The sequence below is a fragment of the Orcinus orca genome, chromosome 9 (genome assembly GCF_937001465.1).
Source record: "Orcinus orca chromosome 9, mOrcOrc1.1, whole genome shotgun sequence".
NCBI classification, from domain to species: domain Eukaryota; kingdom Metazoa; phylum Chordata; class Mammalia; order Artiodactyla; family Delphinidae; genus Orcinus; species Orcinus orca.
This window is the reverse complement of record NC_064567.1, coordinates 39254559-39398737: the sequence shown is the minus strand read 5'-3', so window position 1 is coordinate 39398737 and position 144179 is coordinate 39254559.

The window sequence follows — 144179 nt, the reverse complement described above, 5'->3', positions numbered from 1 at the left end:
GAGCTTATTATATGAAGAAAATCTCTGGCTTCTTCATGAGGTGTTTAAGAAAGAAGAGACATTAAAGCATCAGCTATCCAAGAGTGGAATGCTGTTACTACTGATATTTTAAAACATGTCATATGCTTCAGGCAAATAAATTTAATTAAAGAAACTGAGTGCCTTCATAACTATAGTTGCATTATTCATGCATTCACAATGATTCTTCGAATCTAAGAATATAAATGAAAAGTGACAGCATAACAACCAAGGGATAAAAGAACGCAGATTTAGTATTATGATGCCAAAATAACTTACCTAAACAAATGGACAGTTAAGTGAAATGGCCAGTAAATTCAATAAATAAAACCAGTTGTTTTATTCTACTGGTATTTTTGATTATTAAAAATTATGAATTTGGTAATTTCAGGTAGGGGAAGAAAAATCCCTCATTGTTAATTTGAAAAAAAAAAGAACTTATTTTTTAAAAATAGCTAAAGATTCTTCTAGTCCCTCATTCAGAAGTTTCCAAAAATAGTCTCTTTGGCCCTTTACCTTAAGAATACTTTTTTAAAAAATCAGTTTATTCCTATAAAGTGGAAAAAAAAACAAGTGGTGGGGTCTAAAATCTTTCTTGATTTTAGTCTAGTATCCTCTCTATTATTTTTTGAATTCTACTCCATGCAGAGCACACCTGTTAATAATTTACGCTCAATAAAATGAAAATTCAGTGTTCAAGTGGCTATAATATAGATGCATAGAAGCTTTAGCCAAGGTAGTTGTTAAATGAAAATAAATATATTTTAGAACTAGCAGAAAAATTAGATTCAGTAATCCAAAGATAGTTTTACATGAGGAGAACAAGGACGTGATTTTCCTGACTTCTGAACAGGGGATCAGCCTACCACATTAGAATGCATCAATATTTGGCCATGTTTTATGGAACGTATAATATTTCTGATGAAATGATAATATTCTCTATTAATTAGCAAACTTTCCATAATGCTCCATTAATTCCTCCAGTTAGAGCATCCATGGGTAAGAGTGAGTTATTTTTATTTATTTATTTATTTTGGCGGTACGCGGGCCTCTCACTGTTGTGGTCTCTCCCGTTGTGGAGCACAGGCTCCGGACGCGCAGGCTCAGCGGCCATGGCTCACGGGCCTAGCCGCTCCGTGGCATGTGGGATCTTCCCGGACCGGGGCACGAGCCCGTGTCCCGTGCATCGGCAGGCGGACTCTGAACCACTGCGCCACCTGGGAAGCCCAAAGTGAGTTATTTTTACATTTACCTAGTTGACCAACTTTTTCTATAAAGGGCTAGATAATAAATATTTTAGGCCTTGTGGACCATATGGCCCGTCACAACTACTCAACTGTGGAAAAGCAGCCATAGATGATACATAAATGAATGTGCATGGCTGTGTTCCAATAAAACTTTATTTACAAAAACAGGCAATGCAAAATAGATCTGGCTCATAGTCTGTAGTTTGATGACCCCAGGTTTAGAACAATGATAACTTCTTACGTATTTCATGAATCTGTACTTTGTGTATATTTTTATCGTATCATTTTCTAAGCTGTACAGTAAATGCTTGCCCTCTCCCCCATCCACACACAGAAGATAAAGTCTTAAGGGTAGGAGCCCTGCTTCATTTATTTTTATGTGGTCAAGAATATTGGCAGAATGAATTTTATCTATCAGATATGACAGTTCTCACAAGCAAATGGAAACAGCACAGTGAATAAGAGCATTTCCAAAAGCATGTTCAGCCAGTTCCTGACTCCAAGAAATGCTTACAGGGACTTTACTGGTGGCGCAGTGGTTAAGAATCTGCCTGCCAGTGCAGGGAACATGGGTTCGATCCCTGGTCCGGGAAGATCCCACATGCCACGGAGCAACTAAGCCCGTGCACCACAACTACTGACCCCGTATGCCGTAACTACTGAAGCCCACGTGCCTGGAGCCCGTGCTCCGCAACAAGAGAAGCCACCACAATAAGAAGCCCATGCACCGCAACGAAGAGTAGCCCCCACTGGCCGCAACTAGAGAAAGCCTGTGCACAGCAACGAAGATCCAACACAGCCAAAAATAAATAAATTAATTAATTTTTTTAAAAAAGAAATGCTTACAAAAATGAGTTTATTATCAAGTAAGTTTGTAGAATATGGTGTGATATAAACCTCATGGATAGTTATAAGATGCATTAACATAGTAAAAGCCATGATAAGTACTTGCTATTGAAGAAGTCAATTGTTTCCCAAACTCACCTGAAAAAAAATTAATTCACTGTTATCATCTTGAATAGCGCATTTCTTCTTTCTCCACTTTATATCTCCATTCACCATTATTTATAACTGCGAGTGCTAGGCACTATGCTACCCACTGGACATACCAGCTTAAAACTTACTAAAAATGTCCTTTATTCAATAAACACTTTCAAAAGAATATAAAATGTCTTTTTAAAATAGAATTTATTTTTAGAGCATTTTTTGGTTCACAGCAAGAAATGGAGCAGGAGGTACAGGGAGTTCCCATACATCCTCTGGCCCCAAACATGCACAACCTCTTCTACTATCAACAGCCCTCATCAGAGTAGTACGTTTATTATAATCAATGAACATATACAGACGTATCATTATCACCCAAAGTCCATAGTTTACAGCAGGGTTCACTGTTGGGGTTTACATTCTATATCTTGACAAATGTATGACAGGTATTCACCATTATAGTATCATACAGAGTAGTTTCACTGTCCTGAGAATTCTTTGTGCTCTGGTTATTCATCCCATACTTCCCCCTTAAGCCCTGGAAACCACTGGTCTTCTTTACTGTCTCCATAGTTTTGCCCTTCTCAGAATGTCATATATTTGGAATCATATAGTTTCAGATTGGCTTCTTTTACTTAGTAATACACATTTAAGGTTCCTCCATGTGTTTTCATGGCTCAATAGCTCATTTCTTTTTAGCACTGAATAATATTCCATTGTCTGTGTGTATCACAGTTTGTTTACCCATTCACCTGCTGGAGGGCAGCTTAGTTGCTTCCAAGTTTTGGCAATTGTGAACAAAGCATCTGTAAACATCCCTGTGCAGGTTTTTGTGCCGACCTAACTTTTCAGCTATTTTGGGTAAATATCAAGGAGTACATGTGCCGAATTATATTATAAGAGTAGGTTTAGTTTTTTAAGAAACTGCCACACTGTTTCGAAGTGGCTGTACCATTTTCGCTTCCACCAGCTATGAATGAGGGGAGGGTTCCTGTTGCTCCACATGCTAGTCAGCGTTTGGTGTTGTCTTGTAATGTCTTTTAGAGTCTTATTTCTTGAAAGAGCTAAAAAAGTCAGAAAATCTACTTTCTTATTTTTAATTGTAGTCTGTTTGAGTAGCATAACCATAGATGGTTGCAAAAGATTGTTTCTAGGTATTAAAACAAAATCTTTGAATGGGTTTGCATTTCATGATCCATCACTTCCTTTAATTGAAGATATCCACAGTCTAAGATGCTGGAATTTGGGGCTGACACCTTGCTCATTATATATATTTTTGTCCACTAGACAGCAAGGATTTTCTGATAAGTATGCACACATTTCCCAAACATATTTGGCCAAGTACAAAAATAAGCAGACAGGACTCTTACAGTGCCAAAGTAAAAAGAAAAGTAAATTAGTTTTTTTTAACTATTCAGTTTGGCTATATATAAATTTAGCCTTTGTGGCTGAAGATGAACTGGATTTGACTGAGTCAAGATACTGTTATTGGCGTATCAGTGCTTAGACTAGTAACCAAATTCTCTATTCCGAACATTTTATCTACATGTTACAAGACGATTCCTTAATTTCATCCTCAGTCTTGTAATCATAGATATAAGGAAAAATAATTACTACGTATATAGAACCCACTCTCAATATTTCATTGAAAAGCTAGCAACGTGTGAAATGAATATAGCAATCACTTAATATTCCTGGTTTTAAGTATGTCAGACATCTTCTTTCTCCCCTTTGCCAAACATGACACAGAGCAGGCATTAGAAACACTTTGCAACTTGCTACACCAGTCCTAAAAGAGTTAGGAAAATTCTACATACTTTTTTCTGAACTGTGTCCAGAAGATTTTATCATTTACTAATGATTTTTGTTTATTTTCCTAGACGTTTCATCTTGGTAAACTAGGGTTGGAGGAAGAGAGTAGAGAAGCCTTAAGAGCCAGCATTAAGAAGTGCATATCACCTCTTAATAAACAAAGCACTCTGCAAGAACCTGGGGTACCTTTTAGGTTCCCACCCTCGGTTTCCCCAGCAATTTCGATGCTGCTTTGGTTATCAGAGACTAAGTTTTAATAATGGTTTCTGCATTCAGATTGAAGGGGGATTTAGAGCTGGTGAATGTGGGAGAATGTTTAGTATATGCAGCTCTTGGTCTAAAAGGTGAAAAGAAGAACACACTTTCATTGTATTAACCTTTTTTCATCTAACCGCTTAGGCATTGTGAATACTGCTGATTTTTAGATCAGGACCTTTGAAGCCTAAGTAGCGTTTCCTAGAAATTGCTCCAAAGAGAAAAGATGGAATGAAAGAATTAGGATGTAGGACTAAGAAGCCATATGAAATATAATGAGACATAGGGTATTAATCAAATCAATCCATGTAGAGAAGCTTTTACAGATGGGGGATGTCGGGAAATGATGGTAGAAGTAAAGTATGAATTATGAAAGATATTGAGAATTGTAAAAAGTTTGAATTTGTTGAGAGAGAAATATCATGATGATAAGCATATAAGCATGATTTCTTCATATTATAACATGAAGAAAATGTTAAGTAAATGTCAGAGAAGATATGTAGCTTTTCGTGTTGATCATTATTTCAACTTACAAAGTGGTCCTGGAAATTTATTTTGACAGACAAATATTTATTTTTTATTGTTTCTTTTCAATTTAATGGTTAATTTTCTCATTTGAATGACTTGTATTTCTCATTAGGTGGTGTGGAAAAATGGTAATGTAATGAAAACCTCTCAGAGATAAGAATGACTAGATAGAAAATACCTTTAAAATTAGATGTTGAGAATTTTTAATTAAGAAGAATACATTACACATTTCAAAGTGGAAAGAAAACCATTTGAGAGAGGAAAATTAAAGATGACAGTTTGAAAGGACAACTGCATTTTTGCATCTCTCATACTAAGAAGTTGTTAAATGTCTTAGAAATAAATGAACAAACACTAACGTCACACTTTTAAGGTGTCGTGAGGCAAGTAAGAATTAGGAGGTATCAGCAGTACTGGTGCTGAAAGTGATGATCAGTACGTGAGAAGGAAAGTAATAAATTATTCATTATTGGCTTAGTTAGGAGCTGTGTTGCAGGACTGTGTTCAAGAGAGTATCCAACATGTAGTTGTCCTGATAGTAAGGAAAATGGAAAAGTTTGTGAGCTCACTTGAGAAAGTAGCTTATTCCATATTTTCTACAACCCTCACAAAGGTTCTTCTGACATTTTTATTGATCAATTTTTTTTTACATCTTTATTGGAGTATAATTGCTTTACAATGGTGTGTTAGTTTCTGCTTTATAAGTGAATCAGTTATACATATACATATGTCCCCATATCTCTTCCCTCTTGCGTCTCCGTCCCTCCCACCCTCCCTATCCCACCCCTCCAGGTGGTCACAAAGCACCGAGCTGATCTCCCTGTGTATTGATCAATTTTTGATTAAATCTGGAGCCCACTGATAGGTTGGCAAGGGAAAAAAATGACATTTATTTTGGTAACACTTATTTGCCCAGATAAATCCTTCAGAAGGATTAAAATTCAGCATCACTAGCTGACTTAAGTCCTCCTAGTGAGTCTGAGTTTCCAACCAACCTCATTGGATTCCCGGGCTTATGTATTTCTTACTTCTGAAGGAGGATATACAAAAAATTAAAAAATCTATTTTACCCACATGAGGTTATTGGGGAAATTGGACCAGTTATCTCTTTACCTAAAACACGTATATGGATTACACAAAACACTAGATTTCTTGAAGTTTTCACCCGTGAAGTCTGCATAGTCTCATTTGGATCATGGACTTTTTTTGATAATCCGAAGAAAGCTATTATTCTCTCTCTAGGAATATGCATATATATACCGATACGAAAAATCAATCATACAATTTCCTGAGATATGACAGACTCACCTGAATCATGCACGGAACCCAATTTAATAAATAGTCTATACAGAGTGGGTCAGTGTGTTTCTTGAGCCCTCTAGAGGCCGCCACACAGGGTGACTGTAGTGATTGCTGTTGGTGCTTCTACCAGATCCTTTATCTCTAATTTATCTCTGTGTGCCCTTCCATATCCAAGACTGCCACTCACAATTGCTTTATCTTGGGGGACTGCCCTCAACCGCTGGAGGCACCTCCCCTAATCCTACACAGAGCTGGAAGCGCCTAGGAACACCCTTTGCCGATGACTAGGGTACAGGATAATGAAAACTCAGCTCCCTCTCCTCAGGATGGGATTAACGCTGAGGTGTAATTTACGCTCCAAACGTCTGTTGAGGGGTCCAGCTAAAGCCTCCTTCAGTAGGACTTTGCATGAACGCATATTCTCCTTGGCTTCTTCCCCTTTCCTGTTCTGCTTTTCTCATCCCCTTACCCGTTTCCTCTGGGAGCCTTTCCTTAATGAATCACTTAGCATACAAATCATTCTCTCAGGGTTTGCTTTTCACCCAAAACTAACCATATAATTTAGTTATCCAGACCAGGAAACATACTGAAGAGCAAATGGGAATGCTTTTATTAGTTATGCTGAGAAAAGGGTATAAATGGAAATGGTCCAGGACAAATCAGGGCACATGTTCATCGTAGGGACACATGGCACTTTCAGAGACAGCTCTGGAGACGCCCTCTTATTCAAAGCCCTTTTAAGGTATGTGTTGCACTGATTGAACCCTGCCTAACATTTTGCTGTTTCTAATATGTCAGTTTTGCTGTTTCTAATAGTGTAAGTCTCTATTAGCTCCTGGTTGACATTCTTTTCAAGGCTACCTTATTCCTACCCTCAACTCCAAGACACCTTTCTTTGCTTCTCATTCTACCCTTACCTGTCACACTGCATTATAGCTTCAAGTCTTCCTTTCCTTTGGAAACATCCTAACTTCAGTATGTTCTGGGACTTAGCATAACCCCAAATTGCTTCTCATATATTTTCCTAGAGACCTCAAAAGCACAGACACAAATTGTTCTAACAGTAGCCCAGAATGTCCCATGTTTCCCAAAGGAATCTAGGAAAATTAACCTTTGTAAGTTGGCATTAGTTACATGTGATTTTATTGTTCTGCCTTAGTTTTGGGTAAACTTTTAATTTGCAGACTAAATTTAAGGGACATATAATTATGACATTCAATCCAGATTCTGATGTTTGGGAACTTAAAAAATTATTTGCAGAATTTATTTTGAGCTATTAAAACCCTATCCTAGTAGACAATGTACATTCTCTTTGTTTTCTGTTAAATTCTAAAGGGTAATTTATGAGTTTTCTATATGAATGATGTAACAAAAACCCTTTGAAAATAATACTATTGGAATCCTACTTTTTTAGATTAAAAATTCTTGTCTCAAAATGTTTACCTTTTGCAAATTCTGTTATGGTGTACTTGACACATATTACAAATATAAGTGGTATAAACAATTGTATTTTAGCTATAGGTCTGAATGGACCTAATTCAGTTTAGAATCATCCAGTTGATTCCAATATGACAAAATGTAACTTAATTGGTTGTAAGTATGATGATATCTAAGCTCAGTCAATATAAGTCATTTCTAGAGGTTAAAATTGATTGAAATTTAAACTGCCGTCACTACAGGGTAAATAATACCCCCACAGCAGATAGAACTTAGCTTTCATCAAATCAACATCATAATACAGTTTTAAAGTAGACATAACACAGTTTCAAAACTTTAAAGTCTTAGTTTGTTTGCTTTAAATAATATTAAGTTTTTTGATATGTTGATGAAGAATGCTGTTGGATTTCAAAGAAGCACTGAAATGAAGTGTTGTAGTACATATTAGAATCTCATAATCAGGCACAGAGATTTATTATGTCCTTTTCTCAGCCTAAAGTAAGTATCATTTTTGATTTTACACATTACAGAAAAATGTTTAAACTTAATTTTTTCAATGGATTGGGTGTCTTTTCAAAACAAAGACATAAATTCAGGAAGTAGAGAAAATAAAATAATGTGTGCAAAATCATGAACTTTTTGTCTGAGTCAGTTAAGCATGGAATATTGGCAGTTCTTGGGACTTCAGTGTAATGTTATAGTTTGGCATAATAAACCAATTAAGTGGAATATAAAAATAAATATTATTATAAAAATTTATATTTTGCTACCAGAGAACTTTAAGCACATTAATTGTCCTTTAAAAAATTATCTTAAGACTTCACAGTACTTACACAAATTTAGCTCTTTACAGTCTTGTTCCTAAAGTGGTTAAAAGGCAAATAAGTCTTTTATTTTATTTGATGCTTACATCAGAGCAAAGGCCTCCTAGAAAATAGGACACTTAATGCTTTAAGAAATTATTAGTATATTGAATTAGCAAGGAACTAATATGTTATAACCATTATTATTGTCATTATCCCAAGTGTGGGTGACAATTTTTGGAGTTGTTTGCATAAAGCGACAAACATTTTCCATAATTAGATGTGGCCAGCATATGTATGCATGACTAAAAAATTCTACACCGATTGAAAGAGATGCATCTCTTTAAGAATGCTGATTTCATCTAGAGGAGTGGGATAGGGAGGGTGGGAGGGAGGGAGACGCAAGAGGGAAGAGATATGGGGACATATGTATATGTATAACTGATTCACTTTCTTATAAAGCAGAAATTAACACACCATTGTAAAGCAATTATACTCCAATAAAGATGTTAAAAAAAAAAAGAATGCTGATTTCATGTTACAGGATCAGCAATAGAAAAGGAAGGTAAGCAGAAGTAAACATACTGTTATGTGTTTTTCCTATTTTTCCAAATCATTAGTCAATAAATAAGAAAAAACAGGATCATCTGTTTGCAGCCAATTAACTTTTTTTTTCATATTTAAGGGAGATGTGTGAAGAGTTTTGGCAGAATTATTGAGGTGATGTATATAGCAAATCATATAGTTTGCTGGCTTTTAGAAGTTTGAAAGTTAATCATTGTCTTATAGATGTGGGATTGGTTCTTCTTTTAGACCAGACTTGTCAGTCATTTTGTTAAAATTTGGGGTCTGATCATATCACAAAGCCTCATTCTGCAAACTCTCTCCTGCCTTATTCTTTCTTTCTGTTATGCATCAGCCATGAATGGTGACAGTTTCTTAAGAACCAAACCTTAAAAGCAGAAAAGATAACAGATGAAGAGAAGTCATTCTTTTTAGTCATTGAATTAATACCTTTTTTTTTTTTTTTTTTTTTTTTGCGGTATGCGGGCCTCTCACTGTTGTGGCCTCTTCCGTTGCGGAGCACAGGCTCCGGACGCACAGCCTCAGCGGCCATGGCTCACGGGCCCAGCCGCTCCGCGGCATGTGGGATCCTCCAGGACCGGGGCACGAACCCGTGTTGCCTGCATCAGCAGGCTGATTCTCAACCACTGCGCCGTCAGGGAAGCCCTGAATTAATACCTTTTTGACACTCACTTAGCTGGCCCCATCCCATGTCCTTCTCTCACTTCTATTGTACTTACTAGGTTGTGGGAAGTAATTCATCTCCTAACGTTCTGAGTTATCCAAGTTATTTTTCTATAGTTTTCTATATTTCAAAATTTAACAATTTAATACATTACTTGGAAATTGAGATCTCAACTGCATCATTGATAAATGCCTGTCTAATTTATATAACGAATTTGAACTTTAAAAGTTGGCGTTACACACTGAGCAAAGTGGTCCTCAAGAATATTAGATCTGAGACCTACAATGGTGAAAAAATCTTGATTTTCTTATTTACATTTGAATGCTCAGCTCTTTCTCCATTTCATGACTCTTTAATTATTTTGATTCAATAAGATGGAATTAACATCGAAACTCCATGCATGTATTTTGAATTTATTGGAAAAGACTAACAATAAAACTGTCACCTTCCCTTAGATTACATTTGCCCTTTTGTGGACACAGCACCCATTGATGAATTCAGTCATTTTCTTTATTAAACATAATTTTAAAATGGAAAGCAAAGTTCTCTATTAATGGTGATAGAACAGTATGAAGTTTTTGTGTAGTTGTGTTTTTTTGTGTTCAGGGGTTTTGCTCTTATCAAATGTTAATTATAGTAACTGAGCATATTAATTGATATCATAAAACATATCTGCTCTATTTTAATGCTTAACATGATAAATTTGAAACAATTTATAGTAGATTGGGGTAACCATACATTGGGGGGGACAATCATTTCTTTCAGAAATTGTCAGTTGCCTTAATGAAATAGATGGGTTCAATGGGACATTGCTTTAAACAACCTGGACATAATAGTGGAAGGAAGATTAGCTAAAACAGGATATCTAGTGTCAGTCTGCAATATGCTTCTCCTTGCTTTGCCTAGAGGACAAGATCTAGTGCTCTGAGGGATGTTGTTCTCATTCAGAGAGCAATTGTGTCATAAAATTTTACCATTAAATAAACACTTAGAGTTCATTTTCTAAGGCAAATTCCCATTCTTTAAAATGGATTGTAATGTTTACTTTCTGTAAACTTTTCTGCAATTTCCAGTCATATCATATAAGCTTCATCATTATTCCATCATGTGCTTATTTTTATGCATCTTATTTGTATTTATATCACCAGTTTTAAATATAGGAAATGACATGAAGTAATTGCATAACAAATTTCTGATGAATGGAAAAATGAATTAGTGAAGAAATCTTGAGATGATTTGCTAGTGAGAAATTCAGCTTCTGTATTTTCTTGAGTGATCTTTGAGATTTTATATTTTTTAGATGTAGTCACCAAAAGATACTTTACACAAATCAGTCTAATTAATTACAGAATATATTGTAGTCCCTTGGACCAAAATATGTAAATCTCAATCTGGATTTAATAGGAAATTTGTCTATATAGTTCCTCATGAATAAATCTATGAGAAGAATAATTTTAAATTGCATATTTTAATAAAGCTTGTAATTATACTATGCTGTTAGAATCAAAATGATGAATTATAATTTATTCTTTTAAAATATAATAAAAATTTAGCCTGAATTATTTTTTGTTTTCTATAATATGTTATGTTAAATTTATCTGGTGTTCATTAACTCTAAGTAAAAATCGGTACACAGCAAACTTAACAATATCTAGTATTTTTTTTTTGTTGTTTTAAAAAAAAATTTATTTATTTATTTATTTATTTTTGGCTGCATTGGGTCTTTGTTGATACACACGGGTCTTCTCTAGTTGCGGAGAGTGGGGGCTACTCTTGGTTGTGGTGCATGGGCTTCTCATTGCGGTGGCTTCTCTTGTTGCGGAGCACGGGCTCTAGGCGCGCAGGCTTCAGTAGTTGTGGCACACGAGCTCAGTAGTTGTGGCTCGCGGGCTCTAGAGCACAGGCTCAGTAGTTGTGGGGCACTGGCTTAGTTTCTCCACGGCATGTGGATCTTCCTGGACCAGGGCTCAAACCTGTGTCCCCTGCATTGGCTGGCGGATTTTAACCACTGTGCCACCAGGAAAGCCCTAGTGTTTGTTTTAAACTTGATATTGACTCCAGGAATAGGAGTGAGCTAAAGGAATGTAGGAAAAAGAAGGAACACATGTAGGAATGAAAAATAGTTTTAAGGAAGGGAGAGGAACTGGTATTTTTTAATCTAGAGGAGTAGGATTAAAGTTGTTTTTTTTGTTTGTTTTTTATGAAGGATAGGATTATTAGAGTTTGTTTAGGGGAAAAACCTTCCTGGCATAAATAAATATATGATAGACTTTATAATATAATTATCTTCAAATTTTAACGAATGTACTGATACTCTTCTGGGGATGGTCCAGAAAGCTACAAGATTAACTCAGGTTATTCCCAGCCTTTGAATTAACATGCTCATTGAGTGCTTACTGTATGTCATGAATTGTATTAATAATGAGGAAATGCCAGTGAGGGTATTTTGAAGGCGTCTGACCTCAAAAGAGTATTCATTTTAGTACGGAAGATAGATGTGTAAATACACAATTGCACTGTAACATAGAAAGTACAATGCTAGGGACATGAATAAAAGTCTGTGGCAGAAAAAGAAGTAAAGTGTTTCTGCCTGGAAAGGGGAAAGGCTTTTGTAAGTAGATGACATTTAAGGTGGGTGTAAGGAATATGAATAGGGATAAAGAAAGTGGGAGATATGGAAGAGGGAAGAATATTTGTCACACAGGAAATAACGCGGAGCCACGAAGAAGCTTGGTTATGTTTGGTGAATAGAATGTAGTTCAGCTTGTCTGAATATAGGATCTGAAGATGGGATGCATGTGGAGGTAAGACAGGTGGTGGAAAAGTTCTATTTTAAAGATGTTTGCACTTCATTCTGTGATCAGTGAGCAGTCACTGAAAGTGTGTAATTAGATAATCCAGGTTGGAGATGACTAAAACCTGCACTAAGGGAGTGGTTGTGGGGATAGTCAAGAGAGCATGGATTTGAGTTATTTGGAGGGTATAATAATGCATAGGGGCTTTTAGATCAATTTGGATGTTGAGAGCAAGGGAGAAATCTAGAATTTCTGGCTTGCTGATAATGAAGAAAGAGAAGAGAAGAGGAAGTGGAGGGTGGCACAGAAGATAAAATAATGATTTAGATACTGAAAATGATGTGTCTAGGTGCTGAGAAACCATGTAGTTAAAGAGAGATTCTGAAGGCACTAATGTGGAGAAGGATAAAACTTTAGAGAGAGATCATTTGAAAGTTTGGTAGAGTGATCCAAACATGCCTCAAAAAGGAAGTGAAATTTTAAATTGTTCTTGAAAATACACTAGTATAGATTTTAATTGGTTGAAATACTAAGAAAAATGGAAAATATTTTAGGTCATGTGTATTTTATGAACAAACATGGAAGGACTGGAAATTACAAAGGCATATTTGGGTAATAGTGCATATTAAGAAAGACTACAAAATTTTCTAGGGAATCAGTGGGAGGAAAGCCTTGAAAGGTTGATTGTCATACATGGGGTTAGGTTTTGAACTTTATAAGCATTTTAGAAGTTTTAAAAAATGTACTGTGTAGATTTTGAAAGTTTAGGGAGTGACATGATCAAAACTACTTTAGGTCACTAATGGCACTGATATGAGTATAGGTAGAAAAGGAGGGAAAAAACAGTCAAGAAGCTTGGGGTAATGATGACTTCAAATAAAATGGTGATAGTGTAATTGCAGATGAAAAGATGGGCATGAAGCATATTGCAAAGATGAAATCAGTGTGGCTTAGCAAAAGATTTGTATATGAGAAATAATGACATAAAGAGATGAAAATACCTCTAAAGGTCTGAGATGATGCCAGAGTCATTGATGGACATGGGGAAGTCATTGATTGGGAAGTAAAGATTAGAATTCATTTGTTCTGTTGACATTTATTGCATGCATACTATATGCCTGTCATTGTGCTAAGTTCAGTGCCTAGAGATTTTAAAAATGATAGAAAGAAAAATGTTTAAAAAGAAAGGGTGCTGCCTTTAAGGGGTTTATATTCTAGCTGAGGCAACAGAAATATAAACAATATCAAGAATAAAGTGTGATAAGGGTTACAACAGTGGTATGAAGACTGTACTTGTGGACCTTCTTTAGAGAGATGAGTGCTTGTGATTCCAGTGGGACATCTAGGTAGAAAGGTACAGTTTATAATTGGAAATTAGGAAATATGCCCAGAAAAGAGGATAGGAATGGACTTAAGGTCTTATTTTACTTGAGCATACTGATACTTTGGCACTGATAATCAAACCCTCTTTCAGATCTTTAGTTGAAATTATGTCTTATTTTATGTTCCTGTCTAAGCTCTTATCATGACCCAATAAATCTTCCATTCTTTCCTTTTTTTGGTCTCAGGAATCCCACACACATCATGGGTTAACTTATTACTTATACGTTCATGATTCCAAATTTATATCTCTGGCCCAGAACGATCTTTTGAGATCTATGTATAAAGCAGCTGCTTCTGGACATCATTACTTGTAAGTCTTATGGGCATTACAGACTCAACATACCTCAAAATTTACTATCTTTCTCCAGCCCCTCTTACAGTATTCAGGTACATGCAACTGGTACTAATCATCAGCCCAGTTGTCCAAGGTAGGAATCTAAGAATCATTTATCATTTTGTCATCTTTATCATTTTGTCTCATCTCTCATTCCTAACAGTCCTACAGAGTCAAACTCCTAAGTAGCTCTTAAACCAATTTTCTCTTCTCCATTCATGTGGCGATTGTTATGGTCATTCAGTACCAAGATTATGCAGTGAACTTCCATGTGGTCTCATTACTTCCAGTTTGACTTCCCTTCAGTCTGTGAGCCATGCTCTGGTGGTTGTGAACTACTACTGTGTGCCAGGAACTGTTCTAAGTGCTTTACATGTATTTAGTCCTGAGAGATACAGATTCAAATCTGAGAGAGAAACATATTGCTCTTTCTACTGTGCAGCATGTGGAAATTAAGGTAGAAAAGTTGGTCAAGGTCATGCAGTCAGAAAATGGGGGAGCTGGTTCTAGACCAGATACTCTGAGTGGGGGTACCATGCCCTTGTGTACTATAGATTATGTACTGTAACCTTCTACTGCTTTTATACTGTGTGCTGCTTTGACCCTTGAACTGTGGGTTGCTGACCACTAAAAAGAACAAATTTAAAGCCAGTGATTTAGAGCCATTTATTTTAACATTTGTTCACTGCAATCTTTCTGATAAAATTTTAATATTTTATTTAATTGATAAATAGAAATGAATTTTATGGCAATCTTATTTAAAAACTTTATTTAAAACTCACCATTTCTTTACTTTTCTCTCCATTTTTGGCTGATCCCAGTTAAACATTCATTTGTGCTTTTTCCGCCATAAGATATGCCTTGAAATTCTTGTGAACGTGATGTTAATAAGAAATTAATTTGTGTTCCAAGGGAATAAGTGTGGCATCAATTTTAAAAGTGTTCTGCCAAAAAGAGCTGAAGAATTGGCATGTAACTGAAGTCTTGTTTCTTATGTCTTAAAGTGATATTTAAGTCACCCATTGGGTTAATGCACCAGATGTAATAAAACCCTCTTACCTAGTGAGTCTACTTGGACATGCTTCACCACGTGATGGTATATGGTAAAAGCCTGATCTGCTACAGTTTCTTTATTTAGCTGGAATACTAACCTGGCTCCATGTTCCTTTCCAAAAGGAAGACCCAAGCAAGAATGTCTTCATATTCTCACTGATATTGGTTAGACATAGTTTTAATTCCCATGTGAATCTTTACAGGTAACAGAAAGAAAGAGATGAAAATAACACTAAGAAATATTAAACATGCCCCAAGTTCTGTTTAACTGCCATGTTGTCAAAATTATCTTTTAATACCTAAATTTAAAATAAGTTAATGTTAAATTCTCTTTCTGATATATTGCTATTAAAGAGACACTACAGGTACACGAAGAAAAGTAAGTAATAGGATGATAAAACTTTTTCCATTATGCATTTATTCCTTTCATCCTTCTGTTTTTCCAGCTTTCCTTCAGCAAATATTTACTGATCACCAACTATGTTCCAGGAACTGTATTATATACTTGGTATTTATCACTGAATAAAACAAAGATCCCTACTCTCATGGAACTCACATTCATATTATTCTCAGAATAAAATCTGTTGGACATAGGTAGAGGTGGCCTGGGCATCAGAGTAGAATGAAGATAGATATATAGATTTCAAAAAAGGAAAAGAAGTGTGCCAGGAATGGGAAATGGACATAAATATTACATGTTTAGCAATTTTTATTAGTGAGGATCCCGATCTTTGCATCAACATCATAGTGGTTTTTTTTGTTTGCGGTACGCGAGCCTCTCACTGTTGTGGCCTCTCCCGTTGCGAAGCACAGGCTCCGGACGCACAGGCTCAGCGGCCATGGCTTATGGGCCCAGCCGCTCCGCGGCATGTGGGATCCTCCAGGACCGGGGCACGAACCCGTGTCCCCTGCATCGGCAGGCGGACTCCCAACCACTGCACCACCAGGGAAGCTCCATCACAGTGTTTTGTCATAAATAACATGTAAAAGTTGAATCCAGTCTGAAATTCTGAAAGCTGAGTCCATAGAAAATGTCCCAGATTCAAGAGAACTCATCTGCTGTTTGCAAGCCTTCCCAAAAGACGGACTGACCATTTGTAACACTAATGGACACATGATGTTCTCTAAAATTACATTTCCACCTATCTTGAGATCAGTTAATGCCTCTCTTGCAGTTGTAAATTTATCTGATATTCTGATTTTCTCTATATTGAAACACTGTTTTGGTTCCCACTTGGATATCTTTGGTTTTAAATTAAGAATGAGAAGTAAAACATTCTTAAGGTAGACTCCTGACCAGTGTCTGAAATATCTGAAAGATGTGGAGTTGATCTCAGATTCTCTATTCTTTCAATTATTTGAGCCTCCACATCAATTGCTTGGGTGGTTTGATTCTAATTGCTAAGAGCGAAAACCATTTTATTACCATCTCAACATGAGCTTCCTAAGTAGCAGGTTAGTAGAATTTTGTCATGTGGAGGAAGCAGAGACTGATGACACAGTGTCATCATCAACTGTTTGCTATCATTTAACTGAGCCACCATTTAATTATCAGTATAATGTAATAACTTGAGCTTGCTTTGGTGCCTTGGAAATTAAAATGAAGCACATTAGTAAATTCCACTAAACATTATGTTTTCGTTTCCAGGTGTAATGCAGTTAGCACAACACTATTTAATAAGGTACTAGCCCACAGCTATTTATGGCCAAGCCCAAGTTTGCTGCACAACCAACCCATCTCAAGTGTCTGTTTAATATTAGAAAGCAGGAAACACAAGGCAATAAACGCTTCAGAATTTTTTGTTAGGGTTTGATTAAAATTCATTATTAGCTAACACCTAACAATATTTTTATGGGAAAGGATTCTCAATTTTATGAGAATAGTAAAATATTCTGGGTAAACTGTAATATTTCCCTGGCAGCATGAATTTCTGTCTGGTTTATTAAATGCCCATGTTCGTTACTTTTCTTCGAGATACATTCATAAATGTTTCCTGAAAAATAGATAATTTTTAAGCAGTTCTACTTAGGACAAAATTAAATGTATAGACGGCTCTTTCCAATTTCATTGTGATTTTTCTTCATGCTAAGAGAAATACAATGAAATAATTCAGATCTTCAGGAAAATATGCTTTGAAAATTTAAAAGGTTTTGTGTCATGAAACCCTCAGGGCATATAAGCTGGTTAATAGCTGTGCTAACCTCATTTGAAGTTATTACCAGTGTATCAATTTGCAATACAGTTTTTCCTGGTATGGAACTTAATATTTAATTCAACATTTGTTGATCCCCTACTATGTGCAGAGCATTGTGCCAGGGCATTTGGGGGATACAAAGTCAAAAGAGAATAAACAAGGAACCTATTTCCAAATGATCTTAATATTTGGCTGGTGATAACGAGAGGTGAGAAAATTTGACTATCATTCAAGGCAAAATGCAGTAAATATTTCACTAGAAGTGTAAGTGGAAGACAGTGAGAGGAAAGAGTGATTAAAACATCCATAGGTATTTTTCTCTGGGCCTTAAAAGAAAAACAAGATTTTTAGGGGTGAGTAATTAGGAAAGTATATTGTATATTGTAGACTGAAGGAATAACATAGGAAAAGGAGTGGACTTCTTGGAAAAAGAACAGTCTGAAGGAATTGGATATAAAGAATAGCATGTCATGTGTTTGGAGGGAGATATAATGGAAGTCAGAATGTGGAGATCCTTGAATGCCATGCATTTTACCCATACTCTAGAAAACAGAGCCTGCACAGAGCTTACATGTTCATACTTTATTGGGTATTTTGGTCCCAGAAGGTTAAGAGCATTGGAAAGGACAAGTTAAGGAGATAGGATGAGAATTAAATATAAGATGTCTTATTACTGAGTTTTTATAAGTTGTTGCAAGAAATCACAGCTGGTTGTTTTGTCAAGCTGGACATGTCTAGAGAGACCATATGGAACCACTGTATATCATGACAGTCCGTCACAGTGTGGAAGGTGAGCAATTTATTTCCTGGCTGCTTCTTAGTCTGTTTTTCATAGTTCAAAATTCAAACCATGGCTGATGAGAATGTTGTAAAATTAGATAGAGGTGATAGTTGTGCAACTCTGTGAATATACTAAAAGCCGCTGAATTGTACACATTAAATGGGTGAATTTTATGGCATGTGCACTATATCTCAATTAAGTTATTATTAAAAAATTCAACCCATGAGAAGCTAGAACCTTTTGGGGTCCAATCAGGTTGGGATTAGAAGTTAGAGTTTCTGGGGATTCTGCCATGAAAGGTGGCAACCCAGATTAAGTTCAAACCCAGTTCTCACCTTTCAGGACAACTGAGACAACTGAAGTGTGAGAAGATGAAGTGAATGTGCCTGTCACAGTGGCCAGAGGTTTGTAACCTAAGAAATGGTCTGATCTTCCACAGGGACCATTCTGATCAGGAAACAAGTAGTTTGGCAAGGACTAGAAGAATAGGTCAGACTAAAATATCTGGGAAGAAGCAGAAACTAACTCCTAAAAAAGGCTTAAAGAGGATTAGCACATCAACCCACAATTTCTATTGTTGTAACTGATCTTGAGAGCTGAGATTGAAGACAGCCACAGATTCTTTGTTCCTCCACTCATTGAGAGGTGGAGTCCGATTGCCCTCTTGTTGAATATGGTCTTGTCTTAGTGATTCTTTTGACTAATATAATGCAGAAGAATTGACTTCCTGGGACTTTTGAGTCTAGGTCAGAAAAAGACTTGCAGCTTCCATCTTTATCTCTTGGAACACTCCCTCTTGAAACTGCATGTGGTGAGGAAGCCCAAGAAGCCCAGTGGAGAGGCCCCTGTGGAGCAAAACTGAAGCACACAGCTGAAAAGCCTTTCTGAGTGCCCAGGAAACAGCCAGCTCCAACTTCCTCCCAGCCAACAACGAGCAATAAGTTGCCAGCACTGTGAGTGGTCTATCCTGTACACAGATCCTCCATCCCCATCAGGCTTCTTTAGTTGCTGCTGTGGGGAGCAGAGACGAGCTGCCCAAGCAAGCCCTTCCCAATTCCTGACCCACAAAATGATATGGCTTAGTAACATTGATGCTTCTAAGCTACAGAGTTTTGGAAATTGTTGTGCTATAACAGAAAACTATGATTGATATTTATAATCACTTAATCACCCATTCTAGATTTCTCTCACCACCATTTGCCTGGTCTGAGTGATTTTACTGATAGTATCGCTCAGACCTTCTTCTCCAAGATACCTGAGCTCTTAATTTCCTTGTCTTTTTGAAGCCATGTTTACTTTAAATGTCCACTCACCATTATCACTTGGCATGGAAGCATTGGAGATACCCAGTGAATAACCTGGGTTCAAGAAATACTACTCCTTTCCCCCATGGTTTAGTAGCAAACCTGGATCCTCATGATTGTTTCATCTTTACAGCATTTTTTTTTTCTTTGCCCACTGGTACACTGGCATGAAGGCACAGGTAGCCACATGTCTGCTGCAGCTTTTATTTTGGTGGAAACTTTGCTGTGTTCCCTGACAGAAGTGTTTACCCCTAGGAACTAGGGTCTCTAGGTTGAGAGGTTTAAGGTTTTAGGAATACAAAGGAAAAATTCATCAAGTAGATCACTTGGTGGTGACAGTGAAAGGAGCCAATCTTATTTCCATCTATACTTGCTAGACCCATAGACTGTAGTTATTGGGACACAACCCTATATACTGGCCATTGGTTCAGTCTGTACATGCACTGTACCCAGCAGGAAGCATTCAGATCCTCAGAGTGTTGTCCTTGAGCTGGCACCCTGGATGACCTTTCAACAGGCCATTTAACTATATTATCAGGCTGCCTGTTTCTGGGTGAATGGGGTATGTTGTCAGAATGGTGAATCCTGCGTCATCTTTTGCATCTCCGTTGCCATAAAATATGTCTCCCAGTGCAAGGAAATATTATATGATCTATATCAATGAATTAATAGTCTCTAAGCCTTTGGATACTGATGCAGTCAAAGTCATTGCGAGCATGGAAAGCAGTATTTGCAGTATGAAATGATTCTAGAAAGGACAAATCAATGCCCACTGCTAGGTGGAATATATTGCAAAAACTTAAACATTGTAGCAGTTCCCTGAATTCTAGAAGGTTTATACTACAACATCTGTCATGCATATATTTTATTAGAGTATCTAGAGTGCTTATGAAGCTCTGCATGGTTTCATTAGCATAATGATGCAATACTGTAGACCAGGGTGATTTTTCACTGGAATGTCAAGATGACCAAAATTCTTGAGGACTATATTCTGACAAAGATTGTAAGAGTTAGTATAGTTTTGAGGCAAGACAGGGATTTTTGATTCCCTCTACATTTTAAGATTGAGAAAAAAATGGCTTTCAAAATATAACTATACAATGTGACAGAGTCTATGTTGATAAGCTCCTATAAAGATACAACATATGGCATGGCAACTCAGTTTGGACTATGACCTGATTAATTTTACTGAAGTCAACCTTTATCATTGATGATTTACCTGGTTTTGCCAAGGCAACACAGATGAACTGAATGGAGATAGGATGGAACTTAACTATACCTGTAACACTTAAGTCTTTGGTGGTGGCATTGATCTCCATCATTCCTCTCAGGATACGTCTTCTAATTTACTATCTTGGCCAGTGGTGAGGGGTTACAGTATAGCCTTTTCCGTAAAATGGCCCTTATACTGCAGATCACGGAACCAAATGTGAGCCTTTTTGTTAGCAGCTAAGTATATCATCCCAGTTATAAAGGTGGAGCCTGAATAGATAACCACAGAGTAGGTCTCTAAATTAATTACCTGTTCTCCATGTGTCCCCATTATGAACTGATATCCATGATGATAAATTTTTATGGTGACATCAATTCCTTAAAATATCTTCGGTATTTATCTTTCTAGTTACCCTGGAAAATGGCATCAGTGCCATTTGGAATTAATCTGTCTCAGTCATTACACACCATTTTCCTTTGCAGTAGTGCATCCCTTATAATCACATAAATTTTTGGCAGTGTGCCCTGTGGCTGCAAAAAAAAACTTCTTCAAAGCTACTATTAAAACAGTCTGGTTGCATAGCATGACATATGTTGGCAGATAGCTACCTTGAGCCCATCATTTTCTTTTTTGCAAGACTTCCCATGCTATTCAATGAAGCCGCCAAATGCCAAATTCCATATAATTATCACTACATCATACTAATCGAACAGCATCACTTGATCATCCAATTCCTTGCATTCTATCTACACATTATCATAGTTGCAGGTGAAGGCTTTCATTGTGATCAAAAGTGAGGAGAAAGAAAGTAAAACAGGAATGGAGGAAAATCAAACAAATAATGTATTATGGAACCACAACTTCAAAAGAATGCATAGCTGGTGGCTAGGTCATACATGATATATCTGGGGAGGCTATTTGTAATCCCTGCATTTTGTAATAGTCCATTTGAGGAAGTAAGTCTTAAAATACTTCATCAAGGGCAGGGAGGGAAAGCAATCTATCTTCCAGCTTTTTCTGCCTCTCCCTGGTTAAAGTTCTCTTAGGGTGCTCATGTTTCATGTTTGGATTGTGTTACATACATCCTCAGGGGTGCTAGGAAATTTGGGGGCTTAAGGAGGTAATTGAGTCACACTTGGGTCTTAGAACTGCTGTGGTTCCCACTGTGGTAGGTATGATGTATGTCATGCAAAATTATAAAAGTCTGAGACAATTTAGAAGTGATAGAAGATGAGGTAATAGTGGTAGCACTTGGGGCTTGAAGACTATGCATCCAGAAAAATATATACTATCACTAGAATATTTTCATATTCCATAGGGGAAGAAAATTGTAAAAAATATATTTGGAGATGTTCAATGGAGTCAGAACATAGTTCTTGTCTATGTCCAACCTTTACCTTTTTCAAGGATTATGTTGGCTGTAGATAAAGCATGAACTGGATATATCCTCTGATAGTAAGAAAAGTTTGTCCAACAGTGTTTGATTAATATTGTGGACAATTTGTTCCTTTTATCATGGGTTATCTCATTAAGTATTTCAGCAAGTGTCCATTTGAGGTTATCTTATGCCACTATTCAGCCATCCTAGCTTTGCTATAACTTGTCTTACAACACAATCATTCTCAGTATTTCATTTCAGAATTTGCAGCCAAATTCTGTGTATTAATGTATGGAATTTTTTAACTTTTCCATGGATTTTTCTTTTCACTTTACAAGAGGTCTTTGCACAGGGCTTTAGTCAGCATAACTGGCTTAGCATAATGGCCTGCATAACCATTTCCTCTAGATGTACTTTTTATGTCATTTATGGTAGGTCTCTACCTTTATAACCATAATTTCATCGGGTAGCATAAAGTACCAAGGAATTCATATATTTGTTGTCCAGTTTTTAATAGGAGTACCTGAGGAGGTTAAGACTCTTCTCTGTTTCCATAGTTGACTTCAAAGTTATGAACTATAAAAACCTATCAGCTTTCTGTGACTATATTTAACCTTTTATATTAATCACATTGACATACCCCAGAAAGGGCCATAAGTTTAGCTATCTGAGTTAATTTCTTTAGATAAGAAGCAGGAGTCTACAAGGGAATCTGGGGTAGTTATTCAATAACCACTTTATATTTTCTCTTTTCATTTGCGAGATAAGACACATCAGCACACAATATTAAGTAAGTTTTTGTATGAGAATGTCTAAATGATATGTTTTGAAAATGGATAACTCTTAAACATAGTTATTAGATTCTCTATCACATAAGGATGTTTTCCAAAATAGCTGTATCAATTCACATCTTCATCAGCAGTGCACAAGGGTTCCTTTTTCTCCACATCCTGGCCAGTTCTTGATATTTTTTTTGTCTTTTTGATAATGGCCATTCTAACAGGTATGAAGTGATATCTCATTGTGGTTTTGATTTGAGAAATACCCTGAGGAAAGGGCAATTTATTTAGATGGTCTGGGGAAAGAGCAGAAGGAATAGAAGTGGTATAATTTATGGGTAAATATAAGTATGGCTAGAGAGAAAAAGAGATACAAGGAGGGAAGACTTCAGAAGTTTGGAAGGACATTTTTTTTCCCTTTGGTTTTGCTAACGAATTTTTGAGAGTGTCTATCTTGGAATCAGTGTTTTGTTTTTAGGCCTTAGTATATCCATAAAAGAAAGTCAACCATAGATTATTTGGTATTTTGTTTCATTTTTTTCCTAGAGTTCCACTTAAATGTATTATTCTTTACATGTCAGAAGTTCCCCATAATGACCATTGTAATTCCAAATCACTCTTAAGAAAATCTTCCCGTTTATCAAGATAAACAAAATTATTTGGGTTATGGTAAGACAAAATATAGGAAGCATAAATTTTTCCAGATGGAAGTCACAGCTTTAATGCAGAGATAAGCCCATGATAAATAAGTAAGAGTCTACCAGGGTGAGTCAACGGTGTGCACTTGTGAATGGCTCTTGGCTTCCCCAATCAAGCAGAGAGTGTGATCAAAGCCTCAATAATTATTGACCTCAGAATATGGACTGATCAAAGTAACTCTCTTTTTTTTTTTTTTTTTCTTTTTGCGTTACACAGGCCACTCACTGTTGTGGCCTCTCCCGCTGTGGAGCACAGGCTCTGGACGCGCAGGCTCAGCGGCCATGGCTCATGGGCCCAGCCGCTCCGCGGCATGTGGGATCCTCCCGGACTGGGGCACGAACCCGCGTCCCCTGCATCGGCAGGCAGACTCTCAACCACTGCGCTTCCAGGGAAGCCCGTAACTCTCCTTCTTAATCTGCCATCATGAAGGTTTTGTAGGGAGCCTGAAGCAAAATATAACCAAGTATCTTTTCCTTTTTACGAATAGATCACTGGTTTAACAGACTTACAAATTTTTTTTTTCTGGCTACACCACGTGGCATGAGGGACCTTAGTACCCCCACCAGGGATCAAACCTGTGCCCCCCGCAGTGGAAGCGCAGAGTCTTAACCACCGGACTGCCAGGGCAGTCTCCAGACTTACAATCTTCTGACATGTAAAATTTTATTCCGTATGGTGTTGATTTTTATGTATGGTGTATGGTCACTAACAGAATCTTTAAAATTTTATAATGAAGTTATATATATGCATTTTAATTTCCACTTATTCTGTACTTTTTGCTATTTTTGGTGTAAGGAAATAATACTGTTTGTGTATGTGTATGTGTGTGCTCACATTGATCATTTTTTTGTCAACTCTCCTTAACTCTCTAATGAATCGTTATTTATTATAAAACAAGTTCCTCTTTGGTTTAAAATATATGAGTATTTCTAAGATCTTCATCTATACCTCTGAATCCTAGACACTTGACTTTTTTGAAAGCTCTTAACTATAGAATCTGTTGAACCTCACCCAAGAGGCTGGTATCCTTATTCTTTATTAAAGTAAATGATGCATTTTCTTGCTTGAGAAAGGAGACCATTTTTATTACATTATTTTTATTGGATCCTATTATTGGATTGCCTCTTAGGTCATTTTCATGGGAAAATCAGAGAAGAACAGTAAATTATTTTAAATTTTATTTGTGAATTTCTAAAACAGATATTATTGGCAGCATGCATTTAGAATTACAAAATCTTGATTCTGCTAGGACACTGTCTTATCTAAGTTTCCTTCTTAACTAAATCTTTTTCCAGACGAGAAAAATCTCAGCATGCTTGCAAATCTTCAAAGGTTCATATCTATTAAGGCAAAGAATTTCACAGCATTGCAGTTCTTCATATTTCAGTGGGTATTTTCTAGTGAAATCTCATCAAGTGGTATTTCATGACTGTTCCATTGTCCCTCCTGATCAATAGGGATTCTCTTTACTTTTATAACAACAAGAAGTCTAGACTATAAGGGTCTTTGGCTCACCAATAGTATTTTGTATTAAGGAAACAAGAAGTTCACTATTTTTTTTGAATTTTATTTTATTTATTTTTTTATACAGCAGGTTCTTATTAGTTATCCATTTTATATATATTAGTGTATATATGTCAATCCGAATCTCCCAATTCATCACACACACCCCCCACCACTTTCCCCCCTTGGTGTCCGTACATTTATTCTCTACATCTGTGTCTCTATTTCTGCCCTGCAAACCAGTTCATCTATACCATTTTTCTACGTTCCACATATATGCGTTAATATACGGCATTTGTTTTTCTCTTTCTGACTTACTTCACTCTGTATGACAGTCTCTAGATTCATCCACGTCTCTACAAATGACCCAGTTTTGTTTCTTTTTATGGCTGAGTAATATTCTATTGTATATATGGACCACATCTTCTTTATCCATTCATCTGTCGATGGGCATTTAGGTTGCTTCCATGTCCTGGCTATTGTAAATAGTGCTGCAGTGAACACTGTGATACATGACTCTTTTTGAATTATGGTTTTCTGAGGGTATATGCCCAGTAGCGGGATTGTTGGGTCATAAGGTAATTCTATTTTTAGTTTATTAAGGAACCTCCATACTGTTCTCCATAGTGGCTGTATCAATTTACATTCCCACCAACAGTGCAAGAGGGTTCCCTTTTCTCCACACCCTCTCCAGCATTTGTTGTTTGTAGATTTTCTGATGATGCCCATTCTAACTGGTGTGAGGTGATACCTCATTGTAGTTTTGATTTGCTTTTCTCTAATAATTAGGGAAGCTAAGCAGCTTTTCATGTGCTTGTTGACCATCTGTATGTCTTCTTTGGAGAAATATCTATTTAGGTCTTCTGCCCATTTTTGGATTGGGTTGTTTGTTTTATTAATATTGAGCTGCATGAGCTGTTTATATACTTTGGAGATTAATCCTTTGTCAGTTGATTCATTTGCAAATATTTCCTCCCATTCTGAAGGATGTCTTTTTCTCTTGATTGTAGTTTCCTTTGCTTTGCAAAAGCTTTTAAGTTTCAGTAGGTCCCATTTGTTTATTTTTGGTTTTATTTCCATTACTCTAGGAGGTGGGTCAAAAAAGCTCTTGCTGTGATATATGTCAAAGAGTGTTCTTTCTATGTTTTCTTCTAAGAGTTTTATAGTGTCCGGTCTTATGTTTAGGTCTGTAATCCATTTTGAGTTTATTTTTGTGTATGGTGTTAGGGAGTGTTCTAATTTCATTATTTTACATGTACCTGTCCAGTTTTCCCAGCACCACTTATTGAAGAGACTGTCTTTTCTCCATTGTATATCCTTGCCTCCTTTGTCATAGATTAGTTGACCATAAGTGCGTGGGTTTACCTCTGAGTTTTCAATCCTGTTCCATTGATCTATATCTCTGTTTTGTGCCAGTACCATATTGTCTTGATTACTGTAGCTTTGTAGTATAGTCTGAAGTCAGGGAGTCTGATTCCTCCAACTCCGTTTTTTCCCCTCAAGACTGCTTTGGCTATTCGGGGTCTTTTCTGTCTCCATACAAATTTTAAGACTTTTTGTTCTAGTTCTGTAAAAAATGCCATTGGTAATTTGAAAGGGATTGCATTGAATCTGTAGATTGCTTTGGGTAGTATAGTCATTTTCACAATATTGATTCTTACAGTCCAAGAACATGGTGTATCTTTCCATCTGTTGGTATCATCTTTAATTTTTTTCATCAGTGTCTTATAGCTTTCTGCATACAGGTCTTTTGTCTCCCTAGGTAGGTTTATTCCCAGGTATTTTATTCTTTTTGTTGCGATGGTAAATTAAAGTGTTTCCTTAATTTCTCTTTCAGTTTTGTCATCATTAATGTATAGGAATGCAAGAGATTTCTGTGCATTAATTTTGTATCCTGCAACTTTACCAAATGCATTGATTAGCTCAAGTAGTTTTCTGGTAGCATCTTTAGGATTCTCTATGTATAGTATACTGTCATCTGCAAACAGTGACAGTTTCACTTCTTTTCCAATTTGTATTCCTTTTATTTCTTTTTTTCTCTGATTGCTGTGGCTAAAACTTCCAAAGTTATGTTGAATAATAGTGGTGAGAGTGGACATACTTGTCTTTTTCCTGATCTTAGAGGAAATGCTTGCAGTTTTTCACCATTGAGAAAGATGTGGGTTTGTCGTATATGGCCTTTATTATGTTGAGGTAGGTTCCCTCTATGCCCACTTTCTGGAGAATTTTTATCATAAGTGGGTGTTGAATTTTGTCGACAGTTTTTTCTGCATCTATTGAGATGATCATATGGTTTTTATTCTTCAATTTGTTAATATGCTGTATCACATTGATTGATTTGCGTATATTGAAACATCCTTGCATCCCTGGTATAAATCCCACTTGATCATGGTGTATGATCCTTTAAATGTGTTGTTGGATTCTGTGTGCTAGTATTTTGTTGAGGATTTTTGCGTCTATATTCATCAGTGATATTGGCCTATAATTTTCTTTTTTTGTAGTATCTTTGTCTGGATTTGGTATCAGGGTGATGGTGGCCTCATAGAATGAGTTTGGGAGTGTTCCTTCCTCTGCAGTTTTTTGGAAGAGCTTGAGAAGGATGGGAGTTAACTCTTCTCTAAATGTTTGATAGAATTCACCTGTGAAGCCATCTAGTCCTGGACTTTTGTTTGTTGGAAGATTTTTAATCATAGTTTCAATTTCATTACTTGTGATTGGTCTGTTCATATTTTCTATTTCTTCCTGGTTTAGTCTTGGAAGTTTATACCTTTCTAAGAATTTGTCCATTTCTTCCAAGTTGTCCATTTTATTGGCATACAGTTCCTTGTAGTAGTCTCTTAGGATGCTCTGTATTTCTGCAGTGTCTCTTGTAACTTCTCCTTTATCATTTCTAATTTTATTGATTTGAGTCCTCTCCCTCTTTTTCTTGATGAGTCTGGCTAATGTTTTATCAATTTTGTTTATCTTCTCAAAGAACCAGCTTATGGTTTTATTGATCTTTGCTATTGTTTCTTTGTTTCTATTTCATTTATTTCTGCTCTGATCTTTATTTTTTTTTTTCCTTCTACTAACTTTGGGCTTTGTTTGTTCTTCTTTCTCTAGTTCCTTTAGGTGTGAAGTTAGATTGTTTATTTGAGATTTTTCTTGTTTCTTGAGGTAGGCTGGTATTGCTATAAACTTCCCTCCTACAACTGCTTTTGCTGCATCCCATAGATTTTGGATTGTCGTGTTTTCATTGTCATTTGTTTCTAGGTATTTTTTGATTTCCTCTTTGATTTCTTCAGTGATCTCTTGGTTATTTAGTAGTGTATTGTTCTGCCTCCATGTGTTTGTGTTTTTTTACAATTTTTTCCCTGTAATTGATTTCTAATCTCATAATGTTGTGGTCAGAAAACCTGCTTCATAGAGTTCAATTTTCTTAAATTTTCTAAGGCTTGATTTGTGACTCAAGGTGTGATCTATCCTGGAGACTCTTCCATGCTCACTTGAGAAGAAAGTGTAATCTGCTCTTTAGGATGGAATGTCCTATAAATATCAATTAAATCTATCTGGTCTATTGTGTCATTTAAAGCTTGTGTTTCCTTATTAATTTTCTGGTTGGATGCTCTGTCCATTGGTGTAAGTGTGGTGTTAAAGTCCCCCACTATTGTGTTACTCTCGATTTCCTCTTTTATACCTGTTAGCAGTTACCTTATGTATTGAGGTGCTCCTATGTTGGGAGCATATAGATTTATAATTGTTATATTTTCTTCTTGGATTGAACCTTGATTATTATGTAGTGTCCTTCCTTGTCTCTTGTAACATTCTTTATTTTAAAGTCTATTTTATCTGATATGAGTATTCCTACTCCCGCTTTCTTTTGATTTCCATTTGATGGAATATCTTTTTCCATCCCCTGACTTTCAGTCTGCCTGTGTCCCTAGGTCTGAAGTGGGTCCCTTCTAGACAGCATATATATGGATCTTGTTTTCGTATCCATTCAGCGAGCCTGTGTCTTTTGGTTGGAGCATTTAATCCATTCACATTTAAGGTAATTATTGATATGTATGTTCCTATTACCATTTTCTTAATTGTCTTGTGTTTGCTTTTGTAGGTACTTTTCTTCTCTTGTGTTTCTCACTTAGAGAAGTTCCTTTAGCATTTGTTGTAGAGCCGGTTTGGTGGTGCTGAATTCTCATAGCTTTTGCTTGTCTGTAAAGCTTTTGATTTCTCCATCGAATCTGAATGAGATCCTTGCCTGGTAGAGTAATCTTGGTTGTACGTTCTTCCCTTTCATCACTTTAAGTATATCGTGCCACTCCCTTCTGGCTTGTAGAGTTTCTGCTGAGAAATCAGCTCTTAACCTTATGGGAGTTCCCTTGTATGTTATTTGTCGTTTTTCTCTTGCTGCTTTCAATAATTTGTCTTCAATTTTTGCCAATTTGATTACTATGTGTCTCGGCAGTTTCTCCTTGGGACTGCATGGGACTCTCTGTGCTTCCTGGACTAGCGTGGCTATTTCCTTTCCCATGTCAGGGAAGTTTTCGACTACAATCTCTTCAAATATTTTCTTTCATCCTTTCTCTCTCTCTTCTCCTTCTGGAACCCCTATAATGCGAATGTTGTTGCGCTTAATTTGTCCCAGAGGTCTCTTAGGCTGTCTTCATTTCTTTTCTTTCTTTTTTCTTTATTGTCCTCTGCAGCAGTGAATTCCACCATTCTGTCTTCCAGGCCACTTATCCGTTTTTCTGCCTCAGTTATTCTGCTATTGATTCCTTCTAGTGTAGTTTTCATTTCAGTTATTTTATTGTTCATCTCTGTTTGTTTGTTCTTTACTTCTTCTAGGTCTTTGTTAAACATTTCTTCCATCTTCTGGATCTTTGCCTCCATTCTTTTTCTGAGGCCCTGGATCATCCTCACTATCATTATTCTGAATGCTTTTTCTGGAAGATTGCCTATCTCCACTTCATTTTGTTTTTTTTCTGGGGTTTTGTCTTGTTCCTTCATCTGGTACATAGGTGTCTGCCTTTTCATCTTGTCTATATTTCTGTGAATGTGGTTTTTGTTCCACAGGTTGCAGGATTGTAGTTCTTCTTGCTTCTGCTTTCTGGCCTCTGGTGCATGAGGCTATCTAAGAGGCTTGAGCAAATTTTCTGATGGGAGGGACTGGTGGTGGGTAGAGTTGGCTGTTGCTCTGGTGGGCAGAGCTCAGTAAAACTTTAATCCACTTGTCTGCTGGGTTCCCTCCCTGTTGGTTGTTTGGCCTGAGGCGACCCAACACTGGAGCCTACCCAGGCTCTCTGGTGGGGCTAATGGTGGACTCTGGGAGGGCTCACGCTAAGGAGTACTTCCCAGAATTTCTGCTTCCAGTGTTCTTGTCCTCACAGTGAGACACCGCTACCCCCTGCCTCTGCAGGAGACCCTCCAGCACCAGCAGGTAGGTCTGGTTCAGTCTCCTATGGGGTCACTGCTCCTTCCCCTGGGTCCTGATGCACACACTACTTTGTGTGTGCTCTCCAAGAGTGGAGTCTCTGTTTCCCCCAGTCCTGTCGAAGTCCTGCAATCAAATCCCACTAGCCTTCAAAGTCTGATTCTCTAGGAATTCCTCCTCCTGTTGCCAGACCCCCAGGTTCGGAAGCCTGACATGGGGCTCAGAACCTTCACTCCAGTGGGTGGACTTCTGTGGTATAAGTGTTCTCCAGTTTGTGCGTCACCCACCCAGCAGTTATGGAATTTGATTTTATTGTGATTGCGCCCCTCTTACCTTCTTTCTCATTGTGGTTTCTCCTTTGTCTTGTGGATGTGGGGTATCTATTTTGGTGAGTTCCAGTGTCTACCTGTCGATGATTGTTCAGCGGTTAGTTGTGATTCCAGTGCTGTCGCAAGAGGGAGTGAGAGCACATCCTTCTGCTCCGCCATCTTGAACCAATCCAGAAGTTCACTATTTTTTGTGGCCCATTTTTTGACTGGTGTCTCTCATGTGTGATTTATGTCTGCTTAATACATTTGAATGGAGACATTTCAAAGATAGTTTACCTCCCCTTAAGAAAAAAAGAAAAGAAAATTTAAAGTGTCCTAGAATTTCTTTCTGAGGGCAAAATCAGCAAAGTGTAAAACAATGAAATATCCTGATGTCAGAATCCATAGGTAGACATAGCAACACTGACTTTCAGTACCAAGGAAATATAGGATCAGATTATTCACTGGTATTTTCTGAAAAAAACAAAAAGAAAAACAAAACAACAACAATAAAAAAACAACGTTAAGGACCCCTGAATTATGGAGTAAAATTTGATTAAGTCAAAGGACTGGATTTAATGCCATTTAAATAGATAGTGACCTACGATAGCTGAAAGCTGCAGAACATCACATGAGAAGATCTTAAATTTTTTTTTTATTTCAAGATTGAATTGGATCTGCAGCTGATGTTTGACATATATTTGATCTAAGTATGTTGTAAAATGGTAATTGTCCAAATAAAAATTACTAGTTTTTTGAAAACATGTAGTTGTAAAATACTTTCTATTTTTTGTACTAATCAAGGCCTAGAGATACAAATATGAATTTAAAGAGTCTGGTTTTTCTCTTTTTCCTTAACAAAATGTGATTTCACGTAACTTTTCCTCCAGTACCCTTTTCATCTGATTTCTCCTCTCTTATCACTCATACTCAAACTACGCACCACATGGCCTCTTCCTTTGTCCTCTTTTGGAAATCTTTTTGCCAGGATCTCCAAAAACCTCTTAATTGCCCAATTTAGAGAATTCAGTTCATTTGATACCTTCTTCTAAGATTTGTCCACTGTATTTCATATTTTTGACATTATGCTCCCTGTTGCAATTTTTCTGCTTTCTGGTACACTATACTTGGCTTGTAATCTTGCCACCACTGTGAGATTTTACGCTTGGCTCTCTTATTACTTATATCCTCTTCCTGAGTCATTTTATCCACTCTTTGTCCTCAAATTCTCTGTAGAAGCAAAATCCCACTAAGTCTTTATTTCCATCCCAGATATATTATGTGAATTCTGGACTTTTATTATCAACTCCAGTCCTGAGCATCGTATACTTCATATGCTGAACTCGAAGGCTTTGCTCCATAAGCATTTCTCCATGTAGTCTGACCTATTTCAATTAAAAGAACCATTATTCATTTACATTCTAAAGTCTAAAAACTGCATATTTCAGATATATATTTCACCATCAAGTTCTGTTTTTCTGGACTTCATCTCATCTTTTTACCCCTTATTTCTCATTTGGCATGTCTCATTTAGTCTGCTTATTAGTCTCCCAACTTGTGGTTTTCTGTAGCTTTGCCCAGTCCCTTCTCCACAGTCTCCCTAATAGAATGTTTCAAATATCAAAAGAGTAATTCATCTTAAATTGAATTTGGTGTATGAAATAAAATACCAATTGATTTTCTTAAAATTGCAAGTTAGTTGTTTCAGATCTATTTACCAAATATTCCTCATTTGATTTGTGATGTCTATATTACTGTATAATAAATTCTTACATGTAATTGAATCTCTTTCTGGGCAATCTTTTCCAGTCTGTATTGTTCGTATAGTTGCTTATCTGGGAACAGTATTACTCTATATTACCTGTTATGTCTTCATAATGTACTGAGATTTTTTTTATAAGTAGATTCTTCACATTAGTCTTTTCTTTCTGAATTATATTTGATATAGTCACTATTGATTTTTTTTTCAAATCACTTTTTTCAGTGACTCCCAAAGAAACCCATTTGAATTGCATTAAATTATGGCATAAAATGAGGGAGAATTGATGTTTCTATATGTACAGTTGCGTTTGAATAATATGATATATCAGCTCATTTATTCTCTCAAAGTGTTATATCCTTAAATAAAGATTTGTAGTTTCTTTATAGCTTTCACACAGAGAACTAGAAGGAAGATTAAAAGGTTCTCTTTTGCCATTTTCTTTTTCAAGGGAATAGTGTAGTGAAAATATTCTCTCCTATGAATTCTATATAATTTAGGATTGTCCCTAGAAAGTTATTCATTTTCACCCCTCCTCTCTATAGCACAGTTATCTGTGAACCTTTTAGAACACTCCTCCTGTACATCTAAAGAGAGTGATTAAGTCCCAGTTTGGGCAAAGATAGCTGAAAGTCCATTACAATTAGGTATTTAATAGAAATGTGACCTTATTTTGTAGTGACAACTGGTGGGATTGGAATAGTGTAATTGCAATTTAGTTTATTTAAAGATGAAGCATAAATCATTATTTTTTTCCATATTCTCCTTATAATTTTGTGTTCCAAGATATGATCAGTCTCTCTGATGGAGTCAAACTAACCATATTCATGAAAGAGTAATCTGTAAACCAAACTAACTAAATTATTATTTTAAAATCGCATATACGAACTTGTAGCGATTAGAGTCACCAAACAAGAACAGTAATACTAGTAATAATAGCTCTTACTTATTAAATACTCTGTTCCATACACAGAGGGAATAGAGCCTTACTTTTCAGAATTTAGGCACTGTCAAACTGCTTAAATTCAACCTTGGCTCTTTAAATTAATCACTGTTGCCTGGCACAAACAACTTAATGTCTACATGCCTGAGTTTTATCATCTGTATAATGCTTTATAGAGCTATTGTGATGAAAAAATGAGATAATATCTGTAAAGAACTTAGCATAGTGCCTGATAGCTACTAAGTGATAAACAGTAGATATCACTTAGATAACAAGGATGGTATTTTGAAAGCAGTGAACCAAGTTAATTTAATTCCCATGCTCATTTAAATTTTATTTCCCTATGACCTTTCTATCATTACGGTCAAAATATGAGACATCACCCAAGTCAGTTTTCAACATGGAATGTTTTGACCACCTTTGGCTTTCAAAACTCTCCCTTGAAACAATAGAACCAGGCTTTATTGAGAGAAAGAAGGGGATTTATACATTTTCAAACAAGTTGAGACAGGTCAGGATTGCTCAGATCACCAAACTTTTACTATAAGTTAAAGGCAGAGAGACCTCAGAATATACATGAGAGAAAGGAGGGAGAGTTCTCATGGTGGAGAGGATAAAGGAAGGGATGGGGAAGAGGTCCCATTTAAGGGCTGGAGGTGGTAGAAATCCCAAATAGTTTATGTGGGAAGCGAAAAGCTGAGGGTCTTAGACCTAGATTTCTGCCTAGAACTGTGAGAAGTGACCACTAGGCAGGTGTCTTTGAACCAGAAGAGAAATGGAAGCATAGCGTGCTTACAGGGTCATAAACAGAGTACCTGAGTTTCCGTTGGCTCTTAGGTTTTGAAAACATGGATGTTCTAGTATGATCTCAGAATTGGAACTGGGAGCTGAGAGTTGGTGGAGCTGTTCTGGGGCTATCAAGGTTAAAGGTTTGAAGGGGCTCCCCAGCAGAGACCATCAGGTAGATTGCTAAATCTTTAATCTTGATGGAAGTTGTGACTAAGACCCAGTATCTGCAGAGTTCATGAGAGCTGTGATGGGACCTTGTCAGTAAAGTGGGGCTGTGCCTGGAGAATGGACTGAAAGCTGAACATGTGTTGACTTAGATTGGTGTGGACATTTGCCACCAGAGTATCCAGTGACCACGAATTACTGAAAAGAGCACTATGAATTTAGAGGGCAGTACAGCAACCTGTATACATATCAGCTGCTCCTTTAACTCTTTCCATGGAGACACACCTGTGCCATATGGGGGAGAAAAGATAAATAACTTGGAAAGGCTATTTACTGAAAAGATTCCAGTTCATCCAAAAGAAACAATTAATTTTAATTGCCTAGTTCAATTTTCTGCCCCCGTAATCCCTTCCACCATCCACATAAATTGGGACTTCAGAAGAATTTGAATATAATTACAGAAAGTAAAGAATTCTACTCTTTTTATTTTTCCCCATCCAAGTCATGATGTATATGTGTCATTTCTTAACACATTAGCATTATCTTATTAATACCCACAATGACTCTGTGAGAAAACTACTGTTTTTCCCATCTATTTTGAAGATTTAACCCTGCCCCAACAACAACAACAACAAAAAAAACACAAAAAACCCCCAAAACTAACCAAAAGTCACCAATCTAGCAGATGGTAGAACCAAAACCCAATCAAGGGAGTTATTGCTAAAATCTGAGTGCTTAAGTGCTATTGTACTGTACAGTGCCGCCTGTAGACAGCGCATCCAGATTGTTCTTATACATTTCCCAGTATGGATTTCTTCGTTAGTCTCCCACACTACCATTACATACTATTTTTCTTCCTTAGAGCCATTTCCCATATTCCTTTCTCTGAAAACTCTTCCCTTCTCTTCCCTGGAACTCTTATAGTTAACAACTACCTGCCAGCCTCTACTCTTTCACTGACCGTTCCCTCCACTTTCAAGTTTGCGTAAGGACTGGCTGTTTCCTGAGCTTCTGTTTGAAGCTTCTCTTCTCCTAACATCGTAGCATCTGCGGGCAGGTGAGGGATCAGGAGCATGCTTCTCTTCCTATCACTGATACTTTCACATTACAACTCCTCTATCTTCCTGTTAAAATCCCTGTTGCTTTAAAGTTCCTGACTTTCAGTCTAAAACTTCAGCATGCATCAGAATCACTGTTAAAACAGACCACGGGCTGGGGACTGAGAATTTGAATTTCTAAGAAGTTATTGTGTGATGATGATACTACTAGCACAGCTACATACATATAAATCATTTTTAGATCTGAATGTTAAAAATAAAATCTATAGAGATTTTAGAGATGATGTTTAATCTTGAGTAGAATAGAATTATCTCACAATATTCTTTGTTGTTGAAATCTGAAATAATCCTTTTATATTTAGCAGGAATTTCCACTTCTTAATTTCACCAAATATTAGTTTGACAATGATACTCTTTTGTAAAACTTTGCAGTTATTTCATATATTAGAAAAAGCACATGTAGCAATTCGAAAATGCTTTTTGTGAGTAAATTAGGTAATTCATGATTGAAGTAGTAATACATGGACATAAAATTACCGTTTCAGAAGTATTCTGCAGTACATTCTCTCAGATATCATTTTGAATTTCAGTCTTTACAAAACCTTATGAAAGAACCCAATATCCCTTTTCCCCTGAAGTATTGTTTATGATAATATTTTATGAATAGTAGTATTTTATCTTTTTCATTAATATTTATATGCCCATTATCAGCCTTTTGCAACTCTCAGTATATGTAATCTCAGTAATTACACTATGAATGAAACATCCAACCGACATCTATTATTTGGGACGCTTTGCAATTTTCTTTTCAATATATTGTTCAGCTACACAAATAAATTACTGCTAACAGCCTGAATTGAGGATAGCATGTATTCATGTGACAATTCTAATTAAAAATGTGGGTTGATTTTCAGTTATTTTAAATGGCAGGTAAGATACCGTTTTCTAGATAAATACAACACATATCTAAAAGATCTTTTTTCAGCAATGTTAAAGTCATTGTTGGTAAACAAAAGAGAGAACAAGATTATCTATACATTATTTTGGGAAATACTGACAGAACAAGGTTAAAAACAATTAAACAAACAGGAAAAAAGGGAAATTTCCTTATCCTCTCCTATTTTAGTCCACTGGAAATGAGTTATCTCCATTCTTATGTGGAAAGCTATGTTCCCTTATTTCACATATACTATGGGTCTAGATAAATTTTGTATCAACTCCTATGTGAGATATAAATTTTAACATAGCATTGAAATAAACATAACCAGGATGAAAATCTAATTTTCTTATCCAGGGGTGCTTTGTTGCATAGAATAGAAAGCAGTGAGAATTAACTTATCTAAAATCAGTTATATTTTAATGTTAGCAACCTCATGGAAGCCCAGGAGGGTTTCCTGGGAACTTGAAATTCTTTACCAAACTATTCACTCAGCCTTTCTGGGACACATGCTTTCTTATCTCTTCTTTCTGCACATCAGCTTGATTCTCCTGCTTCTCTCTGTGGCCCGGCTCTCCCTGCTTACGTATCATTGCATTCTTGACTCATCGTGGCTATTCCATGGCACCTTCAGCTCCCAGACTGTCAGAGCTTTCAGTTCAGCTCCATGATTGAGTGATTCATTCTGTTTCCCAAATGGAAATTGCCAGGAGAGAGAAACTGAACAGCTGATTTTGGATCAGATACCTACCTCTTGTTAAATCTGGGATGCCTAGAAGACTTGAGTTGCATATATTTTAGGCCCACAAAGTGGGGGCAATATTCTAAATCTTTATTTCTCTTCCTGTAAAAAAAAGAAAATATGCCCTTATCTTTTAAGATGTAAAATATTCTTCCAAACCACTCTCCCCCATTGTTATTAATTATTAGTTATTACCATATTGTTATCATTATATAAAGCTGTATTAATCCCAAATGGGGTTTCAAAAGTGCCATGCAGCCTACCTTAGTACATTTATTTTCTTTATACCTCCAACTTTGCCTCCATTATAACTCTAAGTTAATGACTATTTCTTGTACATTGTAGAAAAATTAGCAAGCAGGAATTCCTCTGCCTTTACAACACTCTATAAAGACACCTGCATCTGCATCCATTCTTCCATTCTTCTCTCTTGTTACAAGGGACTAATAAACTCTCCTTTTCCAGCTCCGGTACACTTGCATATACTCTGGTCTTCAGCCCCTTCAGCTTTCCCAGGGTCCTCACTCCCCAGCCACCTCTCCGATGAATACTCCTCATCAGCATTAATGTATGCTGTTGTCATCTGGATTTAAAATGATCCCCTCCAACCACATAATCCCTCCAGAAGTTGCCTTGCATATATACTCATCTTTTACAGCCAAACTCATTGCATGTTTCCCTACGCTTGTAAAAGTTCCATTCATTCTTTCCCTTCACTCTCAACCCACTTTAACCTGGTTTGTCCGCCTACTCCACCAAAACAGCTCTGGCTAAACAAATGTATATCCGTGTTGCTTAATATAATAAACACTTTGCAGTATTAACTCTATGTGACATTTAACAAGTACTTGACATCACTGACAATTTCCATTTATCTGAACACAGTTTTATATTGGCTTCCATGGTTCTGTATTTTTCTCATTTTCTTCCTCCTTTTCTGGCCCCTCTTGGTTAGTCTTTATTTGTGTCTATTTTCTTCTTTCATATATTTTATTTCTGACAATATAGTCTTGGATTTTCATCTTTTATCTGTCTGTATTATATAAAAGTGATATTAACCATTTGCACATCTTTGAATAATATTTAATTACTAAAAATCCCACACATACCTCCAGTTAAGAATTCTCTTCTGAGTTTCTCATATATATGAATGTCTATGTGAAATCTCCCCTCCACAGTTTCACAGAAATCTTGCAAGTGTGGCATACCCAAGAAAAAAATCATTTACCTCAAATCCTGTAGTTAGAGCATAACCCCCGTCTTGGTAAAAACCTTTTCTCATACAGTCCTTCATGCACAAAACTGGGAGTCACTTTTGACATCTTACAATGCCTAACTTCTCACATTTAATCTAGATATTCCCTCCTCTCCACCATCATCACTATCATGCCACTTCATGCTACCATCACTTCATGCCACATCTCTATAATAGCCTCTTATCCTTACACCCATTTTCCATAGAGCAGCCATGGTAATCTTTTCATTTAGATTTTAAACAATTTTTATGAAAGCCATACATGTATTTAGTTGAAAGGGTCAAATTATTCTACAAAGTTTATAAGAGAGCAAAACAAAACACACACAAAGCAGAACTGAGGGAATTTCCCACCCCCAGTTTCAGTCTCCTTTCCACAGAGGCAACCACTTTTCAAACTTATCAATTATCCTATAGTTTTGAGTTATCTCTCTTTACCTAATAATTATGATGCTGGGACTACTGTTTGCATTTCCAGTTTTATCTTTTGCATTTTCCTTGTTGCTTTTTCAGAAATTATCTTTTGGCCTTAAACTACAGAACATGAAGATTTATTTAGCTCACCTTTACTTACAATTTCTTCAAGGCAATCTAGGCTTTCCTCAGTATTCTCAATATTCTTTCATCCTCTACCTTTCATGTTAGTCCTGAATAAAATCTGTGTTACTATTTTAACAGTGTCATGAGTAGACTTTTTCTTCAGCAACACTATCTCCTGTTATTTAATCAAACACTAATTTAGCTATAAAAGAATTTTGCAGCTGTAATTAAGGTCACAAAGCAGTTGACTTTAAAACAGGGAGATTATTTGGTGGTGTTGACCCAATCAAATGAGCCCTTTAAAAGCAGTTTTCTTTGGATGGTCACAGAAGAGGAAGACAAATATTTTAAGCATGAGAAAGTTTCAGTGCACTGTTGTTGCTTTTAAACTAGAGGAAGCCATGTAGTAAGGAATGAGAGTGGCCCCTAGGAGTTGAGAGCAGTCTCTGGATGACAACTAGCGAGGAAAAAAGGACTTTAGTCCCACCACCAAAAGTAACTGAATTCTTCCACCAACAACAATGGGCCTGGAAGCAGATTTTCTCTGCTACCTTTAAATGAAAACTGAGCTCAGCTGGCACCTTGATTTTAACCTAAGCGGAGAGCCCAGTCGTGCCTGGTAGACTTCTGACCTGTAGAACTGTGAAGTAATAAGCAAGTGGTGTTTTAAAATCCGTAGTCTTGTTAATTGGTTATGCAGCAATAGAAAATGAATACACCAGTTTTCTCTATTCATAGATTTCTGAGAAATCTGAAGCCGTTCTAATCCAAGTATTATGATACCTAAGTTTATCCTCCTCAGGGAGATTATTAGGCTCTTCTTTTTGACTTCCTGTTTTGAAATTTCTGAATTATATATTTTAACAAGAATCTCTTTCATCCTTTTTTCTGGATACACGGTGAGCTCTTTTAATGTGGAAAATTTTTTGACCCGGGAAAACTTTCTTGAATCACTTATTGTTTTTTCCCTCTTTTTCCTGTAATATCTTCATAGAGCTACCATTATTCATATGTTGAAAATACTTGATTAATGAACCAATTTTTTAATATTTTTTCCAATTTTTCATTTCCTTTTCTTAATGCTCTTTTCTTTCTTGATTTAATCAATTTCATTTGCTAATACTTCTATTGAGTTTCTCGTTTATGCTATCATATTATTCATTTCCATGGGCTGTTTTTTTCCTTCTGATTTTCAATTTGTATAACATTCAGTTACTACTTTGTGGATATTTTTCTCTTAACTCTCAGAGGATATTGATAAAATATGTGTGTGTGTGTGTGTGTGTGTGTGTGTGTGTGTGGTTTTCAACTTTCTTCACAAGCTTGTCTTTCCTCCTCCTTATTTCAGTTTGTGGTGTTAGTCCCTGTCTTTCATGTTAGACAATTTCTTATGATGTCTAGTGCTTTTTGGCTTTCTGTCATACATGAAAGTACAGCACTACATACTTACAGGAAGGTATTGCATGTGAAGAAATTGTCATCTGAAGGTTTCATTATAGGGTGATCCAGCAGGGCTGTTTCATTGGAAAAACTTCCAGTATCATAATCTATAAATCTTTTCTCTGAATCCACAGAGTAGAATCTTTCAGTCACTTGCATTAGAAGACCTTACAACTGTGGCAAACAAATTACCTGGCCAGTGCTCAAGGAATAAAATGAAGAAAATGTAGTCTTGATACTCCACACTTAAACTTTCATTAGTCTCCGTGTTTTCTGTATTAGTATGTTGGCCTGTTTTCTCCTAGTTCAGAGACTGTTTGAATTTCTCCAAAGAATATACTTCCTATTTCTGCCAAGCATGAGGCATGAGGTGGGCCAGTGGCCTGGTTGTGAAAAGTAGGGGAGGGATACTGTAGCAAGGGCCTAGGGTGAGGTGGGAGTGGGCAGTTTTTTCCCCAGCATGTTTTCCTGTTTCTGGTACCATTCTCATACTTCTTTCAGAAGTATCAGAGTATTAGGGGAGCTCTGAAGTGTAAATCAAATTACTTGGCACTTTTCACCTCTTATGACTTAGAATTAGCTTTCTAATTGTTCAAAATCAGTCATCACTTATCCTTCCAGATTCCAAATTTTGCTGACATCGTCTTTTCTCCTGTTCTTTGTCCTTATAGGTTTGTGGACTTAAAAATGTGTTTTATTTTTGTTTTAGTAGAGGTTGGAGAAAGTATCTGCCATATTTTTTAGAGTAATCACTTTAAAAACTTAGATTATATCGTGTCACACCTCTGCTCAAAACTTATCAATGGCTTCCTGTCCTGTTGGAATGGAATGCACAATTCTATCTGTATGGCCCCTGCTGCCTGCCTCTTTGCTGTATTTTGTACCACTCTGTCTTGATCAGTGTGCTTTAGATATTAACCTCTTCTCTATTCCCCAATTATGTTAGATTTTTCCTACTCCAGGGTTTTTATATATTTCATTTCCTACACTTGGACTGTTTCTTTTCCCCTTCTTATTGCTATCTTCACATTACCCCCCTCCTGCCAGGTTAACTCTCATTTATTCTACACTTTAAACATCATCTTCTATAGGAGGTCTTTTCTACGCTCCCAAACTTAAGACGGTTGTCTTGTTATATTACTTGAGAACACCCTATAAAATTTTTTGTTCTTTCTGTTGCATGACACAGTTAGCAATTTTATCTTAGTGTGATTACTTCTTTTATGTCTGTCTACTGTGCTTGTCTTTAACTTCCTGAGGAGAGGAATGCACATCTTATTGACCAGTGTATCAGAGGCTCTTGCAGTTATAGATGTGTAATTAGTACTGAATAAATTTTGTTTACTATATAGAAAAGTTGATGAATGTGTAGAGATGCCCCTTGCAGGCTGTAGGTTTCCTAAGGGAAAGTGGAGAATATGAGGGAATAATGCTGTGGAGAAGTGTGTGACTGAACTTGCTCTTTGGTGCAGGAGAGAGAACTCTCAGATAGTTTCTGAAAACTGTTACTGAATTGAAGGCTTCTGCCCTACTCCTTTCTTTGCATCCAGTAGTTTTCTTTAGAGAATTTAACTTGTTCTTTGTTAGCTGTGTAGTTTTGAGCATGATGCAGACATTCTTCAGTCCTTAATTATCTCATTTATAAAATGGGCATAATAGTGACAATTTTAAGCACATTGGCTTTTTCAAGGATTGTTTAATATACACATGTAAAGCAAAGCCATTAGTGCTCTGCCTTGAATATTGAATGTAATTATTAAAGAATAGTTTCTTTCCCTCCTCATTTCCTCTGTATTCTACATTGATTAAGCATAAGGAAGACATCTTTTCTAGGTAGTGAAAGCCTTAAAACAGAATAACTTATCATGGGACACTGTGAAATTTGCTTTTCTAGCTGCCGTAACCATTAGGGTAGACTTACCCGTCAGATCTTGATTGACTAAGCCAGGGTGTGGATTAAATGAACTCTCAAGGTCTTTTTTAACGTTGCAGATTCTAAAGTAAGAAAACCGTGTAACTGGCACTAGGGATATCACTCATGATATAGAACAGCCTTACTTACCAACAATGGTAAGACGGTGATGGCTCTAAAAACTGGATCACCCTACAAGGCTTAAGATACATTAGGAAAAAATACCAGTGTAGCTAAGAGGCAAAATTATATTTATCATGTCCTTGAAGGTAGGAGATTCTATCTTATGTATTCTAGATTCATTAATATATGATGTGTGCCCTGACATGCAATATTGGCTAAATTAACTATTTTAGCTAATTAGAAATTAACTAATTGGCTGAAAGGAGAATTGCAGTTATATTTTCTTGTTATAGCAGGCAAGAAATGTCTAAACAATCAACATCTTGACATTACTTTTAGATAGCAGTCTTTCACAGGTCAATTTTATTTATTCACTCAACACACATTAGTTGAGAACCTGTTACATGTAGAGAACTATTACCTTTATTTATTTGGTTATTTATTTATTTAGTATAATACTGTAAAGAAATATCATTCTAAGCACACTTCTTTTTTTCCTTTCTTTAAAGCTTGACTTAATAAGTGGTAACTTGTGATGAAAAGTTAAAATCATCAGAAATGACCAGAAAGGAAGAAGCCATATTCATCTGGAAAAATCAGTTAATGCTTCCTAAAGAAGGTGGCATTAGTGCTGCATATTGAAAGGTGCTCATAAATTTGGTAGTTTGAGGTAAAGTCTGGCCTGTATCATGAGTAGAGGCAGAAAGTATATTCAAGCAATATTAAAAAAACTACCTTGACTGGATTATTGATTTCATATAGGGTAGCTGTTGGAGTTCAGGTTAGAAAAGTAATTTCTGGGCAGCATCTTTATGTCCCAATTTTCTCTGCCCCAACCTGGCAAAACTCTTACTCATTCTATCAATAGCAGTTTACTTCTCTTCTCTGGGGGAAATTAGACTTTGGCTCCTTATACTACCTTAAGTCCTCTTGTAGCTTTTGCTTACCGACTTCCTTTTAAAATGCTCAAAACCTGCCTAGCTACTGAAGTTGCAGGGGAGATCTGGGCCCAGTAGCTATAACAATTGGTATAGTGTATTGGGTTTGGATTGTAATTCATGGTCTACTGAAAAGCCTGTCTTGATCATACGATCGAAGGTGATCTTTTCCTGGTCACAGCCTGGTCAATTGATAGAACTTGTAATACTGCCATAGGGTTGGGTCAGTTTCTGAGTCATTTTATTGAAAATGAGTTGTACAAAGAATGGCTTACAGATTTTTCCAGTGTTGATTGAGAATTTAGTTCAAATGTTCAGGGTCCAAATAGGCATTGGCATATCAACTTGTCTAGGGGATTTTCCAGGCATGCAGTTAAATTGTCCTTTGTCTATGGTGGTGGGTGGGAAGAAGAGTAGTTTGGGGAATATTTCTAAGCTCAGTTGGATTAGTAGTTCCTGGTGATAAAGCCATGGAAGCCATTATCCAGACTGGGCACTTTTGGCATTTAGCGACTAGAAAGGCTTATAAACTTGAGTAAAAGGAAAACAAGTTTCTTTTTAATTAAGTCATCTAGTCTGTAAGCAAATAAAGTGAATCAGGGGCATTCTGGAAGTCTCTCTATTTGATGGAGAAGAGTGGGAGCTCCAGCTTTCCTGGAAGTCTGTTATCCTGAGCCGAGGCTCACTAGGTCAGCTTTGCAAAATGTCTGAAATGGGAATGAAGTTGTGACCATTTAGGAGAGAAAATAATGGCTTTCAGAGAAGGCTGTCCTCAAAGTCATATATTGACCTTTTTCTTCTTCAAGTTTTTTTGAATTGTGTTCATAAACGTGCGTTGAACTTGTTTAACCTTTTAATAAGTTGGTGAGGAAATCTTGAACGATTTTATTCCTTGGGTAGAAGTTGAACTGAAATCGTTATGGTTTAGGTTTCTCAGATGCCGTATTTGCTTACATAGTCCTATCTTTAGAGAATTTTGATGTGTATATAATCCAGGTGGAAGATAGGATGGAATGTATGTTTTGAAAATGGGTCAATTCTGTGCTTTCTGTTCAGCTATAAGAAATGTCCTGATTCTCAAGGTTATGATGGTTTTATATTTTAAACCAAATCTGTATTTCAATTTGTCGTGTTTTCCTGGTAACGCAAGCACACAAACAGACTCCATAGTTTTCAATATAGAGGGACTTTATGACTTGTTTCAAATAAATAGGTTAATTATATTAAATGTTCCCACTGGCAAAGTTTTGTTTCTAGTATAGAAAGTGTCTCTTACACTTTACATATTTAGGTAAAGTGACTAAGACATTCTCTTGCACGGTATTGAAAAACTCAGAGTTTGTGGCCTGCTGATTTTAGGGGAATAGGGAAGTGAAAACTGACACTGACTGACAGCCATTTTTTTTTACAAAGAAATGTGTCTTGGAAGTTTGTTACTTTCTGAAAAAAATTTCTGTCCCATAGTAAAAAAATAGCATAGAAATGGAAATAGATTATTTCTGGGGGCTTACTTCATTAAGAAACTTTGTATTGTTTTTTATCTTAGAAAAAACTTCACTTGGAGACTTTTTTTCCTCTAAGATGCTAAGTGGATGAAGCAGCTATTGAAGTAAGTGGGAAAAATGTTCCCTACAAATTTTGAAGCAACTGTTTGAGTTAACATTTCTTTTTCAGATACACACACACACACGAAAACTCCATGGTGAAGATAAATTTTAAAATAGAATTTTAGGATTTAATGCTGCTAGTATCAGGAATTTTTCTACCTGCTGATCCTAATTAGAATTTGTTGCGAGCAGAAGCCATGGTCGATACAAGTGAGAGCAATGCATGCTCCATTTCATGTTCTGTGAAACTACGTTGGCCCCTAGCACTGTGGACCTCCAGTTGTGCAACCTCAGCCAGTGGTGTACTTCTCAGGGATATTTTCATAATGTTGAAAGGTTCTCTATAGCAGTTTGTTGAGATCAGATTAAAGGATTATTTTTGAGTTAAAAAAAAAAAAGTCATGGGGCTTCCCTGGTGGCGCAGTGGTTGAGAGTCCGCCTGCTGATGCAGGGGACACGGGTTCGTGCCCCGGTTCGGGAAGATCCCACATGCCGCGGAGCGGCTGGGCCCGTAAGCCATGGCCGCTGAGCCTCTGCATCCGGAGCCTGTGCTCCACAATGGGAGAGGCCACAACAGTGAGAGGCCCGCGTACCGCAAAAAAAAAAAAAAAAAGTCATGGAAAAAAATATGGTCACTTCTATCCATTCAAGAAAGAAAGGAAGGAGAGATGCTCTTCTTGCTCACCTGCATTTTCCCTAAAACTGTAAACAATGCACAGGACGGTGATTTCTTTCTTTTCTAAAATGGATATTATCATAACTCAATCGTATTCACCTACTGTCCTGCAAATGTATTTATTTCTTGAGCATAAAAGTAGAATTGTTTTCTAAAACATTGAATTTTACCTATTTTTGATGAGTTTTATATAAGTGTTCTATCTGATTGTTAAGCAAGATGATATTTTTAGTTTTATATCACGTTTCTTTTTGCACTCCTGTGCATGGTTGAACTGGCTGATGTGTAGGAGTTCTCAGGAATTTTAGCATCAGTCTAATAAAAATTTAATTAGAAATATGATACATCAGTTGCAGAATAAATCATGTAATAAATTCCTGAGCTCATTGTGAAGGACTTTGAGTTATGGCTAATTTGAATAATCCAGCCCAATAGGGAATTTCCTCTCACTGTCATTTGTAAGAAAAGAAAAGCAGCCCTGCAGCTGCTGATATGTTTTTACTGACACTGGAAGTAATTTCTAAATAAAAGGAAAGAAAGAGTTGCCGAGAGCTTAGAATGAAAGGTTTTCAGAAATGTTTTTCTCTTTGAGATTTCTTTCTTTATTCTTATTATATCCCCTCTAGGAGTAAAAATAATGTCCTCCAGCCCAGTCAGCATTAACAATTATATGTTTGTGAGTAGACAGAAATTTAGGATGCCATAGACTCTATTCCTATAGATATAGTAAGGATAGGGACTGCAGAGAGGGGTAAATGGGAGGTGGGTGGGATGGAAGTCTGCCAAATAAGCTTATGGGCATTATATAGATCGAGATTCACAGGCTTAAATGCCCCTAGGACTGTGTGAGCATCTTAGTGAGTTGAAGAACACATGCCTCATTTAAGTAGTCTCACCTTTAGGAATCTTTATATTATTGCAATGAATTAATCCTGCCTCAGTGTTGCCAGAGTGTGGGACCACCAATAAGTGAATCATCTCCTAGATGAGAGCTGAATACTCTTCCACAAGAGACAGCAAAATAGAGACACTCAAGAACATAATATTCACTAATGTCTTGCAACCAAGAAAAAATTACTAGACAAGCAAATAAGCAGGAAAATATAACTCATAATCAGGATGAAATTTAGTTAATAGAAACAGATTCAGAAATGAAACATGATGGGATCAGAAGGCAAAGACTTTAAAACAGCTTTCATAAATATGTCTAAAGTAAAAATAAAGTACCATTATAAATAGGGAGTTGGCCAAGGGAAACTAATCAGAAACAACACCATCAGTAGTGAAGCTGAGTGACTTGTTGCTTAATGATATCTCCCAAAATAAAATGTGTATGGTTTGATAAGGGTGTGTGTGTGTGTGTGTGTGTGTAATTTGAAATATAGATACATACTGCCTAAGAAAGAAAAGTTTATTTTGGATCTTCTGGCTCAGCCATGAAACATACGTGTACAAATTCTCTGATAGAGCCGCTGTGTTTTGAAAGTAGCATAGGGTTTCTTTAATGCTTCAGCACTGATTGTATGACTTAAACACACACATACATACCTGTACAAACAGAGATTTACCTCTTGCTAGAGATACTGAATTAGGGGATATATGGAATATACTTGTTTGAGTATTTAAATATAGCCTCCCTGTAGAATGATCTAAGTGAAACAGTTGACCATTAAAAACATAGAGAAACAAAAATACTATTTTCGTGTTCATCACTTTGTTTTTCTATTAAGAGCTATTTAAAGGTTAAAACTTTTTTTTTTTTTTTTTTTCTGAAGAGGCGAGAGGAAAGCCTTGTTGTGTTAAATCCTATAGGCAAGTCCTTAACTCTTACAGAGACTCAGCTCTGGAGTTGAATAGATAGCATCTCCAACTTCACCTGCTAACATTAAGAGACCCGTGCTCTGCAGATACTGACCAGAGAACTTTAACACTTCCCTTCAGTATTGAACAATATCTGGGATAGTTTATAAATCATTATTTCTCATTTTAATGGTCTTGATCCAAAGGATTTTCAAGTTCACTTCAGATTAACCAGACTAAGTAGGTTACATCATACTTGTGAGTGCAATTTAGTATAACTATTGACATATTACCAAATAATTCTGTTTTAAATATTTCCCTGAGGGGAAGTCTCATGTTTTACTCTATTTTCTAGGGTTATGCAAAATTGCCTGGCACTCAACCTTAGCTTTCTGATTCCTTACTTCTGTGGAAGAGCTTGATTTATAAATTTGTTGTTTTGTTCTGTCTGTTTTTGGTTTGTTAACAGTATTGTATCTTTCCCTACCTTCATCAATATTTTTCAGTAATTTTCATTCTAAAATGTCTTACCGTGTAAACAAGTATTTTTTTTTGTCATGAGAATACTTTCTTACTAAATGTTACATACAAAACCTGTTGGTAAAAGAGGGGAAATTTTAGCTGTTTTGAAAAGCCTCCTTATCCCAAGTCACTGAGGCAACTCCATGGATTCTTAGATTTTTTGAACTTTAGTTTTACCGATAAAATAAGAATAACACCTATTAGTAAAATAGGAATAATACCTATTCACTTATATAGTAGATTTGTTGAAAGGATGTTTATCATATGGTAAAATGTCTCCTGCCCTTTGATGATATTTAATGAGGTTGTCATTGTTATTCCCACAATATGCATTACAAATAAGAAATGAAGAATATCAAATCTCTAGGCTTAGCTTTTCTAGATGAATCAGTTTATAAAGGACACAAGGGTTCTTGAGATGACCAGAAAGACAGACCAGTTCAGTTTTTCATTGACCAGAGGCAAAATACCTTTCATGTGTGTGCATTCATGGACAAACATCTGATTTTTTTTAGAACTGTTTCAGATTTAAAGAATTACTATTAAGATAATACAAAGAATGCCTGTATACCCACATTATTTTCCCTATTGTTAATATCTGATGTTAGTTTGGAATATTTATAAAATGAGTGAAACAATATGGATACATTATTATTAACTAAAGTATATAACTTGTTAAGATTTCTTTAGTTTTTCCCTAATTCCTCTTGATTGTGACTGTTTCTTAGACTTTTCTTACTTTGAGGACCTTGACACTGTTGAGGAATATTAGTCAGGTAATTTGTAGAATGTACCTCAGTTGGAATTTTCCTGCTGTTTTTCTCATGATTATATCAGGATAATGTATTTAGGGGGGGGATTTTCATCACATCATATCAAAGGCACTTAATATCAAATGACTTATTATCGTTGATGTTAATTTGGTCACCTGACTTGAGGTTGTGTTTGTCATATTTCTCCTTTCTCTGCTATACTTTTAGGAAGAAAGCCACAATGTGCAGCCCACATTTAAGGAGTCAAGAGTTATATACTATCTCCTTAAGGACAAAATACCTACATTAACTATTTGAGATTCTTACAATGTGATACGTTTGTTTATTCCACCCCCCCTTATTTATAAACCATTTATTTTTCTCAGTATGGGCTATTTGTTTTATACTGTGGTTTATAAATCCAATACTATTTAATTCAATTTTTTGCTCACGTTTTTTTCCAGCTTTGGCCATTGGGAGTCCTTTTAGTTGGCTCTTAAAATGTTCCAGACTCATCTTCTATATTTCTTGTCCCAGTCCTAGTATCAGCCATTTCTCAAGGAGCTCTGACTCCTTGTATTGCAGAATGATATTAGAAGCCAACATCTTGTGCTAGATGTGCTCATTATTGCTGGTGTGTCATTGTTTCTAAGTCCTCTCAAGCTAACAGTACTGAAGATATATATGTCTGTACTAATATGTGTATTTTCACATATCTATACATATTTCTACATGTAGCCATCTGTATATTAAGCTAAATATGAGTTTGTATTGATGTCTCTAACTCTAACCCATTATCACATGGATCATTTTAGCCATCTCTCCTATTTATCTGTAACTTTGTATTCCAACAAAGTTGGAATTAAGTTGGAATAAAGTTACAGCAAAAAACCTAGATCCCACAAAAACCTAGATCCCATCAGCCACCACTGTATTAGTATCCTATTGCTGCTATAACAAACTACCACAAACACAGTGGCTTAAAGAACACTAATTATATTTCTTTAGGTCAGGAATATGTCATAATTTTACTGGCTAAAATCAAGGTGTCAGCAGGGCTGCTGCATTTTTTTATGGAGGCTCTACAGGAGATCTATTTTCTTACCTTTTTCCAGCCACTACAGCTACATTTGAATGTTTATAACAGCTTTACCATAATCACCAAAAACTAAAGCCTCCTATAAACGTGTAAGTTTTGTGTGAACATTATTTTTTAAATTGGTTGAATAAATACCTAGGAGCACAGTTCCTGGATTGCATGTTAAGATTATGTTTAGTCTTTGAAGAAACTGACAATCTGTCGTTCTAAGTGGCTGTACCATTTTGCAATTTCACCAGCAGTGAGTGAGATATCCTGTTACTCCACCTCTTTACCGGACATTGATATTGTTGGGTTTTTTTTTTTTTTTCATTTTAGCTATTCTAATAGGTGTGAAGGACTATCTCGTTATTGTGTTAATTTGTGATTCACTAATGACAAACACTGTTGGCATGTTTTCGTATGCTTATTTGCCATCTGTGTATTTTCTTTGAAGATGTGTCTGTTCAGATCTCTTGCCCATTTTCAAATTGTGTTTTGTTTTCTTTTGAGTTGTAAGAGTTCTTAGTACATTTTGGATTCAAGTTGTTTATCAGTTATATGTTTTACAACTGTATTTTGCCAGCCTTTGGCTTATCTTTCTATTCACTTAACAGTGATTTTGACAGAGCAGAATTTTTTTTTTATTTTAATGAAGCCCAGTTTACCTTTCTTCATGGATTGGGCTATTGGTATTTTGTTAAAAACTCATCACCAAACCTGGGTTGTAGACTTTCTTCTATGTCTTTATCAATAAGTTTTATGTTTTGCATTTTAGATGTAAGATCCATTTTGAGTTAGTTTTTTATGTAAGGTGTAATTTTGTCTTGTTTTGTTTTATTTTTGCTTTAATTTTTGCAAATGAGCATCCAGTTCTCCAACTTTTTTCTTTTTTTTTTTTTTTAACATCTTTATTGGGGTATAATTGCTTTACAATGGTGTGTTAGTTTCTGCTTTATAACAAAGTGAATCAGTTATACATATACATATGTTCCCATATCTCTTCCCTCTTGCGTCTCCCTCCCACCCTCCCTGTCCCACCCCTCCAGGCTGTCACAAAGCACCGAGCCAATATCCCTGTGCCATGCGGCTGCTTCCCACTAGCTATCTACCTTACTACATTTGTTAGTGTGTATATGTCCATGACTCTCTCTCCCCTGTCACAGCTCACCCTTCCCCCTCCCCATAACCTCAAGTCTGTTCTCTAGTAGGTCTGCGTCTTTATTCCTGCCTTACCCCTAGGTTCTTCATGTCATTTTTTTTTTCTTAAATTCCATATATATGTGTTAGCATACGGTATTTGTCTTTTTCTTTCTGACTTACTTCACTCTGTATGACAGACTCTAGGTCTATCCACCTCATTACAATCCAACTTTTTTCTTAATTATTGTGTTGACTCTTCTAGGACATTTTCTTTTCCATATAAAATTTAGAATCAGTATCTGCAGAATAGCTTGTTGGGATTTTGTTTTGGATTTCACTGACTGTATAGATCAAGTTAGGAATAATTGACATCTTAATAATATTGTCTTCCATCCATGAGCATAGAACATCTCTCCATTTATTGAGATCTTTTTTGGATTTTTTTTCACCAGTGTTTCATACTTCTGCTTATGGGTCCTATACATATTTCATTAGATTTATGCATATTTCATTGTTTGAGTGCTATTATAAATGTTATTGTTTTGTATACTTTTCAAAGTCTAGTTGTTCATTGCTGGTATATAGAAAAGCAATTGACTTTTATATATTAATCTTGTGTCCTGAGCCTCATTTATGCTCACTTACTAGTTGTAGTGCTTTTTTTGACAGTTCTTTAAGATTTGCTACATAGACAATCATGCTATCTATGAATAGAGATGATTTTATTTCTTCCTTCCCAGTTTGTGTAAATTTTACTTCTTTTTCTTGTTTTATTGCACTAGCCAGAACTTCCTGTATGACACTGAGTAGGAGTGGTAAGAGGGGACATCCTTGTCTTGTTCACAAGCAGAAGGTGTCTAGCTTCTCACTATTAGGTAGGATATTAGCAGTAGATTGTAGATGTTCTTTATCAAACTAAGGAAATTTATTTTTATTCCTAGTTACAGAGAATTTTTATCATGATTGGGTATATGATTTTGTCAAATGATTTTCCTGTGACAGTTAATGGGATTATATGATTTTCCTTCTTTAGTGATGTGATATCTTACATTGATTGACTTTCAAATGTTGAACCAGCTTTGTATACTTGGTCATTGTGTATAATTCTTTTCATATACTGTTGTATTTGACTTTCTGGTTTTGGTGTTTGGGTAATGCTGGTTTCATAGAATGGTTTAGGAAGTATTTTCTTTGCTTCTATTTTCTGGAAGAGATTTTTGTGAATTGATATCCCTTTTCCCCCTTATTTGTTTGGTAGAATTCACTGGTGAAACCATCTGGATCTGGTGATTTATTTTTTACAAGGATATTAATTATTGATTCAATTTTTAATAGATATAAGGATATTCAGATTGTGTACTTTACCATGTCTGAGTTTTGGTAGTTTGTATATTTCAAAGAATTGTTTTATTTCATCTACATTATCAAATTTGTGAGCATAGAGTTGTTTGTTATATTTTTATGGTAGTTTTTAAAAAATTTTTAATAGAAGAGCATAAAGAGCTGAATGATGTGTTTTTAGTTAATTCACTTAAGAAACCTTATTACTACCACATGTCAATCAAGCACTGTGCCTAGAGATACTGATGATATAAAGTAATTTTTGTATAAGCCAATATATTATGTGTCCTTTTCAGCTCTTTATAAGCAAAGGTTTAACACATTTCCTGGAAGTAGCAGATATTCAATAAATATGTTAAGATTTAACAAATTATATAATGAGTTATTTATTTGGCAATTCTTGCTCTCAAGACCTTAGAGTTTAATGTTAAAATCCTAGCAAAATTCTAGACTGGTTAACAACATATTTTTCTTCAAAAATGCATCATTCTGGAAAATTTTCCCTATGTAAACAGACCCATTAATACATGAAAAACACAAAACTTGGTCAAAAGGAGGTACATTGTTTGTTAGAACAAATACAAAAGAAATTTTGAAAAATTTGGTATAGTAGTCAAAGAGTACTATAATCTTTGAAATAAGTATGCAAGAAACTTTGTGACTTAGAAAATCAAACTGAATAACTGAGTCGGTAGACAAAAATTTCTAATTTTTACTAATAAATTCCTTATCCATATTTTTCTGACGTCTTAATACACTTTTCACATAGAGAAAAAAAGTGTGGTATTTTTCCTCCACAATGAGCAAGATTGTGTTGTCTTTCTGTTCCTTCAATACTTCCCAAATTCTAGATACTTTGAATAAAGGGGGAAAAGCATATAACAAAGGGAAGGAAAGAAACCAAAGTTAAGTCATTGAGTTTAAATTGAAACATAATAAGGGAAAGTGGAGAAAAATAACTAAGATAATAAGGTACTTCAAACATTTGAGGACTAGGAATGCTGAATGTTGAACGATCCAGAGATTCAAGTTTTGCCTTTAAGAGGAACTTTCTAGAAGAAGATATAACTTCTTAGGGAATAGTATCAATAAGGATTTTCTAGTAAAATATGTAATAAATTGAAAGAAACAGAGTTTACAAACCAAACTACACATGAACAATTGATAAGTTAGATACAAATCTTAGTATCAATATTCACTGAATAGAGCTACTCTTGTAGGACTCTTTAGCATCAACTAGGTATTTTAGTTATGCTCTGCATAGCAGAACCATAGTTTTTGTTTGTTTTCACATGGAAGTGACTGTAGAAGTAATCCCAAATAACTGTTTCTTTTTAACAACTGATGACATATAAGTCCATTCAGTGGAAAAATTACTTATTTTCAGCTACACGATGCCAGAGTTAAGACTAGAAGTGAAGTCTTCAGGCTCCCAGCTAAAGATGTTTTTCTCTACTGTTCACTACCTCATGGGAGCACACTGTCATATCTAAAACCATTTAAATCATATGGAACTGGCCTGTTCCCCTGTGACTTAGTAGACCTAAATAACTTGCAGATAATTTAAAAAGTGGAGAATATTTTTCTAAGCTCCTTAATTAAGTCTATACTTTCTCAAGAATATGATTCTCAAATTAGACATAAAAACAATATAACCCAGGTGTCACAGAGTGGACAACTCCCAGTTCAGTGGTTCAGACAGCTAGGAAATAAATCTTTAATTTGAAAATTGATTCAAGTATTGCAATTCAAGTATTGCAGTTATAGAGTACCCTTATCAATTATGCTTTCAACAAGATTCAGGAAGAGAGGAATTAAAGGAAATCACCTGTGTATCCACGCCCCTGCCAGTCTTTATTTTTGTAATTGTAAACTCAAAATAGCTTGTGACAATTATAACTTGAGCTGAAAAATAGCTTGGAAGGTGTAAGAAAGCAAACTCTTAATATTTTGGATTATAATTTGGCACATTAATTAGAAATAAATAAATATTTATTTAGGTCTGCTAAATATATAGGTGATAGAAGAGTAAACTCAGCCAGGAGTCCCAAAGTAACTTTCAATTTAGTCACTGGTATTGTTCTTCTGAATTGCACTACTGAAAATTCCAGACTGATTCGGGGATGCTTAATTTAGTTACCCCTGAAGCTACTCCTTTTGTGAATTTTCTACATTTCGACACCCTTTAAAAAATACACCTTGCCATCTTATACTTATTTTTTCTTAAGATTGCTAAAGGGTATATTGGTAACATCAAGTTATTCCTTATAATCTTCCCATGAAGTAAGTAGGTTATGGTTATAATTACACACATTATCTTGTTCAAAAATTAGGACCAACAAGTTAAAAAATTAGCCCTGAAATCTGACAGTCATTTAAATTTCAGTAAGGTATTTCATTGATTCTATAGCACATTCCGCTATTCAAAATGCAACAAACCACAGAACAACAGTTATAAGAAATCAAAATGTTTACGTTCCCACCATAGCAATTAATAATAAGAAATGAGACTAGGGTCTTAACATGTCTTTTACTTTTCTTATTTTCACTGGCATGTAAGAAGTATGAGAAATTTTCTTCTTAATTTGAAGTTCTTGCTCACCAGCTCATTCTGTTCACAGTTTCAGCTGGCATATATTTAAGTGAGCATGTTCAAAGTATTGTGCTGCTATTGACGTTTTTAAGGATGAGTTGATTGGGAAAAGTCATAATTCAGCTTCCTCTGAAAATCATCTATCAGTATGCAAAAATCTAAAGCTTTCCCTTAGGGAACTCATCTAAATTCCATCTTTTGCCTGTGATTTTTTTCTCAGCTCCTGGCATTGAAATGTATAGTAGCTACTGATCATTCTGCCATATTTTTAGGGTGTTTTGCAACCGATAATCTGTGAAGTTAATTTTCCAATTTGGAATATTTTGAAAGGAGTATTCATTCAGCTTTGGTAGCTATGCATAGAACTTAAGCTGGAAGGCAGAATCAGTTTTCTAATAGGTGGAAAGTGGATGGATTAGGGAGGCACACACTTGGCATGGCTAGAGGAGTTCAAAGTCTCTCCTATCCCAAACAATACTGCATTTTGCTAATGCTTAAAATTTAATTCCTAGAGCTCCAAATGTGTGGGCTTTATAGATAAGACTTATAGAGCAGCAATCTTGGGAGAAATAACAGAATACCTAATAGTCACCTATCCTTTATAGAAATGTAAAAATTCATTTCCAGAGAACAAAATTTCGAAGTAAAAAATGATGACAACAAAAAACTCAGAGACAAGAGGATAGGATGGCAAAATGGTGTCACAAAGGATATGGAGTAGGGACGGTTTTAGAGTATTGAAATATTACCAACTTTTCCTACTTTACAGATTTTCTTTACACTAACCTCAGAAGAAGGTCATTCCCCCAGAAGTGGGATATGTTCTTCCGAAAAGCTACATGTCTTATATTTTTTGAAATGGAAAAGATGTCTGTTTTGAGAGTCATTTTCAGATACTATACTCTGGTTTCATTAGCCAGTTGGAAGGGTGGCTGCCCTTAGTGCTTAAACTTTTAGGCTGAATGTTTTCTTAAGAAGAGCACAAGTGCTTAATGATAGAGTCAAGGCTAGGTTTCATTCAGCCAATGTTAAGGAAACAAACCAAAAACGGTGACTTTGAATTATACTGTATTTTATATTAGTGATGTACATCCCAAGAAAAGTTCTGCAGGACAGTGTTATCTTTATCTGGCTCATTGTTTAGGATGCTAATTCTGATCCTGATGTTACTGAATGGAGCTGGGGTTGCTCTGCTCCTTGACTACTCAATTCAGCTGAACTTTAACCAACCATATCATGACACCATGCTGTCAATCACAAGGTAGAATACTGAAAGAATGGACTCAAAATTATAAACTAATAACTAAAATGGTGTACTACACACCTGAATTTTACTGATAAATATACTGCTAATTGGATGACCTTGAAAAAGTCTCATAACCATTCTAGGTCTCATTTGTCCTCTCAAGTAAAAGGTTAGGGTTGCCCTCAATGATCTCTATAACTAGAGTCACATATATAATCTAAGGGAGAACTCTTTTGAGAGCAAAAGTGGGCAGTATTAGTAATTATACCTAAAACACAGACTCAAACGAGCTATGTCTCAGGAAACCTAGGATGTATGAAACCCTGTCTACAATAATCAGACACCTATTGGAAGTTCTTCCTAGTGCTACATCCTACAGACTCCCAGCTTCCTCCTCGTAACAGTGATGAGGCTTCTGCAATCATTTTGTAAAATACAGTATTACTCTTCTGTCCTAGCCTTCACTGGGTGCTGGAGGGGTAAGCACTTGAACCAAGCTGGGCCTGTCAGAGTTCTTTACCCAGGAATTTAGAATTGGAGCTAAAACTTTAGAGTTTAGTCTGCCTGTTAACTTTACAGGAGAAGATTTAACTGAAAATTGTAAGTAAATATTCAGAAACTAAAAAAAATCATTTTGCAGAACAAGAGTAGAATGAGGCAGACAGATCGTTCATCTCTGTCACATTTAGTCAGCGTGGTGACCATCATAAAATAGCACTCAGGAAAAATCTTTTAAATGAATCATCTGTTTCTTAGCTGATAATAAATAGTGTTTGACAGATTTCAAAGCTTATTTTCATTCTTTGATGATTATAGGTTATCCAAAATGGGTACCCTATTTCCAAGAAGGATTCCAGGTGGCTAGAATTATTAACATGTGTATTAACTAAGAGCAAAACAGGGCTTCCCTGGTGGCGCAGTGGTTGAGAGTCCGCCTGCCGATGCAGGGGACGTGGGTTCGTGCCCCGGTCCGGGAAGATCCCACATGCCGCGGTGCGGCTGAGCCCGTGAGCCATGGCCGTTGGGCCTGCGCGTCTGGAGCCTGTGCTCTGCGACGGGAGAGACCACAGCAGTGAGAGGCCCACGTACCGCAGGGAAAAAAAAAAAAAAAAAGAGCAAAATAAAAATGGAAAAGTGTTAGGGGAACTCTAGGTGGTAGGAGAGATGAATGGATCAGGAATTTCATACCAATGACTTGTGGCTTTTGAGCATTAAATATTCTTTTTGGGGTAAGAAAGGGATGAGAGAGGCATTTCATGCAACAGAAAACAACTCTGGGAGGGGGGGTTATTGAAATGTTTTGAGATAGCCTCATAGTACTGAAGAAGAGGCAGCAAGCCTTGGTAAAGAAGCCTTTATTGAGCTTTCGGACCTCAATAAAGGAGTTTTTCATTCTTTTTTCTAGGACACGACCTTTAACATGCCTCAGCCAGTCCAGTCTCTGGGTCCTTTATTCAAGTTTTAATTTTCTGGAAGAAATAAGATTGATCCAACTGGGGTCAGAAGCTTCTATTACTAGGCCAGCCAGCCATGGTGGGGAGAGAAGAATCATAATAGCACAGATAGGACCTTTGAAGGATTTAATGTGAACCAAGTAACCATCCAAATATAGGTGAAACATACAATGTTACATCCCTATTTCAGTGATGTAGAAATGTGGGGAAAATCAAGCATCTTAAAGATTAGTATCTTAGTTTCCCCAGGGACAAACCCTGAGAAGAGCATTTGAGTACAAGAAACTTATTTGGAAGACAGTCCCTGGAAATGCCAGTAGAGAAGTAAGGAAGTGTGACAGCAAAATATAGGAGGCCAATAAAGAGTCTTTTATCAAATAAGTTGCCTGTATGAGCAAATAGAGCTTAGTATCATTGAAAGGCTCTGAGAAATGTTGTAGAACGTACACCAACGCATGTGACTTATCAGTGGAGCTATATTTATGGGGAGCATTCCTTCTATTGCACTTCTGTCCTGATCATACAAACAATGAGCAGGTATCAGCAGTCAGTGAGAACTATTTAGGCATAGAGATATGATGCTGAGAGCAAGGAAATGGTAAATGAATGAGAAAAGGGATATTGGTGCAATAAGAACAGCATCTGTCATATCAAGGAAGAGCAGCAGTTTTGTAATCCGAAGAGGAATGGAGAATTAATGGCATTAGACAAACTCTTTGAAACGTTAAATTTTTTAAAAAACAAAATTTACACATCTTTTCAAAGGTTGAGCACTGGGCTAATTAGTGATTTTGATATTTTGATAAGTGAAGTCTTCTTTGGGGCCTTAGAAAATCACTAAGAAATCAGCATTAAAGAATTATCTACAGAGGAGAGGGGGAAGATGGCGGAAGAGTAAGAATTATCTAGTGGCAAAATATATAAATAGAAGAAAACTTTGAAAGGTGGATTTCATTCTGTAAAACTTGGTTTCCAGTAAGCAAATTATGTCTATTCTAAGAAGTCTATTAAACAAATAAAACCCCCAACTTTTAATGTCATATATATATATATATATATATATATATATATGTATATAGTCTCATCTTCCAAGAGTGCTTTTTTTCATTATTGAGAGCTAATTTCCAAAATACTATTAGAGGACACATGCAACAGTTTGGATATGCTCATAGTTACTGACAACATTCACTGCTGGATGGTCTAATCTATCGGCCAAGAGTGGCAGAATATTTACTGACTTTTTAATCTAGGTCATCTGAGGAGCAAAGCGGGGCTCAATAAGAAGTCATGCAGATGCATAGAATATTATCCTTTGCCTGATTTTGGAATTACATTGGATATGGATAAATTCAAGGATACAAAGAAAATATTTGGAAGCAAAGCATTCTGAGAAAATGGTAGCTGGTCAATGAGCTTGTGGTGATTCTGGGCTCTACAAAGGAGTAAAAATTCAATTAAGTGAGAATTGAATAGAAACAAAATTTTGTTATGATATTTGGTTGAAACATTTATCAAATTAGAAGAGCATAAATCTGTGCCTAGGTCATGCACATTATCAATTTCCTTTAAAGAATTTACAATAGATTATTTGAAATCTCTTGTTCATTCCTATGCAGACAGGCAATACAATTAAAAATCTTTTTCCAGATTAACTATTGGTACTTAAGAAAATCCCTTACCAACTTTTGCAAGTGAGTTTATTCAAATAGGGGAAATACATTAAATCACTAAATGGAAAGACATATTTTTAAAATAAAGTCTTCCCAAATTCTTTTGCGTGGAAGACACATTTTTCTCCCTAAATACCTCCAAAGTGCAGAGAGAAAGTACAGCAGAGCTTTGGGTATTTCAGATAGACCTATGACAAACCTTTTTTTTTTTTTTTCCCCTAGCCTATATACAGAATTTCTGCAGAAAGTAGGTCTAAATCACAAAGATGTAATGGCTTCTACATTCCTCCCATGTATAAAAGTGGTGATATTTATATTTCTTTGACATAATTTTCAAGCAAAGCTTGACTTAAAGCTGAAAATACTTAAGCTAAAAAAATTTACTTAAGGAATAATTTCTGAGGTTTTATTTATTATTAAATGTGCAATATATAATTTGTCATTTTTAAAGCAATCTATTTTTTAAGGTATTAGGGGTCCAACTCTGCTGAAGTATACATGTTTATTGTAAAGTTATGGTGGTAATGCAAAATAAGGATACATATAAATATACTTTTGCATGGTTTTAAAAGTCACTGTCAATAATGAAAGTGAAAGCTTATGAGAACATATAGCATTGAAAAATGCATTTTAACATGAATTGTGCAGTCATGCTCTCTGTATATCCTTTAAAAAAGTGTTTTAATTAAGAAGTGCCAAAACTTGAAATTATTTCTTGGTGTATCAGATCATCTATATTTTTAAAGCAGAACTGTAATTCAGTTGTAATTACTGGCATTCCTCACCTAAAAGGCAGACAAGGAAATATCAACCATCCAAGAAGGTAACAAGGAAGAGCAAGGAACTCCAAAGAATAAGAGAGCAAACATAGGGCACCAAAAATGAGAACAATCTGTGCCAAGTATGTATGTGTTGCTTTGAAACATTTAATGGTTAGTAATGAAATATTAAATATATTTCATTCATTTATATATATTCTATTTTGAAGAAAATAAATGGTTTTATTCATCTCACACGTGACACAATTTGTATAATAATCAATTTATTGGTAAATCAACTTACAGTTTTCTTCCAACTAAAGACTAGTGTCCAAAGGAAGAAGAGATTTCTCAAATGCTATCTTTCTGATTGACTCTGGTACATACACTCTTATAAACACTTTTTTCCCTAAGTTAAAATTTATTTTTATTGTTTATTTTTTTGAGCTGGCCCACTCACTCCCTGTGAAGGCAGCAAGTATGAAGCTGATAGATAACCTTAAATTAGAGAGGGGCTACTTGTTCTAAGGTTGTGTGTTTCTAAGATGCATATTCTCTTTTGAGGAGTAAGATAAAAACAGTTAACCCATCTGGGATAGTTATTTTTAAGAAACTACCAAGGCATGCTGGCTGTTTTTTGTTGTTGTTGTTTTGTTTGCAGGACTCTTCCCAGTGTGCAGACCAATCCTATTTCTGGTCTTTTAGAGCCATGGTTATCATTGTTGGAAATGATCATTTGACCCTAGTCTTTAATGTTCATTTGTCAAAGCCTGTTGGGTGCTAGCCTTTCCATTGTGTGTCTACCAGACTTCTGGGTAGGCTTTGGGGAAGTCCTGAAATTGTTGTGAGGTGATCTCTGGATATCAGCACAATCCTTTGCTGGAGTGATTATTTTAAAATAACTTCCATTGTGGAATCTGAATGAAGTCATGCCCAATTCAAATGTGATGTGACTAGATAGTTAAGTAGAGGTGGATAGATAGATACATAGATAGATAGATAACATAGAAAGAAAGAAAAAGATAACTGTATAGATAGAAAGATACATGAATAGTTTGGGAAATATGAAATTCTACCTACCATCACTGGATATATATGGAATAGCCTTACATGTTCACCTTCATGTTTTGGAAAAATTCTTACTTTCTAGTTAGAAGTGAAGGTGGTAAAATATGGGTACATTTACACAGCATCTGATAAATTAACAGCTAGTGGAAGAAAGAAACTACTTTTCAGCTGTCTTTGTAATACTCTGTCAAATAGGTATTTCCTCTGATTTTCTCACTACTCATTTTCTGTTTTCTTTGTTGACTGCAGATCTCTAATTCCTGCATGCTTCTGACTTGACCATTACCATCCCAAGAACACTTTAGAGTCAACAAATAATATCTTCTTCACTCTCTTTGTATTTTAATGTCATTTCTTAAGAGACAATTATTTACATACACACCTAAATACAAATTTTTTCAATATACATAATCACAGAAGGTAATTTGCAGGTGATCTGGTTCTATTTCCATACTATCTAGGTGAGGAAATAAGTCTGTGGTAGTGGAGGTTTTCTGAATATGTAAACAGCTTTGAGTGGAAAAGGAAAGACTCACGACATCAGACACCATGCCATTTTTAGGATTAACACGTTTCTCCTGGGGATTATTGAAATTTATTTGTAACTTGGGGAGATTGACTTCAGTGACAGGAAGTTTTTTTGTTTCTTCTTCTTTTCACTTTTCTCTTTATTTTGTTAGAAAGGAGATTTGGAAAGAATGGAAATTTTGGAATGAGGTGCACTTTGCAAGAAGGTTGAATCTGATGACCTTGTTAATGGAAAGCCTTTGAGGATGAGCAAGGGAAAGGAGTCTGAAGGACTTGCATAAACTAAGCTATGACCCTGAGTGGGAAAAATGTGTGGCATAATTACTGTTGGATTTAGGATGTCAGGTTTTGTTTCTATGATGGAAATGTTCTGTCAATTTTGGCACATTTCATTCCTTTTTTTTTTTTGTGGTACGTGGGCCTCTCACTGCTGTGGCCTCTCCAGTTGCGGAGCACAGGCTCCAGGCGCGCAGCCTCAGCGGCCATGGCTCACGGGCCCAGCCGCTCCGCCGCATGTGGGATCTTCCCTGACCGGGGCACGAACCCATGTCCCCTGCATCGGCAGGCGGACTCTCAACCACTGCGCCACCAGGGAAGCCCGCACATTTCATTCTTTTATTCCCAGGTTTGTTTAGTGTCTACCATTTCTGTTTAGTATTTCCTTTCCCATCCATGCCTCCTCTCCTCCCCTCCCTCACCACTCACCTCCTTCTCCATCTCTCTCTCTCTCACACACACACACACACACACACACACACACACACACACACACGCACACACACACGAAAGAAATGAGGGAGAAGTAAAGCAAATAGCTATTTTTTTAAATACATACTTTATTTCCTAGTAGGAGATGAGTAAGGCAAGTATTTATATATTTAAATAATCTTTACTTGATTTGTAAATTTGATTTGTTTACTTAATCCCACCTTCTGTTTCTTCACTCTCATAGATAACTTTTACTACGTAGATGCTGATGGCCTCCTATACACATACAATTGCAATAAGTATGATCTTACTCCTTTGTTCCTTAATTTTTCTTCCTTCACTTTCTTCTTTTCTTCCCTCCTGCCATTTATATACCATCCAATATTCAACACACTACTCATATATTGATAACCTGACAGTATGCATTGTCTCACCTAGGTAATTATTTATCATTTGGTTGTTATACAAATCACTTTGATTTAGGGATTATCCTTTGACCTATGTGAAATATGTTCAAATAATCACATTTCTTCTAGATAGGGGAACATATAGCCATTCAAGAACTTGGGACTGCAGTTAGTAGAATCAGCCAGGAAACTAATGGGTGAAAATGACTTAGAAAGAGCATGAGCCAACTGGTTTATACTAGTCTACAGGACTGGGTTAGTGCTACAGTTTTATTTGTTTGTTTTTTTAAAAATCACATTGCATATAATACCTAATGGCTTATGAATGTTTAATATGTTCAAAGTTAGCCTTAGTCCTTCAAGTTTCTAAGGAATATGGAAGCATTGTTGCTTTTATCTGTGATTGTTTTTTGCCTGTCAAAAAGGAACTTCATAGTTATAAATTATAACTATATAAATTGAAGAATTTCATAGATAACAAATTTGCTGTTGAGCTTTTTATCCTTATAAAATTTATGAGTATGTTAATATTGTAATGAAAATTGCTTAGGAGTCAAATTCATAATTATAAATGACTTAATTTAATAAAAATGTTGGTTCAAGTAATTAAAGCTTCAGTTTGCTGGAAATCTTCTAGCAAATTTTTTATTAATATCATATAATAAAGTAATTGTTATGCTTTTAATTAAATTCTCAGAGGTGACATTATACTAATGTGATTTTTTTCTTCTATGCCTTTGAAAAAATTGGCTTATCTAATTCTCTTATTCAAGATGTCAGAGAATCAGCATTTAGAAATATGAGAGGTTCAGCCACCAAGGCTGGAGTTGGGAAAACTTGGTTCATGCTTTCAAGCTGCTGGAGCAATTTGGGAAAGAGAAATTAATGAAATACATTTTCAGTACTAAATTGCTTGTGGAGGAAACAGTTTTCAAAGCATAAAGTTTACCTCTTGATTGAGAATTCTCTGGTGAGAAACAGGATGGCTCGTCACTTGAAAATATTAGATTGAAAATAGGAAAGCAATAGAAAATATCTTTAAAACTCTAAACATTCATGTAGTCTTAATGGATGTTTTTGATAATTTACACATTCGCCATTTAAAGAGTGTTTCTGAATATCCTTTTCCTTTGACATGAGATTCCTATGCAGCCTGCTAATGAAGAATGGAATGAATGAATTACAACATCTGCATACTTAGGAACTCATAACACAGCATGGTGAAAAACTAAATACCTTTGGAACAACTTCCTAAATTTTCTCAAAACCACTGTGATGGAGTAAAGTTATAATATACCCTGTTAAAAATGGCAGTTTTAAAAGTCTTTAAGTCTAAGAAATCTTTGCTAAAGCAAAAGTGCATAAACAAAGTAAACATGAAACCAGGATAAGGTTGAACTGCCCTGGTTCGATTTGGTCCTCTGGCTCTGAGTTCCACTCACTCACACACATATAGGAAACTCTAAGGGAACCTTTTGGAACAAGGTTTATGAGACACTGGTCTACAGGACTGTTTATAGATTGGCTTGACACTTTGCCATTTTAAAGCACATGAATAGTTTTTCCCTTGGAAAAGAATTCATGAAGAACAACCGTCACACATCCCCCCTCCCCTTTTCCCTCACTGTTCACTTATGTTATTTATAGTAGCATGAGGTTAAGTAAAGTAAATGATAACTTCGATAAGTTAATTATTTCTCAATTTATAGTTTATGTTTAAAATGCCTCAAAAATTCTCTCTTACAACCTAAATGATATAATTCATACCTCTCAAGAATATTGCCAACATTACATAAAACCATTTTTGAGTGAATGCTTTGTAATATTTTTACTAGGAGAGTATATTTTTTGTAATTACAATTGCCTAGTTGAGCTTAGAACCCACGCCCTTTCCTCTAAAGCATGCTGCTGAGTTTCAAAACTTATTTAACAGTATCCATAGAACATGTGCCAAGACCAAGTCCAACTCTGAGAGCAAAAACAGCAATCTCTGGAAGTCATTAAGCGGTCACCATCTTGAGTACTGGAAATAAATAGCAGCTTTCTTGCCTATTTACTTATGTTCTTATATATTTCATATTTCCCAGAAAGGCTTATAACACAAGGATTCAGATATGGTTTTATTTTTGCTAGCTATATTGTAATGACATGCCAGGGTTTTACATTTAAATTCTGGAGCCAAAGACCAATTTTGAAAAAGTTATTTTAAAAACACCATTTGGGCTTCTCCAGCACTTCAGAGACAACTTGTCAGCAGTTACTATTTTACTCACCTTTCCTTGTTTACCATGTTCCCTTCAGGGAACGGTATTACTATACTAGGTTGATGCTTCTTACTCATTTTCAGGAACCATTAGTCACATACATCATAAAAGCTGCAGGAAAAGTTTTTATACTTGTAGAAAACTGCATTAAACTTAAATATAGTTCCTAAATATAAATCATGATAGTTGGAGAATTCAAGGTATAGCCATGTGATATAATACTATTCATAAATTAAAAATGATTTTACAGACTAAACTTTATCAACAAGAAAAGGTAATCATGTAGAATGACCAATTGAAAAACAGATTATTTTCTTTATAATTTATCTTTCTATTTAATCTTTCTCCGTTTCAAATAACAAAAAACCAATACCCTTGCTGGTAGGATAATTTTTTCCCCCGTTTCTCTCTTCTTCCTCCCTCCATCTTTCTTCTTTTTTGATGACCTACACCTTTAGTTTTCTGCAATGAATTGATGTCCCACTTACAGTAAAATAGTATAAAACAAACATTTTTAGAAATGATATTTTAAATGTGTTCATAGAGCAACATGAGAGAAATTTGGATTAGGACCAAGCTGCCCTTATATTTTTGGGAATGTTTGCTGGTCTCAATGGCCTGTACATTTCCTCTTCATTTATGAAAGGGATGGTGCTTCAGAGATTAATCAGTATTAATAGCTGTATGACAGGTTATTTACTTGCTTGACACTTCTACTAATTCTTAGGCCTGATAATTGCTTTTCTTCCTCATGACATAGAACAATTTTAAAATGATTGACACTAAATGTTATTATAGTGTTACTGGACTCAGAATTAATTTCAATCAAATGTTGAAGCAAGGGCTTTAATAATGAATCAAGAGCATTGCGTAAATATTGAACCATATTTTTTTGTAGTATAACAAATGAATAATTTAAATTTCAGTGTGTATAGTCATTATTGTGTTCAGGTATATATTCCTCACAATAAGAAATACATTGTTTATTGCATTTCAAAAGGCATTTCATAGGAATGTTAAGTATAAATATTTAAGAACATCAAGTAACTCCAGATATAATACTAATAGAAAATGTAAGAACCTTTCTAATCCTAGTATGCTTATTCTTCTTCTCCTTTTCTTTTGTTTTACAAAAATCACCAGTATAGGGATTGTCTACAGTTAAGAAATATATTTCTACAGTTTTGAGTATATTTTCATTTCTGACATGTATTAAAACCCATGCAAATGTCTCTCATTTTTATTGTCATTAATGTACATTTTTCTTAGAAATTAGTTTTTTAAATGGTACTATAATAGTTCTTTGTCTTATTATTTCATTTTCTTTAGATCTTACAAAACATATGTATGTTTTGCTTTTATTATTTTATGTAGAAATCAGTTTTCTCTGTCTTCTATATAAAATAATTACACTAAAATTAATGGAACTAATAAAACAGACTAGAGTAACCTAATTTCACATTGCATAAGTAAAAATAAGTAATGCACTTGTAAAGAGAAACTACTGTAGGAAGCCCTGGAGTCTCTTAGAATCCTAAAAACATTAAAATGAAATAATAGAGGTTTTTATTTACTTTAATTTAGCACTGGATTTTTATCTCAAGCTCTTTATTTCTTATGTTTAGCTTATAATACCCCATCATAAGTTTAAACAGATTTTAAGTATTGAAAAGTAAGTACACATGTCAAATATCAATTTATTATATTTTAAAATAATTTCTATGTGGAAACCAAGTGAATCATGGATTCGATATTGAAGTATTGATATTCTGTATTAATCTTTAGCTTTTTGATCAGCAGGAACATGACATGCAGCATGCAAAATATTTTCAAACTTAACAAAAGCAAATTTGCTTAAGAGAGATCTTAAAGACTCTTTACTTTGCATAATCATATTTTAAACAGAAAAATCCCAACCAAAACTTAATGTCCTTTGAAGTCCATACAACACAATGGATTTTTATTTATAATTTTTCCCTTAAAATGATCTTTTAGGGGCTTCCCTGGTGGCGCAGTGGTTGAGAGTCCTCCTGCCGATGCAGGGGACACGGGTTCGTGCCCCGGTCCAGGAAGATCCCACATGCCGCGGAGCGGCTGGGCCCTTGAGCCATGGCCGCTGAGCCTGCGCGTCCGGAGCCTGTGCTCCGCAACGGGAGAGGCCACAACAGTGAGAGGCCCGCGTACTGCAAAAAAAAAAGAGCTTTTAATTAGCTTAAAGTAAGCCTATTTTCTGTAGATATTTTCGTTAGTACTTCAATTTGGGGTTATTTTTATGTTACCTCAGCTGAACTAGACCAGATTAAACATTTGGATTATTTGCTTGGAGTTCAGTTCTGTACAAGTAAAACAAACCATTTTGGGGATGTTAAGATTTTGTCAATAAAATAGTCAAAAGGATTGTTTGATCCCTGCAAGTGAGTTAGAAGGTAAACAGAGGTCAGGGTGTATCATAAGCCTAACCTGTCAAAGTTAAGGTGTGTTTGGATTCTTATTTCAGTGTATTCAGCTACCCATTCAGAATGGCAAAACCAATAGGAAAAACCCATGCCTAGTGTTTGGAGACTAAAACATTATTTATTTTTATTACTATTTTTTAAATTTCTGTGGCTCTCAAAATCTGTCATCAGTTGGTGACAGTTTCTTCTTCCTCTTCTGGTTGGGAAATATCCTACAACTTGACAATTAAATATTGATTAAAATTAAATATTTTGAGTACTTTTAATGAGTTCATTTATATGGCATTAAAAATAATGAGTAAATAAAACAGAGACAGACTCAAGCTTTGCCTCAGTTATCAGCACATAGTAAGAAAAGTGCATGAAAATTGAAATATATGAAATACAAATTGAATAACTCAATACTATAAATTTCCCAACTCGCTTCCATTGTACTTTGAATCACTTTTAAATCATTTATCATACTTCAATATTTACAGTGAAAGATGTATATTATCTTCTTTCCCTTGTTTGTAGCTGAGTTGCACCATATTATTTCCATGTTATTCTCCAGTGCCTAGCATACTTGCACAAAGTGGGAATATTTCAATAGAGGCTTATTTAATTAGGGCAATTAATGACATCTTCAGTCAAGAGCTTTTTTAAAATGAATTTTGAGTGGTACGGCTTCAGTAGAGTACTGGCTGAATTTTAACGGAATGTGTTTGTTGATTGCAATGAGAGAGAAAGAGAATGAGAATGAGGGAAACAGAAAAAAAGACCAGAAGGCAAGGGCAAGGGAGTAAAAGAGGAGAGACCAGGAATGAGAAGAGGAGAAACTAAGATGGATTTCTCACACCCAGAGAGAATGTGCCTGAGCTTTCCTTTCTCTTTTCCCTATAGATTTTAAGACTTCTCCAGGCATATCAAAATAGCTCTGATCATAAAATTGTAAAAAAAATACTGAATTTATTTCATTATTTTGTATTTAATGCATTACTGACTGTTCCATAGCAATTGTTGAGAAATACTGCGCTTTGACCCATAGAACTGAAAAAATCATGGGTTCCAGTTTGTATACATTTTCTACACATTGAAACAGTACCAAGTGGTACCTGATAATACTCTTAAGCTCTGCCCCGAGAGTGATCTGCAACCCATGAACTTGTCTCAGCTTCATCCTCTCTAAGGTACTTTTGAGTTTTAAAATTCTATTCCATGAGACCATTTTAATGACAGTGTTAAAGCTGACACGCCTTTCAGAAAATAACTTTTCTTCTTTTGAGGACAGGTGTCAAATATTTCATCTATGGCTGACTAATTTACCACTTCACTGATCTTATCAGCTAATTAAATTACATTTCTTAAGCATGTCATCTTCGTAGTACTGGTAATCGTTAGACGTAATTTTTAAAGGTATACCTGAAGCTAAGGCATAAATGAAATAAAAGGCATAACATGCACACGCACACAGACATAGGCATAATTTTCCAAATACGAACGATTAAATTAATTGAGACAAACTTAAATATTTTTTTAAAAATATTGAATTATACTTACCAATCTCATAAGTATTAAGGTAAATAAGCTAAATGGGTAGTCTAGGGTATGTCAATAGATAAAATCAGGGAACATAATGAGAGAAAAGATATCAAGAAATTATGATCTAGAAAATTAGAGCTTGAGTGCATGGTTTGGGAGAGGAAAGAAGAGAATGCTGAACTGTTTTAGGTAAGATAGTATCAGGAGTTGGGGGTGGGAGGGTAGGTAAAGTGCAAGAGAGGAAAAGGGAACAGGGTTGAGCAAACAAGAGCAGGCCTCCATCTTTTAACGGGGACAAAGGAAATACTGCAGGAAGGTTATTTAACCTCTCTGAATCTCACTTTAATCTTCTAGAAATGGAATTAATAATATCTAATCTCCAAAAAATGTTTGAATATTAAAAGAGATGTTCATAAAGCATCTAGGATAGTACTTGACACACAATAACCACTTATAATATATTAGTTCCCCAAAGTACTTATTAATAATAATAAAGCAAACCTTGTGTTTACAACATTGGTAATCAAAAAACCCCATATTGATAACAAAATCTTATCCTTTCTTTTCAACTTTATTTCATAAACATATAGAATCTTAGAAGCTTCTACTTCAGCCTACCCAAAACTCAGTGAATGCCTACATTTCTTTTATGTTATTAAGAATAAACAATTCCCAGATTAAGACATTTCAAAACCAGAGATATGTACAGAGGGAATTTATATATTAAGTAGTTTTCCAGGCCATGATGCCAATCCTCTATATTGTCTTGAATACTTTATACAAATCTGACATATATAGTTTTGGGTCAGTATTATTTTGGATGTTGAAAGATTCAACATGAGGTGACATGACAGAGAAATAGTACAGCAAGTTTGAAATGGCAAGATGACCTAAGGACAAGCCTCTTTTCTAAAAATAGAGGTCGTAAAAGTTAAAATTGAAAGAATAAATTAACTTAAAAAAATACATTATTCTTACTTGTTATGTAACTAGTTACTTCTCTTCTTGGCCCTACCCTCTTCCATTATCAATAATGCTCAGAAAATTAACCTGGATCTTGATGCAAATGGATCATGAATCTGTATCTCGAGCCCTCACCCTTTGTAGTCCTTCTCAGGCACATCTCAGTCCTCTTTTTATAGTCCTCTGCAGCCTGGATATTACTGCCAAAGTCAATAATAAGGAACAGCAAAATAAATACCTGAATTTTGCAAGATTAGATTCCCGTATCCCTAATTCACTCCCCATTCTCTTATCTTCTTTATAGTTGAATGCCTTTTTCTCTCCTGTCCCATCCTACTCCCTTCTGCTCAGACAAAACACCTAGGTCTCATCTTCCCTTTCTGTTTATTCTCTCACTTAATTCAATCTCAACTATAGAGTTGCTATTTTCTGATTTCTAATTCCAGCATGATTTCATGATTAATAATCAGATCTTTCTCCCATATGACAAGAATGAAAATTATTTCACTAAGACTACTGTTGTTTTTTTTTTTTAACATCTTTATTGGAGTATAATTGCTTTACAATGGTGTGTTAGTTTCTGCTGTATAACACAGTGAAGCAGCTATACATATATAATAAACATATATCCCCATATCTCCTCCCTCTTGCATCTCCCTCCCACCCTCCCTGTCCCACCCCTCTAGGTGGTCACAAAGCACCGAGCTGATCTCCCTGTGCTATGTGGCTGCTTCCCACTAGCTATCTGTTTTACATTTGGTAGTGTATATATGTCAATGCCACTCTGTCACTTCGTCCCAGCTTACCCTTCCCCCTCCCTGTGTCCTCAAGTCCATTCTCTACATCTGCATCTCTATTCCTGTCCTACCCCTAGGTTCATCAGAAACATTTTTTTTTTTTTTAAGATTCCAAATGTATGTGTTAGCATACGGTATTTGTTTTTTCTCTTTCTGACTTACTTCACTCTGTATGACAGTCTCTAGGTCCATCTACCTCTCTACAAATAACCCAATTTCGTTTCTTTTTATGGCTGAGTAATATTCCATTGTATATATGTGCCACATCTTCTTTATCCATTCCTCGGTTGATGGGCATTTAGGTTGTTTCCATGTCCTGGCTATTGTATATAGTGCTGCAATGAACATTGGGGTGCATGTGTCTTTTTGAATTATGGTTTTCTCAGGGTATATGCCCAGTAGTGGGATTGCTGGGTGGTTTGGTAGTGCTATTTTTAGTTTTTTAAGGAACCTCCATACTGTTCTCCATAGTGGCTGTATCAATTTACATTCCCACCAACACTGCAAGAGGGTTCCCTTTTCTCCACACCCTCTCCAGCATTTATTGTTTGTAGATTTTTTGATGATGGCCATTCTGACTGGTTTGAAGTGATACCTCATTGCAGTTTTGATTTGCATTTCTCTAATGATTAATGATGTTGAATGTCCTTTCATGTGTTTGTTGGCAATCTGTATATCGTTTTTGGAGAAATATCTATTTAGATCTTCTGCCCATTTTTGGATTGGGTTGTCTGTTTTTTTGATATTGAGCAAATGAGCTGCCTGTATATTTTGGAGATTAATCGTCTGTGAGTTGCTTTGTTTGCAAATGTTTTCTCCCATTCTGAGGGTTGTCTTTTCGTCTTGTTTATGGTTTCCTTTGCTGTGCAAAAGCTTTGAAGTTTCATTAGGTTCCATTTGTTTATTTTTGTTTTTATTTCCATTTTTCTAGGAGGTGGGTCAAAAAGGATCTTGCTGTGATGTATGTCATAGAGTGTTCTGCCTATGTTTTCCTCTAATAGTTTTATAGTGTCTGGCCTTACATTTAGGCCTTTAATCCATTGTGAGTTTATTTTTGTATATGGTGTTAAGGAGTGTTCTAATTTCATTCTTTTACATGTAGCTGTAAAAGAATGGGCTTTCTATCCTGTTCCATTGATCTATATTTCTGTTTTTGTGCCAGTACCATACTGTATTGATTATTGTAGCTTTGTAGTATAATCTGAAGTCAGGGAGCCTGATTCCTCCAGCTCCGTTTTTCTTTCTCAAGATTGCTTTGGCTATTCGGGGTCTTCTATGTTTCCATACAAATTGTGAAGTTTTTTGTTGTAGTTCTGTGAAAAATGCCACTGGTAGTTTGATAGGGATTGCATTGAATCTGTAGATTGCTTTGAGTAGTATAGTCATTTTCACAGTATTGATTCCTCCTATCCAGGAACGTAGTATATCTCTCCATCTGTTTGCATTATCTTTAATTTTTTCATCAGTGTCTTATAGTTTTCTGCATACAGGGGTTTCACCTCCTTAGGTAGGTTTATTCCTAGGTATTTTATTCTTTTTATTGCAGTGGTAAATGGGAGTGTTTCCTTAATTTCTCTTTCAGATTTTTCAACATTAGTGTATAGGAATGCAAGAGATTTCTGTGCTTAATTTTGTATCCTGCTACTTTACCAAATTCATTGTTTAGCTCTAGTAGTTTTCTGGTAGCATCTTCAGGATTCTCTGTGTATAGTATCATGTCATCTGCAAACAGTGACAGTTTTACTTCTTTTCTGATTTGGATTCCTTTTATTTCATTTTCTTCTCTGAATGCTCTGGCTAAAACTTCCAAAATTATGTTGAATAGTAGTGGAGAGAGTGGGCAACCTTGTCTTGAACATTTAGATTTCTATGCCGAATTTAATGTGAGTATCCTGAACCCTCACCCCATGGGAAGGCAAAATTTTGCTTGAAGAGAGAGGTTCTTTTTGGAAACCAGAATCAAAATCATAGATGGGCAAGAGAGAAGAAAAGTTCTATCTTGAATAACCCTGAAGGAGTTGTCATAATACGGAGAGTTAATGAAGAATTTATATGTATAAATATCACTTATATATATATATATCATATATATAAATATTATTTATATAACTACTTGTTGGTTTCCAAATAAACCTGGGAAAGAATCAGTTATATTCTTATTGCTATTCTCTGAACCTCTGAAAATAAGAGAATGGCAGAGACAATGAGAATTAATGTATCCTGGATTAGGGATATTAGAAGAGGTTATTTGAAAAGCAAAGTAGTCTCATATTTAACCAGATTTCCTTTCTTTGGCTCACTGTGAATATAGTTTTATTCCCATTATTGGAAAATGGATGTGGAATGATCAAAAGTGAATTTTAACTAGAAATTTTTTAAGAGTTCAAAATTATCTGGCTCATGGGCAATTGATATAAGGACTCCATAACTGGAGAAGTATAGAAATTCTATAATACTTTTTAATCTTTTATTATGAATAAAATATTAATTTCCTTATATATTTAGGCTATCATGTGCTGTTTTGTATTTTTCTTTCCCCTTCATTTTTTGCTTTTTTATACCACATTAAAAAAGAACCGTTTATTTAATGGAATGATAACTTTTGTAAGGCATCTGTGTGATAACTGTCAGCTTTGAGATAACCATGTCTTTGGATCTTACTTCATGTTAGAAGATATGTGCATTCAAAATTATTGATTTTTAGTTTTGACCTTAGCAAAAAGAATGAGCAAATCACCTCATTGAAACCAGTCCGTAATATCACACACTTTTTTTTATGGCTTGATTTATAATTTCAGTTCAGCATGAACTTGCCTTCTATGTAAACTTAACTCACTTTCAAGGGGAGATGTTAGTACAGATGGTTTTGAATGACCTTAATTTATTAGAAGTTCTGAATCATAAGAACCTATTTGTGAGTGGGATTGTTTGCAGATATGGGCTGTAGCTTCACTGAAATAGAAAATAGAAGGCATAGGTTTTGCCTACGCCTCCAGAGAGTTTGTTTACCTTCATCAGTAGGTGATTATTGTCATGAAGCAACAGTAGGGAAAAAGATCTCCAGTCACTTTCCCTGTTGAAGTTGGTTTCAAGAGAAAATGTTCATTTTTGCCTAGAAAGTACTGAATACATGTTTGGGTAAAATATTTTTAAATAGTTGTATAAAATGCTATCTCTTGAGCTTCCCTGGTGGCGCAGTGGTTGAGAGTCCGCCTGCCGATGCAGGGGACACGGGTTCGTGCCCCGGTCCGGGATCCCACATGCCGCGGAGCGGCTAGGCCCGTGAGCCATGGCCACTTAGCCTGCGTGTCCGGAGCCTGTGCTCCGCATCGGGAGAGGCCACAACAGTGAGAGGCCTGCATACCGCTAAAAAAAAAAAAAAAAAAAAATGCTATCTCTTTAAATTTTTACTAACAGGCTTATATTCAATGTAAAGCAGTTAGTAATAGAGATATGTAATTCAGGTCAGAAATTCAGACGTTTACAATTTTGGTCAAAGGCCATTACAAAGCTACTTATATAAAACAGAGTGCATTCTCACAGGGGAAAAAGTCATGTGGTACCAAAAAAAGAGCTTAATGACATGAGTTTTTGAGTCTATGAATATATAACTTGGTTGCATTTGCATAAGGGTGGATCAGTTTACATTTAGGGCACTTGTTTTAAATTCAAAGGTCGTTATTGTCATTATTATTTTTCGGAGGGGAGAGGCTTTTGCTTTCAGTCAAAAAAGTAAATAAGTGGCTGTGTGTTAACTTTATGTCAAAGACTAGGATGAAGGACTTCCAAAGCCTAGAAGTTGTTGAAATTGGGAAAAATAACAATTAAGCAGTATATTTAGAAGTGTATTTAGCATTAAAAGGAAGAGGAGTCATTCAAGTTAATACAAATTTAGCTTAAATATTTAGGTTTTGCAGGGATTATTTTGTAAGTATCTACCTATCTGGTTGTGATATATTTTTAAATTATTTATTTATTTATTAGTATTTTATTTTATTTTTGGCTGCATTGGGTCTTCATTGCTGCATGCGGGCTTTCTCTAGTTGTGGCGAGCGGGGGCTACTCTTCGTTGCGGTGCACGGGCTTCTCATTGCGGTGGCTTCTCTTGTTGCAGAGCACGTGGTCTATGCACTCGGGCTTCAGTAGTTGTGGCTTGTGGGCCCTATAGTGCAGGCTCCGTAGCTGTGGCTCACAGGTTTAGCTGCTCCGCGGCATGTGGGATCTTCTTGGACCAGGGCTCGAATCCGTGTCCCCTGCATTGGCAGCCGGATTCTTAACCACTGTGCCACCAGGGTTGTGATATTTATTCTGCGTTCTATCTGTCTGTCTCTCTATCCACTTGTTATATTTATTCTGCAGCTAAATGTGTTAGTTATCCTAAAGATAAACATTAGAGTCATTATATGAGTGGAGGAGAATGGTGTTGGTCAGATTAACCGGATGGTTAGATTCAAATGCCTTGGTAAATAGTATATAAAAATCATGCTGAATCTGCTTATGAAATTAATGATTATGTGGCTATAAGTAGGTATCCGTAACTAAAAAAGGACATACTTTCTTAGAGTAAATATGTCTCTAGAACTTTACATTTCTACTTCAATATTGAGACTTTTCTATAGTTCTTTTCTAAAACACAAGATTTTCTTCCTGGTATAAAACCTGAAAAAAGTGTACATATATATATATATATATACTTGGGGGTAGGGTAAAATCTCATGCTCAGTGGGAAGCATCCCCACACTGAAAGAAAATTCCCTTCAACCAGTCTTTGACCAAAAGAATGACTGCTATTGCTCCATCTTTAAATTTCAGTGTCATAGTCGTTTATAAAACATATAAATATTCTTGACCTATTGTCATTTCCTGTTAGAGAAAAAAATAAGCTTTATATATTTTCTCAATTTTAAGTCATGTATCTGTTGTGCTTATTATTCAGAAAAGAAATATTTAAGATTTCTCATTTTACCAAAGAGAAAAGTAGACATTAAATGCCATGTGATGGAAATACAATTTATTATAGCAGTTCTGAGCTGTTCCTAAGAATAAATAGCTCCTGCTATTTGGGATCTATGCATTAAGGCTCATCTTTGAATTTCATTGTGGAAGGATTTTCAGATGCCAAGATAAGAAGCAACAGTACAGATGATGGCTGTATTCAGAAGGGCACTGGGCTGTTTTGCAGAAAAATCATATTAAAAATTTGTATCTTTTTTTATGTCACTTATCATCCATATATCACACCAGAAAATTGCCTGTTTCTTGCTTTTAATCCATAGATTGTAACTCTAACACATTTGTATGTATTGTATTTCAAGTTAAAATCCACTCACAAGGCCTTAAATATATAACATATTTATGTCCTGTGCTTATTTTTTCAACAAATGTTAATTCTGTTAACATTTAATACATGTTAGTACTATTCTCATAAGCAAAATCTAGTATATTATTGGAATAAGATTTATAATCTCATAAATAAGATTGTAAATATTTATAAATATAAATAAGATTTATAAATATTATCTTAAAATAATTTACATAAGATATATAATGTCAATTTAGTGCTAGTGAAAATCTCTTATTAACTTTTTTAAACTTTTTAAATTTAATTTATTTTTTTAACATCTTTATTAGAGTGTAATTGCTTTACAATGGTGTGTCAGTTTCTGCTTTATAACAAAGTGAATCAGTTATACATATACATATGTCCCCATATCTCTTCCCTCTTGCATCTCCCTCCCTCCCACCCTCCCTATCTTGTTAACTTTTTATTGAATATTTACTAAATTAATAATAGAAGTTATTTATTAAAGAATAGTAAGTACTTTTGAGAACATTATTATAATTAAAACTCACAACTAACTACTGTTTTAATTCCTTTCTTTCAGATGAAGGAACTGAGAATTAGAATTAGTTACATAACCTTTCTAATGTTGTATGTCTAGTAAGGGGCAAAAATTGGATTTAAACCCAAGTTTTCTTGACTATAAAATCTATAACTTTAATTACTGTACTATAGGGCACAGTTCTGTGTTGTATATAGGGTACAAAGAAATATAACAATTGCTGTATTCTTTTAAGGAACATCCGGTATAGTTGAGAATTTAATTATTGAAAAAAAAATTTTTAATTATTGGCATTTTTAAAGTTGCCAACTGTTTTGATTACCATTCAGCCATCTTGCTTATTTGTATAGCATCTTGGTTTTAATTTCAGTGTATTAGATAAAGAAATTCCACTAGATTATATTTATGGTCAATTACAGTTCTAAAAGTTTATGATTATTGCAAATTGAAAGCAAATTAAGTAATTTGTTTAAAATAACTGCATGTTATTAGGGCCTCTTCAGGTCTCTGCTCAGATGCAGCCTTCTCAAAGAGGTTCCTTTCATCCCCCCATCCTAAAGTGGCCACATGCCAGGCAGGACATTGTTTAGAAAAGTCTGAGAAAGAAAGACATGAATAAGTCAAAAAGTCACTATTATGATTTATGTTTGTATGCCAATAAAAGTATACTCAGATAAGGATAAAAAAGAACCAGATTACCTACTGTGAGGGGTATATATAGTTGCGTATATTTTTATGCAATTGTAACTTATTGTTTTCACTTAATGAGTTACATTTAGAACGGCTAGGATTTTATTTTCAATAATGCTGCCCCTGAAAATCTGTAAAATAGACCAAATGTGGATAATTTTTAGTTAATTCAGATTTTGAGCAATCTTAATTTTTGGATTTATATGAAAATCAACACAGTAATTTTTGCATAGATGTGTTGTCATGTAACTGGGTACTTTTAAAGCATTTTATCTTTAGGTTTTGCTATAAAAGGATCATAAACTCTATGATTTAAATTAATATTAAAGCAATTCTGTTTATGATGTTTAATAGAGCAAGTGTCTGTATTATAAAAATGAATAAAACATTTCCCCAAGTTTTACAGAGTAATGTCTGTTTACTCTGAGAAAACAAGTTGTTTAGGCTTCATATTACCACATTTATGTTCTTTGGTTTCTTTTATTGTGCACATGTTCTATAAAACCTACCTTATCTATAGACCTTAGATGATAACAAAAAACCAGAGAGTTTCACCTAAAGAAAGTTAGTACAGTAGTTGAAAACAAAAGATTAATTATAATGATTTCAAATATATTATATACATCATGATATTTCATGTTATAAACAGTTCATAAATCTGAAAGGAAATTTTAAAAATTTTTAGAAGAAGTAGAGGACCTGTCGCTCATTATTTCATCACTAATGTAAGGGTGTCGTTAACATGTTAATACTAAACAGACATTACTCTGACATTTCCCCTTTCAGTTGTTTTATCTATACATAGTTTTGTGTTGTGTAATTGTAAATTTTTTACATAGTAATACTTATAACCTTTAAGTAATACTTAAAACCCTTTCAATTTTCTAAGAAAACATTAAATTAAAACTATTTTGAAGTAAATAAGAAACAACAACTATTTCTTGCTATGTGTGCAACCATGATTTTTATTACCATGATGCTATCCTATTGGTTTTGGATATATCATGGTTTACTTATTATTTATCTATTGAAATTCTTCAACAACTATTAATTAAGCACCTGTAGGTGCCAGGCATTTTTCGGGGCCCTAGGAATTCAGCAGTAAAGGCCATAAGTGCTTTCACCGTACAGAGCTTGCGTTCTATAAAGCAAGCCAATCAATAAACTAATAATGATATAATATATATCAGGTGATTATAAGTGCATAAAGAAAACAATAAAATAGGATATAGGTTGGAGGGGGAGAATACACAATTCACCCACTTATGACATTGAGAAGGTTTCCATATTTCTGTTCTTCTTTTATGCTATTATAAACAAAGAATTGAGAAATAGAACCAGAGACATAAATGAAGGACCAAACACAGATATTCAAATATTTGATGTGTAAATTAAAAATAAATCAATTTAGTCGTTCTAAAGACTATAGACTTTATTCTGAAGGAAACTAAAAGCAAATTTAGTATATTTTCCTTGTTGAATACTGTCAATAATAAACATAGAGAGAATGAGGCTGGAAAGAAATAAGTATTAAAGTAAAATTTTTTCAGGGAAGAAATAAGTACAGCTAGCACTATGACATTAGGGGCTGGCAGTAAGATACACAACCAAGAACTGTAAAGGAGGCAGAATGTAGTTGTTAATTTGAAATAGAGTCAGAATTGTATTTAGGGAATAGTCTTCTTTTCCTGCTTTTTAGAAGAATGTCTTATAAGAAATCTCTAATTCCTTTGTGGCTTTTATTGATGTGTTAATGTAAAATATGATTTTTTTTTAAAAAATTGAGCTGGACTTTCATTCTTGGCATACATTAAAAGATGCAATTATAGATTATTTCAGAAATACTAACAAGATTCCCTTGTTAATATTTTCAACTGTGTTAATATGATTTTTAATTCCTGTATTTCATGTCACTATATTTGATTTCTCATTCTAATTATCATTATTTCTACTTTTTGGTAGACTTCTCAAGGGTCTATCTAATTATTTTTTTCTTTCCTTGAGTGTAAGTATCGATTACAATATCTTTCGATAATCTAGTTTAAATGTTTCTGCTTTTACCCTTTTTTGTTTTTCTTTGAATAGTATTTTTTCTCCTTTTACATTCTGAAAATGAATAAATAACTCATCCCTTTTCTTTCTGTTATATAAGAAAACCGTATTAGAGTATAAATCTATGACTTCAGCCTGACTTAAACTCATGCATTTCTCCTATAATTATTTTATCATTATTTGCTGAGTAATCAAATTGTCTATTTTTATTTCCCTCTTAACTGACAGTTACTCAGGACATAGAAACAATCCAGTGTGGTTCTCTTTTATTTTTTCCCTTCTTACTATAGAAAAGGCCAATGATATACAAAGTAAAGAAAATAATATAATATCCCCATGTCCTCAACTTCAAAAATTATCCCCTCATGGCCAATCTTAGTTTATTGATGACCTAACCCTCTACTTCTCCAAAATTACTTTGAAGCAAATTTTGGAAATTATGTAATTTCATTTGCAAATTGAGAATGATTGGTATGTTTCTTAATTCTCTTTTGGAAAATGTTCTTCCTCTGTACCTATTTTTCTTTCACATTTGTTTGTAATTGAAGAAGCCAGGTGACATGTCCTTAGAAATTTTAAATCCGGATTTTGTTGATTACATTCCCACATATCTATTAACATGTTTCTCTCTGTTACCTACCGTTTTTTTCTGTATAAACTGTGAGGTAGACTTACAAGTTTGATCAGAAACCAGTTCAAGGTTTTGGCAAAACCACTACAGAGATAATGTCTCATACTTTTTTCCAGAGGTAAAAAAAAAATCTCTCTCTCTGTCTCTCTCTCTCTTCTCTCTTTCTCCACATCCCACCCCATCTCTCCGTTATTAGCCATTGATAATCATTGCCAACATCTTTCACTTCATTAGAGATTATGAAAAGATGACATCTAATTTAACAATCCTAATTATTAGCTGTGATGCTTTCACAAAGAGAAACTTTCCTCATTAACAATTTAGTTATCATGAATAACAGTTTTTATATAAAGATAACATACTAGATTATTTACTCTTATTTAACAATTTTTCAAAATATTTAGTTGGTTTTACTTATATCCTCCAAAGGTGACAGGACTTTTGTTATGGTTGTTTTTAATGATTAAAAACTCATAGGTTTAAAGATTTTTAACTTGTTAAAATGGTTGCAATTATTGTCATTTAATTTAAATTTTTATTGCAGAGTTCTTGTTTAATTTTATTATGATCAGATCAGGTGACTTTATTGTGTGTTTTTTATTTTATTTAAGAATAGTCCACTGTATTATAGAGAGGAAGAGAAATGAGCAATAGAGGATAGTAAAATGAAGTATAGATGACAAACAAGAAGTGCCTGAAACATGTTAGCCATAGATGAGGTAAGTAGTTCATTTGTGTGCTGACATAGATAGGAAGAGATACAATGAGCAAGTATTAGCTATTCAAGGAGCACCACATTTTTATGACAGTTATATCACCCTTAAATCGGGCACTCATTGGTGCTCCCCATCTGGCCCCATGTAGCCTCTGACTGAGACATGTAGAAACAAGCCACAGGTGCATAGCAGGTTATAGGAGCTACAGCTACTGGCCAGGAGACTTGCCCCTGCATCTTTTCCATAAAATAAGCATGTGTGTTGGTTCCAGTCACCTTCCTTCCGCTGAGCCACCTTGACTGAATTCAACTCTGGTCCTTATTACCATACTATAGCAGGGAAGGCTGATGCAAGAGAAAAGTGGTGGATAAGGGAGAGGAGGAAGGGAGAGAGGGAAAGAGGAGAGGGAGAGGGAGAGACTGAGGTATTACGGTCCTTCTATCCCACCTGCAAGCTACCGTAACGTATTAATCTATGTTGCTTCGCCATATGGTTTTTTTTTTAAATTAATTAATTTGTTTTGGCTGCGTTAGGTCTTCGTTGCTGCACCCAGGCTTTCTCCAGTTGTGGCGTGCGGACAGTGCATGGGCTTCTTATTGCAGTGGCTTCTCTTGTTGTGGAGCATGGGCTCTAGGCACACGGGCTTCAGTAGCTGTGGCACGTGGGCTTCAAGAGTTGTGGCTCGCAGGCTCTAGAGGGCAGTCTCAGTAGTTGTGGCGCACGGGCTTATTGGACCTGCTGCATGAGGGATCTTCCCAGACCAGGGCTCGAACCTTTGTCCTCTGCATTGGCAGGCGGATTCTTAACTACTGCGCCACCAGGGAAGTCCCCGTATGTTTTAAATTGATTCAATAAACCTTGTGATTTGAACATCTTAACTTGATCTGGAGACTTTTTCTCCTGTGACTTCTAGGATGGAATGCCTGATTGTGTACTTGACAGGTAATAGCTTCAGGGTGCTTTTCCTCTCCAAGAGGAGCCCATACCCAGGACTGAATTATGACTTTCCATGGGCCCCTTCTTCCACAAAAAATTTTAAATTTATATTTTATAACTGCATTGGTATAAAAATGAATATATTAACATTCTATACTAAACTATTTTATTTTACCTAAAAGTTCATTTTTTCCTCTAATTTAGAAAGAAGTTAAAATATTTTCATGGATGCCTAAAAGTATTGTGGGTGGTAGGCACTGTGCCTACTGTACCTAATGAAGAAGTTGGTCCTACTGTACCTTTCCTTTTTGCTATGAAGTCTTTTTTATACTTTTGTTTTTTTTTTAATTAAAAAAGCAAATTTAAAAACATTATAGAAATATGAAAATAGGAAGTAAAATCCCTTTTATTTCTACAGATAGCTATTGCTGACAATGTGATACATATACTTACAGGTTATGTTTTACTCTTCTTATACTAGCCTGTACACATACACAGGCACACACTGTACTCTATGGGATCATCCTGTGAGCCCTGTTGTTTTATGTTGATCCTTCCATTAATAATCTATTATGGACATATACATTGTGAATGATATCTTAGATATTGGTTACAGTGGCTATAATATATGTTTGCTGGATTGTTAAAGAATATTCAAGTCTGCTGTAAAGAATGTGATCAACAAAATAATAATGAAGATAAATGAAATAATATAAATAGTAAATAAGCAATTAGCCTGAGGTATGTTGTTATAAAGTTTAAATGAAAGGATATCTGTTAAACCACTTACTAGACAAGGAATGCAATTTATATTCATTTCTATTTCTAATGATAATTTCAACAAGATGAATTTTAGGGGAGTCCTATAGAAAGGTCTATAACTAGTACCAAAATCCTAGTTGGTAGAGAAGAATAAAACAGAGGACACAGTGCTTCATAAGGTGTGATAACTTTCTAGAGGTTATAATTGATAGTAGGTTAAAAATATCACCATTGTAGCAGAAATAGAGACACAGACGTAGAGAACAAACGTATGGATACCAAGGGGGGACTGGGGGTGGATGGGGTGGATTGGGAGATTGGGTTTGACATATATGCACTACTATGTGTAATATAGATAACTAATGAGAACCAACTGTATAACACAGGGAACTCTACTCAATGCTCTGTGGTGACCTAAATGGGAAAGAAATCCAAGGAAGAGGGGATATATGTATACGTGTGGCTGATTCACTTTGCTGTACAGCAGAAACTAACACAACACTGTAAAGTAACTATACTCCAATAAAAACAAAAATCACCATTGTAATGTTACCTCCATAATTAAGCACAAACAAGCAAGCAAACAAACAAATAGGTTGTTTTAATGGACCCCTGTGTTCACAATGGGAACCTTACTTAGACCATACCTGTGGCAGTGGTCTGAGTCTGGACACTGCTCTATTTTTCCTATGTTATAATAGCTTCCTATTTGATTCCACTTCACGGCAGACATTGATCATCTAAGGTGGTTTCAGAAAAGAGCAATCAGGAGCATGAGGACAATCCGATCCATATCATGTCATCAGTGTCTACAAGAATTTGAAATATTTTTATAAAAGAGAGAAGCTTTTGGAAAGATTTGATGTAGCATATCACAGAAGTCTAAGAATAAAATAAATTATCTCAAGAATTAATGAATTCTCATCACTGAGTTGATCAAAATCAGTGGTTTCAATCCTGGCTGCATATTAGAGTAATATAGAAAGATTGGAAAAAAAATACCAAAGCTCAATTCCGTCTCAGGAAAATTAAATCAGATCTCTGTTTGAGAGATAGTGTTTTTTAAAAAAAGATCCCAACCATTGTAATGTGTATCCAGGGTTAAAATTTCCTATTTGAGTACATGAGTTTGATTACTGGGCAAATGAATCATAAAGAGTATTTTAAAACTGCTCACATAGTCTTTGATGTCACCTTTGTATCTGAGATCTTATCATGCAGTAGTAAGGCTGACTCTTACAAGAAATTATAACTTACCCACTCATTATTAGCAGCGGTTGACACAATTCATGAAACACTTTCTTCACCTGTGTGTTTCAATTCATCTTCTCTTGATTCTCCTTTGCCGTTATTGGTTGTTCCTCCTTCCTCTCCTTCACTTGTTCCCTCTTAAATATTCAACCTCTAAAAACTGAACTACCTCAGGACTCAGCTCCTCCTCTATTTAACTTTAAAAGAAACTGCCAAATGCTTATCCAAAGTGTTTACCATCTTGCACTCTCAGCAACAATATATAAAATTCCAGGTGCTCCACAAACTTCGGTGTTGTCATTTTTTAAATAACATTAGCAATTTCTAGTGGGTGCTAAATTATAACTGATCATGGTTTTCATTTTCATTTCTCTGGTAACTAATGATTTTGAGTCCTTTATCATGTGGTCATTGGCATATATTTTTTGAGAATTGTCTGTTAAAGTCTTTTGTCCATTTTTTGTTATTTATCTTTTCATTATTTATTTGTAGTCTTTAACAATCTATGAGTCCTTTCTTACTATATATGCTGCAAATACTATATCTAGTCTGTGGTTTGCTTTTTATTTCCTTAATGAATTTTTTTAATGAGCATAGATTTCTTTGATAAGGTTTAATTTATCTTTTTTTGTTTTCATTTGTGCTTTTTCTTTATTAAGTTGAAGACGTTTTCACAAGGTTGCTTTCTTTCAGAAGCTGCATGATTCTGGATATTCTGTTTGGGTCTATGGTATCCATCTCAAATGGTTTTTGTGGGGGGGGGAGGGGTATGAAGAAATGAGTTTCTTTTTTTTCTCCTAGTATATATCCCATGTTTCCAGCACCATTTGTTTAAAATGACTTTTATTATCCAGTTGAGTTGACTTGATGCCTTGATCAAAATATCATATGACAGTATATGTTCCATTTATGAATTCTCTATTATGTGTTATTGTTTTGTTTGGTTTTGGTTTTTTTTTGGTCCTTCCTTTTGTCAGTACTTTAGTGTTTGATTTCTGACTTTAGAGTAAGACCTGAAATCAGGACATGTAAATCATCGACATTTTTCCTTCATTTTCAAGATGATTTTGGCTGTTCTGGGTCTTTGCCATCAGAAAAGTTTATAGTCGCTGACTGATCAGGCTACAAAAATAAGTCTTATAGAAATGTAGTCAGGAACTGTGTATGTATTCAAGAATGGGAAAAATAAGCTCTACAGTTTATTTTTTAAGTCTAAATCGAAGTAGCTATTGTTCTACTTTCTCATTATTGCTCTCCAGGATTTCCATATAATCCTTAAGAACTGTACAATTCCTCTTTTGTAGCACTTAGAAAAAAGTTTTTTTTGGGCTGAACTTCAAACCTAAGTCATTTTTACCTCAGAAGGAAAGATAACTGCTTTGAAGATAACACTAATCACATTAGGTCTTCAACAGTCTCTTTTCCATTCCACAGTTATATTTATCTTCAAAAGTTCTAATCCAGTTCAAGGAAAAGATGTACGAAATCAGCTTGATTCTCTAAGGCAAACCCAGAGAGAATCTTATATTTATTTCTTTTAGTAAACTTATCGCTGCTGTCTAAGCCAAAATTAAAAGCATAAATGACAAATACAAATAGACCAAGAAGCTAGATAGGTTGACTTCACAACTAGATTTACATGTTGAATCATCAAAACTTTTCCTGCCCCAATCCTTAATTTATGAATGCTATCTTTAATTTGAGCTTTGACATCCTTTCCTATTGTTGCCCAGCCTTCTATGGGATGGTACCTTGGCTTTCCCCTGAAGTATAAATCCTTTTCTGACAATAATGTAATAAATAGAAAGGCACAGTTTATTAAATGTATTCTGCTAAAAATCTTCTCTGGTGTGCACCCTTCCAACCTCCTAGGTACATTTTAGGAAAATCCTCCCTAGCACTTCTATGGGAGTAAATGAAGAGCTATGTATTTAGTCTCACACACATTCATAACAATATTTAAAAGTGTGTTTCTGAAATTGAGATAACCAGCGGAAAATGACACAATAGATATATAATAAAACATTTTAAATGAAAAATTTCAATGTGTCAACATTTGAAATTTGCGTTATTTTTTATGTCTGTATTGGCTCTTTTGTTGGCCAATAATTTTTATATATAGTGAAAATCAATCACAGAATAACTAATGTATAGACTAAGATCTATAACCTAATCTTTTTTTTTTTTTTTTGCTTTCAGTGTGAACTTTCATTTGTTACATTGTTACAGTACTCTCTTCCTTGTTCCTCCTATGAACATCACTAGTTGATTTTTTAAAATTTCCTCATGGTATTATTGCTGTAAATTTCCTTTTAATAGTCTCTTGACCTACATAAATCGTAGCAATCTCTTCTCTGAAGCTGTTATAGAATTTGCACTCAATTTAAAAGTACCCTTTCTCCAATGCATCATTTATTATAGTATGTATCACTGAATACAGATTTCATTGCATACTATCATGTTCTACTCATATGTGACACCAACTTTATTACTTTTGGTTTCATTGATTTTCCATTTGTTTTTCTGTTCTCTGTTTTGTTTATCTACACTCTAAACTTTATTATTTCCTTCTGCTAGCTTTGGATTTATTTTATTCTTTATTAAGTTGTAAGTTAGGTTATTGATTTGAGATGTTTCCATTTTTTAACATAAGCATTTAGAGCTATAAATTTCCCTCTATGCAGTCATTTTGCTTCATCCTGTAAATTTTGGTGTGTTGGGTATATGTTTTTTCTTTAATTCATGTTAAAATATTTTCTCATTTCCCTTCTGATTTCTTCTTTGATCCCTTGGTTGTTTAAAAGCGTGTTGTCTAATTTCCACGTATTTGTAACTTTCCATCTTTTCTTTTGTCATTAATTTCTAATTTCATTCCATTGTAGTTTGAGAAGATATGTTGGATAATTTCAATTTCATTCTTTTAAAATATATTTAGACTTGTTTTGTGATTTAACATATGACCTATGATGGAGAATGTCCCATGTGCACTTGAGAAAAAGGTATTCTACTTTTCTGGAGCAGAATATTCTGAATATGTCTATTAGGTCTAGGTGGTTTGTAGTGTTGTTCAAGTCCTCCATTTTGTTATTGGTATTCTGTCTAGTTGTTAACTCCATTTCTGAAAGCGGGATATTGAAGCCTCCAGCTGTTGTAGAACTATTCATTACCCCATTTAATTCTTTCAGTTTTTTGTTTGTTTCATATATTTTGGAGCTCCATTGTTAGTTCATTTTTTATACCCATCTCCCTGGCTTGTGTATCAGTGGTGTTGATGTTATTGACACAGGGATAGGCCAAGTGCTAACTTATATGGAACTAGAAATATTCTGGGATTCTGATATTTAATTTTGATTACAATTTTTATGATATCTAGTTGTACTTCCTGCCTTTGATTCCATGTGATGCCTCTCTATCATGACAATAAATTTAGCTTTTATCCTTAAATTGCCTTGAGTAAACTTATAAGCTGAAAATCAACTTATAAAAAACAATAGGCCAGTATGATCAGAAGTGAAATGTTATATGTTTGGTTAAAAACAAAAGCTCTTTAGTGGAAAAAAAATCATTCTATTTGGAAGTTAAACTGAGAAATTATACAAAGAAAGGAAACTTATTGTATCATTGTATCACAATAAAGGGTAAAGTTACATACAATCACATTTTATCTATCTATCTAATATCTATCTATTGTCTCTATATCTGTAATGTTTAAAAATCACTTTACATGTATCAAGCTTTTACATTGCATTAGAGACAATAAAACGCTTTAAACTGATTTGATAATCATAGACATGTACTCTAATTATGTATATAGTTATATATATATATATATATATATAACTATATATATTTATACACAATAATATGAATGATTCAGTGTAGAAATATGTGATATGTACCTGTGCTTCTCATAAGGTTCACAAAGACTCTAATAATCTTACTAATGTCTAGTTTTCAACACTTGCTTTCCTTCAAGTTTATCTAAGACAATCACTATTCTTTTCATTCTATTTTTTTTCTTTTGATAAGACCTGCTGCTCCTCTACCATGATGATATTGACACCCTCTGCTGCTCCTCTACCATGATGATATTGACACCCTATGTCAAAGTCCTAGTTGTTTCATATATCAGAATAGAAAGATACACTCTCTAAATAAGTGCCTGTGGTGACAAAGAAATACCAAAATTGGAATATACTTCTGGGTAGACACAAATAAATTTTCCAAGTGAGTTTTTTTAATATCACAAATTTATGGTCTCTCTTGCTCTCTCTTCCTTTCTCTGTTTCTGTGTCTGTCTCTCCTCTCTTTCTTTCCATCCCTTGTTCCCTCCTACCTCCCTATTAGGTATTAGAATATTTGAATTCTAGTCTCTGCTAAATTGACTTAGAGAAGTATAACCTTGGGCAAATCACAAAATGTAATTGGGATTCTAAATTTTGGTCCTTTAAAATGATAACATAAAACTAGATGATATCTAATGTTACTTTTCGACTTAAAATTCTGTGATTCAAAGACATAATGAAACACCACCTGGGGTTGTATAACATGGCAATGATAAATTTCAAATGAACACTGTTGAAAGTCCTACATTTGCTTGAAAAGGTGAATTTTACTTTGAGCTGAAATGTCACAGTAAACATGTGTCTTCCCTAGATATTTTTTTGTTTCAGGGAAGAAAGGACTAATGAAGCTAGGTTTAGCCCAGTGTTATTTATTGTGAGAATATAAATGGAACATAACAGAAATCCACAAAGAAGAGACTATATGAAGCCCACTCTCAAGAAGCTTAGCTTGTATATTAATGCTGGACTCAGCTATGCTAAGGACTCAATCATAGCAGTCTCAACTTGGGTACCCTACCATGGACATAACTTGGGACATGACTCATACTCTACATGAACTCTTCTTTGTGATTTATTTTCTTTCTTTTTTTAATAGATCTTTATTGGAGTGTAATTGCTTCACAATACTGTGTTAGTTTCTGTTGTACAAAAAAGTGAATCAGCCATATGCGTACATATATCCCCATGGTATATTTCTCCATCTGTTTATGTCACCTTTGTTTTCATTCATCAGTGTTTTATAGTTTTCTGAGTACAAGTCTTTCGATTCCTTAGGTAGGTTTATTCCTAGGTATTTTATTCTTTTTGTTGTGATGGTAAATGGAATTGTTTCCTTAATTTCTCTTTCTGATTTTTCGTTGTTAGTGTATAGGAATGCAAGAGATTTCTGTGCATTAATTTTGTATCCTGCATAACTTTACCTGCATAACTTTACCAAATTCATTGATTAGCTCTAGTAGTTTTCTGGTGACATCTTTAGGATTCTCTATGTATAGTATCATGTCATCTGCAAACAGTGACAGTTTTACTACTTCTTTTCCAATTTGTATTCCTTTCATTTCTTTTTCTTCTCTGATTGCCATGGCTAGGACTTCCAAAACTATGTTGAATAATAGTGGTGAGAGTGGACATCCTTGTCTTGTTCCTGATCTTAATGGAAATGGTTTCAGTCTTTCACCATTGAGAACAATGTTTGCTGTGGGTTTGTCATATATGGCCTATATTATCTTGAGGTAGTTTCCCTCTATGCCCATCTTCTGGAGAGTTTTTATCATAAATGGGTGTTGAATTTTGTCAAAAGCTTTTCCTGCATCTATTGAGATGATCATATGATTTTTATTCCTTAATTTGTTAATATGGTGTATCACATTGATTGTTTTGAATATATTGAAGAATCCTTGCATCCCTGGGTTAAATCCCACTTGATCATGGTGTATGATCATTTTAATATGTTGTTGGATTCTGTTTGCTAGTATTTTGTTGAGGAGTTTTGCATCCATGTTCATCAATGATATTGGTCTATAATTTTCTTTTTTTGTGATATCTTTTTCTGGTTTTGGTATCAGGGTGATAGTGGCTTTGTAGAATGAATTTGGGATTCATTATTTGAATGAATCTCAAATCTGGGATTCATTCAAAAATCTGCAATTTTTTGGAAGAGTTTGAGAAGGGTCAGTGTTAGCTCTTCTCTAAATGTTTGACAGAATTTGCTTGTGAAGCCATCTGGTCCTGGACTTCTGTTTGTTGGAAGATTTTAAATTACACTTTCAGTTTCATTACTTGTGATAGGTCTGTTTGTATTTTCTAATTCTTCCTGGTTCAGTCTGGGAAAATTGTACCTTTCCAAGAATGTGTCCATTTCTTCATGATTGTCCATTTTATTGGCATATAGTTGTTTGTAGTTGTCTCTTATAATCCTTTGTATTTCTCTGGTGTCAGTTGTGCTTTTTCCTTTCTAATTTCTAATTTATTGATTTGCATCCTCTCCCTTTTTTTCTTGATCTATCTGGCTAAGGGTTTATCTATTTTGTTTATCTTCTCAAAGAACCAGCTTTTAGTTTTACTGATCTTTGCTATTGTTTTCTTCATTTCTATTTCATTTATTTCTGCTCTGATCTCTATGATTTCTTTCCTCCTACTGACATTGGGTTTTCTTTGTTCTTCTTTCTCTAGTTGCTTTAGGTGTTGGGTTAGATTGTTTATTTGAGATTTTTCTTGTATCTTGAGGTGAGATTGAATTGCTATAAACTTCCCTCTTAGAACTGCTTTTGATGCATCCCATAGGTTTTGGGTCATTGTGTTTTCATTGTCATTTTTTTCTATGTATTTTTTTATTTCTTCTTTGATTTCTTCAGTGATCTCTGGGTTATTTAATAGTGCACTGTTTAGCCTCCATGTATTTGTGGTTTTTACAATTTTTTTCCTGTAATTGATTTCCCATCTCATAGTGTTGTGGTCAGAAAAGATGCTTGATGGGATTTCAATTTTCTTAAATTTTCTGAGGCTTGATTTTTGACCCAAGATGTGATCTATCCTAGAGAATGTTCTGTGTGCACTTGAGAAGAAAGTGTATTCTGCCACTTTCAGGTGGAATGTTCTATAAATATCATTTAAATCTATCTGGTCTATTGTGTCATTTAAAGCATGTGTTTCCTTATTTATTTTCTGTTTGGATGATCTGTCCATTGGTGTAAGTGGGGTGTTAAAGTCCCCTACAATTATTGTGTTATGGTCAATTTCCCCTTTCATGGTTGTTAGTATTTGCCTTATGTATTGAGGTGCTCCTGTGTTGGGTGCATAAACATTTATAATTGTTATATCATCTTCTTGGAGTGAGCCCTTGATTATTATGTAGTGTCCTTCCTTATCTGTTGTAACAGTCTTTAAAGTCTATTTTGTTGGTACTCCAGCTTTCTTTTGATTTCCATTTGCATAGAATATCTTTTTCCATCCCTTCACTTTCAGTCTGTATGTGTCCCTAGGTCTGAAGTGGGTCTCTTGTAGACAACATATATACGGGTCTTGTTTTTGTATCCATTCAGCTAGTCTGTGTCTTTTGGTTTGGGCATTTAATCCACTTATATTTAAGGTAGTTATCAATATGTATGTTCCTATTACAGTTTTCTTAATTGTTTTGGGTTTGTTTTTGTGGGTCTTTTTCTTCTCTTGTGTTTCCTGCTTAGAGAAATTTCTTTAGCATTTGTTGTAAAGCTGGTTTGGTGGTGCTGAATTCTCTTAGTTTTTGCTTGTCTGAAGAGCTTTTGATTTCTCCATCAAATCTGAATGAGATCCTTGCTTGATAGAGTAATCTTGGTTGTGTTTTTCTCTCTCAGCACTTTAAGTATATCTTGCCACTCCCTTCTGGCCTGCAGGGTTTCTGTTGAAAAATCAGCTAATAACCTCATGGGGATTCCTTTGTATGTTATTTATTTTTTCTTGCTGCTTTTAATATTTTTTCTTTGAATTTAATTTTTGTTAGTTTGATTAATATGTGTCTTGGTGTGTTTCTCCTAGGGTTTATCCTATATGGCACTCTCTGTGTTTCCTGGACTTGGGTGACTATTTCCTTTCCCATGTTAGAGAAGTTTTCCACTATAATCTCTTCAACTATTTTCTTCTGTTAGATTCCTTCTATTGTATTTTTCATTTCAGTTATTGTGTTGTTCATCTCTGTTTGTTCTCTAGTTCTTCTAGATCTTTGTTAAACATTTCTTGTATTTTCTCAATCCGTGCCTCCATTCTATTTATGAGATTCTGCATCATATTTACTATCATTATTCTGAATTCTTTTTCAGGTAGATTGCCTATTTCCTCTTCATTTATTGGGTCTTGTAGGTTTTTACCTTGCCTCTTTATCTGTGAAATATTCTTTTGCCATCTCATTTTTTTTTCCTTTTTTTTTCTGAGTGGGATTGTGTTCCTGTCTTACTGGTCATTTGGCCTGAGGTTTCCAACACTGGAGTTTGTAGGCTGTTTAGTAGAGCTGGGTCTTTGTGCTGAGATGAGCACCTCCAGGAGACCTCACTGTGATGACTATTCCCTGGGTTCTGAGGTTCTCTGTGAGTCCGGTGGTTTGGACTCAGAGCTCCCACCACAGGAGCTTCAGCCCAACCCCCAGCTTGTGAACCAAGATCCCACAAGCTACACAGGGCAGCAAAAAAAAAAAAGAACAATAACAAAGTAAAAAATAAAATTTGACTAGGAAACTAACAGATATGTTAGAAAAAAAATAAAAATATAGATGAAACAGCAACCAGAAGGTAAAAGAGAACCACAATAGTAAAAAAGAGGAGGAGGAAAAAAAAAAGGTGGAAAAGGCCTTGGCTATGGAGGGCAGGGCCTAAGCAGGGTCAAGGTTTGGGTGGTGGGTGGGGCCTATGCTTAGTACCCACAGGACTGGAAAAGGCCCTAGGGTGTGTGGATGGGTAAGCTCAACAGAAAAGAAGGGGCCCAGGCCCCTGGTCTCAGAGGGCAGGGGACCCCACCTTGGAGCCCAGCAGGCTTCCTGGGTTCAAGTGGTTGGGGCAAACACCCTCCACTCCTCTGCTGCTCCTCCTGTCCTGGAGGGCTCCTCCCACCTGCCTCTCCTGGCCTCCCTCCTACATCCCCAGGACCAACCCAGCCTGGATGGGACCTCTGAGGGAGTAGGACCTGGCCTGAGAGCCAGGCAGACTTCCCTGGCCGATTGGGTAGGGGAAACGCTGGGCCTGCTATCCCCGATCTGAGCCCCTGAGGGTCCCTTCAGGCATGGGAACCCCGCCCCTTCTCAGCTACCCCTCAGGGGCACCAGTCCTGTCTGGCCTCCACTTCTTCTCCCTCCTCAGTCCCCCCATGTCCTACCAGTTCGCTTGGGGATTCTTCCCATCTCCTTGGGTGTCAGAGTCCCCCACCAGCATCCGGCAGACACCCTAGCTGTGGGGAGACGTGAACTCTGCCTCTTCCTACACTGCAATCTTGACTCCGCCCTCTCTGATTTATTTTCTACCTCTGCTTACTTATTGTTTCTCTTCTCTCATGCCTTCAGTGTACACATGGCTTCAGCTTACCATGACCCTTAATCTACTTTCAAGAAATTACTCTTTCATCTTTGACACCCATCGCTAATCAGATATTTTGTTACCTCTTAGTTCAGATTAATGAGAGAGAATCTCATAAGTCTAGCTCATTTTTTTCAAACCAAGCTTTTTGGAAGGGACCAAATCTTGTCCCAGTTAGCTGTGGTAGGGCTAGTACATAGGTCGATGCAACAAAAAATATGACCATCAAGGCTACACCCTTCAGCAAGGTACATGGGTTTCATTCTTCCCCTTCAAGCAGGTATGGCCATGTAGGTAACATGAAACATGTTTAGCACACAATGGTCTGGGCATAAGATAACAAATAGCAACAAGAGCTACTGTTGGCCGTAGTTACCATTGTATAAAGCATTCACATCGCTGAGCAAGGAATGTTTGAGGCGATTTAATATATGTCTCCAATCCTAAGGAAAGTGGACACTGACTTCCATTAATTAAAGCAGCAACTGTAAAGGAAATAGATGTAAGAAATTAAAGTTCCTACATCTCTCTGCCAATTGTAATAGCATAAAACCTCAAAGACTTACATGAAAGCAAAGGCTAATTGTAATATTTAGATTAAAAAGTTTTGTTTTTAAAAATTATTTATCAGGCTTCCCTGGTGGTGCAGTGGTTGAGAGTCTGCCTGCCGATGCAGGGGACGCGGGTTCGTGCCCCGGTCCGGGAAGATCCCACATGCTGCGGAGCAGCTGGGCCCGTGAGCCATGGCCGCTGAGCCTGCGCGTCCGGAGCCTGTGCTCCACAACAGGAGAGGCCACAACAGTGAGAGGCCCGCGTACCACAAAAAAATAAATAAATAAATAAATAAAATAAATATTATTTATCTACTTACTGATTACCTCCTTTTGTCATTTTTTCCTCCATAGCAAAAGTACAAGTTCAAAAATTGAAATGACCTATGAGTTTGACAGAGGAGAAATACATATCTGATGAGAAATGGGAGTTTGGAGTACTTGGGTTTATACCCTAGTAGTGATAACTGTGTCAGAATTCTCTTATGTGAATAATACAATGAATATGTAAGGCATTCTAAAATGGCTACTAACAATAATTATTTTATGTTAATATTTTTTTTATAAATGGGGCCTTTAAACTAGTATGAGACAATAACCAATTTTTATATCCTGTAAAGTGTATACTGTATCACCAAATAATGAAATTGAGCTGAAATTTATAACTCATTTATTTGAGGAATATTTTTTAGTACATACAGCTATAAAGACATGTATTATTCATCTAAACTGTTAGCTCATTTGCATTTTCATTAAACTGTAAAGACTATATCACTGCTATGCAAGTAGAATTTTAACTTTTTTCTGCTTTGAACATGCAAAACCCAATTTTTTTTTGTTTAAAACTCAAAGTGTTTACTAATAGGCATCAATACATATATGCTTGCATGAACATTTAAGATACACATGTATATGTATGTCTGTAATTGAGGAAGCAAGCAAATAAAACGTTTAATACCCAATTTATTTGTTCTTATTTGAAATAAGATATTTCTTATATAAGTGAAACTTCCAAGCAAATGAAGCATTCCTTAAGCACTGAAACTTTAAAAAAATTATTGTTTGAAGTATGTTACAATTTTTCTTCTGTTAAAACAAATGACACTGAATATATTATTCTATTATTGATGATTCAAAGATATAATTTTCATAAGCTATTAAAACTGTTAAGATTCTCTTCCTAAAAATAAATGACCACTAAGGCATGCTTTTAAAGTTTCATATATTTGTATATAATATTTTTATAAATATTTATAAAATATTTAAAACATCTTTATGGGCTCTGACTTACAAGATGTGAAAAAGGAAGTAGAGGAAATGCCTCCCTTTTAATAGTGTTTGTCATCTTTTAGTTTGTTTCTTCAAACTTACTTAGTACATCAGTAAATAAATATTTATTGTTGTTCATGGATAGGCACTTGAAGTACATTGAAGGAGAAATTGGCAGAGTTTTGTTGAGGAAGGAGACATATAATAAACTGGTGAACATTAAAACGCATAAAGATAATTTCTTGTATTACTACAGATTATATTATGCTGTTAGAATAATAGCAATGCTTAATAATTATCAAACACTTTTATTGTAATAGATACCCTTCATTGCATGGTTTAATTAATTTGTTTCCTTATAGAAACTTAAGAGGTTTTATTACTCCTGGTTTTTCATATGAAGAAAATGATGCAGAAATGTTAAGTAACTTGCTGCTTCACAACTAGTAAGTGTTGAGAAAATAATTAAAAACAAAATTTCCTGCTAACCCAGACAACCTCTCCATTTTCTCCAAAAGTAGAAGAGAAAGAAAACAGTTTAATTATTGAAAGAGTATTAAACCAGAATGTGATGCACATCACAGGCATTCTGCTAAGAGACTGCAAAGACAAAAAGAAATCTCACCGTATCTGTAGTCAAGCAGATACAACCCATTACAGATATGTCTTCAAGATAAACAGTAACTAGCCCTTGAGCAAGGGGACTTGAAGGCACCTTTTGTCACACATAGTTCACCCTAAATTCACCGGGTAGTTGGGGTGACCTTCTGTGTCAACTAATTAGCCTTATCCAAAGGAAGAATAAACTTCTTCTATCTTTATGACAGGAGGTAGTTTTGCAACTTGGAGTGTGACACCTGCCAAAGTTAGCCTCCTAAGCTTTCAAAGAAACTGGGAAATAGGGATGCTATCTTCTGTGATAATTATGTATCAAAGAGATGGTTCCCAGGTCCTTGAGAAAGGCATACCTAGGTTATAAATCTGACAAAATTCTTACTTAGCTTTTCAAAAATTTTACATACAGTTTAGAGAGATAGAGAAGGAACTTACAGTTGCAAGTTTTCTAAAGTTAATGCTCAAAGAAAAGGGAGGGAGAGGTTGCTTATACTGAATCTTCCTTATATTCAACAGGAAGAATTAAGCCTCTTATTTTTAATTTGCATGTGCCTTTACACAAGTAAATAATAGAATTAAGATTTGAGTCCAGGAAATGTTGGCAGAGCCCTTAAATACTTCCATATATATCATTCTGCTAAGTGTATGCTTGGCATGGAGATGACTTCATTTGATTTGATACATATGATGAGAAGGATCCAGCCATATAAGCTCCAGGGAAAGAACATTCCAAGTAGATGAAGCAATACGTCAAAAGACCTTGAGATCAGAAGACATTTGATGTGTTAAAAGGACACAAATAAAAACCATGTGGCTGGATACAGTGGATGGAAGAACATAAGCTTGGACATTTAAGTTAGGGTTAAATCTTATAGTCGTTCAAGGCCATGGTAAGAAGTTTGAATTTTATTCTAGTGGCAGTGGAAAACCATTTGAAGGCTCTTTTAAGCAGAGAATTATAATGACATCATTTTTGATTTAGAGGAATTATTTTTCTTATTGTGTGAAGAAGTTTTGTTGTATTTGGTTGGGGAGTTAACAATGGGGGAAAAGTAACCAAAAGTAGCCAAAGTAGCCTGCAGTATTCCAGGTCTCTGATTATAGCAATAGAGATTTCAGTTAAATTCTGCTGTTTTTTTGGGAATTCCCTGGCAGTCCAGTGGTTAGGACTTCACACTTTCACTGCCAAGGGCCCGAGTTCAATCCCTCGTTGGAGAGCTAAGATCCTGCAAGCCGTGCAGCATACCAAAGGAAAAAATAGATAAATTCTGCTATTTTTGGAGGTAAAACTAAGGAGCTCTGCTGATGTGTTAGATGTGAGGTGTGAGGGAACAGAGGAGTCAAGGGTGATTCTAAGAATTGTGTCCTAAGTAAAAACTGGTAGTATTATTTACTGGTATAAGAAAGGCTTCAAGTCTAGAGCAGATTTAAGGAAGGAGTAGGGAATGAGTAACAGGTGTAGTTATTTAAGGTTGTAATGTTACTTAGATATATCTTGGATACATCCAAATGGTGATGTCAAGTTAGCAGTTGGATTAAGGAGTCTGTGGCTCAGGGTGAATAGTCTGAGCTACAGAGGCAAATTGAGTGGTCATCAGCACATGAAAAATATTCATATAACTATGGGATCAAGACTATATAAAATTACCTATCCTGTGTAGGGAAAGAAGAGTGCTGAGAACAGGAAGCTTCTTGGATATATATGTAAACCAAAGTAATGACCTCTGAAAGAGTGTTTGGCTTAAGGATTATTTATTGGCAAATTGAAGGAAAAAAATCTGTGTAGTAATATAAAAAGAGATAAGATGAAAGCCAAGAAACAGTATTATTATAGAAATGAATAAAGGAGATAAATCCTACAGAAAAACAAAGTTTGGTAAGGATGAATGATCTCCCGTGGGATTAAGAGCTAAAATAATATTGAGTGTCTACTATGTTTCAGGAACTTGCCTAAGTGCTTTACACATATATTAACTAACTTAATAGTCACAATTGCTATCTTCTCCCAGAGATAGGGATGAATACTACAGAAATTTTACAGAGAAGGGTAGAAATCAATTAACTTGTTCAAGGGCACCTGATTTGTAAGTGATGTAGTTGGATTCAAATTTAGGAAGGGGGACTTAGGAGCCTCTGCTCCTAATAACTATGCCCACTGGTGAATTTTTTAAAGTAATTATGCAAGTGTAGCAAAGAAATTTACTGTTCTCTCTCCTAGGAAACTCTTCCCTCAATTCTACATATGCCTCTCTCTGTCTTCTTTTTTTTTTTTTTTTTGCGGTACGCGGGCCTCTCACTGTTGTGGCCTCTCCCGTTGCGGAGCACAGGCTCCGGATGCGCAGGCTCAGCGGCCATGGCTCACGGGCCCAGCCGCTCTGCAGCATGTGGGATCCTCCCGGACCGGGGCACGAACCCGTGTTCCCTGCATCAGCAGGCGGACTCTTAACCACTGTGCCACCAGGGAAACCCCCTCTCCGTCTTCTTAGATCTCTGTACAATGTCACCTTATCAGAGATCTTTTCACTAACTAATATTCAATCCAATCACTCTGTCTCCTTGCCCCACTTAATTTTTCTTCTTGGAACTTGCTGATTTCTGAAATAATTTTATATTTGTCTGATTATCTATCTATCTAAATATAGATCTGTCTAACTGTATATCTGAGAGCAAGGACTTAAATTTATTTATTTTTATTATTATTAATTTTTTGCGGTACGCGGGCCTCTCACTGTTGTGGCCTCTCCCGTTGCGGAGCACAGGCTCCGGACGTGCAGGCTCAGCGGCCATGGCTCACGGGCCTAGCTGCTCCGTGGCATTTGGGATCTTCCCAGACCGAGGCATGAACCCATGTCCCCTGCATCAGCAGGCGGACTCTCAACCACTGCGCCACCAGGGAAGCCCAGGGACTTAAATTTATTTACCGTAGTATGACCACTGCCTAGTCTATGGTTGTGGCTCAGTAAAGATTTATGGACTAAAAGACTGAATGATAAGTTAATGATGAGTTAATGAATAAAGGAATGAATGAATGAGCATACTTTTGGCTGCAGTTTTGAGAGTCTAACTGATATTGGAGACTATAGATCTTTAGCTTCACTAATCTTTAGGGTCATGTCCTTTTCTCCAGCAGGGCTTGGTCAGCAAGAGGGAAGATGATTGTGGGAGTGACCCAGGGTTAGAGTAGCAAGAAAAGAAAGAGAATCAGGGGATCTTAAATAGAGGGAAAAGAACAGTGGAAGTAGAGGGAAGAGAGTGACTTGGTATAAAGAGTACTTAAGGGGACAACTAAGTCATGAAGAGGAAATTTGATTGGGAGGGAAAAGTCAGAAGCCAAACATGGAAATAATCGAGAGGTTCAAGAAACAATTTGAATAGAGTAAGAAATGCCAAGAATTGAAACAATGGAAAGTTGTAGTCAGATTGTGCAAAGGAGAAAAGGTGTAAAAAGTAAATGTCTAAAACCCATAAAAAGTGTCTTCTCTGAATTTCCCACCAAAGTTGACATCAAGAAAGTTTTAATTTTATTAAAACCTTATCTCCTTAGAAGCACAATAATAGCTCTATTTTTAAAATAACAGCCTCTCAATTTAATGAAAACATGCATATGCATATGCAAACTTTGACATTTCACAACTTAGATGTTTAGATTTTAAAATCTTAGTAATTATTTTTAAAAATTAATTAGTGCTATCTCTGTGTAATTACAGGCCACTAGATATTGGAATACTTGTTTTGAATTATTTTTTCCATAACTTATTTTAGAAAAATCTCTCTTCAGTCTATCCACTTTAATCAACAGAATTATTCTGTTAGCTAACTAGCTGGAGCTATAGCCAAAATCTATGCCATTGATCCCTGCTTTTCTCTGCCTAAGCCTAAGTAGACCTTCATGAAAGGCAGCAACCAACTGGCAAAAAACAGAACAAAACAACAAATGTCTGTGCTTCAATATCAATGTGAACAACTGTCCAATACATCCTTACAAACTAGCTCTAAATTCCAAAACCCTTAATATAATTGCATTTGATGAATGATTTGGGGACAATATGATTTTTTTAAAGAGCCCACTTGTTCTGGATATGTTCAATTTTTGTATTTGAAAAAAATATATTTTTTCAATTACATTTTTCTGTAACAGAAAAGGGAGCAAAAGTTATCTTCAATTCCTCAAATTGAGAGGAACATTTCAGGCAATTTTACAACATTAATAAATAGGAAAACCCATTAACATCTGATTTACTGGGGTGGTCAGGATATGTAGCATGGTTTATTGCAGTTCACTTAGCACATTAGGCATGCATATTGTTTTCAATTTCCTTATACTCCCAGCTGAGTGGTAAAACTATTCTACACAGGATATTAGTAACAATAATACAGTAAAAGCTGGAGGGTTTTCTGGAATATCTTAAGAAATTTATTTCGACTTCTGCTGTAGCAACCACTCAAGGCATAAAGTTCTTAATGTGACACTTATAGACTTCAAGGATCATTTCAAATAAAATCTGAAACAATAAAACATTAGCATTGTTTTAAAGCAGGAAATCACATTAAAAATCTACATTCTTGTGTATTTAGACATTTGTATGTATCACTCTCCTTTGCCACAACCATCCATCCCCTTCTTGTCTCAAATGGTGATATCTTTATTGAAAACAGAGGGAATTCACAGTTAGAATAGTAATTGTGATTTTTATATTTCAATTATAGTTTCAAGGTTTTAATTCAATAATGTTCAACTTTAAATTGGGTTGTTACAAGAGCAGTGATCTGAGAGCTTTATTCCATATTGAAAGAGGCTTCACTCACTAGTTATCCTGTCAGCCTGGCTTTGGGGTCTGTCTCCACAGCTTCACATAGATCTAGGGAAGCAGTTTAACTTAATAGATAGGGCCCTAGGTCATGAGAAGAAAGATTATATATTTCTTTACTGTCATAGAATAATGTGGAATATGGATAATTTACTTAGGTCATCCCTGATATAGATTCTTAAATAATTCATTCAGGGCAAAAAAATTGAAATATTATGGTTAAAGCACCTCTGAAAGTCAAGATGGATGAGTGATTACAGATCTCATTTATCCGCTTAACTAATTTTTTTTGGTATCTCTCTGAGCCAAAAATTGTGCTGGGCTCAAAGCACTCACTGCTGTATAAAACAAACTTGGTTGCTATATTCCTAGTATTTACATTCTAGTATGGAGAATGGACAAACACAGGAGTAGAAACAAGTACAAACCCATCAAGCTGACTGCTCTAAAGGAAGCAGAGAGGGACTGGGGTAGCAACTTCTGGGCATGCTACATTAGTTGCTACAGAAGTCAGCAAAGTCCTCCTTCAAGAGGAGACGTTACACTTGAAATGAAATATGAGAAGGATTTAGCCATGACAATAGCAGGGAAAAGTGTAGTAAGAAAAAACAAAAACAAAACAAGCAAACAAACAAAAAAAAAGGAAACAAACCCCAAAAGTTCTGAGGCCAGAAATATTTTAATTATGGAGTTACAGAGAGAAAGTCAGTTTCACTGCAGTATAATTTCTTTCTCTATTTTCATTTATAATTTCTGTAATTATCTTACTAATATATTAAGTTATATATTTGTAATATATAAGTGAAATAATATATCATTCTATATACGTGTTAAATGCATTGTTTATTATTATTATTAAACACCACTTCAATTTATATATAATGAATTACCATCCCGTACGATACATGTTATTGCCACTATGTAAAATTTTTTGAGTAACTCAGGGGTTGTAACGGTTAAATAAACTGAAATAAAAAAAGGTCACCACGGAGGGCAGACAGAAGAAGCAAGAACTACATTCCAGCAGCCTATGGAACAAAAACCACATTCACAGAAAGATAGACAAGATGAAAAGGCAGAGGGTTATGTACCAGATGAAGGAATAAGAAAAAACCCCAGAAAAACAACTAAATGAAGTGGAGATAGGCAATCCTCCACAAAAAGAATTCAAAATAATGATAGCGAAGGTGATCCAGGACCTCGGAAAAAGAATGGAGCAAAGATTGAGAAGATGCAAGAAATGTTCAACAAAGATCTAGAAGAATTAAAGAACAAACAGAGATGAACAATACAATAACTGAAATGAAAACTACACTAGAAGGAATCAGTAGCAGAATAACTGAGGCAGAAGAACAGATAAGTGACCTGGAAGACAGAATGGTGGAATTCACTGCTGCTGAACAGAATAAACTAAAAAGAATGAAAAGAAATGAAGGCAACCTAAGAGACCTCTGGGACAACATTAAATGCAACAACATTCGCGTTATAGGGGTCCCAGAAGGAGAAGAGAAAGAGAAAGGATCTGAGAAAATATATGAAGAGATTATAGTCGAAAACTTCTCTAACATGGGAAAGCAAATAGCCACCCAAGTCCAGGAAGTGTAGAGAGTCCCATACAAGATAAACCCAAGGAGAAACATGCCGAGACACATAATAATCAAATTGACAAAAATTAAAGACAAAGAAAAATTATTGAAAGCAGCAAGGGAAAAACGAGAAATAACATACAAGTGAACTCCCATAAGGTTAATAGCTGATTTCTCAGCAGAAACTCTACAAGCCAGAAGGGAGTGGCATGATATACTTAAAGTGATGAAAGGGAAGAACCCACAACCAAGATTACTCTACCTGGCAAGGATCTCACTCAGATTCAATGGAGAAATCAAAAACTTTACAGACAAGCAAAAGCTACGAGAAATCAGCACCATCAAACCAGCTTTACAACAAATGCTAAAGGAACTTCTCTAAGTGGGAAGCAAAAGAGAAGAAAAGGACCTACAAGAACAAACCCAAAGCAAATAAGAAAATGGTCATAGGAACATACATATTGATAATTACCTTAAACATGAATGGATTTAATGCTCCAACCAAAAGACACAGGCTCGCTGAATGGATACAAAAACAAGACCCATATATATGCTGTCTAAAAGGGACCCACTTCAGGCCTAGGGACACATACATACTGAAAGTGAGGGGATGGAAAAATATATTCCATGCAAATGGAAATCAGAAGAAAGCTGGAGTAGCAATACTCATATCAGATAAAATAGACTTTAAAATGAAGAATGTTACAAGAGACAATGAAGGACACTACATAATGATCAAGGGATAAATCCAAGAAGAAGATATAGCAATTATAAATCTATTTGCACCCAACATAGGAGCACCTCAATACATAATGCAACTGCTAACTGCTCTAAAAGAGGAAATTGACAGTAATACAATAATAGTGGGGAACTTTAACACCTCACTTACACCAGTGGACAGATCATCCAAACAGAAAACTAATAAGGAAACAGAAGCTTTAAATGACATAATAGACCAGATAGATTTAATTGATATTTAAAGGACATTCCATCCAAAAACAGCAGATTACACTTTCTCCTCAAGTGTACATGGAACATTCTCCAGGGTAGAGCACATCTTGGGTCACAAATCAAGCCTCAGTAAATTTAGGAAAATTGAACTCAAATGAAGCATCTTTTCTGACCACAACGCTATGAGATTAGAAATCAGTTACAGGGGAAAAAACGTAAAAAACACAAACACATGGAGGCTAAACAATATGTTACTAAATAGCCAAGAGATCACTGAAGAAATCAAAGAGGAAATCAAAAAATACCTAGAGAAAAATGACAATGAAAACACGACGGTCCAAAACCTATGGGATGCAGCAAAAGCAGTTCTAAGAGGGAAGTTTATAGCTATACAAGCCTACCTCAAGAAACAAGAAAAATCTCAAATACACAATCTAACCTTACACCTAAAGGAACTAGAGAAAGAAGAACCAACAAAACCCGAAGTTAGCAGAAGGAAAGAAATCATAAAGATCAGAGCAGAAATAAATGAAATAGAAACAAAGAAAACAATAGCAAAGATCAATAAAACTAAAAGCTGGTTCTTTGAGAAGATAAACAAAATTGATAGACCATTAGCCAGACTCATCAAGAAAAAGAGGGAGAGGATTCAAATCAATAAAATTAGAAATGAAAAAGGAGAAGTTATGACACCACAGAAATACAAAGCATCGTAAGAGACTACTACAGGCAACTCTATGCCACCAAAATGGACAACCATGAAGAAATGGACAAATTCTTAGAAAGGTATAACCTTCCAAGACTGAACCAGGAAGAAATAGAAAATATGAACAGACTAATCACAATTAATGAAATTGAAACTGTGATTAAGACTCTTCCAACAAACAAAAGTCCAAGACAGATGGCTTCACAGGTGAATTCTGTCAAACATTTAGAGAAGAGCTAGCACCCATCCTTCTCAAGCTCTTCCAGAAAATTTCAGAGGAAGGAACACTGCCAAACTCATTCTATGAGGCCACCATCACCCTGATACCAAAACCAGACAAAGATACTACAAAAAAAAGAAAATTACAGACCAATATCACTGATGAATATAGATGTAAAAATCCTCAACAAAATACTAGCAAACAGAATCCAACAGCACATTAAAAGGATCATACACCATGATCAAGTGGGATTTATCCCAAGGATTCTTCAATATACACAAATCAATCAATGTGATACCATATTAACAAATTGAAGAAGAAAAAGCATATGATCATCTCAGTAGATGCAGAAAAAGCTTTTGACAAAATTCAACACCAATTTTTGATAAAAACTTTCCAGAAAGTGGGAATAGAGGGAACCTACTTCAACATAATAAAGGCCATATATGACAAATGCACAGCAAACATCATTCTCAATGGTGAAAGACTGAAAGCATTTCCTGTAAGATCAGAACAAGACAAGGATGTCCACTCTCACCACTATTATTCAACATAGTTTTGGAAGTCCTAGCCACGGCATTCAGAGAACAAAAAGAAATAAAAGGAATACAAATTGGAAAAGAAGAAGTAAAACTGTCACTGTTTGCAGATGACATGGTACTATACATAGAGAATCCTAAAGATGCCACCAAAAAACTACTAGAGCTAATCAATGAATTTGGTAAAGTTGCAGGATACAAAATTAATGCACGGAAATCTCTTGCATTGCTGTTTACTAATGATGAAAAATGTGAAAGAGAAATTAAAGGAAACACTCACATTTACCACTGCAACATAAAGAATGAAATATCTAGGAATAAATCTACATAGGGAAACAAAAGACCTGTATGCAGAAAACTATAAGACACTGATGAAAAAAATTAAAGATGATACCAACAGATGGAGAGATATACCATGTTCTTGAATTGGAAGAATCAATATTGTGAAAATGACTGTACTGCCCAAAGCAATCTACAGATTCAATGCAATCCCTATCAAGTTACCAATGGCATTTTTTACAGAACTAGAACAAAAAGTCTTGACATTTGTATGGAGACACAAAAGACCCCGAATAGCCAAAGCAGTCTTGAGGGAAAAAAACGGAGCTGGAGGAATCAGACTCCCTGACTTCAGACTCTACTACAAAGCTACGGTAATCAAGACAATATGGTACTGGCACAAAAACAGAGATATAGATCAATGGAACAGGATAGAAAGCCCAGAGATACACCCACATACATATGGTCACCTTATCTTTGATAAAGGAGGCAAGAATATACAATGGAGAAAAGACAGCCTCTTCAGTAAGTGGTGCTGGGAAAACTGGACAGCTACATGTAAAAGAATGAAATTAGAACACTCCCTACTATCATACACAAAAATGAACTCAAAATGGATTAGAGACCTAAACATAAGACTGGGCACTACAAAACTCTTAGAGGAAAACATAGGAAGAACACTCTTTGACATAAATCACAGCAAGATCTTTTTTGATCCACCTCCTATAGTAATGGAAATAAAAACAAAAATAAACAAATGGGATCTAATGAAACTTAAAAGCTTTTGCACAGCAGAGGAAACCATAAACAAGACAAAATGACAACCCTCAGAATGGGAGAAAATATTTGCAAATGAATCATCGGACAAAGGCTTAATCTGAAAAATATATAAACAGTTTATGCAGCTCAATATTAAAAAAACAAACAACGCAATCCAAAAATGGGCAGAAGCCCTAAATAGACATTTCTCCAAAGAAGACATACAGATGGCCAAGAAGCATATGAAAAGCTGCTCAACATCCCAACATCCCATCCCCTTTGTATTAGAGAAATACAAATCAAAACTACAATGAGGTATCACCTCACACCAGTTAGAATGGGCATCATCAGAAAATCTACAAACAACAAATGCTGGAGAGGGTGTGGAGAAAAGGGAACCCTCTTGCACTGTTGGTTGGAACGTAAATTGATACAGCCACTATGGAGAACAGTATGGAGGGTCCTTAAAAAACTAAAAATAGAATTACCGTATGACCCAGCAGTCCCACTACTGGGCATATACCCTTAGAAAACCATAATTCAAAAAGACACTTGCACCCCAGTGTTCATTGCAGTAGTATTTACAATAGCCAGGTCATGGAAGCAACCTAAATGCCCATCAACAGACGAATGGATAAAGAAGATGTGGTCCATATACAATGGAATATTTCTCAGCCATAAAAAGAAACAAAATTGGGTCATTTGTAGAGACGTGGATGAATCTAGAGACTGTCATACAGAGTGAAGTCAGTCAGAAAGAGAAAAACAAATATCGTATGTTAACGCATATATGTGGAACCTAGAAAAATGGTACAGATGAACCGGTTTGCAGGACAGAAATAGAGACACAGGTGTAGAGAACAAAGGTATGGACACCAAGCGGGGAAAGCGGTGTGTGGTGGGGTGGTGGTGGGATGATTTGGGAGATTGGGATTGACATGTATACACTGATGTGTATAAAATAGATGACTATTAAGAAAAAAAATAAAAAAGAAACATAAAAAAAGGAAAATAGGACTATTCAAGATTTAATTTCTTCTTGTTTTAGTTTTGGAAAGTTATACTGTTAGAAATTTCCATTACTTCAACATATTCTAATTGGCAAAAAGTTGTCATTATTACCCTATTGTAAACTTTTCCAGGTGTACGTAATCTATGTCCATGTCCCCTTTTTCTTGCTGATAATGATTTTTCATGCCTTTTGCTTTTTTTCTCATTAGTATCAATATGAGGTTTTAAAAATTTTACTAATGTCCTAAATGAAACAATATCTGAATTTCACTGATCTTCTAAAAAAAGAATAAAAGATCACCATGATAAATATTAGATATAGTTAGATTTCTAGTTTCATCTTATCTCCCTGTTTTATCACTATTCCTCATTTTCCTCTGCACTTGATAGCATACAAAATCTAAAACAGCAGAGGTGATTTCAGTTCCTCAATATATACACAGCTCTTACTTTCCCTCTTATTTGGAATGTGCTTCTTTTCTTTATCTATTTAAAACCTAATGATCGGGCTTCCCTGGTGGTGCAGTGGTTGAGAGTCCGCCTGCCAATGCAGGGGACATGGGTTCGTGCCCCGGTCCGGGAAGATCCCACATGCCGCAGAGTGGCTGGGCCCGTGAGCCATGGCCGCTGAGCGTGAGCGTCCGGAGTCTGTGCTCCGCAACGGGAGAGGCCAAAACAGTGAGAGGCCCGCGTACCACAAAAAAAAAAAAAAAAAAAAAAAAAAAAACCTAATGATCAAGGACACTAATGCTGCCTCTTCTTCCATAAGCTGCTTGGCGATGCGTCAAGTTAAGTCTGGATTACCTGTTATGTGGCATTATTTCTGAGCCTTACTTAGTATCTTTTAGTTAGAATTTAATTTTGTAATGATTTTCTCCATGTTATATTTGTATCTTAATCTATGTTATAAGCTTCTTGAAGGCATGACTTTATCTTATACTATTTTTGGATATTTCCTAGTGTCATATTCTTGCTCACAGAGATTTGCTCAGTGGCTACATTATAATTGAAATACTCTAATTTTATTGAGATATTCTGCTTTACTAAGACCTTCTTTTCTCACCAAAATGACCTCATTTGATTACTTCACTGTTTGGAACATAATGAACTCATAGTCCTCTTTTCGTCTTCTTTTATTACCATATAGTCCACATCACCCACACAAAGACATACACATTTATATGTATATGTGTTTATGTGCATATGTAAAGTTTTCCGTTTGAATATTGGTTAATATATTTTGTACTAGAGAATATAGTCACCAGCTTGAAGCCTACCACCTAAACGATATAACAATGATACTTAACCCTGGTTATAGACTAGAATATCTAAGGAATTAAGTATGAATTCTCATAAACCCTAGAAAGTGTTACAGTCCTTATCCTTGAAGCCTTGCTGGGGTCTTCTGCATCAATTCTGGCTTCTAGCTCCAGTTCCACTTCCTTCCCCACCACACACACACACACACACACACACACACACACACACACACACACACACACACACACACACACACACACACACACACACACACACACACACACACACACACACACACACACACACACACACACCTGACTGACACCTACTATAGTTACTTAGATTTTGACTTCCTTCTGGTTTGTTTAAACAGTTACCACTTTTCCATTTCAGCTTCCAAAAATATGTTGACGTCTTCCATGCAGAGAGAGTTCAGGCACACATGCAGGTTCAGTCTGTTGGGTTTAACCAAAATCTGTTTTTGTTTTTTTCCCTAACGGTTTTGGTAACAAGAGACAGAATGAGAGAGAGAAGAAAGAACAGAATACACATTGCATAGTAACTGACAATGCCATAGTCGTTAAAGGATATGTGTGAGAGTCGTTCTCAGAGGTACAGATATAACTGGGAAGCATTTTGCAAAAGAATTTAGACCTGGCCATTCCGAGACTGGCTTAGCTCATTGCTACTTGGGAAATAAAAATTAAGTAGAATGAAATATTAAAGCACTCAAGTTCTAGAATCATGTGATTAGCTCAAATTCCAAATGTGATATTTCCCAGGTGAGTAAAGTTGGGCAAGATTCATAGTCACTGGCACTTTGGCTTACTTAGCTATGAAATAGAGACTAGAATATTCCCCAATTCATAGGAACCTTGTAAAAGTTAAACAAAATGAGTAAGAAAATACTTGGAAGAATGCTTGGGCTAAAGAAAGTATGTAATATTTCCTAGTGATTGTCATTATTATTATTAACGTGTTTTATGTTTTTACTGAATGGTGATGACAATATAAATAGCACATAAGGACAATTCACTAAGATAACTTTATTCACTTTAATCAAATTGATCAAATTTGTGTGATTACTTTAATGCTCAAAATATATAGGGAAGGGCTTCCCTGGTGGTGCAGTGGTTGAGAGTCCACCTGCTGATGCAGGGGACGCGGGTTCGTACCCCGGTCCGGGAAGATCCCACGTGCCGCAGAGCGGCTGGGCCCGTGAGCCATGGTCACTGAGCCTGCGCATCCGGAGCCTGCGCTCTGCAGTGGGAGAGGCCACAGCAGTAAGAGGCCCGCGTACCGCAAAAAAAATATATATATATATATCTATATATACATATATATATGTATATACACATATATATATCGGGAATAAGGTAAATTTCAGCATCCCTTTTGATTATATGTGAAAAAAGTTAAACACACACTTTTAAACGAGACATAAAGATGTGATTAAAATATCTACTTCAAAATAAAAATCTGTATCATACTCAACAGTGAAAAATTACTCAGTTGAAGTCAGGAGCAAAACAAATATGCTCTTAATTATCACATCTATTAAACAATGTTCTGAAGTTTTAATTATTTCAGTACCTAGGAGAAAGAAATAAAACATAAGAATTGGCAAAAAGAACATATGCAGCAAAAGAAAACCAGTTGGCACTTGCAACTGAGGGAAATCTTAGCCAAATGTACCAGTTTATTTAATATATTTTCTATTTTCCATGTTATCCCAAGCAACAGTTTTCTAAATTCCTTTCTTATATAGTAGAGGTAATCTTTCTTCCAGCTTCTAAGAAAAAATTTCATACTGTCCTTGCAGCTTCCATTAATAATCCTCTTGATGCCCTTCAGGCCTCCATTAACCATCCAATCCTAAAACTGAAGTCATATAGTTAAAGTTTTGTGGGTTTTTTTCAGTTATATGACCCCACTCTAGGTACCAATTTTTCTTCCAGTTATTTCTGCTCCATAACAAATCATCTGAAACCTTACTAGCTAAAAATAACATTAAACAAAACATTATCTGTCATGATTGTGTAGCGTGACAGGGTTCCGTTGAGCACTGGGTTCTCTTAGTCAGTTGCCATTAGATAACAGTTGGGAACATTAAGGGCTTAATTCAGATGAATGTCCAAGATGTACCACTCACATTACTGGCAGCTAATATTTGTTGCTGGCTTTGATCTCAGCCTGTGCTATCGGCTAAAGTGACTAGGTGGACTTTAGACTATGTGACCTCTCTACGTGGTCTGGGCTTTTTGCACAGAATTGTTGCTGGTATCTGTGAGGCTGCATCACAACAGGAAGTGTTCCAAGAGGCCCACGTCTCCTTATGAACTAGCTTCATTCTGATCTATTGGTCAAAAGCAAACACAGGGCCAGCTCAGATTATGGTAAAGAACACCACACAAGGATGTGAACACCAGGAGGTATGGTCTATGGGAAGACTATTGGGAGATGAGCTACCACATGAAAATTATTAGGATCTTAAATGTTATTTATTACAAATATGCTTCACTGAGTGCCTTAAAATTCTCCAGATATAGATGCATAAATATTATTGAGTGGTTTTAAATTTTTCAGAAATAAAAACAAATTTTTTTTTAATTTTCACGTGAATATCTGATATTTTCTTTAATTGGAAATTCGTGTCAACTTTGCCTTTTTATTTTCAACGGTAACCTTAAAAATGGTAAGTGTTATTGGTATCAGAGTCTCTTTAAAATAATATTTGTAGTCATATCTTGTTTAATTTTAAAAATATGAAAATCAAATAACATCTATGAAAACATGTGACATGGCTAGGGCCATAGTAAGAATAATTTTTAGCTTGAGTAAATGATCTTCTTTTCACTTTCTAAATGTTTTAAACCCATTTCCTATTTTTCTTCAACATTCACTATTACCTCATAAGTATGTTGTAAAGATTAATAACTTCATGAATAGGCATATGGAGGGCATTTTTAAATTGTCAACAAAACGTGATCAAATGATAATGATAATTGTATAATGATTATTTTAAAAAAGAATTGACTTTTTTGAGGTAACTGATTAATTGTGCCTAAATTTAGTCAATTATACATCCTTCTGAAAAGGTAATCCCAGTCTTAATAGTATCAGGTTTATCTTATTCATACCTTCTTAGAAATTTTTACTTTACTTTTTTTTTTTTTGATGAAATCCTGGTGATTTGCAAACCTTTCTTTTCTGAGGTCCAAACTAACTGAGAAATTAATTACAGAAGTAATGTAAATGGAACACCACATATCTGCTTTATTAGATCACAGTTTCTTTTTATTCTTCATATATAAATTGGAATTACTCATCCAATATGACACGCTTTTCACCTTGCAGATGAAGAGTCTTTCATTAGAAGCTTTCCAAATAGAGGAACAAAGGATGCCAGTGTTCTTCACCCTGAGTACAGATTATCTAAAAGAAAGAGAAAAGGCTGACCCACATATACTCAGTTTTTTCCTTAAAATCAACAGCTAAGTCACTAATTTTCCAGGATTATGAATGAATGAGGAAGTGGAGAGAAGCTAGAAGATTTTCTTCCCAGTACATGAAGAAGGGTAAAATGCCCAAATATGATAGGCAGAATAGGAATGCTAGGAGAAGAAGAGAATGACTTCCTCTACCAGATGATATTAAACATTTCATATTATTTATTTAGATTTTCTAGGTAGTTAATTGTAAATAATTTATGAGTAGTTAATAAAAACCCGGAAAGAGCTGCAAAAATAAAATATGTATGTATATACATAATTTATTAGGCTAAAGATTATTCATGAAAAGAGAAATTGATATGTATAATACATAAATTAAAATTTTTAATGCTATTCTAAGAAAATAAATATTCAGGAAGTCTCTGATTCTAGAAAACAATAAATTTATTAGGTGCAGATTGTTTTCATATTTCTGTAGTATAAAGATTGAAAAAGCATCTTTAAATGTATTGTCAATTCATAATTTGAAAAATGAAAATTAGATAAAATTCTCCCATGATTGCATTCAAAGTAGTGATGTTTGGGCTTTCTAAACCTTTTTCCTATATAAGTTTTCATATTACTTATCAGTTTAACTTGTTCTTACTACAAGGATGTCAAAACACGAACTGCATATATGTAGAAGAACTCTACAGCCATTATAATTAAGTTTATTTTATAACAATGTAAAACTTTTTCTTTTACATGATTTGTGTCATGATTCAAGCAAATGGTTCAGCCACGAGTCAAAAACTAAGAGGATCAATGAGAATTGTACCATCCTTGAGTATTATCTTTGCTTGTGGATGGATTTTTTTTCCTTCAGTGATATTTTTTAATTAAAATATTCTGAATAAGCTAAGGTGTTTCAGTCTAGGATATTTTTCCCACTCTGTACAATGCTCCTTTGACCAAGGCACTCAGTGTTAAGGACTTATCATGTATTTTAAGTGTGCACTGCAAGAGAGGAGGTGTGAAGATCAGTCTGAAAGGCAAAATGTAAGCACAGAGAAGATAGATTACTCATCTATAATTTAGGGAATATATGCTCATTCATTTTCTCATGAATCATGGATGTTAATAGTTTCCAAAAGATGAATGTTGGGTTTTCATTAAGAATCTCAGCATATTCTTGATTATTTGGACTTTGAAATTTAATGATGCAATTGAGAAAGAAAGTCAGCTAAATTTCAGCTTAAATGTCCCTTTTCTCGAATTTGACCTTCATCACGAATATATAGAACTCATGACGCTCTGAGGATCTGGAAACCTGTACCTATTAGGGCAGATTTCAATTTAAAAGGATTATGCTCCCAAATGCCAGAGCTGCCAGCAGCTATCTATGGGAAGCTGTTTTGGGACATCTTTCCTAAAATTATTGCTTCTAGCAGATGGCTTACCCACAAGTGCGGATGATTCAATACTTAAAATGATGAAAAAGATGGGACTTTTGGAGGTGAAAGACACTTGTGATGTTGAAAACCTTATATTTATATAAAATCTCGACAGTTAAGACACTAATAGGAAAATACTTCCTCCACCTCTTCTCACAAAATGCTTTTTTCCCCCAAATATGGTATATATTAAAAATTATTGAGGGTATTGTGAACCACAATGGAAATAATTTTCTAATTTTTTTCAAGTACTAGACTTTCTGCTCTCATATGGGCCCCAGTTTATTAATTCATGTTGTAATATATTCTATGACAAATGCTTTTGAGATAATGGTTTGTTCTCTGCTGAATTCTGGGTAGCTTATTGAGACAGTATCACACTAATTAAAATGCACCTAGGAAAGTATCACTGTGGTCAGGACTTCAAAGACAGTTAAGACAAATTAATATTGTTGAACCCAAGAGATATATTAATTCCTCTTTATGCTTCCTTTATTTCTTTCAAGGACAATTTACCCCCTACAGACATAACTTATCTTTTAAGTTTCTTATTGTCTCCTCCTGAAGAGTACTTTAATTCACTGCTTGGCAACTTCAGACATTTTTTGCTGCATTATAATTTTTAACTCAAGCAACATGACATAAACCACAATTTCCAAAATTATTTTGGGAATTAGAAATTAGGAAGGATTTAAAAGGAGGTAAATTGTGTTTTAGAAAAAATGTGGTAAGCAAACTAAAATCATGACTTTTGATTGTACATTTGCCAAATGAATTTAAAACATATTACTTATAAATAAAGTTACTTATGTTACAAATACTCACTGGAAGAAATGGCTAACTATTGAAAGATGGCAATTCAAGTTTAAATTTAATATTCTTTGTGTTTAATTAGTATTCATGAAATATTTTTCTGTATTTAATATAGGTATGAGGATGCTCATAAAATTGTGAATACTTATTTTTCTTTGAAAACTATATAACTGATGGCACATAATGTTTCTCAGTCTCAGAACTTGTCATGTGGAATAGTTCATATTCCCAGATTCAAGTAAAGATTGAAAAAATATATATAAATGGGGAAGAAAAGATAATAAGAATTGGGCTATAAAAGAATATATTTGCGGGCTTCCCTGGTGGTGTGGTGGTTGAGAGTTCACCTGCCAATGCAGGGGACATGGGTTTGTGCCCCGGTCCGGGAAGATCCCACATGCCGCGGAGCGGCTGGGCCCGTGAGCCATGGCCGCTGAGCCTGCGCGTCCGGAGCCTGTGCTCCACAACGGGAGAGGCCACAACAGTGAGAGGCCCGAGTACCTCAAAAAGAAAAAAAAAAAATATATATATATATATATATTTGCGTTATTAATTCGAACAAATGAGGCAGTGTTCTCTAAAGGTTATATGCTCAGTATCTGGAGTCATACTGCCTTGCTTCCTCTACCCTTTCCAGCTGGGTTACTATAGGCCTATGAGTTAATTTCCTTAAGCCTCAGATTCCCAATTATAAAATAGGGAGCATTATAGTAACTGAATTATAGGATTGTATAGGGATTAAACAAAATAAATGATATAACGGCCTTAATTCAGGGCCTGGCACAAAGTAAAACCTTAGTAAACATTTGCTTTATTATAAATAATCAAGTCATTTTTAATTGAGATATAACTGAATATAACATTGTATTAGTTTCAGGTGTACAACATAATGATTCAATATATGTATATATTGGGAAATGATCACCATGATAGATCTAGTTAACATCCATGACAACACATAGTTTTCTGTTTTCTTGTGGTGAGAACTTTTCAGATCTACTCTCTTAGCAACTTTCATATGTACAATATATTTTTAGGTATAGTCACCATACTGTACATTAAATCCCCAGGACTTATTTTATGACTGGAAGTTTGTACCTTTTAACCACCCTCACCCATTTCATCAACACCCCACCCCCCTGCCTCTGGCAACCACCAATTTGTTGTCCGTATCTATGGATTTGTTTGTTTGTTTATATTCCACATATAAGTACAATCATATGCTATTTACCTTTCTCTGATGTATTTCACTTAGCATACTACCCTCAGGGCCCATCTGTGTTGTCACAGATGTCAGGATTTCCTTTTTATGGCTGAATAATTATATATATATATATATTTCACATTTTCTTTAACCATTCATCCCTCCATGGACACTTAGGTTGTTTCCATATCTTGGCAATTGAAAATGCTGCTGCCATGAACATTGGGGTGCATGTATCTTTTCGAATCACTGTTTTCATTTTCTTTGGAAACGTCTAGAAGTAGAATTACTGGATCATATGGTAGTTCTGTTTTTAAATTTTTGAGAAACCTCCATAATGTTTTCCATAGTGGCTCCACCAATTTACATTCCCACCAACATCCAGGCTAACACTTGTTATTTCTTGTCTTTTTGATAATAGCCATTCTAACAGTTGTGAGGTGATATCTCATTGTGGTTTTGATTTGCATTTTCCTGAATATTCGTGATGTTGAGAACCTTTTTATGTACATGTTGGCCATCAGTATGTCTTTGGAAAAATGTTCTGTTCAGATCCTTTGCCCGTTTTTTAATCAGATTGTTTGTTTTTTTAGCTATTGAGTTGTATGATCAAGAGTCATTTTATGTTCTTCCATTTGGCCATGATACATTTTCCTGAAGGAAGTATCTGGTTTTATTGTTCTCTTCAATACATTAATTTTAAAGGCTTTTACCTAAGAAAATTGAAGGTCAACATCATGTAAATATTAATAATCTGAAGACTATGTTATTATCTTTTTCATAGCTGGTATACTACAGATCTGTAGGAGTGTAATGTTATGGGAGGGTCATTTTTTTAAACATCTTGCACCTTAGCAGGTATGCAGGAAAAAGTTAACATGGAAGTGCTGTTTATTAGAAGAGCCTGCTTGCAGGGCTGACCCTTGGCTGGCTTTTGAAATTTTCCCTGGGTGATAGGTTGCTTTGTGTGCCTGAGTCAGTGAATTCTGTTGTCCAGCCTCTCTAGACTGTATATATAAACAATGCGATTAATGGTAAGCATCTACTTTCCATCTGAAAGTTTGGGATTTCAGTGATTGTGGCTGGTCATAAAGGCAAAGTGTGGCTTTATTACCAAACCACAATAATAATTTTGGAGTTTTAAGTGGGCTTACCTGGGCAGAAACACTGTATAAGTACTGCTATGCTTTGCCGCTGGAAGGAGAACTTAGGAAGCCTGCACATGTATTCCTCTAGATTTCACCTAATATGTCTTTTATGTCTTTTTCCCTTGCTGATTGCTGTAATAAGCTGTATAGCTATGAGTACAACTGCTTTTAAGCCCTATGAATCATTCTAGAAAATCACTGAACCTGTGTTTGGTTGTGGGAACCCCCAAAGAGAAGTCCTCAATTACATTATCTAAAATATCATGCTGGTGGTTAGGTTATCAGCATTTATCTAGCACAGAATCATAATTATCAGTTGGTTCAGAGTGTGAGAAGGTAACAGTTCTCTGGGCTTAACCCTAAAGAAGGAGTCAGAGATGAAGTGAAGTCCAGTAAAGGCATGTTTTTGATTGTTGGCAAATATGATATTAACCAAGTGATAAAAATTTAATATCACCAATAATGAAACATAGCAACATCATGTGCCCTGTGTTATGATGCCCTGAGGAGAAAATAACACATCTTTGGTCTTCCTCTCCCCCCCAAAATTTTTTTTAAATAAGGAACAATCTATTCACAGGGAAAATCAGGTAAACCCCAAATGAGGAACTTTCTACAAAATTACTGTCCAATATTCAATAAAAATGTCAAAGTCATGAAACACAAGGAAAGACTGAGAAGCTGTTCCAATTTTAAGGAGATTAAAGAGACAGTACAACTAAATGTGATGTGATTCTGGGTACGTAAATGACCTTACTGGAATAACTGACAAAACTGAGTGAGTTGTATGAATTAGATGATAATCTAATATGTCAGTGTTAATTTTATGATTTTGAATACTATACTGCTCTTGTGTAAGAAAAATTATTTTGGGGATATGCACACTGAAGTATTGATATTAAGGAATAATGGGATCATCATGTTTTAAATTTATTAAGAGGTAGAGAAGAATATATTAATATATATGTACACATATATATTTATACAGACAGGTATATTTTTATATACACAAACATACAGAGAGAAAGCAAATGGTGAAATGCAGAAGAAGGGCATGCTGAAGTTCTTTTTTTGGAAAGACTTTATTTTCTAGAGCAGTTTTAGGTTCACACCAAAATTGTGGAGAAGGCAGTACAGAAACTTCTCCTATAAGCCCTGCCTCCACACATGAATAGCCCACCTCCACCCCATTATCAGCATCCTCCACCAGAATGTACATTTGTTGCAACTGATGAATCTACGCTGATACGTCATAATCACCAAAAGTCCAGAGTTTACATTAGGGTTCACTCTTGGTGTTCATTCACCAAGAGTTTGGACAAATGTATAAAACATATATCCATTATTATGATCTGGGGTCCTTTTACTATTTTTGCAACGTATCTAAAAATTTAAAGTCATTTCAAAATAAAAAGGTTAAAATAACCAAAGGTATTTTCTTTAGAATTTAGGAAATATCCTTGCTTCACTAAACGGTTTCATTGCCTTGGCTGCGAGTCATAAACTGGCACCTCCAGTATTGAAAAATTATATTGGTATCTTTCACTGGAAAGAGTGTTTTTTAAATAACATATGGACCTAAGTATTTTAAGTGGTACATACATTCTTCAGTTCCAACAGGATCTATCTTTCCCTATTGCCTTATGGTCAGCTTTAATCACAAATAATAATAAAACCAATACTTAGAACTACTTTGCCTGAGTACTATTCTAAGCACTTTACATATATTAGCTCATTGAATTTTCAACAAGTTTTATAAGGCAATATGGCAGGATGTCTCTAAGATGACCCCCAATCATCTTCATCTCCTGATACTCACTATCTTGTATAATCCCACCCCTTGAGAGTAGGCTGGACCTAGGGACTCAATTATAACCAATAGCATACAGGGGACATGGTGGGATATTTGTCCCAAGGCTAGGTTCCATAAGACTGTGACTTCTTTCTTGTTCTCCTGCTCTCACTCACTTGTTTAAGAGAAGCCATGTCTTACTGTCATCCCCCAAAATGTCTTCTGCTTATGACAAAGAAAATCCAAGAGCAAAGGTTTTCAGGGATTGTATCCCAAGAATACCATGATCAAACGCTTTAGCTGAATCGTCTGTGTAGGTCCTATTTGCACGCTAGCTGAGAATATTATACTTTGAATAAATGTTTCAAACTCAGACTCTCTAGTTTGGACTCTGGAATATTTCCCAGATTTCATGGATTTTTAACAATCCCTTGGTAAAACTATGCTAGTTTATATTATTTTAACTGGATCTAGAGTCTTCTGAATTCTTCATATTGTATATTTTCGATTAGGAGTTCTGATGGGGGTAGCCTTAAGTAGTTAAAGGTCACAGGGAGTGCTTAATGCTAACCACTTTATTTACATAAGTATCAGTATAATGGCCTCCCTAGAGTTCCTGTGTGTGCATGTGCATGTGCGTGCCTGTGTGTTTGTGTGCGTTGTTTTCTAAATCAGGTGCTCTTTATAGTTTTCTTTCCAATGCTTTCAAAGTAAAGTCTGTTTAAATTTTGTATAAGTAAGTGTATTTTGCAGAGTTTATTTTTCATTATTGAACAAGCAAAATAAGAGCTAGAAAAAAGGATAAAATTGCAATAATGTTTTCTCAGTTACATGTTTCAGAGGCACGGAGTTAATTATCTCCTTAGCCCTTATATAATGTGTATGGATTCCCCAGGGCTGTCACTGACAGACATGAGTAGCCTTGCCCAAAGTCACAGTCTGCAATACAACTTTTAAAATTTTTTTGGTGTCATGCGAAAAATAAAAGCAGCAGGTCTTCCCTGGTGGCGCAGTGGTTGAGAGTCTGCCTGCCGATGCAGGCGACATGGGTTCGGGCCCCGGTCCGGGAAGATCCCACATGCCGCGGAGCAGCTGGGCCCGTGAGCCATGGCCGCTGAGCCTGTGCGTCCGGAGCCTGATAGAACCGTCATGATTTTCAGACTCTTTTGGATCACGCTGGTGAGATGACGTGTGACACCCTCTTATGAATGTGTGTGCTGTAGGATCGGCGGATGTGAACCACTTGGTGACAGAAGGGTTAGGATGATTAGTGAGGATGGGGGTCGGATGGCATTTGCAGATTGTAACATTTTCATAAACTGTATGTTCTCTGAGGAGCTGCTTATTATGACTCCTTCAGTATCAATGCGAACATTTCTTGTGAAACCTGCCACATTCCAAATTAGTGCTCCATTCCCAAGGCAACTCTTCTTTGCTGTGCCATGGATTCTTCAGACAAACTATTTCATCAAGTGACAGGTGGCCTCTAATTCCTCCTTCATCTCATCATAGTCTGGCCCATGAATTTTCAGTTCATGTTTTCTCACATTTGTGAGAACTAGAGCAGTTAGATCACTGTTAACTGGACAAGTGATTAATTTCAACCCTGGTCATCCAACAATCTTTTCAGGATTTTAATGTTTTTTTCCACTTCTACCTTTCCTCATAGTCTTATACTTAAAGCTATGTTAGTTCTATTTTACCAAGCACTATTAAAATAGTCATAACATGGATGATTCCAGCCTCAATATCTTTGTGAAAAGAGGTGGCATATAAATTAACATTGTCTGATCTGTACTTACAAAGATGTGGTGCTCCAGGAGCCTAGATTGGGGTGAGAGCAGCAGAGAAAGGGTTTACCTATGGGCTGGGTACATGATAATAAAGGAAGGATATAGAAGATAGTATCTTGTTGAAAAACCAAAATTGAATGCCAAGCAGAACAAAAGGAACAGAGGAAAAGCACAGACTCTCTCAAGGAAACAAACGGATAGTAGGGAGGAATCTCTGTGCCAGAGGAATTTGGTCAGACATTCATTCTCTTTACAGGCTTGTATGCTTTCTGCCTTCGGCAGAATCTGAGTTCTTAAAGGCAATGAGCTAACTTGAAACTCACACCGTTCTCAGAAAACCCTAATCCCAAATAAGGTGGGGATGGATTTCCTCAGGTTTTCCCAGTGGGTGCTGTAGATTTGTCCTTGGATACTCTACCGTGGAGAAACACCTTTCCAGCCAACTAGGAGTGCAGTTGCCAAGGCATTAAAGAGATTCTGTCTCTCCGCTCATTTTACTTACCAGTTTATTTTGTCTTTACACATCTCATTGAGCTTCAGAAATGAGGCTTCTAATCAGGGTACTGCTCCTGGGAACCCTCTGTGAACTCAATTTATGAAACTTCTGTGACTCAGTTTCCTCATCTCTAAAATGGAGGGTAAGAATACTTACCTGCTCATGTCAGGGGCACAAAATTAAAACCTATGCCAACGTAAATTATAACCATGTTTCTCATTTTCCCTCTTAATCATTTCATTTACATCCCACCCCACCCCCATTTCCTGAGGGTAAGTGTACAGGAAAATATGCCCTTGCCACTAATCCTTTGCTCAGTGTGCCCATCCCCTTACCTCTTTAGGTAAAGTTCTATTCACTCTTCAGATCTCAGCTCAAGACTAACTATTTCAGGAAAGTTGACCTCAAGTCTCAATGTAGACCAGCCTCTTGTAAAAGAACTGAATTTCATTTCCTTACAGGACGTAACTTGGGTTTTAATTAAACATAATTTTATGATTATTTGTCTAATATCTGTCTCCCACATGAAAATATATGCTTCTCAAGAATATCAACCTTGTCTTTATTGATCATTTCTTTACTCCCATTGCTTAGAATACAGTTTCTTGAAGGTAGGTGTTTAAAAGTATTAGTAGAATAAACTGAATGAACACATGAATAAATGTTGTCTTCAGAAATCAGTATAAGAAAGAGGAGTTGAAAATAGAAAATGATATTTAACTTAGCAACTTGGAACTCTTGTGTGAAATTAGGAAGAGCTAACTCAGCAAAGCATTTATGATGAAAGATGAATTGAAGAACATTGAAGAGCAAGCAGGAGGTTAAATGCAGTGATAGTGAACAGACAACTTGTTCAAAAGGTTTGGCAATAAAAGAGAGAAAGGAGAAAAGAGTAGAAAAGGAGAAAAAGGAAAAAAGGGAGAAAGCAGTGGAAGTATTCCTCCCAAACCTAGTAGGATATCTGTCTTTGCTTGTTAGTGTATCATTGCATTTGGCCAGCTTGAACATGATTCTGTAGTGCAGAGTGAATAATGTCCCTCAGTGAGCTTGCTACAGCAGATTCTGGTAAGAGGTTAGTTGATGTCAGAAGGTGCAGGGCTCAGAAGAAGGTTCAGTGGTCCTTCAGGTTGCTTAGCACAGGTGGAGCAAGTATTGATATATCACATATGCTGAGTCCTTGAGGATCCTGTGTGTTGCTCTGAACAGGCTGCAACGGCAAAGCCATGTAGTACAGTACTTCACCAGCCTAGATAAATTATCTCCCATGTTCATATACCAAGTCTTATCAGCAATCTCAGCTGCTCACTTTGATCATCTCAGTTGGTTTTTAACTAGATTGCATCAATGAAATTTCTCCATAAATAACAATTTCCAAGGGCAGAGTCCCATTATACTTCAAGACTCCAGGTTAAAGCATCTTCCCCCCAATTTTCCTGTCTGATACATAAGAAGTGGAACTGTAAAAGTTCTCAAAAAGGGCTGCTTCTGTATCTTCTGCTTGGCTGACATGAAACTTTCACATTTTTCTCTAAGGCTACTGTCATCTGTTGCCAGACATCTGACCTCTTAGATAAAATTTCTAATGCTTGGAGAAGAATTTGATGACTAGAAATTCTCTCTCGAACCCCCCACCCCCAAAACAGTTGGTCTCCAGCTTTCAGGAGAAGGGCTAGGGGAGGTAGCCATTGGGGAGTAGGTCATTTCAGGCTCAGTGCCCTATACCAGTTGCCAGAGGCATTGGTTGTAATACAAAGAGAGGGAAAGGTATTTTCACATGTGAAGTTCCATCTCAATGCTAGTTAGATGTCTACTGTAATCAAAATAAAGCCAAGTCTCCACATGACCTATTCTTTACCCAGTGTTGTATGTTAAGAAATGTCCTGCCTGTGTCTAAAAGTAATCTTAAAACATTTAGATCTTAAATGCAGTCTCAAGGGCTTCCCTGGTGGCGCAGTGGTTGAGAGTCCGCCTGCCGATGCAGGGGACACGGGTTCGTGCCCCGGTCCGGGAAGATCCCACATGCGCAGAGCGGCTGGGCCCGTGAGCCATGGCCGCTGAGCCTGCGCGTCCGGAGCCTGTGCTCCGCAACGGGAGAGGCCACAACAGTGAGAGGCCCGTGTACCGCAAAAAAAAAAAAAAAAAAAAAAAAAAAAAAAAAATATGCAGTCTCAAGAAAACAACAAAGGGGGATTATTTTTCTAATGCAAAGAAAGAGTTCTTAAAGGTTCTATTTCCTTCTTTTCTCTTGGAGTCTTACAGTAACTTTTCTGAGCCTTCTCATCTTTTTTTTTTTTTTTTTTTTGGTACGCTGGCCTCTCACTGCTTAGCAGAGGAAGAGTAAAAGTGTGAATTCTTTATTTTCTTGTCACACAAGGTAACCCCCAGATTTCCCCTTTCCTTAGCAAATGAATGTATTGTATACCTATTGACTGAAGTTGCACCAGCCTCGTTTGAATTCAAAGCTGACTTGGGGCAAGTCAAGCAATTTTCTCTTCTCTCGGTGGAGTTAATAGCTTCCACACAGGGATGTTGAGAGGGGTCCATGGATAATATAAGGAAAGTTTCTGTTGTGAATGGCACACAGGTAGCTTGCAGCAAGAGCTAGTTGCCTTTGTCACAAGTTGCTCTGCTTGTGACAACAATTATAACTGGCACCATAATAATTATGATGATTTATTTCAACACTTTTTTTGTTGGGCATACAAAACAAGTTCAAAAATTTGTCCAAAGAGATTGGTCACTTTTACATTTGACCTTGAATTGTATAATGTAAATGCTGCAGCTAATTTTAAAAGGCTTAATATTCGAATACCAGGAAAAAAAAACATGGAGAGAATAAATTTTAACATGGTTGTTGACAATTCCTTACCATACGTGAAGCTGGAATTTTTTTTTTTTTTTTTTTTTTTTTGCTGTACGTGGGCCTCCCACCGCTGTGGCCTCTCCTGCTGCGGAGCACAGGCTCCGGACACGCAAGCTCAGCGGCCATTGCTCACGGGCCCAGCCGCTCCGCGGCATGTGGGATCTTCCCGGACCGGGGCATGAGTCCGTGTCCCCTGCATCGGCAGGCGGACTCTCAACCACTGCGCCACCAGGGAAGCCCGAAGCTGGATATTTTAACGAGATGTTTTCTCTTATTTCATCACTTTTGTTGACAAAAATCCCTTGACTATGATCAATGCTAAAATCTCACTTTGGATACGATTTAATATTATCACCTTCGAAAATTAAAAAATTACCTCTATCCCCATTGACTTTCACTTGCCTTTGTCTCTTTTTGTAGTTCATTGAAAAAGAGTGATTCTCATAAATGTGACATTACCATTAGGATTATTTAAAAATAGTTTTTATTGGTGTTCACTTCTGCTTCAAAGGAAATAGTTAAATAATTTTAGTATCAGCCTCATCCTCAAGTAGAGCGGTTCTAGTGTACTTTGCATTACTGTGTTTATATCTAAAAATGAAACAACATGCTGAGTCAGTAAGAAGAGAAGGAATCTTAAGCCTTAAGCCTAATTCCACTAGAATAACTAATTGAATATATAACCCAGAAATTCTTTTAAATCAAGATGTTTGTATTTTTCTTAAAGAATCATAGTTTGTGTCAAGGTACTTTAATCAAATGGGGTCAGATGGACAGATTGAATCTGTTTTAGTATATGTTTTATTCAGGGAGAACTAATGACATTCTTTCACTCAGGGATTTAGGGAATGAAGTTGTTTATTAAAACAAAATTAGCAAAACTATCTCAGAGTAAATACAACTCAAGCTGAAGGCCTTTGTATTTGAAAATAGAAAGTAACTAATCACTTTTTTTTTTTTTTTTAAATAATGTGAGGGACCAGCAGGAGTGAATGCTATCCACAGGGATTTGAGGATGAAGAAGTGGAGAGGAAATACAATATATGCAGGCAGTTTGCCATGTCTTTGAAAATTGTTCGCACTGGTAGCTTCAGGAGGGATAAAGAGAGAAAAGGAAGGTTATGTTAGAATGTACTTGAATGTGTTTGTAGGCTAAGGAGAAGATAGAAAAATTAATATTGATCCACACATGTTAAACACCTGCCTGACAATTGATATCTAGCTAGACGTGAAACAGGGGTTTAATACTATATTCCTTTGACTGCAAGGACTACATGGTAATCCACCCTCCACAAACTCCTGTCGTGCCCATAGGTAAAGGAGTGAGGGGAGAGAAAAGAAGAAAACTGTAGTAGCAACTGTAGAGAAGACTGGTGGCTGGATCAGGTACAACTATTAGTCCTAAGGTGATACACCTTCCTCAGTGGTAGGAAAAAAAAAGCATTGGTAAAGTTATAGATAAATTTGAAAAAGAAAAAAATTGACAGGTGCTAATAGATGCACAATACCTATAAACACCAACCACTCTTCTTTCAATTTATTCCTTATTTATTATTCACATTTTCCTACTTCAAACCTGGATTTTGGTCAACTTACAATGGAAGGCACACCCAGAGCATTTGCTTTAATTTGTGTGATTCAGCCTCCTGAAATTCAGTGGGGTCAAGTTACACATCTTTTATTACCTGCCTACCAGAATCTGTTAATCTATGGGTATATTCTTTTGCTAATACTATGCTATCTTGATTACTGTTGTCTTATAATAACTCTTAAAATTGGGTGTAGTGAGTCCCGCTCTGTGCATCTCCCACAGTACTGTATTGGCTATTCTAGGTATGTTATCTTTCCATATAAACTTTAGAATCCATTTGTTGATATCTAGAAAATAACTTGCTCAGATTTTTTTAAAAACAAATTTATGCCTTTATTGGAATTTTGATGCTTGGGGGAAGTATACCTGATATTGGAAAATAACTCAGAACATTTTTGAGTGGTGTGAATGTAACAGAACACAGGAAATTACAGTCTATAAAGAGTAAGACACTCATCTCTAGAGGAGCTTCTGCATTAATAAACGTTTGTTTACAGCGAGCCTCTGGAAAGTATGGGAGTAAGTGATGTTTGTCTTCTATGAGGATTCCATTCTTGGCCAACCTTCTTTTTGCTCCAGTGTTCTATCTTTTGAAACCAGGCCTGCTAGTCCACTGTCATCCTAATCCCCAGGATTACCTTGATTACCTTCCCCTTCCTTTAATTAAATTTATTTTTCCTCATATCCCCTTCATTTCAGTTTGGTTCTTTGTGAATTCCAAGGGTCCAGTAGTACTTACAGCAAATATTTCTGTGTATTAAGAGAATCCTTTTAGAGACAATGTCTTTGTCCTTGTAATCTGATCCAGTCGTGATTTCTTAGCAATGAGTCATATATGTGGAAGAGATCCCTAGAGTTCATCATTTTTCATGTACTCCTTTTCTTTCTGGGAACAGAGATAGATTACATTCTCCAGACTCCTTTGCAGTTAACCAGGGCTATATGATTGAGGGCTGGCCTAAGAAATATGGTCAGAGTGATACATACTACTTTCAGGAGGGGATCATAATGAACCCCCTCCCTTTTCCACATTATTTTTTTCTTTTTGTTCCTATTTTTAAATTGAAGTATAGTTGATTTACAATATCGTGTTAGTTTCAGGTAGATAGCATAGTGATTCAGTTTTTGTGAAGATTATATTCCATTATAGGTTATGACAAGATATTGTGTATAATTCCTTGTGCTATTTAGTAAATCCTTGCTGCTTATCTGTTTTGTGTATGGTAGTTTGTGTCTGTTAATTCCATACCCCTAGTTTGTCTTTCCCTCCTTCCCTCTTCCCAAATTGTGTTGAATGTAGAGATCAATTTCAGAAGAACTGACACGTTAAAAATACTGCAGCTTCAGTCCATGAGCACAGAATATCTCTTCATTTATCTATGTCTTCTTTGTTTTTTATTCAGTGTTTTGAAGTTTTCTGCATATAAACCCTACACATATTTTGTGAGATTTATGCCTAAGTACTTCATTTTATAAGATGCTATTCAGAATTCCAGTTCATGACTGGTATAGGGAAACCATTGACTTCTATGTATTACCCTGTAATCTGAAACTTTGATATACTTGCTGTTTTAGTTCTGAGGGGTTTTCTTTGGGGGGAAAGGGGTCAATTCTGTGAAATTTTCTATATAGACGATCATATTATCTGTAAATAGAGACAGTTTTATTTCTTCCTTTCTAATCTGTACATCTTTTATTGATCTTTCTTGTCTTCTGATTTCTTTATTTTGTATTGTGTTTTATTTACTTCCAGTACAATGCTTAATGGGACTGGAGAGAAAGAACATCCTTGTTTGTTCCTGATTTTAGGAAGAAAGTGTCCAGTTTTGCATGATTTAATATATCAGCTGTAGGTTTCATGTAGACGTTCTTTGTGAAATTGAAGAATTTCCCCTTGATTCCTAGTTTGATGTGAGTTTTTATCATGAATGGACTTTGGATTTTGCTAAATGCTTTTGTGACTCCACTGATATGATAATATGATTACACTGATTAATTCTCAAATATCGAGCCAGTCTTGCATATCTGGAATAAGTTTTCACTTGGTCACGGTGTATGGCACTTTTTATACATTTTGAACTCAATTTGTTGATATATTTTAGGATATTTTGGTCAATGTTCATAAGAGACATTGTTCTGTAGTTTTCCTTTCTTACAGTATCTTAATCTGTTTTGGTATTGGGGCAATGCTGTTCTCAGAGAAAGAGAAAAGTTTTCTTTTTTTTAAAGTTTTTTATTGGAGTCTAGTGCTTTACAATGTTGTGTTAGTTTCTACTGTAAGCAAAGTGAACCAGCTATACGTATACATATACGCCCTCTTTTTTGGATTTCCTTCCCATTCAGGTCACCACAGAGCACTGAGTACAGGTCCCTGTGCTATGGAGTAGTAAGAGATAAGTTGTCTCACTGCCTCTTTTTCTGGAAGAGATTTTAGAGAGTTGGTGCCATTTTTTTCCTTAACTGTTTGCTAGAATTTACCAGTGAAATCATCTGAGTCTGGTGATTTATTGGTTAGGAAAGCTATTGGTTATGATTTAACTTCTTTACAATATATAGAATTATTCAAGTAATTTACTTTTGTGTGTGTTTTGGTACTTTGTGTCTTCCAAATAATTGGTCCATTTTATCTAAATTATCAAATTTGTGGACATAAAGCTGTTCATATATTTTTTATTACCATTTAAATCCAGGGAATTAGCAGTAATGACCCTCTTTCAGTTATGATACTAATAATTTATGTCTTATTTCTTTTTATATTTGTTAACCTTGCTAGAGGTCTATAAAGTTTGTGGTTCTTTTCAAAGAACTGCCTTTTAGTTTTGTTGATTTTTCTCTATTGTTTCCGTGTTTTCAATTTCATGCTTAGTGCTCTAATTTTAATTATTTTTTTCCTCTGCTTGCTTTAGAGTTAAATTGATCATCTTTTTCTGGTCTTTTAAATTGGAAGACTGGGTTATTGATTTCAGATCTTTCTTTTGTATTATATACACTAAATGTTGTACATTTTCCTTTAGGCACTGCACTATTTTTAAGTATGATAGTAATTTTGATGTTATATTTTTATTTTCATTTAGTTCAAAATTTGTTTTAATTCCTCCTGAGGCATCTTATTTGATCCATGTGTTACTAAAAATGTACCATTTAATTTCCAAATATTTGGTGATTTTCCAGCTGTTTTTGCTATTGATTTCTTAATTCCATTGCGGTTGGAGAATGTACTTTGTATGTTTTCTATTCCTTCTATTTGTTAAGGTATGTTTTATGGTCTAGAATGTTGTCTTTCTTCGTGAGTGTTCCATGTGAACTTGAGAATAATGAATATTCAGCTGTTATTGAAGAGAATAACAGAGAATATTCTAAGATTAGCAATTAGACCAAGATGATTGATAGTGACTTTCTCTTTATTGATTTTCTACCTACTTGACCCATCAGTTACTGACTAGGAGAGCATTTTAATTTCCAACTATAATAGTGCATTTACCTATATCTTGTTTTAGTTCTATCAGTGTTTGTCTCACGTATTTTGATGCTCTATTGTTAGGTGCATACCCTTTTAGGAATGTTGTGCCTTCTTGGAGAATTGACCCCTTTATCATTTTGTAATGTCCTTTTTATCCCTGATAACTCTATTTGTTCTGAATTTATTTTGTCTAAAACTAATATTGCTCTTCCAGCTTTATTTTGATTGGTCTTAGCTTGGTAACTCCTTACAACTTTCTTTACATTTAGCTTATCAGAATGTTTAATTCAAAATTGTTTTATTTTAAATAGCAAATAGTTGGGTTTTGTTTTTTTATCCACTCTGAAGCTCTTTATCTTTTAACTGGTGTATTTAGAACATTTCCATTTAAACTGATATTGGTATGTTTGCGTTAATATTAACTATGTAATTTTTAAATTAATTCTTGTCAGAGGCTTCTTTTTCTAATTTCTCTCATTTTAATTAAGCATATTATATGTTCCTATTTTGTTTCTTCTCTTAGCTCATCAAATGTACATGTTTTACAAATATTTAATTGGTTTCCCTAGAGTTTACAGTATACTTTTTTGATTAACATAAGTCTTCTTTCAAAGCACATTATCCTTCACCCTATGGTTCAGGTGTCTTATAACCAAATATTCTCAATTCCTTGCTCCTATCCCTTATGACTTTACTGTCATTCATTTTACTTACCTGTGCTAAAATCACTCAATACCTTGTTACCATTATTACTTTAAACAAGTTAACTTTTGGATCAATTAAGAATAAAAAAAATAGGACTCCTGTCTTAACATTACTCACAGAAATTAACTAGAAACGGAATACAGACTTAAATGTAAGACCTGGGACTGTTAAACTACTAGAAAAAGAAATAAGGGGCAAAGCTTCTTGTCACACATTGGTCTTGGCAATGATTTTTCGGATCTGACACCAAAAGCACAAGCAACAAAAGCAAAAATCAACAAGCAGGAATACATCAAACTAAAAAGTGTACAGCAAAAGAAATGATCCGAAAAATGAAAAGGCAGCCTATAAAATTCTAGAACATATTTGCAAACTGTATATCTGATAAGCAGTAAGTATCCAAAATATATAAGGAACTCATATAATTCAATAGCAGAAGATAATAATGATCTGACTTAAAATTGGGTAAGGAACCTGAACAGACATTTTCCCAAAGAGGATATACAAATGGCCAACAGGGACATGAAAAGATGCCCTACAACCCTAACAATCAAGGAAATGCAAATTAAAACCACAGTGAGATACTACCTCAAACATGTTAGGATGGCTGTCATCAAAAAGAGAAGAGATACAAGTGCTGGTGAAGATGTTGAGATAAAGGAATTTTGTGTACTGTGGGTGGGAATGTAAATTGGTACTATGGAAAACAGTATGGAGATTCCTCAAAAAATTAAAACTAGAACTACCATATAATCCAGCAATTCCACTTCTGGGTAGATATTTGAAGGGAAGAATATCACTATCTCAAAGAGATATCTGCACCTCTATGCTCATTTCAGCATTATTTACAATAGCCAAGATGTAGAAACAACTTAAGTGTCCATAGATGGATGAGTGGATGAAGGAAATGTGGTATACATACACACACAATGGAATATTATTCAGCCATAAAAAAGAAGGAAATCCTGCCACTTGCAGCAACATGGATGTATCTTGAGGGCATTATATTAAGTGAAATAAGACAGAGAAAGACAAATACTGTATGTTCTCACTTATATGTGGAATATAACAAAACCAAACTCATAGAAACGGAGAGTATATTAGTGGTTTCCAGGGCATGCCAGACGGGGAAATGGATGAAGGTGGTCAAAGGATACAAACTTTCAGTTATCCCCCAAGTCATGGGGATACAATGTACAGCATGATGACTATAGTTAACAATAATATATTGTCTGCTTGAAAATTGCTAAGAGAAGAGAGTATATCTTAAAAGTTCTCACCACACACACACACACACACACAAAGGTAACTATGTGAGATGATTCATGTATTAACTAACCTTATTGTGGTAATCCTTTTGTAATATATATACATATTAAGTCATTGCATTGTACACCTTAAACTTACACAGCACTATATGTTAATTATACCTCAAAAAACTTGGAAATAAAGAATAAGAAAAAAATTGTTTTACTTCTATTTATTCCTTTCCCAATGTTCTCCTTTTCTTTATGTAGATCTGAGCTTCTGACCTGTGTTTTCCTTGTCTCTGAATAACTTCTTTGAAGATTTCTTTCAGGGAAGGTCTGCTGGTGATAAATTCTCTGCTTTTGTTTGTCTGAGAGTCTTTATTTCTCCTTCACCTTTAATGATAGCTTTGCTCGATAGAGAATCATAAATTGATGATTTTTCTTTCAACACTTTAAATATCGCACCCCCTCTTCTTATGCTTGCATTTTTTTCAGAGAAGCCTGCTGTAATTCTTAAACTTATTCCTCTATAGGTAATCCCTCTCCCCCCCAACTTCTTTCAAAGTAATCTCTTACTCTTTGGTGTTCTGCTCTTTTAATATGATAGGTCTAGGTTGGGTTGTTTTTTTTTTTTTTGCCATTTATCTTCTTGCTGTCTTTGGTCTTCCTTTATCTGTAGTTTATTGTCCACGATTAATTTTAGAAAGGTCTCAGTCATTGCTACTTCAAATATTTCTTCTGCTCTGTATGTTCTTTTTCCTTCTGGTTTTGCAAATTTTTGTTTAATTCATCTTTTGAACTTGCCCCCAAAGTTCTTGGATTTTTTTCTTCATTCTTTTCTCTACTTACATTTCAACTTTACAAGTTTCTATTACTATATCTTCAACTCACTGATTCTTTCCTCAACCACTTCAAGTCTACTAATGAACCCACTAAAGACATTCTTTATTTCTGTGTCATGGTTTTTAAAGTTGTTTTGTTTTCAGTAAACAAAATTGTTTTGTTTTTCTTTTGATTCTAAATTCAAATTTCCATACCTCTACTTACATTACCCATATATTACTGCATATTATTTATTTTTTTCATTTAGAACCCTTAACATATTTATCATAGTTATTCTACATTCCTTATCTGATAACCCCAACATTTGTGTCATATCTGAATCTACTCATGATATTTGTTTTCCTACAGTCCATGCTTTTTTCTTGTGTTTTGGCAAAAAAAAATTCTTGCAATTTTTTGTTGAAAGTTGCACAAGTTGTTTTGGGTAACAAAGAACTGAGATAAGTAAGCCTCTGGTGTGAAGATTTATGTTAATCTGGTTAGATGTTTGTCTGTATTTAGTATTTGCTATTGTCATAGTTGCCAGATATTGCAACTTGTTCTAGTGTGCTTGTTTTTGTCTCTCTTCTTAACTTTGGGTTTTTATAAATACTTTTCCACAGATAGTGTTTGCATTTTGCAGCTCTTTCAGCTGTAATCCACTGTAATTATACTAGAACCTGTTGATATGGTGATAAGGTATGGAAGAGAGGAGGTATTCTGTAATCTTATTATTAACTGTCAGTCTTTCAATGAGCTCCTATCTCTGGTCTGTGATCTTCTCAAGTCTTTCTTTGTATACAGTTTTCAGGTAACGATACCTGGCCTGGCCTGAGAAGTCCCCCATCATCTTTATCATACAATGCCTATATAGGTAGTAATGCCCCCCCAATCCAGTCCATACCACATAAAGCAATAAATATAGTAATAGGTAGCACTTTTATAACTCTTACTATGTATCAGACACTGGTTTCAGCACCTTAAATATATTTATTGATACTTATGTTCCCTGTAAATAGCTTATGAAGGAGCACTGTCCTTATCTGTATTTAATAGTTGAGGAAACCGAGAGACACATTAAATAATTTTCCTAAGGTTAGTAGCTAAATGGCAGGTCAGGATTTTGTCATTAAGAAGACTACATCTTGAATAATTAGAAATTTGGATGGATGGATGTTGGATAAATTTGCGTCGCCAAATAAAAGCATGATTTTAGCTTGTTATCGCTTTCTCATGTCACCCTGAAAAGGCAGTTAATGGCACAGTGTTTCTACAACCACTTAGTATATTGTTTACCAGCCATTTCTGTGATTGCTACCTGACAGCAAGTCAATACTCATTACTTCTGAACGTTTTTGTTTCTTTAGTAATCCCCAAATTTACATTCCTCCAATACCATGAGGTACAATTCAGTTTTCACTATTAAGTGAATTAGCTAGATGGACCTGTAAATGTTTCTGATGAAATTAGGTTTCATTTTCTGTAGAGTCTGGTGGAGGCATTTAATTCAATGAATTATGAGGGCACAGGCTGAGCTTCATTGATTTAGTCACCTTTTTCCCTATAATGTGGACTTTGAAAATGTAGTTATAACTATTATATTTCCAACAGAAAATAAAACATTGAATTTTCAGTACTGGAATGGTGGCACAAATTTGGTTTAGTTTCTTTTTAATTAATTCTTATATTTCATATTTAAAATTGCTTATATTGATACATGGTAACCTGTTTTACATATTTATTGACATGATCAAATATATCTTACATCTTAGCTAAAAAGTTGGGACATCTGGCTGTCAAACATTTCCCATCTTGCTCATACTATATTGGTCTATATTATATAAATTTTCACATTTTATGGAATTTGGCAAGAAAAAAGAACCAGTGCTCAAGAGACAGCTTCTGTAAGCTTAAACTATGGATTTACCAAGTATCTGTGTTTTCTATAAACTCCTGAATAAAGTTTAGATATGAGAATTTGATTCTTTAAAAATATATTTTTATGAAGATAGTAAACTCTGTCAAACAATTAGACCCACTGGTCAGCTGACATGAAGGAAATAATTATTTTTAGGTAAATATGGTGGAATGTATTACCACAAGGAGTTCACCTTCATGCCTCAAACATATAGAATATAGCTGAATAAATTAGATGCATAGCTAGGCTTGAAATCAAGAATGGGAAAATCCACAAGTGTTTGAAATGGAGCAGAAAAGCCAAGAAAGAACACTGATTAGATGTAAAGCCAGGATGCCCATAGGGAAATTGGAACCAGATATGGACTTTAGATAAGGAGTATAAGGCTCTTTATACAACCACATGGATAATAATCCTGATCACTGATTAGAGAAGTACAGGAAGCAGTATTTGAATTGCTGTGAGAAAGCCAGGAGCCACAAAGGCATATATTATGAAATGCAGCCTAGAAAAATTCCACCCCAGCTGCCACAGGGAAATAGCAAAGAAATTTTCTGTCTATCATCTCTTTGAATTTTCCCCTCCCAGTGTCACCCTTGTAAACCTTTGTTACACTTGAAAGTTGAATAAACTAAGCATTCTCTTGACTCTTTGCATCTGTTGTTCTCTGTGCTTTGGATGTTCTTCCTCCAGAGGACCATGTGTCTCATCATTTCTTTTTTGTCAGGTCATTGCTCAGATATCATCCTGTCAGGCCTTTCCTGACCACTATATATAAAATAGTGTCTGCTTTCCCCCAGCCAAGAATACTGTCTGATCCCTTCACCCTGCTTTAAATTTCATCATAGCACCCACCATCATCCAAAACATGATAAATTCATTAGTTTGTTATCAACCTTCTTCCACTAGAATTAAGCTCTATGCAGACAGGGACCTGTTTAACCACTTAGTGTATAGCATATCATCTGGGATGTAGAAGATGCTCGATAGCCATTATTATTAAGAATGAGAGAAAGGAAAGAAGAAAGGAAGGAAGGAAGAGAAGACATGCCTGCAAACAGGTAAAAGTTCGCCTCTCTAAAAGTAAAGTAGACACAATAATTCTGGTTTCATTGCTCAATGAGTTAACAAGCTCTTCTCATTAAATAAAAAAAAAGGAACTACCATATGACCCAGCAATCCCACTAATGGGCATATACCCTGAGAAAACCATAATTCAAAAAGAGACATGTACCACAATGTTCATTGCAGCACTATTTACAATAGCCAGGACATGGAAGCAACCTAAGTGTCCATCATTGGATGAATGGATAAAGAAGATGTGGCACATATAAACAATGGAATGTTACTCAGCCATAAAGAGAAACGAAATTGAGTTATTTGTAGTGAGGTGGATGGACCTAGAGTCTGTCATACAGAGTGAAGTAAGTCAGAAAGAGAAAAACAAATACCGTGTGCTAACACATATATATGGAATCCAAAAAAAAAAAAAAAAATGGTACTGATGAACCTAGTTGCAGGGCAGGAATAAAGATGTAGACTTAGAAAAGGGACTTGAAGACACGGGGTAGGAGGGGGAAGCTGGGGCGAAGTGAGAGTAGCATCAACATACACACACTACCGAATGTAAAACAGTTAGCTAGTGGGAAGCAGCTGCATAGCACAGGGAGATCAGCTTGGTGCTTTGTGTTGACCTAGAGAGGTGGGATAGGGAGGGTGGGAGGGGGGCTTAAGATGGAGGGGATATGGGGACATATGTATACATATGGCTGATTCAAAAAGTTGCTGCTATTATGGAGTCATCAGTGGTATTGTGTGAGGGAGCAGAGATGTGCATTGGCATTGCAAAGAACCACAGCTGAATGTGTTGAAAGTGCCAGTTTAGTAATCATCAATGCATTACTTCCTTGTAATCTGGGATCCAGTTTCTGGCAGGAACAGTTCATTCTTCTTGATCCTGCTCGATTATAAGGAAGTTTGTCCTCAAGATTGTGCTACTACAAAGATACCAAAGCATTTGCAGTCACTTTTCTTTCTTAATTTATAATCTCTATGTTTTCTGTATTCCACTCATCTGTACCAATAGATACAATGCTTACAAACTTTTGTTCCTTATAAATGTGTCAGATGTCAAACAGATTTTGAATCTGTAAGCAAATATGGCCCAGTCAGCAGAACTCTTCATGTCAGGTGGGGCAAATATCAAGTATCTACATTTAAGAGTGCCTAGAAACATCTTCTCATTATTTTGGTATATTGCTTTGTGCTATTTAAGTCAGATATGCTCACTTTCTATCTAAAAGTTTTAATTTTCCACAATATAGGATGTCAGCTTTCAACTAAGTCTTGAAAGATGTATATATAATACTGTGTCTTCTTTGGATCAATCCTGAAGGGACATATAAAAGTCACAATTTTTATCACATTACCCCTGATTTTTAAGCAATAGCCATCAGAATTGCCCTTAGTTATGAATATTTGACGTGTTCGGGGCAAACTTGGATGACAGTAAAGAGAAAACAGTGTCATAGTTGCAAAGGTTTGTCAGACTGATGGAAAAGATATCTTTAAAAAGTTGAAATGTTTCTATGAGAGACTGAAAAATGAAGTCCAGCATTCTTAAGACATTTTATTAACTCAGTTCAGTATCATGAATATTGGATTTGATTCTTTGAGGCTTCTCTTTAACATTCCTGTTTTGAATCCAGAATTCTAACTGAAAGGATAGTATGGTTCCTTAAATGTTGTTGTCGGATTTATATTGTTTCAATCATGCATCCTTTCAGTAAGCGTTTATTGTTTGTTACTGCATGCATAAACCTTTAAGCTGTGGGAGAACTCTGTCCCACCTAGTGACTTGATTCAGCATGCTACTATTGTGATCCTCATATTTAAGCTTGGGGTCTGTACGTCTGGTAGACTGAGTCACCAAATATGAAAGTTAGTACATTCTTCTTCCTTTGTTCTTTATGATAGTTCATAGGGGAAATAAAGCTGTTATTTTAATGTTGTCATTTTTTGTCTCTGTGGGGAAGAGGGGGTAATGGTGGGTGACTGTGACCATCCCTATGTGATCTCCCAAGGGTAGCCTGCACAGAACTGAAAGGAGGGCAGAAAGAAACTCTACTTCCTTAATCTCTCAGATGAGTGTGTGATCGGCTAAAAATTGAATTCATTGGCTTGATATAATTATGATTCAAACCAGTCTACGAGAACTGTTTACATCTTAATGATGATGGAGTGCTAAAGTTATCATAATTGTTTATAAAAGATATCATAACTGTAATTAACTCATATTGAACTGCCTTCTTATTAACAGCTTAGCCAAGAGTCACACTTGGATGCATTTGGCTCCTTTTAATGAGCAATATGTGATTGAAGGAACCCTTCCAAAGATTCTTTCTGAGCATAATTTAATATAGCATTTGCTATAAATCATTAACAGTGGTGCTATGATTATAGCATTTATTTTTATACAGTTTTTATTTAAATTAAGAAGAGATAGTTTGTGGATACAGAAGAATAAATTCTCTATTAATATATAGTGGGATCTGAAGAAAGATTGAAGAAAAGAAAGATCACTCACTTTTCAAATGAATTATTATGTTATGGTTTCTATTTTATGGCACTGCTAATTTCTACAAGAAGATAATAAAAACGTTTAATAATTCAATATCTATGGGTATATATATGTGTATACATGCACATATATATGTGTACATATGTACATATACAATATACATATATATAGTGATTGGATAAATTGTTGGCTATATGATATGGGGAATTTGTGGATAAGCTATAACTTTTTACCCAACCATAAAATAGTCTGTGAAAACCAATGTTAAAAGATGAAACATTTGCTGGAAATTTTATGAACTTACTCTCCTGAATAAAAGTATTATTTTATCAAAGAAGATGTAAATGGATACCTGGTAGGCACCTAGAGGCTCTGCCACGGAAAGTAAGATAGGAACAGGGATAAAGTGTGAGGCTGGAGATACCTAAGCAGAGTATTGAGAGGTCCAGTAAGTAATCAGGGGCCAGAAAGATCCTGATTCTTTCATGTCACACACCAGGATTTCTGTGTGAGAAAAACAAAACATTAATAAATACAGAGGCGATGGCGTATCTTTATACTCCAGTTGGGGATTAAAACAGACTTCCTTTCTAGACTGGTTGATTTTATAGTCCTCCTTCTTAAGGAAAATTTAATTCCTACATGGTTAAAAACAAGACTTTTGGAAGACCTGGCCTGGAAAAAGAATGAGAATAAAAGGAAATGCAGGTACAAAGATTTTTTAAAATCATTCATTAGTTCTGTTTCTTTGAAACAATGCTCAGTGATTAGTCTTGTAAAATCTAGTTATTTAATCATTATGACAACAAATTTCTTCATATTGCGAAGAACAGTAGTTTATAATATGGCTCATATCATCTGAGGAGCTTAATCCTGGATTTAGTAATGCTCATTCCTGAGCCCCACCTCTGGAGATTTGAAGACACTACAGCTTTGATGTAGTCTAGGACTTTCTAGTTAGCAAAACGCCAAGTTGGATTTATGAGGCATGAAATAATTATAGATAGTATGAAGAAGAGTTTTTTGTTAATGCAAATTGATAGTGATACTCAAGACTCTGGTGTTTGCAAATTCTGTTAATATCCAGGAAGTGCATAATAAAAAGGAATAGAAATATAACTAAGCAAATATTAAATCATGTAAGTTTATAAGAAGTCTTGTTTTTTGAAGAAGATACTATTATTGTAGCAAAATAGGTTGTATATTCATGGTGCCAAACACCCAACATAGAAAGATAATTGCTTTTTTTTTCTTGTAGGTTGGCTACATGTTAAAAGTCATTATTAGGAAGGTTGTACTTATTTTACTATTTTCTTATCTTATTTTTTGTGATTGAACAATGACCTAAGTCACCAGTATGACACATTTTAAATAATACATTCTCAGTCACAGGGATTTGAACTAATTTAGGAGTTACAAATTTAAAATGCTGATGGTAATATATTCTCATCAAGTTTAAAGAAAATTTGAGTGAGATGTATGTAATCCTTTTGACTGGACAAATTAACATTTGAAATTTCATAGAATTAAAAAGAAAATGATACATGTCAGTTACCAGCAAGGTGATAGATAAGACACTCCGAAGAGTCCTCCTCCTACAAAACAATTAAATCTTGCATATAAATACATTGTTGGGTTTCAAGAAATAAGGAACATATTCAAGGGCCCAAATAAGCAATAAACACAGCTATAAGTTGAAGCTTGAGTAGGAAGCTGTGTTAAGAATAAGTTAACCTGAAAGCTGAGTTAGTCCAAGGTATAGATAACCATGCCAAACGTGGGATTAAATGCTACTATATGAGAGTGTATCAGAGTGTGCAGAAGCATAAGCAGGAGATTCAAGAAGCCTCAAGTCATTACCAAAACCTCTTGAATCATAGCAGAAGCAAAAATGAATCTTCTGTAGTTTAAAGCGTCTCACTTTTAGTCCCTTAGGATTTCCACAGAGTAAGAGCAAGAAAAGACATGCTCATAATCAGAGATCACAAAACACAGAAGGAAACAGGCACAAGGGGTAAACATCAGCATAAAGAAGAAGCACGTCAGTTGTTTTAAAAAAGTTTGTTTTTAAAGTATAATTGGTATTCAGCAAAAGGAGAGAAAATGGAATTGTATGAAATGCTCAATTAAAACTACAAAAGGCAGACAAAATGTAGAAGACAAAAATAGAAACAAGGGCAAGAAGTGGAAAACAGTAACACATATGGTAGATAGCTATCCAACTGTATCAATAATCACTTAAATGTCAATGGTCTAAATACACCAATTAGACAGTCAAAGTTGATAAAATAACAAGACCACAATATATATTGTCTACAAGAAACCCACTTTAAATATTAAGACACATTAGATTAAAGGTAAAGGGATGATGAAAAGTATGTCATGCAAACTCTAATCAAAAGAGTGAGTGGTTGTATTAATTTCAGACAAAGCAGACTTCAGAGCAAAGAAAGTTATCAGAGATAAAGAGAGGATTACATGATGATAAAGAGGTCAATACAACAAGAAGACATAGCAATCCTTAATAAATATGCACCTAACAATAGAACATTAAAATACACGAAGCAAAAAACTGATAGGACTACAAGGAGAAATAGACGAATCTGCTGTTACAGTTGAAGACTTCAATATTCCTCTGTCAGAAATGAACAGATCCAACAGGCAGAAAATCAGTATGGACATAGCTGAATTCTATACCATCAATTAACTAGATATAATTGATATCTATCAAAGACTTCATCAAACAACAGCAGAATACACATGATGTTTGAGCTCACATGGAACAGTCACCAAGATAGACCATGTTCTGGGCCATAAATCACACCTTAAAAATTTTAAATAGAAATCACTTAAGGTTTGCTCTCATATCAACATGGAATTAAAAATCAATGACAGATTCCACATATAAATGATATCATAGGATACTTGTCGTTCTCTGTCTGGCTTACCTTACTCAGTATGACAATCTCTAGGTCCATTCATGTTCGTGCAAATGAAATGAACTTATTTACAAAACGGAAATAGAGTCACAGATATAGAAGCTAAACTTACGGTCACAGGGGTAGAAGTGAGGGAAGGATAAACTGGGAGATTGTGATTGACATATACACACTACTATATATAAAATAGGTAACTAATAAGGACCTACTTTGTAGCACAGGGAACTCCACTCAATACTTTGTAATGACCTATATGGGAAAAAGAATCTAAAAAAGTGGATATATGTATATGTATAAGTGATTAATTTTGCTGTATACCTGAAATTAACACAGCATTGTAAATCAACTACAATGAATTTTTTTAAAAAAACCTTTATTACAGATTAAAAAAATCAGTGACAAAAGATAGCTGGAAAATTCCAAAATATTGTATATTAAACAACACATACAGGGATAACAAAGAAATCTCAATAGAATGTTTTTTAAAACTTTGAACTAAATGAAAGTGAAAATACAATGTTTAAAAATTGTCAAATTATTCATCAGTTGTCAATTTCAAATTATCAAAATTTGTGAGATGCAGCAAGAGCAGTGCTTACAGGAAAATTTATAGCATTTAATGCATATGCTGATCATCAGATTATTTACATAATATATCATAGAGCTATCTAAACAAATTTCAAAGAACAGATCTGTTAAGAAAAAACTATACTCTTCCTGTGTGTTTCTCCTTTACTACTCCCACAGAGCACTTCACCTTTGACACTTCTGATTACCAAATGTATGTGGGTTTTTCCTACACTAATCAATTCTCTGCCATACCAGCTGAGTGTCTTACAATTTAACTCAATTCTGACCCTGTCTACCTGGAGATAACATAAGACCCCATAGCTTAAAGTCTCAGTCCCACAAGCGCTCCACCCTCCACCTCAGCTGCGAATTGCAAGTACCTGTTGCCTGTGCTTCTGGATGTAAATCAGAGGTTCCCACAACTCCCTCCTTGGGTTCAGCTGATTGGCTGGAGCAGCTCACAGAACTCAGGAAAACAGTTTACTTACTAGATTACCAGTTTGTTAGAAAAATATGTAACTCAGGAATAGCCAGATGAAAGAGATACATAGGACAAAGAATGTGGGAAGGGGCATGAAATTTCCATACTCTATCTGAGCATGCTTCTCTCTCAGCACCTCCATGACCTCACCAACCCAGAAGTTCCCTGAAACCCCTACCTTTGGGATGTTTACGGAGGTTTCTTTATATTGGCATGATTCATCATTAACTCAATTTTTAGCCCCTATCATCTCCCTGGAAGTTAGGGGATGGAGCTGAAAGTTCCAAGCTTCTAATCATAGCTTAATCTTTCTGGTGACCAGCCGCCATCCTGGAGTCCACCAAGCATTGCCTTATTAGAACAAAAAATGCTCGTCACACCCAGGAAATCCCAAGGGAATTGTTATTCAATGCCACTTCTACATAAATAGAGTTTCCAAATATGTAGATTGTTGCTGAGATTTCTATTCAGTTCCATTGTTGAATTTGTTTGACCTTGTGCTAGTACTATACTGTCTAAATTATTACAGCTATTTAATTAATAATTAATGAGGTAAGTTCTTGTCAACCCCCTACCTGTGCTTCTTGTTAGGGAATATCCTGTATATTCTGGAGTCTTTTTTTTAGCCTAGTTATTCTAAATCAATAATCCACTTTCAACCACATTGTCATCATCATTTGATATTACATTTGACAATTAACTCAACCAAAAACATAGTTGGCATCTACCATATGCATGTACTCGAGGTATGTTTGGGGCTCCAGTACTGAATTATGTTGTTATGGCTTCTGACCTAAGAGAGCTTATAGACATACTCTGGATATCTTTTATCAGTCTCAAAGATCCAAGCATTTTCTCTTTCGAAGGAATGTGAAATTCAAAGTTGAAGAAGAAAATATGAGTGTCTTCCTCCTGATTTTAAAAGATGCAAAATAAGACTGAACCTTAGTAGTTTGTGTCTGAGCATAACTCTGACTTCCAGCCAATTCCCAATATGTTTTTAGTGTCTGAGAGGTCCATACACCTGTATACCTTTCTCCACATTTGTGAAAGTCTGAAAAATTGGTAAAAGTCTGTTAAAGCAAAATTAGAAAGTCCAGCCCTCAGGATAAGTAGAGGAGGTGCTTCCGTGGTGCGATATATGTGTTTCTAAGAAGGTCCTGGTCTTCTAAATAGTCATCATCCTGAGTTGATGGTTAAATTTTAAATAATTAAATCTTTACATACCAGGGTGATCAACTGCTATAATGCAGCTAACATTGTTGATGATGGTAGGAAGTATTTTAATTAAGCAAAGTAAGACTTTTGAGGATTAATTGCCAGTTAACTTCTAAAATGACAACTAGCCAGCTGAGGACGAACTTTCATAAAGAAGAAGGATAAAGAAAATGTCTTGAAAATCCTTCCCTCTGAGTCCAGACAGCAAATGAAGACAGTGGGGAAGCAGAGGGTCAATAGAAGAAGTGACAAACCAGCACTCTCACATTTCTACTTAGCCTATCCCTTTCTTACTGCTTGAACTTAAGCTGTGAATTTTCTGGAGTATTCTGTTCTCAAAGAACTTTGCCAATTTGAACAACACTGGACCTGAAAAGAGTGATGAAACCAGAGAGCATATAGCTAGAAGAGTGCAGATGAGATAGCAAAGGCTTGTCAAGAGATAGAAGCCTTTTAAACAAATGTTTTTAGAAGGGCTGGCATATTACCATAGAGCAATAAGGACATTAAGTTCCAATTGAGCAACTTATTAGAGGCCAGGAAGGGCTATATAATTCTGTATTCAAATCCAATGAAAATGAAGAGCCAGGGAGGTTAAGGGAGTTAAGGTTGAGCTGAAATGGGGCAAGGCAGCAATTTATTAGATGGTATTTTCTGGTACCTATGCTAGAGCGACTTCTTGAAATCTCATGTGCTGTCTGCATTTGCACATAGGAATAGGCCCATCAGAAGACATGGGTCCCAAAGCTCATTGCCTAACTGAACTCTCCATATGTGGTAAAAGAAGCCCTAAAAAAACCCTGCTAAATAGAGAACAAATGAACAGAGAGAAGCCGTTTCAGTACCCTTCTGGTTGAGAACAAACTCTGTTTTAATGCTAAGACTCATTAAACTTCTATAAAATGAATATCTATTAAATTTCTTTATAAAGTCTCTTCTGTAGGTTAGCTAAGTATATACGAAAGGTCCCAGATGCCACGGGCATTTGTGTTTGTCCAATAGTTAGAAATGTACATTTTTGGGGGTACAGATGTACTTCTTTGCAAAGCAGAAATAGAGACACAGATGTAGAGAACAAACTTATGGACACCAAGGCGGGAAGGGAGGGCAGGATGAACTGGGATATCGGGATTGACATATATACACTACTATGTATAAAATAGGTAACCAATGAGAACCTACTGTATAGCACAGGGAACTCTACTCAGTGCTCTGTGGTGACCTAAATGAGAAGGAAATCTAAAAAAGTGGGAATATATGTATACATATAGCTGATTCACTTTGCTGTACAGCACACACTAACACAACATTGTAAAGCAACTATACTCCAATAAAAATTTTAAAAATAAATAAAAAATAAAAGCAAAAAAACAAAAAATATACATTTTCCCCCTTTTCTTCTCTTTTCTTTCCTTTCCACTTCTTTTTATCCCTCCCTTTGTCCCTTCCTTCCTTTTTACTTTCTTTTTTCTTCTTAATTTTTGTTTGCTTCTTTGATCTGTCAGATAGATTTAGAACACAAGTGGATTTCAGAAGAAAGCAAAGAATTGAGATGGGAGAAATGATGCCTAGGATTAGGCCACATGTTTGAGTTTGTAATATGTTTTCATTCTCTCTTCTCAATTTTGAATATAATCACAATTTGGGGAAAAAAATGCTTCACAGCTTGCATACCTGACTCCTCATTGTCTCTTGTTTTTATTATTTCCGAAATGAGCTCATATTTGATATGATTTTAAGGGACTAGTTTTACAGAGCTTATGTTTCCTTATTTAAAGAAGAATTAATCAAGGGTGTTTAACATCATAATTCTCCAGAAGGCCACCTTTAACCACTTTGGTTTTTTTTAAATTAATTTTTATTGGATTATAGCTGCTTTCCAGTGATGTGTTAGTTTCTACTGTACAGCAAAATAAATCAGCTATATGTATACATAGATCCCCTCTTTTTTGTATTTCCTTTCCATTTAGGTCACCAGAGCACTGAGTAGAGTTCCCTGAGCTATACAGTAGGTTCTCATTAGTTATCTATTTTATATGTAGTATTAATAGTGTATATCTGTCAATCCCAATCTCCCACTTCATCCCACTCCCCCCCTTACCTGCCTTGGTCTCCATACGTTTGTTCTCTACATCTGTGTCTCTATTTCTGCTTTGCAAATAAGATCATCTATACCATTTTTCTAGATTCTAAATATATGTGTTAATGTACAATATTTGTTTTTCTCTTTCTGGCTTACTTCACTCTGTAGGACACTCTCTAGGTCCATCCATGTCTCTGTAAATGACCCAATTTCATTCCTTTCTATGGCTGAGTAATATTCCATTGTATATATGTACCACATCTTCTTTATCCATTCCTCAGTTGATGGACATTTAGATTGCTTCCATGTCCTGGCTATTGTATATAGTGCTGCAATGAACATTGGGGTGCATGTGTCTTTTTGAATTATGATTTTTCTCTGGGTATATGCCCAGTAGTGGGATGGCTGGGTCATATGGTAGTTCTATTTTTAGTTTTTTAAGGAACCTCCATACTGTTCTCCATAGTGGCTGTATCAGTTTACATTCTCACCAACAGTACAAGAGGGTTTCCTTTTCTCCACACCCTCTCCAGCATTTATTGTTTGTAGATTTCTACAAACCAGTATGAGGTGATACCCCATTGTAGTTTTGATTTGCATTTCTCTAATGGTTACTGATGTTGAGCATCCTATCATGTGTTTGTTGACAATTGGTATACCTTCTTTGGAGAAATGTCTATTTAGGTTTTCTGCCCATTTTTGGATTGGGTTGTTTGTTTCTTTGATATTGAGCTGCATGAGCTGCTTGTGTATTTTGGAGATTAATCCTCTGTCAGTTGCTTCATTTGCAAATATTTTCTCCCATTCTGAGGGTTGTCTTTTCATCTTGTTTATGGTTTCCTTTGCTGTGCAAAAGATTTTAAGTTTTATTAGGTCCCATTTCTTTATTTTTGTTTTTATTTCCATTTCTCTGGGAGGTGGGGCAAAAAAGATCTTGCTGCGACTTATGTCAAAGAGTGTTCTGCCTGTTTTCCTCTAAAAGTCTTATAGTGTCTGGCCTTACATTCAGGTCTTTAATGCATTTTGAG